We start from the raw sequence: 130,072 nt of genomic DNA on the forward strand, positions 1-130,072 counted from the left end.
GGTTATTGATATTTCTCCCAGCAATCTTCATTCCAGCTTATGCTTCATCCAGCCCACCATTTCACATGATGTACTCTGTATATAAGTTAAATAAGCAGGGTGACAATACACAGCCTTGACGTACTCCTTTCCCTATTTGGAACCAGTCTGTTGTTCCATGTCCAGTTTTAACTGTTGCTTCCTGACCTGCATACTGATTTCTCAAGAGGCAGGTCAGGTTGTCTGGCATTCCCATCTCTTTAGAATTTTCCAGTTTGTGGTGATCCACACAGTTAAAGGCTTTAGCATAGTCAATAAAGCAGAAATAGATGTTTTTCTGGAACTCTCTTGCTTTTTTGATGATCTAACGGCAGTTTGATCTCTGTTTCCTCTGCCTTTTCTAAAACCAGCTTGAACATCTGGAAGTTAACAGTTCACGTACTGTTGAAGCCTGGCTTGGAGAATTTTGAGCATTACTTTCCTAGCGTGTGAGATGAGTGCAGTTGTGCTGTAGTTTGAGCATTCTTTGGCATTGCCTTTCTTTGGGATTGGAATGAAAACTGACCTTTGCCAGTCCTGTGGCCACTGCTGAGTTTTCCAAATTTGCTGGCATATTGAGTGCAGCACTTTCACAGCATCATCTTTCAGGATTTGGAATAGCTCAACTGGAATTCCATCACCTCCACTAGCTTTGTTCGTAGTGATTCTTTCTAAGGCCCACTTGACTTCACATTCCAGGATGTCTGGCTCTAGGTCAGTGATCACACCATCATGATTATCTGGATCATAAAGATCTTTTTTGTACAGTTCTTCTGCGTATTCTTGCCACCTCCTCTTAATATCTTCTTCTTCTGTTAGGTCCATACCATTTTTGTCCTTTACTGAGCCCATCTTTGCATGAAATGTTCCCTTGGTATCTCTAATTTTCTTAACGAGATCTAGTCTTTCCCATTGTATTGTTTTCCTCTGTTTCTTTGCATTGATCACTGAGAAGGCTTTCTTATCTCTCCTTGCTATTCTTTCAAACTCTGCATTCAAATGGGTATATCTTTCCTTCTGTCCTCTGCTTTTCACTTCTCTTCTTTTCACAGCTATTTGTAAGGCCTCCTCATGAAAGAGTTCCCCTGGAGAAAGAAATGGCAACCCACTCCAGTAGTCTTGCCTAAAGAATTCCTTATGGGGACAGAGGAACTTGGTGGGCTACAGCCCATGGGGTCACAAAGGGCTGGACATGACTGAGCACCTACCACTATCACTTTCACTTTCTCACATGTATATATACAGATACACACATACATATTTGACATTTGGTTAACTCCTATGTTGCTAACAACTAGAATTATGTCCAAAGCATATCCAAGATAAATGATAAGAAGCTTGAGGTTGATGTACTGGGCCAAACACCTGCACATTATCATCAAGATGCTTTTTCAAGTAAAAAATAAATGATACTGTTCAGCCGCTGCTGTACCAGCACTGATACAGTTAGCAGGGTATTCAAATCCAGGGCTGATGGCGTCCAAGAGCTCAGTTCTATCCCTGCGACCATACATGTCCTGAGTGTGTAGAGATAAAAGGAGACGGCAAATCCTGCCTAATAGTCAGAAGACCCCACTCAGTCTGTGCCGTGCATGACTTGTTGCTGCCTTTCATTTGTCCTGTTGTAGAGTGAAATAAACACGGTGCTGAGTAAAGCCTGTTCTTTCTCTCATGAGTTTAACAGTTCAAACCTAAACCAACACCACTGGTCAGGCAGAGTGGACACTGCAGTCTTAATTTGCATCTCTCCGATTACCATTAAGTTCCCATCTGCATTTCTTCTCCAGACCATCTGTTTGTATTTGCGAAAATTTTTCTCTGGGTTGTTTGTGTTTTTCTGATTCATTTGTTGGGAAACTTTTTTTATATTAGGTGTAGCAACCCTTTATCAATAAGCATTAGGCTGTTTCTCCTAGATTACTGTTCATTTTGTGACTTTGCTTTAATAGTGCCTTTGGCTGTGTGGAAGTTTTTATTCTATGTGATTAAATTTGTCCTCTTGTTATTTGGGGCTTCTGGATTCCTACAATTTATACAGAGTATCCTTTATTTTCTTCTCACAGTTACATAACTTATTTCATATTTTTTTCATTTGGACTGCAGTGTACCATTCCTGATTTCCTTCAAAGAAAGTAAGCTGTCTCATTATCATTATTAAATTTACCTTCCCCCCTCCACTGAATTGAAATGCAGGCTACACAGATACAAAGAAAATACATATTTACAGGTGCGCTGTTTCTGCTTTCTCTGCTGATCTACCGATGTATTTGTCTATTTCTGGTTTTATTAATCATAGTAGCATTAAGTTGGAGAAGGCGATGGCACCCCACTCCAGTACTCTTGCCTGGAAAATCCCATGGACGGAGGAGGCTGGTGGGCTGCAGTCCATGGGGTTGCGAAGAGTCAGAACGACTGAGCGACTTCCCTTTCACTTTTCACTTTCATGCATTGGAGAAGGAAATGACAACCCACTCCAGTGTTCTTGCCTGGAGAATCCCAGGGACGAGGGCGCCTGGTGGGCTGCCCTCTATGGGGTCACACAGAATCGGACACGACTGAAGTAACTTAGCAGCAGCAGCAGCAGCAGCAGCAGCATTAAGTTGTTTTAAATCTGATATGCAGGTCTTCCTCCATTATTATTTGCCAAAATCTTCAGTTTCTATTGAGTATGAGATAGGCTATATGGGTGTATTGTACACATGGGAAATATAGTCAATATTCTAAAATAACTGTAAACGGAATATAATGTTTAAAAATTGTATAATTTTATATTGAAAAATAATACAAAAATATCTTCCTCAGTTTCAATTGGCTAACATTTAAGTGCTTACACTGGGTTTGCAAAAACGTAATTTTGATCAAGTCGCGTTCGCTCTCTGGAAGTCACTTAGCAAATGAGGTGAGTGGTTCTCACTGTGTACCATTGCAGTTCATGTACTTATTCTCTAGTTTTCAGTCCTTTCCTAGTGTTGCTGGAGATTTCTTACTTCAAGCTTAGTTGTGTGCTTTCAGTAAGATATCAGTTACCTATCTTCTTTTTTGTGTAAATTATTTTATTTTTATTTATTTTTTTAATTTTATTGGAGCATAGTTGATTTACAATTCTGTGTTAGTTTCTTCTGTACAGCAAAGTGAATCAGCCATACTCGATTACCTTTTATTCAGCATCCCAGGTAGTTGTATATGTGTTGTGGGGGGATGTATTCTTGCCATATAGGTAATTTTATTAGAAGTCTTCACATTTCTAAGTCTGCAGGGATTTTTCTCTGAAATAAGGGAGTTGGACCAGATTTTCCTCCTCAGTGTGTTCCCTGGAGTAATGACCTGGGCATCCCTTGGGAGATTATTAAAAAGGCAGAACATAACCCCCACCTCAATGCTATGTTTTTAAGAAGTCTCAGGGCAAGTGTGCATATTTGAGTATGAGAAGCACTGAACTGAGTGTTTCATGTCTTTGCAACTCTAGCCATACAGAAGTCAATAACTAAGTTACAATCCTGGTTCCCTGATTTTTCCTATGTCAGACTGAATTAAGCCTGGGAATATGCTCCAAGTTTGAAGAACTTCTCCAAAGAGTCAGTGAGAGGGAAGGAGAAAGCAGTAATCAGGTTTACCTGAAATTTTCCCAATTCATGGCAAATACAGACAGTGTCGTGCTGGTCACTGGCATGATTATATGTCCTCTCCTGATCTCCTGGACTTCCCTGATGGCACAGGGGTGAAGAATCCACCTGCCAATGTCAGGGACACAGGTTTGATCGCTGGGTTGGGAAGATTCCCTGGAGAAGAGACCCACCCCAGTATTCTTGCTTGGAAAGGTCCACAGACAGAGGAGCCCCGTCAGGCTACAGTCCATGGGGTCACAGAAGAGTTGGACACGACTTAGTGACTAAATAACAACAACCTGGTCTCCTGGCCTTCAGACTCTTCTCCCTTCCATTCTTTTTGCAAATTTCTCCTCCCTTGCTCAGCAATATTTCACTGACTCTTGTTCTCCTTCCCCAACAATCTGCTTCAACTATGTGGCTACACTCTATCCACTTTATATACAGAGTTTCCTTCCAATATTTTATTTGATAATGGGTTCCCTAGTTCAAAAAAAAGAAAGGAAAGAAAAAAGAACTCATCTCTGGCATTCTCATGTTTTAGTATTTTACAAGTTAGAAAAGAAAATTTACATAATAAATATAAATAGCCAATAAGGATAGGAAAAAAGTTTACTCTAGTAGCAAGGAAATGCCATTTAGAATACATAGCATTTTTCAACTATCAACTTTTCAAGGATTAAAAATAATGGGCAAGGTTATGCAGGATAAAGTTGTTTCTCAAAGTGAGAGTATACAACATTGCTTCATTCTGAAAGAAGAAATATGTATCAAAATTCCTTAGAAAAAAATCACAGTAATCATATTTTCAGGAGTTTGTCCTAAGCAAATATTTAAGTGCACAGAGATATAGCTATAGAGATAGTCATCAAAATGGTGTCCCTTTTAGGGAAGAGAGAAAAAAAATTGAAATGACATAAATATGAAATAAATGTGAACTAGGTTCAGTTGTTTATGGTAAAATTATACAGTGGAACATTTACCTAGAAAAACCTTTATTTACAAAATAATATGATCCCATGTTAATAAAATAAATATGTGTATTTGCATGTATATTTGGCTTGAGGAAAATGTATTAATAAATGACTTGTCATCTTTTGTTCTGGAATTACAAAGTGTTTCCCCCTTCTGTTTTCTTTTCTGTGTTTTCTAATTTATCTATGATATATATGGCTTTTAACTAGAAAAAAAAATAAGAAAAAAGTATTGATAACTTTCAAAAAGTACAGTCTTTCTCCCAAGGCTGATAATGGATGAAAAAGAGATAAAATCTAAGAAAAAGTTCACCCGGCCTTGTTCAAATTCTTAATCTTTTGTCCTTTTTGATGAAAGCTCCAAATTGCCAAATCACCTTTTCACGTGCATGACTGTCTTGATGGGGCCAAAGTCAATTACTGGGGGGCATTATTCATTAAATAAAAATATAACTACTTGTATCCCTTCAATAGACACAGTATCTAGGGCCTTTGTGTCTTTAGTTTCTCTCTGTATCTGACAAGGCACTTTTTAGCACTTTTGCCAAATGGGCTCAAGACAACTGCATATATACTTATCCAGATGACTCACTTTGCCCTTTTTTTAGCAGCTTCAGTTAAACTCCAAGTGTTAAAGTGGGTGAGAAAAATTGGTTAAAGTTTGGGAAAGAACAAGAGATTTTTTTTCAATTTTTCTCCATGTCAACAAATAGGAAAAACCAAATATAAGAGAAACCATTGTATTTCTGATTTCAGCAAGGTTAAAATAGGCACTAATGTTTTGCAAATTGAGATGAAAGCTAAATTTATTGCTTGTAATTTTAATTTCTAAGCAAGATGGAATAAAATCTAATGAAGAATTTGCAAGTATAATAACTATTGTTTTTTCATTTTAGCAAATAATACAGCCATTTGAATAAATTAAGAAAAAATAGATAAGCAAAAGAAAAATATATTAAAATTACCCATAAATCTCACTGCTAAGGAATGATATCTTTGCCATTTATAAGCTTATTGTTTCAGTCTATTTTCTATTCAAAAATATATGTGTATGCACAGCTTATATAACTTGAATCATAGCATGCTTATTCTTTATAAGCCTTTATTTCATTCAAAAATACATCATGAAGATATTCTATGGATTAAGATTTCATAATGGTAAGTGTAATGACAAAAGAATGATCTACATGACTAGGTGTCCAAATTCTTTTTCATGTAAATTTTAGACTTACAGAATAGCTACAGTAATAATACTTTACAAAGAAATCCTAAAATCCTCTCACCTAAATTCTCTAAATATTATTCTACTGCCTATGTTTGTCTCTGTGTATGCCTCTTTCACTCCTCTCTCTGTGTGTATGCATGTGTATACTACACTTATTTTCTCTAACCATTTAAGAGTAAGCCACAGAGAAAATGATACCTGTTTAAACAGTAGCATGCAACTTTCTAAACTGAAGGATATTATCTTGCATAAACACACTACCAAGATTAAAAGCAGGACATTAACATTGATATGATACTTCTGATATACAGAATTTATTCAACTTTTTGTAATTGTCCCATTACTGTCTTTTATAGAATTGAAATTTTCTTTTTCTTATCTGGGACCAATCAAGGATCACACATTGCATTAATAAGTTGAGTAAGAGTCAAATCAGGGTGAACATTAAGATGTAGGACTATTCAGAAAAAGACAAGTACTCTATGATATCACCTACATGTGGAATCTAAAAAAAAAAAAATTGATACAAATGAACTTATTCATGAAACAGAAACAGATTTATAGACACAGAAGAGAAGCTTATGGTTACTAAAGGGGTAAGGGGTAGGGAAGGGATAAATTAGGAATTTGGGATTAACATATATACACTACTATATATAAAATAGATAAACAATAAGGATGTATTATATAGCACAGGAAACTATATTCAATATCTTATAATAACCTGTAATGGAAAAGACACATATATGTAGGTGTCTTTTTCAGGGTTTACCTGATGCAAAGAGCTGACTCATTGGAAAAACCTTGATGCTGGGAAAGATTGAAGGCAAAAGCAGAAGGGGATGGCAGAGAATGAGATGGTTAGACAGCATCACTGACTCAATGGATACGAATTTGAGCAAACTCTGGGAGACGGTGGATGACAGAGGAGCCTGATGTGCTGCAGTCCATGGGGTCACAAAGAGTAGGATATGACTTAAGTGAGTGAACAACAGCATGCACATACATATATGTATGTGTGTGACTGAATCACTTTTCTGTACACCTGGGGCATTATAAATCAACTATACGTCAATAAAAAATAAATGAATTAATATTTTTAAAAGATGTAGGTCTATTAAGAATTTTTTACTTAATCTTATAAAAATAGAAAATATTGGGGGTTTTAAGCAGGAGGGAAGGTTTTGAGATTGTTTTATTTTTTCAAAAGGCATTTCTGTTGTTAAACAGAAAATTATTTTATAGAAAAAGGTACTTTAATAAATTCTTGGAATCATGAGAGGAAGGAGGACAAGGTAGAGACTGTATGGTTAGAGAAGAGGGAAAATAAGAGATGGATGAAAATCCAGTGTGCAATAGTCACCCCACGCTGATCTTCCATAACAACAATAAAAGAGTTTAAGTCTGCAATGCCAGACCTGCTCTTATCACTGGTATGAAAAGTCACACATAAGAAGACAAGGAATGTTCCCTGATTTTAACTTATGTTTACAAAGGATGTCTTAAGATTGAGTCTGTAATGATTGCCTATTTGTCAGTGGAAGGGGACAGCCCAGTTTCACAGCTTCCCATTTCATTTCTAAAAGTCCTTCTGTACCATCACAGTCCCTATTATTATACTTCAATTAACCAGTGAAGTTGCTCAGTCATGTCCGACTCTTCGTGATCCCATGTACTGTAGGCCACCAGGCTCCTCCATCCATGGAATTTTCCAGGCAAGAGTACTGGAGTAGGTTGCCATTTCCTTCTCCAGGGGATCTTCCCAACCAAGGGATCAAACCCAGGTCTCCCACATTGCAGGCAAACGCTTTACTGTTTGAGCTACCAGGGAAGCCCAATATTCCAATTAAGACAGGACCTAAACACGTAGTCAATGTAATGTTAAAGATCATTTTTTAGGTTTTACTTGATTTTAACTAATCATCTCTTTAGTTATTTGTAATGCTGAACTTCTGTCATGTAACAAGCTAAGCTAAAGAACAATCAATAGCTTTATGAATTGAAATGAAAACATATATGCACATGTGTTGTTTTCAAATTCTATAAAGCCTGAGAGGCTACTCTAACCAAATATATCCATCAGTTACAAGTCCAATCTGAGAACTTAGTATCTTGCAGATTTCAACATGCACATGACTCTTCCAAGAATAGAGTTAAAATGTAGATTCTGATTTCATAGGTTTGGGCTAGGGTCAAAGATTCTGCTTTTGAACATTCTGCCAGGATTGGGGGTAGGGCATGGCACTGGTTGCTAGACCACATTTTGAATAAAAATGTAGAGATCAATTACTTACCACTAAATAATAGATTTTTCCTTGAAAATGGAGGTGGAACAGCAGGTTGGAAAGAGCACAGGGGTGGGTTTAGGATAAGAAATCCAAGCCCTGTCTGCCATCAGTGAAGATCCTTTAATCATTCTGAGCTTCAGTTTCCACAATGCAGAAATCTGCAGTAGAAGAGTGAATTGCTTTCTAGGACATAAGGTATGCTTTCAATAAAACTTTAAGAAAATTTAAGACTTCAGGATGAATAAACTGTAATTGGTTTAATTGCAGTAAATATATTTACTTAAAAATGGTAAATCTTTTCCAGCTGAGAGTGCCACCCCAAATAGCTACCATGTGATTTTATGGAAAATGAAAATTTAAATTACCTCCATAAGAAAGTGACCCTTTCTTTTTACAGTCACAAGCTGAATGAAACAATAAGCAAAGAACGTGACCAAAAACCATGAACCAGAAGATTAAAATATCTTTTCATATAAAAAAATGGATATACTACTTTTCTGCCTCAGGCATGGCTTTTAGCAAAATACACTCTTTGAACTTGGAATGAAGCAGATTTTCCTTTCAACATCTGTCCCTGAACTGATGGGAGGTAAAGAAAAATCAAGTGTTGAGTCTCTTGCTTAAGGAAGCATTCAGATGAGTATTGGCAGAGCTCTCCGAGGAACAAAACTGGGAGAAGAAAAATCCAAAAGTATAGACATTATACAAAATATTATTTCATAATAATCAGCAAGTGATCAAATAGCAAGGATGGAGCTTTTAAATTCAGAGACAGACAGAGATAGTTTAACTTGGTTGAGGTTTTCACTGTTGGCTGGATGGTGAACAATCCACCTGCCAATACAGGGGTCATGGGTTCAATTCCTAATCTTGGAAGACCCCACGTGCCATGGAGCAACTAAGCCCATGTACCACAATTACTGAGCCTGTGCTCTAGAGCCCAAGAGCCACAACTACTGAAACCCAGACTCCCCAAAGAGTTTGTGCTCTGCAACAGGAGAAGCCACCTCAATGAGATGCCCTCACACTGCAACTGCAGAGTAGCCCCTGCTCACCACAGCTAGAGAAAAGCCCACACAGCAGCAAAGACCTAGGCAGCAAAAACAAAAATAATTATCAAATTAAAATGTTTAATTACATTATTAAATAAATTACTTTTTTAAATAGTGAGAGAAGTTTTATTAAAAAAAAAAAAAAAAAAGACTTGGTCAAGCCTTATCCTGAACACATTCATTTACTTCCTCACAAATGTCAGGATCAGCTGTGTTTTTGAAGCAGACGAGTATCCAGGGTCACCTTCTGCCAGCTGCCTGAGTCCTGTTGCTTTTGATCACCTTCTCTGGCAGATGTGATGTGATTCTTTCTGCCAGCTCACTCCTCTGTGTCTGCTAACTTGCTGCAGCCCGCTCTCATCTCACTAGCAAGGCTGCCTCTGGGTGAAGGCACTTACTCCTGCTACAGGTCCCTGTCATCTCTTGACAGCACAGACTCCCGTGGCAGCTCTCCCTCTGGTCTTGGTGTCAGATTCAAAGGCCTGACCAAATTCCACTGGCAGAAGCTGCCTCTTAATTGCTATAGATCAGAAAGTACTGAACATGTCAATTAAAATAGAGTGGAAGAGGGCAGAGAGATCTGGCACTTACCAAGATAACCCATTCCCTGATGGGTTGATGGCTTCCTGTATGCCCCATGGTCCTGCCTGATTAACGGGCAGGTCATTTCCCAGCACCACCACAAGCACAGCAACTGATTGCAGTGTCTGTCTCCTTTGCCCTACTCTAGCAGACTTTTCTCTTTCCTATCATTTGTTCTCTTCTTTAGCAAAAGGGTTTGTCCCTAGAACTAGCTACATATTTCCAGGAGAGAAGAAATCTCCCAAACCACACACACAAATATGAGGAAAGAAGCCCCAGTTCTTTTCATTCACTTATACGTCCTTTGCTCTTTCCTGTTACATTCCATTCATGGAATGTGTGTATGTAATTAATGACATGGCTAAAAACTTGATTCTTAGAGCGTCAAGGGGGCTTCACCATACAGAGTCTAAAGATGAGTGAACGAAGACCCAGAGATTTGAGCTGACTTGCACAGAGCTCCACAGACGCTTTCCTTCCTACCCTGCTTTCTGGGCGATGCACAGTTTCATTGCATGGCTACATTCCCAGGCTCGCAGTGTTTCAAGAATCCGATTAAGACCTAGAGAGACAATTCCATGTAGGATTGAAAACCAAGCCTACTGTGCTCACTGGTCCTGCCACCTATTAGCTTCTTTTTCTGTACATTGGGAAGTTACAGAAGAAAGATGGTCAGTGTTGGCAAAGCTCTTGGTCTGAACACATAGTGAATTCTACTCACAGACTCTTAATTATGTGGAAATTAGTATTCAGGAGGTTGATGGGTCCAGGACAAACCTGAATTATGGCGTCTGGGCATATTGAAAATCTGGGGCTGGAAGAGTTTGAGAAAAAAGCAGAATTAGAAAGTTCATCCTGACCTTCCCTTCTTGCTCTTCTTCCCTGAAGCAGGTCATAAACCTCTCATGTGATGGTTCCCTCCCTTGTATCAACTTCTTGAGTTGGGGAGTTTGGAGTTGAGGAATCTGTATAAATAAACCTTGTTAAACTTGCCTTTGTCTTCCCAGTTACTTCTTCACCATTTAGAACTTCAGGTTCAAATACCTGCCATCTTGCCATTTTTTCATGGATTTATTGTTTCTTTGTCCTTCCTTGGTGGCTCAGTGATAAAGAATCCGCCACCAATGCAGGAGGCCTGGGTTTGATCCCTGGGTCAGGAAGATCCCCTGGAGAAGGAAATGGCAACCCACTACAGTATTCTTGCCTGGGAAATTCCATGGACAGAGGAGCTTGGCAGGCTAGGGTCCACAGGGTCACAAAAAGGCAGACACAACTCAGCGACTAAACAACAACAACATTGTTTCTTTGTCTTAAAGTTATAAAAGCCTCCTGATTTGGTCATTTCTTCAGGTCTTCCTTCTCTTGTAAAACGTCTCATGGACATGTGAAAATTATGCTTTTCTCTTGTTAAATCCTTGTCAGTTTTATTTTCAGACCCTGCCAAGAACCCTAATAGGGTAAAGGAAAAATTTTCCCTTCTCTACAAAGTGAAAACATCATTTAATGTATCTAAATGTATTATTTAATGTATGTAAATAAATTAGAGACTAATACTCTCTAATTTGGTAGGTCAACAGTTGGCCAAATTTTATTTTTCCAAGTAAGCGGATAAAAAAATTCTACTTCCCATCACACCCATTTTGTAAATTAAAGAACACTTAAATTCAAAGTAGTAGAAAGGGTACAATTAGAAAAATAAAAACAATCTTTCTCAAAAAGGAACAATTCTTTTGCTTTTGATGAGAAAAGATTGTCAGGGCCAGTGTTGGCACAAACCCTGGAGCTCACATGCCCCTTGTCTCCGGTTCATGTTGGAAGAAACACGTTGCCAGAGGCTGTCTATAGCCTCCTTCTCTGCACCTTCCTGTGGCGAGGCTCAGGGGCTCTGACTGTGAAAGACAATTTCCAGGCTTCTAAATGGACACCTGCCAATCACCCAAGCCTTAGCCAGTGTTCTTCAAATCTGCACATAAACCCAATTTTCCAGAATCAGAATGCCCAAAACATCATCAAAGGTAGAAGATAGGCAGATCTGCAAAATGAGCAAGCCCTGCCCTTTGTTGAAAAAAATCCATCTGTCCTTCTAGGGAAGTCCATAAAAATGGTGCATGAGAAACAAACAGAACACTCAATAAAAGATCAGTGTGGGCTTTATATTTGGAGGCTCTAACCTGCCATCTTCTCAGTCTGCCAGCTCCCCAATTTTTTGGCCTTCCTAGGTGGTTCTAGTGATAAAGAACTCGTCTGCTAATGCAGGAGATGTTAAGAGACATGGGTTCGATCCTGGGGTCAAGAAGATCCCCTGGAGGAGGGCATGGCAACCCACTCCAGTATTCTGCTTGGAGAATCCCATGGACAGAGGAGCCCAGTGGGCTACAGTCCATAGGGTCACAAAGAGTTGGACATGACTGAAGTGACTTAGCATGCATGCACATGGGCTTTAACTGCATGAACTGTGTCCATACTTAAGATGGTGACGGCCCTACTCAGCATTGTGGGATTCAGCTGGGAGGTGAGGTGCCTGTGGGGACAGAGACAGACTAAGACAGGCACAGAGGTGATCAGTAGTGCCAAAGCCCTGGTCCGTGCCACAAAAGGACACTGAAGACCCAGGGATGACTGCAGGGAGACAGTCACTGACTCCAAATGTCTGAGGAACTGTCATGAGAAGAGAAAGTAAAACTGCTGGAGGGCATAAGGTCAGACGACTGGAAATAAGGAAAACAGATTTATGCTACAGAAAGAAAAAACTCTTAACTCTTACAGCTGTCAAGAGGAAAGAAAAAGAGAAGAGAGAAGACAGAAGGGGACGGGAGAGAAGAGAAAAGGAGTAGAGGGGAGCAGAGCGAAGGGGAGGAACTTACAGATTTTAACAAAAAGTTAGGGATCTTGATAATCCTGCAGTTTGATCTTGAACATCTCCTGGCTTCTTTCTGTTTTTCCTTGCCCACGATTGAATGTATTATTGATGAACTCAGAACATCCTTCCAGTTTGAATATGTTCTGGCTTTTATCAATAAATATGTCTAAGTTTTTTTCCCTTAGTTTTGATTACAACTATCATTCATTGAATATTTTCTATGAAAAAGGCATTGTAAATTTTTTAAGTAGATGATTTTATTATCCCCATTTTTAGGTAGGGAAACTAAGTTTCAGAGTTGATATTTAATTTGTTCAAGCCACACAACCAGCATGAGAGTCAAAAACTTACTTCTAAACCAAATCTATCTAATGTTTAAATCCCAGGGTGTGAGGCCTGAAAACAGTTTAAATTTATTACCTTGAAAGAATATTTTTTCTCATTTTGTTCTAGGAGCCTTTGTTTCATTACCAAATTCTATGCCTAGAAATTGACACAAATTTCTGGTTCCTCAAGGACTGCCTTCAAGATCAGCATCATACATTTTTTGCCCTTCCCAGATCTGTTTCATTCGCTATCAATGCAAACTTCCATGATGACAACTTCTGTCATGCTCCGCGAGTCAAGGCCCACATACATGACGTTAGACCACCAAGGGTTCAATGTCCTTGACCCCAAACTATAGCCATCATTCTTTGCACTGCCCTTCAATCACTTACCTTCTTAGGTTTAAGTGCTTTTCCGTATGTAAAATATCTACCTTCTGACCAAAACATTTTATTCTTTACTCTCACTCCCTCATTCCCCTACCCCTGCACCCTGATCACCATGATCTCTTGGAAAACTGTTCTGTCTTCTTCAAGAACGTTACTCCCCTGACCCCTGGAGCTCAACCCAAGATCTCATCATACCTCACCTCAACTTCTTTTTTTCTGGCCCTGTGACTCTGCCACGTGTGTCCATCTAAACCCCAACAACAGATCACTTCCAACCATTCAGATCTCCTGCCTCTACATACGGGGTACTGATGTAGCTGCTGAAAAGCAAGCATTCGTGAAGACTGATGCCACTATAAATGTAGAGATTCCAATTCTAGCTGCTCTGTCGATCTACATGCTCAGCAGTTCCTAGGCGTCCCCTTCATCATTTCCCACTGCCATTTTTCCAAACTGTCACCATTCTCCACTGGCTTCTAAATCCCACATTTTTTCATAGAATAGAACTTTGCTTCTTATTTCACACTCCTCAGACTTCCAGGCTTATCCCCTCATTCTCAGCACAGGAAATTCTTTTCTGCTACACAGAAGAAAAAAAAGGAATGAAGGGAGGAAGAAAGAAAGAAAGAGAAGGAAGGAAAGAAGGAAGAAATTAAACTCCATCTACTTTCTACCACCAAATCCATGTCATTTATACTTATTCTCTTGCCTTTATATTATATATAACCTATTCTATAATGTGATCTCTAAGGCCAAATACCTAAATATATACTATGTCTCTGGTTCCTCACCATATCAGAAATTTTATTCTATGAGTAGTGAAATTTCTCTATTAATAGTGCAAGTTCTGAATAATTATTTTCATCATGGTTGATCAATCTCATCAGCTTTGAAACATACCCGGATCTCGCTGAGCTCACATTCCCCTTAATGTAACTACAATTACATAGAATTAAATTCTATGTGCAGAAAAGAGCCTGGAACTTTTATTCATAGTAAAAAGTATTTGTGTTTTGGCAGGACTATGGGTGTGATGCATTAATTGATGTAAATTCTACTTATCACAATTATAAAAATTTCTGTAATTAGCACCTAATAGTTTCATAAGGTATTGGTTTTGTAAGAGTATGATTTTTCCTAATTGAACCACTGTATTGGTTTTTATATCCAGCCAATCCAGTCAGTTAAGAGTAAGTCTCTAGTACGTCCAAGTTAAAGACGACTTGTCAGCTGCGAGCGCCCTCTGCTGGTAAAATTTGGGTACAACAGGCAAACTAATGGAATTTACAGTTATGTGAAGATTAGAATTCAAAAATAGTTCAGATGAGATGGTTGGATAGCATCACTGACTCAATGGACATGAGTTTGAGTAAACTCCGGGAGTTGGTGATGGACAGGGAGGCCTGGCGTGCTGCACAGTCCATGGGGTCGCAAAGAGTCAAACACGACTGAGCGACTGAACTGAATTGAAGATTAGAAAACACCATTTGTTATTGATCAATCACTTTATAATTTACAAAATGCCTTCACTTCCATTGCTGTATACGAGCTAGTTAACATGATAAAATGGGACTCTCCCAGGCTCCGTTTGGACTGATGTTATGTAATAGATCTGTGCTGTTTGTTGGAGGAGCCACTAGCCAAGTCCGATTCCTATTCTTGAAATGTTTGAATTGACAGGTTTTGTGAGTATAAAATACACACCATATTCCAGAACTTATTATTGGGAAAATTAAGGTTAAAATATTAAGTTTTTGGAAGTTCTCAGCTATTATTTCGTTCAATAAGCTCTCTGCTGTCTTTTCCTTCTGGGATACCCATTACCTTAGGGTCACCCTTTCTAAAAGAGTTGATTGTTCTTAGAAAATTTCCTCACGTTTTTACATCTTAATTGTCATTTCCCTTCTATCTGTGTCATTTCTATTTCAAGCTCACTATGTCCCTCTTCCAAATCCCCTGCTCAATTACCAATGCTTTTAAATGAATTCTTCATCTCATTTATTAAGCTTTTCAGCTTCAGAATTTGTTTGGTTCATTTTTCAGAATTTTAATTTCTTTGGTAAGGAAATTAATTTTCTAATCAATTAATCTTGTCCATTAATTTTATCCCTGAGCTCATTAAATTGCTTTCCTGAGTTTCCTTGTAGCTTGTTGAGTTTCTTCATGACAGCCACTTTTGAATTCTCTAACAGATTCTAATATTTTGTGACTTTTAAGTTTGAATTCTGAGGATGTCATTTTCTTTCTGTGATACAACGTTTTTGTGGTTCTTCATGGTGTTTGATGAGTTGTTCTTTTGCTGGTGCATTTAAAGTAGTGAAAGCACTAAATACTACTAAAGTAGCATTCCTACTTGAGATAAAACTTTCTTTTTTTTCTACCTTGATTCTAAAGAGTGAGTCAACGGGTTGGAAATGAGAGGCCTTTCTTTTATTTCCCAGTAAGTGGCAGTATAGCACAACATTTGGTTTCTCTTCTCTGAGCTGTTTCTGGTTGTATCACCTCCACCTCCTCTGTAAGAGGTTTGGTCAAGTGCTTTGATTAGCACTGCTTGCGCCTTTGGGGATGCTGGCACTTCGCCTGGAGCACTAAGGTGGTGAGCACTTCCACAGCATAAAGATCTTTTTAGTTTCTGCTCCCACAGGGGGAGAGAAATGGGAAGACAGGGAGCCAGGGTCTGCCTTGTCCAGGGCTGTCAGGTTCCCAGGTACCGACACGGCAGGCCACAGTCAGGGGGCTGAATTTGTGGGCACCTCCACAGTTGAAAGATGTGGTATCAGATGCCACTACCTCTACTGTTCAGTTGGGTTTCCCTGGTGGCTCAGATGGTAAAGAATCTGCCTGTCATGTGGGAACCCAAGTTCAATCCCTGGGTCTGGAAGGTTCCCTGGAGAAGGGAATGGCAACCCATTCCAGTATTATTGCCTGGAGAATCCCCATGGACAGAGGAGCCTGGTGGACTGTACTCCATTGGGTCACAAAGAGTTGGATAGGACTGAGTGACTAACACCCACCTCTGCTTTTCAGTTACTTGTGGCCACAGGCACCATTACGGCTGGGGGGCTGGAGTCCTGTATACCACGCTTCTTGCTGATCCTGGGTTCTGCGGGGCTGCAGGCTCATCTGCCATGTCCAGGGGACCAGACTACAGGCACAGCCTTCAGTGTTCCCCTGGCTTTATCTCCTCTGTTCCACCCACCTTTGGATGTACAGATGTGTGGAATCCTCTAGCATCCTGGTATGGTGGGTAGAGGAATCTTTGTTGAGTTGTGGATGCTACATTGGTTGTAGATTGAATGGGACAAAGGAAACACCTCACTCTACCATGATGCTGGCATTGCTCTCCCTCGTTCTTTTATTCTTCATCCTATAAATACTTCCAGCCTTTCACCCCATTTTACAGTTCTCCAAAAGAAGACTCTGCTTCATAGTTTGTCTGCTTAAATAGTTCGTTTGTATCACCTAAATTGTCTTCTTTAATAATTTTTTAATACTCTGCATAGTTATGAGGATCCCAAGAATGTCAAAGTTGGAGATGGCCTTATGAGTCTTCTTTCCATCGATCAATTCACCATGAAAACTTCTACACTGAGTTCCTACTATGCGTCAGATACTGTGCTAGGCAAGAATAAGATGCAGTCCTAGCCAGGGTTGTATCTGATTAGAAGTCACTATTTCTCAGTGTAGCCTATTTCACCTTGAGAAATTGTTTGTATTAGAAAGATTTTGTTTACATCTAAAATAGAATTATAAAACAACCTGCATGTTTGGAGAAAGCAATTTCATTGGGGTTGGAACATAACTTGATAGATAACTTACTACTTCCTGAGGCAGCCTAACAGCTTTAACTGCTAGAAAATTTCACTGACCACTTTGTCAAATTCATCCTGGTAAAGTGAAGTTTGCAAATTTATAAAATGTTCCTCTTTTTCGCTAGTAATATTTTTACTAAAGTTTGCTTTTTCTGAAATTTAGCACAGCTTTCTTTTGGTTACTGTTTTCATGGAACATCTTTTTTTTTTTTTTTTAACTTTCAATCTTTCTGAATCATATATTTTAAATATTTTCTCTTATAATCAGCATAAATTTGGATTTTCTCTAGAACATTTAGTTCACAAACACTTAATATAACTACTGAAATGTTTTGGTTTGAATTTACCATCTAACTGCTGGCTAATTATTTCACTTTTCCCATGTTCCTTTTAGATTGATTATATTTTATTTTTCCATTTCCTTCAGTATTTTCTATCTTAGTAGTCTTACATTCTTTTATTACTTTTTGTTGTTATAATAAAGATTACAGCAAGCATATTTGACATACCAAAGTCTAATAAAAGTTAGCATTTTTACTCTTCCAAGATATCGCAGAAACTTTACCTTGCTACTCAGTATGTTCTGGGACCAACAGCATAAATATCACCTGGGAGCTTGTTAAAATTCAAAATCTCCAGTCCCACTCTAGACCTTTTGATTAAAATCTATGATTTAACAAGATCCCTAGGTGATTCATATGTTGAAAGTTTGAGAAATATTGCTTTATGGCACTTTAACTCCATTTACATTTTTATAATTCATATACAATTTTTGTATATTTATGTTTGAAACTGCCAAGATACCTTACTATTGTTTTAGATTATCATTATTCACTTATATTTACCAACAAATATATACTTTTCAATTATGTTTTTTCCTTTTGCATTTCTGACTTTTCACCCAAGATCTTTTTGCTTTTGCCTGCAGTATGTATCCATCTTTAGTATAGCTTTTCATAGTTTTTGTTTCAAAACTTGTTTCCTTGTCATTTAAAAGACTTTATTATGGATGTTGATGTGTGCTGAGTTGCTGCAGTCATGTCCAACTCTTTGCAACCCTATGGACTATAACCAGCACAACCTCCTCTGTCCACAGGACTCTCCAGGCAAGAAAACTGGATGGGTTGCCTTCCCCTCCTCTAGAGGATCTTCCTGACCCAGGGATTGAACCACTGTCTCTTGTCTCCTAAATCAGCAGGTGGGTTCCTTACCACTAGTGCCCCTTATTATGGACATTTCCAAAAACATACTAAAAGAGAGAGAGTTCAGTTAAGTCGCTCAGTTGTCTCTGACTCTTAGTGACCCCATGGACTGCAGCAGGCCAAGCTGTCCTGTCCATCACCAACTCTTGGAGCTTGCTCAAACTCACATCTATTGAGTCGGTGATACCATCCTGGTTATCTAGGTGAGTGATCACAGCATCGTGGTTATCTGGGTTATTAAGATCTTTTTTGTATAGTTCTTCTGTGTATTCTTGCCACCTCCTCTTAATATCTTCTGCTTCTGTTAGGTCCATATCATTTCTGTCCTTTATTGTATAGGAGGCAGTGGTCAAGATCATCCCCAAGAAAAAGAAATGCAAAAATAGAGAGAATAACATAGTAAACCCCATTTACCCATTCCCAATTATTGACATGTGGCCAATCATTTCTTTTTTATACTTCATTTATATCCTATCCCCTGACACCATATCATTTCATCTGTAAATATTTCAGTGTATATCTCTGAAATAAAAGAACTCTTTTGTTTATAACACAACTCCAATACTATCAGACCAAAAAAAATTAATACTAAATTCCTAATATCAACAAATATGAAGTCAGTGTTCACATTTCCCATATCACCTTATAGATTTCAGTCTATTTTCAATTGAAGTATTGCTAGTATCTTATACCCTCCCAGTTCTCCATCGTCCTCACAAGTATATTTTATTTTGAAGAATTTTTGCTATTTGTTTGATAAAGTTTATCAGTCTGAATTTTGCAGTTCAATTTTATGTTGCTATTTAAAATGGTCCTCAATGCCCTATAATTCCTATATATTAGTATATAAACTAATATTACCAGAAACTTGGTAATTTTGTTGATAATATTGTTATTTTCATTTGCAAGGATATAATACCTGATTTTCCCTCCTTTTAAAATACCAAATGTTGGTGATCATTGTATAGATCTATTAATTCTTTGAGGGTTGCAAAATGATTATATCATTCTGTCATTTTTAAAAATTTGACTATTAGTTAAAATGTTCTATAAAGGGAAATTTATCATAATCAACAATTCACTTATTCACCAATAAGGTATAGATGTTATTTTTTAAAAAATCGGCAGAATAAATCCTTGATTATCCCTCTTATTCACTAGTTTTCAAAATAACAAACTGACCCACAGCATCTGAGGAGCCTGGCAGGCTACAGTCCATGGGGTTGCAAAAGAGTAGGACATGACTTAGCAGCTGAACAAAAACCACCATAGCATCTGCCACAGGTGATCAGTGTGGGTCATTTTAAGCAGATAAAATCATTTTAAATCATTGGTTTAAACATATTTGATATGTTTCTATCCATTTCAGTTATTATCCTTGTTGATGCACAAATTATCCTCTCTTTGGCTGACTGGGGATATACTGACACAACCTTAATTTCTTTGACAGCTTCCTAAGCTAGGACAAAGCAGTTCAGTTCAGTCGCTCAGTCATGTCCAACTCTGCGACCCCATGAACCGCAGCACACCAGGCCTCCCTGTCCATCACCAACCAACTCCCGGAGTTCACTCAAACTCACGTCCATCGAGGTGGTGATGCCATCCAACCATCTCATCCTCTGTCGTCCCCTTCTCCTCCTGCCCCCAATCCTTCCCAGCATCAGAGTCTTTTGCAATGAGTCATCCCTTCGCATGAGGTGGCCAAAGTACTGGAGTTTCAGCTTTAGGATCAGTCCTTCCAAAGAACACCCAGGACTGACCTCCTTGCAGTCCAAGGGACTCTCAAGAGTCTTCTCCAACACCACAGTTCAAAAGCATCAATTCTTCGGCGCTCAGCTTTCTTCACAGTCCAACTCTCACATCCATACATGACTACTGGAAAAACCATAGCCTGACAAACCAAGACAGTGTATTAAAAAGCAGAGATATTATTTTACTGACAAAGGTCCGTATAGTCAGAGCTATGGTTTTTCCAGTAGTTATGTACTGTATGTGAGAGTTAGACCATAAAGAAGGCTGAGCACTGAAGAATCGGTGCTTTTGAGTTGTGGTGTTGGAGAACTCTTGAGAGTCCCTTCGACTGCAAGGAGATCAAACCAGTCAATCCTAAAGGAATTGGAGGGACCGATGCTGAAGCTGAAGCTCCAATACTTTGGCCACCTGATGTGAAGAACTGACTCACTGGAAAAGACCCTGATGCTGGGAAAGACTGAAGGCAGAAGAAGGCATCAGAGGATGAGATGATTAGATAGCATCACTGACTCAATGGACATGAATCTGAGCAAACTCTGGGAGATAGTGGAGGACAGGGGAGCCTGACGTGCTGTAGTCTATGGGGTTGCAGAGTCAGACACTACTTAGTGACTGAACAACAGTTATTCTATTTTTAATTTTGTAAGGAACCTCCATACTGAGATTTGCTATAAGAGTAGATCCCAAGTGTTCTCAACACACACACACACACACACAGAGGTAACTATGAGAGGTGATGGTTATGCTAGTTTGATTGTGATAATCATTTCACAGTGTATACATACATCAAAACATCACACTGTACCTCTTAAACATATATTTGTCAAAAACAAGCACAGGTTTTTTTAAAGGATACAAGGTCAGAAATGAGGCCTTTCAAATGAATGCCTAGGAAGTTTGTGGTTTTCCAGGCCCCCAGTAGTGCATGAGATTCTTCTCTTTCCGGAGCATCTTAAAGGAACCCTACACATCTTGACAGGATCCTAGAATGTTACAACTGCAGGAGTACTTACAGATTACCAACCCTCACTGCAACAAGTTTATCAGTAGAAAGATTAAGTGGTGTCCCGAGGCCCTGAACCAAGGTCACAGCAAAGCCAGGACTAGGACCCAGGAGGTCTCCTTACTCCTGGTGATTTCTCTAGTCATGGCTTTGCTGCAGTGTTCAGTTCTTGTTTGTTTAAGAATGTGACTCAGATATAACAGGGAGGAAACACATGATCTTTCTGCCTCTTGATATGTGGGTGAGATTTTTCAAATCCCTACCCTATGACATGGCGTAGCCCAAAGTCCTCTCAGAGATGTCTCCAAATTTCCAGTGTAGGAGGTGGCTATGGTTCTTCTCGATGCCTTTAAAGGAGGGGGGTGTCTCGTGTGCTTCCTCTCCACACCACATGGCCAGAACCTGACACTCAGACCCAGGCATATGCACAAGACCTATCCAAGAATATTGGGTACCTCCTGCTGCAGATTACAGGAAGTTACCTTAATTACGTACTTAAAGTTTTAATTGTCTTCTAGAGTGCAAACTTTTATCCCTACCAAGCTTCATCCATTCTTTAGAAACTGAAGGCTGAATCAGCACACCGAATTTCTTCAACTTAAAAAATGGAGAGTAATGTCTGCACATCACTGGTGCCCCTTGGGTGTCTGGCACTGACACGGTGTGAAAACAGAGCGAAGAGCAATTTTGCTTAGGCAAAAATGAGTGTATTTGGGGAAAGGACTTGCAATTTGGGACAAGCAAGCTATGTTGAAACATAAACAAGTCAGGAGAACAAAGTGAAAGGCTGTTTCAAACGAAAGTTTGTTTGAGGAGAATGAGATTTCAAAGTGGTGGTGTCTTCTCATTGGCTGAAGCATAGGGCAGTGTAGAGTTGCCAAGTGAGAGAGGACATCTTCCTTCTTCCTGCTAAATTACACGAGCAGCAACGCGTGGGACGTGTGAGAGCCCTCCTCTCGTGGCTTCCCAACTCCAATTTTGGATTGGGTTTCCTTAGCACATTTTCACAGTAGTATAAATACATAATGGAGATCACTTAGACTCCCTGTAACATTTGCCAAAGAAGAAAGTGAAGTCTAGGGTCTGGTCCAGGGAAACTAAATAGTTATCTCTCTTAAATCAGTTTAAGTCATTGAAAATAGTGTCTTAGCTTTAAGGAACCAGCTGAATTTCTGCAGAATCACTTTCCACATCATGGCTGGTCTAGCAAACAAAATTAGATAAACACACACACCTCATAAAGCTAAAATGTTCAATAAATGGTAGTTATTATCAATGCCTATTTTCAGCATCCATGGAATACATGTGTGGTGCAGACTGTTTTTGGCCTCACGGGGTGAATCACTCTGATTATTGTGTGAACATTCACTCATCTGTTTTTCTCTCAAATAAATCAACCAAGCTATCAACCACCACACACAAAACAAAGCCACTTCTCTAATGGATTTAGATTTGGGAACACTTGTTGAGTACACTGAGTTGAATACATTGAGTTAATGTACTAGGCATCAATATACGCTTCCCTGGTAGCTCAGCTGGTAAAGAATCTGCCAGCAATGCAGGAGGCCCCAGTTCAATTCCTGGGTCAGGAAGATCCCCTGGAGAAGGGGCAGCCTACCCTCTCCATTATTCTTGGGCTTCTCTGGCACAGACGGTAAAGAATCTGCCTGCAATGTGGGAGACCTGGGTTTGATCCCAGGGTTGGGAAGATCCCCTGGAGGAGGGCATGGCAACACATTCCAGTATCCAGTATACTTGCCTGCAGAATCCCCATGGACAGAGGATTCTGGCAGGCTACAGTCCATGGGGTCACACAGAGTCGGACACAACTGAGTGACTAAGCACAGCACATAGGCATCAGTATAATGTTACACATGGTTACAGTAACCAGTGTAAGAGAAAAAGCTACTGTCATTAAATGACATTTGAGGGTTAACCTTATAAAGAAAAAACAAATGAATGTTCCCAGAACTCCCCAAGTCCTTGAATACAGTAAAGAAAACATGAGACAGAGACCATTGATGCAACAAATGAATGACTTTATTAAGAGAAAATGACAAGGTTGGTGTTTGCCTCCAACCATTCAGGAAAACAAGCACAGACAATACTTTGGTTTAAAAATTATTCATCATATCAATGTTAAACCTGACGTTAAAGGAATCAAATGGATGTGAGGTGTAAAAAATGAAGCACTGAAACACAAGCTTGCATAGATGAATAGATGGAGATGTACAAGTGGCACTGAAGGGAGGCCTGAGTACTGGAGAGTCATCACCACCTCAGCCGCCCAAGACACAGGAACGTCTCCAGCACCACGCTTCTCACTTTCTCCAAAGAGGTCATGAGCAGGAATGTGTGCTGTACGAAGGTGAATTGAAATAGTCTGTTTCCATAAGCCTCGTCCAGAAGGATGCACACATACCCGCCAGCACCCAGTATCAGTCACCTTTAAGGCATCCACAATGTCTCTCAGTTTCATTAATCTCTAGACAGGCATGTGATTTGAGGTGGCCTCCTCTTTTTCTGAACTGAGGCCAGTAACTCTATTCCATTAAGGTTCTGCTCAGTTCTGTGAGATAACTATGTCAAAGCTGCCTTTCCCCTAGGGCGTGGCTACAAACTGATTAAGTGCTTGGGATAACACCCCACTTGTTTAAACATCCACATTCCAAATGTCAAAGGGCTTTTTACCAAAGCATCCAAAACCTTTTGGGCACTGTGCAGTTATTAATCTCTCTCAAGAGCGTACTTTTCCAAATTTTGAGACAAATGACAGCACACCTCAAACTTCCTGAGCAACTTGATTCCTACGAAAAACTCCTGTACTTTATAATTCAGTACCTTTCAAGATACAACTGTGTTGGGATGGATTCTTCTTAAGGACAACCACATTTACAGAGAATTCTTACTTCGGAATATCATTTTTATACCCTATCATCTCGTAATACTTCATGAACAAATACTACCTTGCTTTCAAGAGGCAGGTGGAAAATACAGCTATTGCTGGGAAATGGCATTTGGCTTTCAGTTGATGGCAAACCTCAAGTTATAGCCTACAAGGATTCCAGAGGCTAATTCAATGAGAAATTTAAAAAATTCTAACATCAAAAACCTTCCCATTATATTTAACAGCTAGAAACTATTTTACCAATGATGGTCTGAAACTCGGCCACAAAAGCTTCTCCCAAGCATATGAGGTCTAACAGTATATCCTCTCAACTTTCTCTTTGCTGTCCTTAATCCTTGCTCTTCTGTGAAGGAAATGTCACTCAGACCCTGTCTTTCAGTTCTTCCACTCTTTCTACATGAACCTCAGCAATGAGTCATGGGGCACTAAGTTACACAATTAACTCTGTCCTTATCTGAAATGCTGAAATCAGCACAGTGCCGGCTCCTTAGGCTATGCACATTTACTCAAAAGTGAGAGAAACATTTTCTAGTTTGCAGAGAATACACAAAAACATTTAAGTCTATTAGGAACATATTTCTAGGCAGTGTTCACAAATATTTAAGGGCAGAAAGAGTGATCTTTAGGACCAGACATTTCCACAAATCAACATGATTACTTAGATGACATTGGATTACTCTGTGGCATCAAATGCAAGCCTAAAAAACCACTCTGGTGTCTTCCCTGCCCTAGCAAAAGTTTTTCTGATTTTCTTTTGAAAGTAATAAAATAGAAACACTTTTCACATCAACAAATCTCCCATTTGAGTAAATGTCTCTGTTTTGTTTGGTTTTTCTCCTTTTTTGTTAACGTATGTAATGCATTTTAATACATAAAAGTGTTAGCAAAATTTTTACAGAATAACTGACTTCACTGTGTAACAGAACCCTTGGAAACATCGTCTACACAAACACCATAGGAAATGAAGACAGTCAACTCTCAACTATTCAGGAAGTGATCACCTGAAGAATATGCTCAGGAAATTCTCACTCTCTGACCACCAGCCTTCCTGATCATGCCACTGCTCATTCACAGACTGAGAGGCAATTTGAAATGAAATGACACGCCTGTCAGTGTGCACATCACCCATAGCTCGGTGGGAGGAAGTCCAAAACGTCTGATGACAAGGAGGTTTGGGGCTCACCTGTGAATTTGATACCTCAATGGAGAGTTGACAGTCACTCCTCTATGGGAAATACAGTACATGACCTTGGTCAGAATCAAACTAATTTAAGGCAATACTGCTCCTCACAGACGTTGCTGACCTAAGTGTAAGTCTCATAAGAGAAATGACTCGTACAAGTGAGGGTTTCCTTCTTTACCCTTCCGTTCTTGACTTCTCTAGAAATAAATCTACCGTTTCTAATGAGAGTTAAACAGCAGGAGCAACAGCAGCCTCAACTCTTCCCTTGGATAATCTTATGTACCACCAGGGATGAAAGAGACTCTTCCTGGAGAACCCTGGGTGACACTGAGCCCCGCACAGCACTATCAGGACAGTCTCTGGTGTGCTTCTCCCTGCCCAGCTGACCTACGACAGACGAGGGAGAAAAAAGATCCTATCACCAGGAAGACCAGCAGTTATGGCTTTAAGACACAGGCACCACCGGATAGAAGGAAAAATGGGATCACTTTATCTAATCACTTCTCTGACTCTGAGCTGTAAGCAGTAGACAAAGTATTATTAAAAATGTTCTTTTTTTTTTTTTTTTTTTTCCCTTTTTGCTCAAACAGCAGGTTTTGATTCTTGTATGTTTGGTTCTAAAAAACTGATGTTATCAGAATATGACACACTATGTAACAGTGAAATCTACCTGAAGGTTCCGTTTCTACATTAAAGTCCCCAACGCAAACCAAAGGGAAACAAGGCTTTGAGAGCAAGTTCTGTTTTGTTCTCAGTTCTTCAGAAAGCTGCTTACACTGCAGCCTCGTGCCTTTAATAGGCTGAGGACATTACAATCACCACAGTTACCTTTCAAGAAAATCAACACTGAATAAATGAATAATCTCCCCCAACATGATTTTTATATAAAGGCAACACTCATTAAAAATCAAGGCCCTAAAATGTTAACCACTCATGTGGTAAACTAAATGCACCATATTATACCAGGGGTTTCTAAAGGGCAATTCGGCACAAGACAAAATTCAGAGAATATCTGACAGCATTAAAGAAAAATAATTATCAATTATTTAATAAAACTAATAAACATTAGTTTTATACTGAAAAGTCCCGACATTGTGCGAAAGGTATGGACAAAGTCAGCAATGGATTTATTCACCATCCAGTTCTGCTGCAGGCCATGCAAAGAAAAGCGGACAACAGGTCTGGTTCCTAATTTTCTCAAGTGAGTTCAGTGGAGCACAAGGCCCAAGGTTTTGCTTTTTGGAATATGTTGATCTAGATGCAAGTGGCCACTGCTATTCTAGAAAGCTTTTCCTCTTGGGAGCATCTATCCCTATCTTTTCCACTTCAGATGCTTCCCTATGATCAAAACCCATGAAGTCTTTTCTGCAGTTCATCTGCTGCTGGTTATTGTAAATTCACTTGATAAATATTAAGTCACTGTGTGCAAAGTCCCCTTCTAAAAACCTCAATGTCATTTTAAAGCATGTGAAGCAATCACCTAGTCGCCCAATAAAATTATGTCTAACAACAATTTGACAATACAGTCACATTTTTTTTCAACTCAGAACATTTAAACTGATCCTTTTCTAACCTTGCTTCCAGGTGGTGACTTACAAAAAGTTAGGTTGGGGTGATGGGGTGTCCATGTCCAGCAGCCTCATGATAAGGTTCCACAACACACTGTGCTCATTCAGTAACGCTGATGTTAATGGGGTCTGGCCCCTGGGAGAACAGAGGTATGGAAACAGGAAGATTTTCCAAGGCCAGAACGATTATTTTACATCACAACATTAAAGCATAATACACTGTGGATCTAAAAATTAAACTGTGTGTGTTCCAGAAGTAGGAAAAGAAATAAATGCTTCCATATTTATATAAAAATGACAAGTGGAGAGCAGAGAACACAGTGAAGATGTTTGGCAGTTTCTTAAAATAAAGTGCTAGTTGCCTCTAAATGGGGCTTCTCAGGTGGCACAGTGGTGAAGAATCCACCTGCAATGCAGGAGACCCAGGTTCAATCCCTGGGTTGGAAAGATCCCCTGGAGTAAGAAATGGCAACCCACTTCAGTATTCTTGCCTGGAAAATTCCATGGACACACACAGTTGCTTCTACAGTCTCAAAATTAACAATAATTAACAATTACACTATTTGAATGAGAATAAGAGGAATTCAACTGGTTGTTTGATGTGTCTTCTTATTCACAGGAAAAGAATTACTCTGATACTCCTTAAAAAGTGTTTGCTTTACAAAAAAAAAAATTAAATTATTTAAAAACTCTGATCTTTTAAAAACATTAAAAAAAAATAACGAATTTTCCATACAGATGTTGAATTGTGTGTAACGAGGGAAATACTACCCTTGGTCACTTACTAACAGAGCTGAAACACTAACATCCTGGTTATGTGTAAAGTGACCTGATATTTTTTGAGTAAAATACACCCAGTTAGCATTTTACAGTAATAAATATGATTGCATGAAGTAGTACATGAAAGGATAAATGGAGAATTTGAAAAGAACTGATCATTGTATGAGATAGAAAAATAAACATTTATAAAATAAAAATATGGCAAATGATGTTGCCCATTTGCCTGATTTTCAAATAAAAATACATTGCTTTTCTTTTCTTTAAAGCTACCATAAAAAACTTTTTAAAACATGAAGTAAATCACAGGGCAGACAAAGAAAAATATAGCATTACTATGAATCAAAAGGCCTAACCTTTGATATTGAAAACATCTTCTGGAATTTGATTTAAGGTTAGGACCTCCATTTGGTCTCCTCTTGTCTATTTAACCACCCGCTCCAGTGTTCTTGCCTGGAGAATCCCAGGGACGGTGGAGCCTGATGGGCTGCCGTCTATGGGGTCACACAGAGTCGGACACGACTAAAGTGACTTAGCAGCAGTAGCAGTCTATTTAACTGAAGATTTTTCTTCCTCAGTCATTTCATCCTGGACATGCAAAGTTCTGTTCTTTTCCCTTTCCTTATTTCTCCAAAATGACTATAACCTTAAGGATTTTATTTCTAGATTATTATTTTCTCAAAACTTAACTCTTAAGTATCCTTTACTTAAGTTCATACAATCCAAAAACTATGAAACTAAAGCTATTCCTCAAAATGAAAAACCCAAATCCTCTGAGAAGCTAGTCTAAAAAACTTCATGAATACTGCCCAACTAGAAAGACTATTTCAAAAGATAAGGCAAACAGAAGGCAGTTCCCAGCCAGAAAGGAGTGGATTAACAACTTTTTTCTCAAGTATAAATATGCTGAATATACAGCATGACTGATATTTATGTTAACTAACTGGTATAGAAAAAGAAGCATTTCCATGAGGCTAGAAGATTAACAAAATTCCAGATTTCCTGAAGAGGGGTTTAAGGTCTGGCACAAAGGAATCCAGCACCCATGTGTCACTAACATATGTGCAGGATCGAATACTTGGATGAAGAACTTTATCAAGTTCAAGTCCAATTAATCTGCTTATTGACAGATACACAAAATTTTTTTGAGAGGTTGCCAACCAATGCTGCTATGTTTTATATGCAAGAGGAAAAATTCAATCTTACAGCCAGAGAAAATGACAGCATCATTACTTACATAAACATCTTTCCAATTCTAATTCCCTTGGCTTTATATGTAAATGTAAAATAAGAGAAGGGATACAAAATTTTTCATCTTTAATTGATCTTGCAGACTTGAGTTAAAACTTCTTAGAATTAAATTTTTTCCAATAAATACTAAAAAATGGTTCAATGCTCAGAGGCTTCAGCATTCTTGCTAATGAGGAGGCAATGGCAGAGACGGTGTTAGTGAATGACATCTAGGCCAATTTTCCCAGGAGGGTGTGTAAGGATACATAAAACCTCTACAGTCTTTATAGTCAGTTACATATTCAACTGTTCCTTTTTATTTTTCTTTTTAAATACTTTATGGTTGTGATTTTTTTCTTTCCCTGAATAGCAAAAAAAAAAAAAGCAAAAGTCTCTTATCTTTTAATATATCATACACTAATGCACCAAAAAAGCTATTTCTTATATTCTTTTATTCTGCATTGCATCCAAACATTATGTTTTACTTTGATCATTACCTCCACAAAATCCTAATTGCTAAGTAAAGCCTATTCATGAAATATCAATACTCCATACCTAATGAAAATGGCATTTTATAGAGCTCTTAGATACTATACCCCTGGAAGCATATGCTCCATAGAGATGGCCAATATTCAGAAGCTAGATTTTCTTGTACTGCCCAAGTGATCGGGAATAACCAAAATATTTTAAATGAATGAAAATTATTCATGTTCCAAAAAACACTTGAGGATAAATCTCAGGAATACAAAATAGAGGAAGAAAAAAATAAGCGTGAAATGTGTTCTGTATCATCCAGGAATTTTGCTACAGTGAGTCCGTTTTCAAGGCAGATTCCTAGGTTTTTACGGTTTATAATGGAAACCTGAGGAGAGAAGGAAAAAGGAAGAAAAACGATTAAGGAAAAAATCTCTGAGACACTGTTTTTCTCCCTGTTCAAATAAAACAATGTTATCTATATTTCTATGCATCTCAAATGGTTCACGTGTTTTGTTTGTTCTTGGTTGTAAGCATACAAATTGGCTCTCTGTATCTGTGGGTTCTCCATCCAGCATGGATTGAAAATATTCAGAAAAAAAAATCCCAGAAAGTTCAAGTTTTGAATTTGACATATGTTTGAAGTATTTACAGAGCATTTACATTGAATTATACATTATTAATATAAGTAATCTAGAGAAAGTTTAGGGGAGGGTGTAAGTAGGTCATATGCAAATACTACGACATTTTATATAAGGGGCTTAAGAATCCAGGGATTTTGAAATCCTCAGGAATTCTGGAACCAATCTGCTGCAGAAAGGTACCTAGGGAAACTACTTATATTCATAATCAATGTGTTGGTTTAGTATTATGTATAAAATGTATGGCAAGGATAGGAATGCACCTCCTAAAAGTAATGCTTGTATATAATTTGAGAAAGAAATCAACAAGGGATGCTGAAAAGGTCACCAACTGATGAAAATCGTAGTGTATGGGTTGTTTTGCTAATCTTTTTTTGTCTTATTCTGAACATTGGATAAATGGCAGAATGATAGGGGAGCAGGAGAAGGAGAGCTTTTTATTATTTTTATTTTTAATTGGAGGATAATAAGGAGAGATTAAAAAAATACAATGCCTGGCAAAAATTCTAATTTAATGGGTCTGGAGTGGCACCTGTGCATTGGTATCTTGTATATCATTGCAGAAACGAAACTTTAAGTAAGCTTGGAAAGGTAATCATTAGATTTGGGAAAAGATAATGAAAACATCGCCTAAGAAATCTTCAGAAAACATAAAAAATAAAAAACATCAACCAATAAGACCTAATATTTGTGAAGTCTATTGCAATCTGCTTTCATATATTTTACTTATATAACCTGACGACGCTGACACCACTAAAATCACCTATACTTTTAGATGAGCAAATTAATGAGAAACTACATTTTCATTATCTGATTTTATGACTGTCATAAAATTACACATTAAGTCAATGCCTATCATTGCTAAAGGAGACAGACCTGATTATTCCTTTCATTTTAAAGATCTGGTCCCACTTAGATCTCATGTTCTTTCCTCATTTTTTTTGCCCATTTTTCTTATGTGTGATGTGTTTCTGTGATGTGTATGTGTATCTGTGTACTTTAATCTAATTAAGAGAGAGTCATGGGCAGATGGGAAACAATAGCCAGGACAGTAAAAGTCCAACAGATCTAATTGGGGGACATAGCCACCCATTAAGAATTTGATAAAAGCTATGAACTCTCCCTGGAGAAAATGCAAATAAATACTGTTGACCCCTGAACAATGCAGAGGGGGTTAGAGGCACTGACCCTTTGCACAGCTGAAAATCCATGTACCCTTTACAGAGGCCCTCTGTATATTTGTTCGCTGGCTCAACCAACATGGATGGCGTAGTACTACAGTATTCACTATAGATGAATTTCTTCACAGGAAGAAAAAAAAAAATCCATGTATAAAATGGACACTCGAGCAGTTCAAAACTGTGTTGTTCAAAGCTCAACTAAAGTGCACACAGAAAACCTTCCATTCAATTTAAGGTGTCTGCTTTCTGTTTTTAAATCATTTTTTTTGTTTGTTTTTTAATAAATGAAGAATAAAAGTTATGACCAACCTAGATAGCACATTAAAAAGCAGAGCTTTGCCAACAAAGGTCCGTCTAGTCAAGGCTATGGTTTTTCCAGTGGTCATGTATGGATATGAGAGTTGGACTATAAAGAAAGCTGGGTGCAGAAGAATGGACGCTTTTGAACTGTGGTGTTGGAGAAGATTCTTGGGAGTCCCTTGGACTGCAAGGAAATCCAGCCAGTCCATCCTAAAGGAGATCAGTCCTGGGTGCTCATTGGTAGGACTGCTGTTGAAGCTGAAACTCCAATACTTTGGTCACCTAATGCGGAGAGCTGACTCATTTGAAAAGACCCTGATGCTGGGAAAGATTGAGGGCAGGAGGAGAAGGAGACAACAGAGGATGAGATGGCTGGATGGCATCACCGACTCAATGCACACGGGTTTGGGTGAACTCCGGGAGTTGGTGATGGACAGGGAGGCCTGGTGTGCTGCAGTCCATGGGGTCGCAAAGAGTCAGACACGACTGAGCGACTGAACTGAACTGAACATAATGATCTTCTCCAGTGGATCTTCCCAACCCAGTAATCGAACCGTGGTCTCCCATATTACAGGCAGATTCTTCACCAACAGAACTATCAGGGAAGCCCTCTAATAAATGAAGAGTAATATAATGATCTGCTCAGAAGAAGACTAACTTATTTTTCCACTCTAGTGATCTATAATATAGCACCTGGCTTTTCCACTATAGCATGGCAATTATTAAAAAAGATCTTACAGCTGACCATATACATTTGTCTTACCTTTATGAGAAGACTCTGACTTTGAGTAGTGACGTGTGGAATTATGCTGGTTTCCAGAAGGAGTGAAATCCAAACCCTCAGCATCTGTCATGGGAGGTGGTGGTGGCCTAAGAAAAGTCAAGGTTTAAAGAGATACTCTGCGTAGTGATGACTAGGACTCCACCCCTCACTGGATCACTTAGAAAACATAGTTTCAGTGGAGAAGCAAAGCCAGAATATGTCAGAATCCTCATGGTAGTGCCTAGCCAGTTGTATAACCTTGGATAAGTTATTTAACTTGTTTCTTTGTTTTGATGCACATAATTCAATAAAAACAAGTATCTTCTGAGGCACTGGGTGGGCTTCCCAGGTGGCTCAGACAGTAAAGTATCTGCCTGCAATGCGGTAGACCTGGGTTCGATCCCTGGGTCAGGAAGATCCCCTGGAGAAGGAAATGGAAATCCACTCCAGTATTCTTGCCTGGAAAATCTCATGGTCAGAGGAGCCTGGCGGGCTACAGTCCATGAGATCGCAAAGAGTCGGACACGGCTGAGCGACTAATACATTCACATTCATTCACTGTGCTAAGGGATAGATAAAGATTAACAAGATATGATCACTGCCATTAATGAGAAATACATTGTTTTCGCAGGTTTCATCAAGCAAAAGAGAAAGAAAGGAAAAGACAGATGGGGGAAGAAAGTAATTAAGGGAGAGAAGGCAGCAGCTAAGGGAGGGAGATGGGACACTGGTCAACACAGGAAATTTAGAGCAAAGTTCGTTAAACCACTAGGTGGCAGAGTAGAGCTTAGAGAAGGAAAGGACAGTTTTAAACGCATGTGCAACTTCATGTCAAAACAAGTCAACTGTAAAAAAACATACAGGAAATTTTTAATACTCCAAACTTTAATTATTTTAATTATATAACTGATTTTTGCAGACACTTGGCATTGATAAGGCTGTAAAACAAAATCTCTCATTTTTTTGGTGTTTCCCAAAGGTGTTCTCAGATTGTGTGTTAAGAGCATGGAATCATTTGTTTATAAATATTAGAAATTAAATAAGTGTTTTTCTTTCATTATTCACAGACATTTAGAACATTTGCCTTTAAAAAGTAACATAAGTCTTGGCAGGTAAAGTTGAGACAAAGCAATCTGACTCCAGAATTAAGAATGTTAACTAAAGAAGTAACTTACACTCAAGAAAACACGATTTGTAATCAGGGTGGCAGGATCTTTATTTTACTTTTTTTATTATCCTCATTAGATGACCAAATACTGGAGAAACACAAGCCAACTGGTACTATCAGAAAAACTCATCACCAAGGAAAGGGATGCTGAAGTGTTGAACAAAGTTTAGGATGTCAACAAATCCATGAGGATAAACAAATCAATCTAGGATGCCCTCAGTTATCTGGTGTGTTGTTTTATTAATTTTTTGCTTATGTGGAGAACAAATCTTGGGTTAATGCTTCCAGGGGTCCTACCAAATTATTTGTTGCACTGGAGACAGTCATTTCAGTTAGGGGTATTTAAATCCAAAGTTGGAAAAATCTTGCTAACTAATTGTTTTATAGTTTCTGATGTATTAGGATTACCTGTTTCCAACTGTTCTTATGAAATGATTTATATCTTTAAGCTAGTGATAAAACCAAATATACTTCAGAATTCACTCAAAATTCATTTCCTCAAGAAGCCTTCCCAGACACCCAGACTAGGTTAAATGTCTCCTTATGCTCTTCTAACAACCTGCATTTTTCATCCTTAGCATTTAACACAATCATAGTAGTTAGTTGTATAATTGTCTGTTTAGATTATAAATTTCATAAGAGCAAGAAAATTTTTGTTGACTGCCACTTACTCTGGGTCTGGGCAATTACTATGGAGCTCAATAAATACTGGACAAATGAACAAGTGGAGAAAAATATATTTCATATTCATAAGAACACTGTAGGAACCAAATGATATTTATAAAATTCTTAAGTTTTTCTAAGGGAAAATACAAAATCAAAATACCAGGTAAGCATTATTAATATAAAATCCTATAGTTAAAACAGTTTAGAACTTAGGCTAAACTTTTTCCAATTACAAAGAATTGGAATTAATTCAGATTGCCAACTAGTTTTCTGTTTGTTCGAGTAGAAATCTTTAATGGACAATGAGAATGACTTTTCACCACGACTGTTATAGGCTCTCCATGAGAATCTGTTGCCCCTGTACCACCATTAGTACTACAGTGAAGTAAACATCTTGAACCAGCACCTAGTTTCTCAATCCTGGAAACCATCTCTTTCTGTACAAATGGTTAACTCATCTTCCACCATGATTAAATGTGAAAGAGGAAACCACAGAATCTAACCTTAACAAAGCATACGTTCTAACATGAACTGTACAAGCTATCTATAATAAGATCAAAAGCTATAAGTTCTAACTATAAAAATACAGGTTTCATAAAATTCTTCTTCATTTTGTTTTGCCATATATATCGTCTTTCTGCAAAGAAAGATATTTTTTTCTTTTAGTATTTTATTTTTTGATTAAAAAAATAAAATTTTTATTTTAATAGTTAAAGACAAATATTCCTCTTAAGTCAAAAAATGACTTCAGTTTTACTAGTCATAGGCCACTTTTCACTCATTTACAATGGCCAGTTTTAACACAGGATCATTTGATTATTTGTTCTTTCAATATATCAAATATTTTTAAGAGAACCCATTACATTTCAGAAAGTTGTTTTCAATTTAAATCCTTTAAATAGACGTTTCAGACTGTTCTATCATATGCTGTCAAAAATACTGGTGTTCTAAAAAGTCCAAGGACTTCAAAGGCTGCAAAATAACTCTAAAGATGATTTTAATTCCCTTTATTTAAAAAAAAAAAAAAAAAAAAAAAAGGGCATAATAAGCAACACCTACCTATTTACCTACTGAGAACAGATTAGTTCTTATTTTACTTGGATGTTGTGCAGGGACATAAATAAAGCTGAACTAAATCTAAAATTTGCTTTAAAAGACATTTGGCATGTGTGTAACTAAAAGCTATAAGCAGCAGCAAGTGTACACAATTAGAGAAGGCAATGGCAACCCACTCCAGTGTTCTTGCTTGGAGAATCCCAGGGACGGGGGAGCCTGGTGGGCTGCCATCTCTGGGGTCGCACAGAATCGGACACAACTGAAGCGACTTAGCAGCAGCAGCAGCACCAAACAAAGTACACTACTGTGCCCTAAAAGTTTTACAATTATCTTCTGAAAGCCCATGGGTTTAAAAATAGAGTATGGCTTTTCAAGAACACTAAATATATTCTATTTAAGGAAATAAGTCTAGTAGTTTAAGCGTGAACAATGAGTGACAAGAGTGTATATTTTTCAATGTCATAAAACTTATGCTTTAATAATTAGTAAATATATCATTAATAATCAGGACCAAAATACTGTATAAAGTTTCAATAATTTAGAGTTTTCAAATGTTAGATTTAGTGTTACTTTTGTCTTTTTCTATTTAACATTCGCTCTTCCTCTTCCAATCAGTTTTTCCTTGAAAAGCAACAGAAAGCAATAAAGAAAAAATAAAGGTTGCTTCCCAAAGACTTAAATGTTGACAATTTGCAGTGGAAAAGTAGCAGCTGCTCCATAACCATGACCCCAGACTGCCTGAGAGAAGTTAGAAAGTACACATATGCTGTAGCCACAGCTACCTGTTGTAGTGGGATGAAGAACAGTCTGCAATGACTGAAATGAGCATTTGCCTAGGACACTGAGACTCACACAGAAATGCATTTAGACATGTGTAAATGTCATGCATGTGTAAATTCCATGTGATCATGGAACTCAGTAAATATTTAAAACCTGTGATTTTACTTAAGAAAATGGTTAATCTCATCCCTTCTTAGCTGAGGGCAGTCAATTCAGTGACTCCAGAGATAAGAACTGGTCCTAACAAAAAAGTGCATCTCTCCTTACCTCAGCTTCTGTAAAATTCCCCATCTTCCTGACTTGACTTGTTCAACACAATTTAAAACAGAAAACAAAGCTTGAAAATAATCCTGCAAGACTTGATACCACCTCACAACTGCAGATTTCTGGATCTCCTCTCCAAGGAACAAACACTCTTTTCAGGCAGCCAATATCTCTTGCTCACCCCAAGGTCAAGATCCACACTCCCCTTTTCAGGTGTCATCTTACCGTGCTGGTCTGTCATTCTTAGAACGGTGAGGCTCATCACTCTCTTTTGACTTTGAATGGGCTGATTTAGCTGTTTTGGGCTAAGGGGGAAAGAAAAAAGACACACACACACACACACACAGAAAACAGCAAACAGAGAAAGATTAGATTTATAGATTATCTAAATAATGTCAAACTCTCCTTTTGTAATTTTAGGTTACTTACACCTAGCTTAGCAACATAAAATATTTTTAAACAGTCACTTAGAGACCAGAAAATTGTAGTTGTGAAACAGTGTTGCAGGTTGTCAGTACAACCAGATGAGTGGACTAAACCCTCACAAACAGGCTCTACAACAGAGGTGCGCTTGGTCACCCATTAGTAACAAGGCAGCTACATGGCAGCTGACAAGAACTGTAACTGAGCATGAATCTCAAGCCTTCCCCTCCCCCATATCCTCTGCTTCAGCTCTTTTATGAAGTACTTAGATAAAAGTATATGGTGCTCACTTCCTAAGTGGTTTTACAGATGTGAAAACCCCCACCAAATGGAAGATGTGAACTACCTGATGACCACAAGAACATAGTCTCCAGATCTCTTAAAAATGCTTTCCTGAAACCCACCAGGGAGTTCGGGCCTTTTGAGTACTAGCTGTCCCTGACTGCATGTATGGAGCCTTACAATAAATGTTACACTTTCCTTCACCACAACCCGGAATATCAGTAGATTTGCTTTACTGTGCAAGAGCAAGCAGATCCAAGTTTGGTTCAGTAACAGAACTGGAGGACTCCCAGAGTCTATGGAATCCAGCTTCATGCTATTAAACTTGTTTCTTAACATATGACTTAGGGATGATAACTTTCAAGCCCAGAAATAAGGCACATTCATGCCAACTTTTCTAGAAACAACTCCAGCCCCACTGACAGAATCTAAAAATATCAGAAGTCCTGATGCTTGCTAGAAATGTGACCTTCTTCCTCTTCCCTCCCTGATGTGTAATCTTTAAAAATACCTACTTCCAGCTTAGCTGAGTTAACAAAGAACTTGAGGAACTCTTGGGCAATTACTTGCAGCTTAATTTACGTAACAAGAGCATTTGGGAAGCCTTCTATGAAAATGATATATGTCTGTTTGGAGAAATCTTGAATTACGAACAAGGTAAATAGATAACGTGGAAATAATATTTTCATTTGTTTTTAGATTCACAGCTGAGCAACAGGCAACAGTAGAGAAATACTATTACAATACTTTCTCTTCATTTTTCTCAAAACATATGCTGAGACTGTGACAGGACCAGCGGCCCAAGGGAGGATTTTGTTTGAGAGAGGGAGGGAAGCAGGGAGGAGAAGAACGGAGCACAACCTCAACCATATCATGGAGACACACCTGGTTACATCCTTCCAGCCCAGTACAGACTGCCTCCCTAAAAGCCTTTACAGTATAAATCATCACTCCAGCTCCTTTTGTTTTTCCATTATGCATTTTTCAGCCAGCTTGACCTCACATTTGTTAGCTATCTATAGTCTGTCTTCTTCCCAAGATTATACATTATTCTGAGGAAAATCTATCTTTGTCTCTCCCTGTAAGGCCAGAGTGGTGCTTTGCACACAGAAACTAATGAGTAAGATCTGTTCAACTAAACTTGCAGTCACCACATATAATAATTAGACTATTTCAGAATGAACAGCAGTCACTATTTTGTCTCTACTATTTCTGATTAACGAGAAGAAGGTAACAATTGAAGCTCATGGTAGATAGTTTCATAAGCAATGATGGCTGGTGATAAGAATGGCTGTCCATCTGCCATGGATCAAGTGATGCCAGAGGCAAGAGAGACAGCTGGCATAGGATCAAGAAGGAAGGACAATATAAGCAAACAGAAAAGTCCAAAGAAGAGGGAAAGGCCCCTGTGGAAATTTAAGAGCATGTGGAAAACACTGTATTTTCCTAGAAGGCAAGCAGAGTAAAAAACTATGTCTGCTTGTGGCCATAGGCACCTACCTCTCAGTAGGTCTTAAAATGAAGGAAATGAGTTTTTCAACCTCATAAGTAACTTCTTTACATAGTTACTTTCAAGAATTCAATATGATTTTTCATGGTGAAACAACTCTTATAAGTCAGATTCACATATGAGAGACAGATAATTTATATGCCCTAAATATATCTGTGAGCTTACCCTAAAAGAGGACTCCCCATTATAGTTTTACCTGTATTTCTCTTTAAAAACAAACAGACTCTACCTTCCACTCAGGGTCATGCTTTCTTTTGTCCAAAGATGATTTCTCCCGCTCCCTGGCTTTCTTGTAGGCTTTCTTTTCTTCAGCCATTAGAAGTCTAGCAATTTCCTAAACAAAAATTGCAAAGCTGTAAGTAGAAAATTACTGGGATATTTCCAAAGAATAATGGCTAAACAAATTAACATGAACGCACCTCATCCTGAGCAACCTGAGCTGCTCTTAAGTCCACCTGGGTAGCCTATGGTACAGAAAATACAAAAAAAGTATAATTTAACTGGAATCTAGTTGGCCACTGGAAAGAAAAAAAGCTTACATTTAAAAAAAAAAAAAACCCACTGGTATTTGAAACTAATTGTGATCAACATCCCTGAAGACGACAATCAGTTTGTATACTTTCATTAGCCAGTTCAGTTCAGTCAGAGTCTGTTGCACAGAAGGATTTCCTCATTTTCATAGGTGAACAGTATTCCATTATACATATATATATATATATTGTCCACTACAAGCTGGAACACGCCAAGATTGCTGCCGATGACTGAACAAATAGGGCATGCGCCATCTGCCTCTGTAAAGACTAAATCCTGCGCTGTGGCAGCTGCTGACCTTCAACACAACCTGAGGGAGCTCAGGGTAAAGTAAGGCACTCTGTGCTCCAGACAATCTGGTGGGACAGCTCTTTCAGTTCAGTTCATCTGCATATCTGAGGATATTGATATTGCTCCCGGCAATAATTAGCCAGAATAGGGTCTACTTTTACCAAATTATACAGTGCGTAATAAAGAGGAGAGTGAAAAAGTTGGCTTAGAGCTCAACATTCAGAAAACAAAGACCATGGCATCCAGTCCCATCACTTCATGGCAAATAGATGGAGAAACAGTACAAACAGTGGCAGACTTTATTTTTGGGGGCTCCAAAATCACTACAGATGGTAAATGCAGCCATGAAATTAAAAGACGCTTACTCGTTGGAAGAAAAGTTATGACCAACCACAGTTCAGTTCAGTTCAGTCGCTCAATCGTGTCCGACTCTTTGTGATCCCATGAATAGCAGCACGCCAGGCCTCCCTGTCCATCATCATCTCCTGGAGTTCACTCAAACTCATGTCCATCGAGTCAGTGATGCCATCCAGCCATCTCATCCTCTGTCGTCCCCTTCGCCTCCTGCCCCCAATCCCTCCCAGCATCAGAGTCTTTTCCAATGAGTCAACTCTTCGCATGAGGTGGCCAAAGTACTGGAGTTTCAGCTTTTGCATCATTCCTTCCAAAGAACACCCAGGGCTGATCTCCTTTAGAATAGACTGGCTGGATCTCCTTGCAGTCCAAGGGACTCTCAAGAGTCTTCTCCAACATCACAGTTCAAAAGCATCAATTCTTCGGCGCTCAGCTTTCTTCACAGTCCAACTCTCGCATCCATACATGACTACTGGAAAAACCATAGACTTGAATAGATGGACCTTTGTCGGCAAAGTAATGTCTCTGCTTTTCAATATGCTATCTAGGTTGGTCATAACTTTTCTTCCAAGGAGTAAGCGCCTTTTAATTTCATGGCTGCAGTCACCATCTGCAGTGATTTTGAGCCCAAAATGATCATATCTGACACTGTTTCCACTGTTTCCCCATCTATTTGCCATGAAGTGATGGGACCAGATGCGATGATCTTCGTTTTCTGAATGTTGAGCTTTAAGCCAACTTTTTCACTCTCCTCTTTAACTTTCATCAAGAGGCTTTAGTTCCTCTTCACTTTCTGCCATAAGGGTGGTGTCATCTGCATACCTAAGGTTATTGATATTTCTCCCAGCATCTTGATTCCAGCTTGGGCTTCATCCAGCCCACAGTTTCTCATGATGTACTCTGCATATAAGTTAAATAAGCAGAGTGACAATATACAGCCTTGACGTACTCCTTGTCCTATTTGGAACCAGTCTGTTGTTCTATGTCCAGTTCTAACTGTTGTGGCCTGACCTGCATAGGTTTCTCAAGAGGCAGGTCAGGTGGTCTAGTATTCCCATCTCTTTCACAATTTTACAGTTTACTGTGATCCACACAGTCAAAGGCTTAGACATAGTCAATAAAGCAGAAATAGATGTTTTCCTAGAACTCTCTTGCTTTTTTTAATTATCCAGCGGATGTTGGCAATTTGCTCTCTGGTTCCTCTGCCTTTTCTAAAACCAGCTTGAACATCTGGAAGTTCACGGTTCACGTATTGCTGAAGCCTGGCTTGGAGAATTGTGAACATTACTTTACTAGCGTGTGAGATGAGTGCAATTGTGCAGTAGTTTGAGCATTCTTTGGCATTGCCTTCTTTGGGATTGGAATGAAAACTGACCTTTTCCAGTCCTGTGGCCACTGCTGAGGTTTCCAAATTTGCTGGCATATTGAGTGTAGCACTTTCACAGCATCATCTTTTAGGATTTGAAATAGCTCAACTGGAATTCCATCACCTCCACTAGCTTTGTTCATAGTAATGCTTTCTAAGGCCCACTTGACTTCACATTCCAGGATGTCTGGCTCTAGGTGAGTGATCACCCCATCGTGATTAACTGGGTCATGAAGATCTTTTTTGTACAGTTCTTCTTTGTATTCTTGCCATCTCCTCTTAATATCTTCTGTTTCTGTTAGGTCTATACCATTTCTGTCCTTTATTGAGCCCATCTTTGCATGAAATGTTCCCTTGGTATCTCTAATTACATGACCAAGCTAGACAGCATATTAAAAAACAGAGACATTACTTTGCCAACAAAGGTCCGTCTAGTCAAGGCTATGGTTTTTCCAGTAGTCATGTATGGATACGAAAGTTGGACTGTGAAGAAAGCTGAGCGCCAAACAATTGATGCTTTTGAACTGTGATGTTGGAGAAGACTCTTGAGAGTCCCTTGGACTACAAGGAGTTCCAACAAGTCCACCCTAAAGGAAATCAGTCTGAATATTCATTGGAAGGACTGATGTTGAAGCTGAAACTCCAATACTTTGGCCACCTGATGTGAAGAGCTGACTCATTTGAAAAGACCCTGATGATTAATTATATTTTTTGCAGCCAAAGAAGGAGAAGCTCTATACATTCAGCAAAAACAAGACCAGGAGCTGAATGTGGCTCAGATCATGAACTCCTTATTGCCAAATTCTGAATTAAATTGAAAAAAGTGGGGAAAACCACTAGGCCATTCAGCTATGACCTAAATCAAATCCCTTATGACTATACAGTGGAAGTGAGAAATAGATTTAAGGGACTAGATCTGATAGATGCTGAGGCTAAGTTGCTTCAGTCATGTCCGACTCTGTGCGACCCCATAGAGGGCAGCCCACCAGACTCTGCCATCCCTGAAATTCTCCAGGCATGAACACTAACGTGGGTTGCCATTTCTTTTTCCAATGCATGAATGTGAAAAGTGAAAGTGAAGTCGCTCAGTCGTATCCGACTCTTAGAGAGCCCATGGACTGCATGCAGCCTACCAGGTTCATCTGTCCATGGGATTTTCCAGGCAAGACTACTGGAGTGGGTTGCCATTGCCATCTCTGAAAGATTTGATAGACAGAGTGCCTGATAAACTATGGACGGAGGTTCGTGACACTGTACAGGAGACAGGGATCAAGACCATCCCCAAGAAAAAGAAATGTAAAAAAGCAAAATGGCTGTCTGAGGAGGCCTTACAAATAGCTGTGAAAAGAAGGGAAGTGAAAAGCAAAGGAGAAAAGGAAAGAAATACCTATTTGAATGCAGAGTTCCAAAGAATAGCAAGGAGAGATAAGAAAGCATTCCTCAGTGATCAGTGTAAAGTTATAGAGGAAAACAATAGAATGGGAAAGACTAGAGATCTCTTCAGGAAAATTAGAGATGCCAAGGGAACACTTCATGCAAAGATGGGCTCAATAAAGGACAGAAATGGTAGGGAACTAAAAGAAGCAGAAGATATTAAGAAGAGGTGGCAAGAATACGCAGAAGAACTGTACAAAAAAGATCTTCATGACCCAGTTAATCACGATGGGGTGATCACTCACCTAGAGCCAGACATCCTGGAATGTGAAGTCAAGTGGGCCTTAGAAAGCATTACTACAAACAAAGCTAGTGGAGGTGATGGAATTCCAGTTGAGCTATTTCAAATCCTAAAAGATGATGCTGTGAAAGTGCTACACTCAATATGCCAGCAAATTTGGAAACCTCAGCAGTGGCCACAGGACTGGAAAAGGTCAGTTTTCATTCCAATCCCAAAGAAGGCAATGCCAAAGAATGCTCGGACTACTGCATAACTGCACTCATCTCACACACTAGTAAAGTAATGTTCACAATTCTCCAAGCCAGGCTTCAGCAATACGTGAACCGTGAACTTCCAGATGTTCAAGCTGGTTTTAGAAAAGGCAGAGGAACCAGAGAGCAAATGGCCAACATCCGCTGGATAATCAAAAAAGCAAGGGAGTTCCAGGAAAACATCTATTTCTGCTTTACTGACTATGTCCAAGCCTTTGACTGTGTGGATCACAATAAACTGTGGGAAATTCTGAAATAGATGGGAATACCAGACCACCTGACCTGCCTCTTGAGAAACCTATGCAGGTCAGGCCACAACAGTTAGAACTGGACATAGAACAACAGACTGGTTCCAAATAGGACAAGGAGTACGTCAAAGCTGTATATTGTCACCCTGCTTATTTAACTTATATGCAGAGTACATCATGAGAAATGCTGGGCTGGAGGAAGCCCAAGCTGGAATCAAGATGCTGGGAGAAATATCAATAACCTTAGGTATGCAGATGACACCACCCTTATGGCAGAAAGTGAAGAGGAACTAAAAAGGCTCTTGATGAAAGTTAAAGAGGAGAGTGAAAAAGTTGGCTTAAAGCTCAACTTTCAGAAAACTAAGATCATGACATCCGGTCCCATCACTTCATGGCAAATAGATGGGGAAACAGTGGAAACAGTGTCAGACTTTTTCATTTTGGGCTCAAAATCACTGCAGATGGCGACTGCAGCCATGAAATTAAAAGATGCTTACTTGTTGGAAGGAAAGTTATGACCAACCTAGATAGCATATTAAAAAGCAGAGACATCCCTTTGCTAGCAAAGGTCTGTCTAGTCAAAGCTATGGTCTTTCCAGTAGTCATGTATGGATGTGAAATTTGGGTTATAAAGAAAGCTGAGCACTGAAGAACTGATGCTTTTGAACTGTGGTGTTGGAGAAGACTTTTGAGAGTCCCTTGGACTGCAAGGAGATCCAACCAGTCCATCCTAAAGGAAATCAGTCCTGAATAATCATTGGAAGGACTGATGTTGAAGCTGAAACTCCAATACTTTGGCCACCTGATGTGAAGAACTGACTCATTTGAAACGACCCTGATGCTGGGAAAGATTGAAGGTGGGAGGAGAAGAGGACGACAGAGGATAAGATTGTTGGATGGCATCACCAATTCAATTGACATGAGTTTGAGTAAGCTCTGGGAATTGGTGATAGACAGGGAGGCCTGGCGTGCTGCAGTCTACGGGGTCACAAAGAGTCAGACATGACTGAGCAACTGGACTGAACTGAACTGAATGCTTACTCAATGAATTAAACTGGACACTTAATTCCTGTTTTGCTTTTTGCATCCATAAAAAAAGGTATCAGTTTCTCAACAGAAAGGACTAAAAGACCTATTATATAAATGCCAAGGTTGATTTAATTCACAAAAAAACCTGATTCACCTAAAATCTTGTGTTAAATTCTGCTCACCAAAATTTCTTCTTCTTGAAGTTTTCTGGCAATTTCAGCATCATACCATTCCTGATCTCTGTGGGTCACTCGTGATGGAGTAGAAACTGCTTCTTTCATCACTCTGGGCTTCATTCCTAGAAAAAAGTCAGTGCAATAAGGTTATTGAGTAATTTTATGAGAAGTGGCAACATTTAAGAAAAAGAAGTTTGTCTTCAGTATCTAACTGTGACAATACTGCATCGACTCTAAAATTCAGTGTAGGGTGTGATGGAAATGACTGTTTCCCTTAGGCATGGGAGAGGAGATACAGGTAATCCACACATTTAAACACAGTTACCCGCCCAAACCTGCCTGGTAAAAACTGCCTCTCAGTTTCTCCAACAGAAGTAAACCATGCAAAGAACTGTAAGTGAAGGTTTTGTAAAACAGGAAGTGAAAAAAGATTAAGTCCCTGAAATAAAAAGAATTTAGAGAAAAGAAAGTTAGTTGGAATTCTGAAGAGACTAAGTTGTCAAGGCTGGAGGAGCTGAGAGGCTTTGCATTTTTCTGCCTCAGCCTTGCACACCTTATTTCAGAGGGAATAGAAACAGCATCGCCTGGGAGTTCTGTGGCAGTGCCTACTAACCAACCAGTGGCCGTGCCCTGGGTTTTGCTCTGATGGTCTCCAAATTCACTTGCTTTAGATCTCTCTCAGTGCTCTGATCAGTTTAATGTTCTTAAATTTTAAGGAGGATATAACTTAAGTGAAATGTCAGGGAGAACAATGACCTTGAGAGTTTTATTTGCTCTGAGAAGAAAGGAACATGGAGACTAGTAGGGATCTTTGACTTTTTACTTTGAAATGTTATGTGTGTTAGTCACTCGGTTGTGTCCAACTCTTTGTGACCCCATGGACTGTAGCCCAACAGGCTCCTCTGTCTAGGAGATTCTCCAGTCAAGAGTACTGGTAAGTAGGTTGCCATTCCCTTCTCTAGGGGGTCTTCCCTGACCCAGGGATCAAATCCAAGTCTCCTACATGAAAGAATCATAAAGAATCATTGCAGGCAGATTCTTTACCATCTGAGCCACCAGGGCAGCATATATTCCTTTTATAACTCTTAGGTGGTGAATGCTAATGGTTATTCCAAAATTGTGTGTATTGCCCTCTTGTTATCCTTTATAAATTACAATTTTTCAACAATGTATTCAACAATATATTATTTTCAAAAATAATAAAAATGTTTTATGCAGTGATCAAGATTAACCATCTGGAACAGTGACCTTCAGTAACTGTGTCACTGAAGGGAGGAAAAGTAATTTACTCCTAGTTGCCTATTTCTTTATATTAGTGGTTCTCAATCATGTCTATACATCAGAATCACTTGGAATACTTTAAATACACGTGAACATTTTTAACCCAAACCCCTGAGATTCTAATACATGTAGCGTGGGTGAGATCTGGCTTTTGTTCAGTTCAGTTCAGTTGCTCAGTTGTGTCCGACTCTTTGAGACCCCATGAATTGCAGCACACCTGGCCTCCCTGTCCATCAGCAACTCCCAGAGTTCACCCAAACTCATGTGCATCGAGTCCGTGATGCCATCCAGCCATCTCATCCTCTGTCATCACTTTCTCCTCCTGCCCCCAATCCCTCCCAGCATCAGGGTCTTTCCCAATGAGTCAACTCCTCGCATGAGGTGGCCAAAGTATTGGAGTTTCAGCCTCAGCATCAGTCCTTCCAATGAACACCCAGACTGGTCTCCTTTAGGATGGACTGGTTGTATCACCTCTGAAACTACTAGTATATTATGTCCATCAAATTAACTGTACATGAACATAATTTTTATCAAAATGCCTTACTTCATGATTCACTTGCTTTAAATAAAAGAGGAAAACGTAAAGGAAAAAAATACAACTAAATTCTGGGCAAATGAAGAGTTTACTTATCTGATGCAGCCTCTTATAGAGCTTTAAATCCAGCACTGTGGTAAAACCAAAAGCCACAGGCTCATCTGCCTTACCACAAGTGAAGACTAGTGAACCTGAGTTTCTTAGGTTAGGCTTGATTAGCACCAGCTAACACAAAATATGGAACCTACTTCAACTTCACATCATCTTTAGAGCTTCCAGATCTTATGCTGGCTGGGCTAGTTTTAATGCAGATTTCCAAGTTGTTTGGGACAATCAGGAAACAGTGGCATACTCACTCCCAAGAGTAGATAAACCTTGAGTTATGATTAGCTTGGTCCTAACTAAAAGGGAAGATTTTAGGGAAAAATAAATAGAATTAGATAAGCACTGGGAAAAGTCAATGGACAAGATGGATTTCTGTACCATATGCCCATCTACAGAGCCCCCTGGTGTCTCAGACGGTAAAGAATCTGCCTGCAACTCAGGAGACTTAGGTTTGATCCCTGGGTAGGGAAGATCCCCTGGAGAAAAGCATGGCAATCCACTCCAGTATTCTTGACTGGGGAATTCCACAGACAGAGCAGACTGGTGGGCCACAATCTATGAGGTCGCAAAGAGTCGGATACTACTGAGTGACTAACAATTTCACTTCATGCCCATCTACAGGGAAATGACACTTCCACGAGCAGTCCAAAGCCTAGTTGAGGACAACAGGGGAGATCACACCCTGTTCCTTCAAGTAAGCCATCTGGTGAAGAAATACAGTGGAAATGCACTCAGATTTCGAGAACTAAACTTTCTCTATGGCTGTGCCTCCTACTCTATACCACACAATTAACTAAGAAAATATTTTGCTTTACTATCACTCAAGGATGTTTGGAAGGCATTCAAATGCAATGGTAAAACGAAGAGTTTTAATTGATTTGAAAGGGTATTAAGTTCATGACTTCTTGGCAGCTAAAAAGAGAATGACACATGGGAATTCTGTGGGGGTCCAGTAGGTAGAACACCGAGCTTTCACTGCTGAGGGTGTGGGTTCAATCCCTGCTTGGGGAACTAAGACCCTGCAAGTTGTGCAGCCAAAAAAAAAAAAAAGAGAGAGAGAGAATGACACACAGATCAATGGAGCAAAACAGAGAACCTAGATGCATATATGGTCAATTAATTTATGGCAAAGAAGACAAGAATACACAATGGAGAAAGGACAGTCTCTTCAGTAAATACCGCTACGAAACCTGGACAGCCATATTCAAAAGAATGAAACTTGACCATCTACCTACACCATACACAAAAATTAACTCAAAATGGATTAAATACTTGAATATAAGACCCAAAACAATAAAACTCCTAGATGAAAACACAGGCAGTAAGCTTCTTGACGTTTGTCTTAGAGATGATTTTTTGGATTCAACACCAAAATCAAATGAAACAAAAGTAAAAAGAGCAGGTGGGACTACATCCAACTAAAAAACTTCTTCATAGCAAAGGAAGCTCAACAAAACAAAAAGGCATGGGAGAAAAAAAGAATGGGAGAAAATATTCACTAATCACATATTTATAAGGGGTTAACACCCAAAATGTATAAATAACTCACACAACTCATACAATAACTCAATAGCAAAAACACAATCTGATTAAAAATTAGGCAGAGGATCTGAACAGACATTTTTTCAAAGGAGACATACAGATGGCCAGCAGGTACGAAAAGGTGCTGAACATCACTGATCATCAGGGAAATGCAAATCAAAGCCACAATGAGGTATCATATGGCACACCTTTAGAATAACTATTATTATTGTTGACAATTATTATTGTCAAAAAGACAAGAAGCAACAAGTGTTGGCAAGGATGTGAAGAAAAGAAAACCCTTGTGCACTGTTGGTGAGAATGTAAATTGGTGTAGCACTATGAAACACAGTATAAAAGTCTCAAAAAAATTTTTTTTTAAAAATTAGAACCGCCATACAATCCAGTAATTCTACTTTTGGAATTTATCTGAAGGAAATGAAAATACAAACTCAAAGATATGTACACCCTGTGTTCACTGTATTATTATTTACAATAGCCAAGACATGAAACAACCTAAGTGCCTATTGATGGATAAATGATAAAGAAAATGTGAGATTTATACACACACATACACACACAGAGGAACATTATTCAGCCATTAAAAAGAATTAAATCTTGCCATTTACAAACACAGGAATGGACCCTGAAGGCATCTTGGTAGGTAAGGTAAGAAAGAGAAAGGTTCAGTTCAGTCGCTCAGTTGTGTCTGACTCTTTACAACCCCACGGACTGCACTGTGCTTCCCCGTCCATCACCAACTCCTGGAGCTTACTCAAACTCATGTCCATTGAGACGATGATGCCATCCAACCATCTCATCCTCTGTCATCCCCTTCTCCTCCCACCTTCAATATTTCCCAGCATCAGGGTCTTTTCAAATGAGTCAGTTCTTCGCATCAGGTGACCAAAGTATTGGAGTTTCAGCTTCAGCATCAATCCTTTCAATATTCAGGACTGATTTCCTTTAGGATGGACTGGTTGGATCTCCTTGCAGTCTAAGAGACTCTCAAGAATCTTCTCAGACACCACAGTTCAAAAGCATCAATTCTTTGGCCCTCAGCTTTCTTTATAGTCCAACTCTCATGGAAAAACAGACTGGTTCCAAATACATCAAGGCTGTATATTGTCACCCTGCTTATTTAACTTATATGCAGAATACATCATGAGAAATGCTGGACTGGATAAGCACAAGCTGGAATCAAGATTTCCAGGAGAAATATCGATAACCTCAGATATGCAGATGACACCACCCATATGGCAGAAAGTGAAGAAGAAATAGAGAGTCTCTCGATTACAGTGAAAAAGGACAGTGAAAATGTTGGCTTAAAACTCAACATCTGATCAAATTAAGATCATGGCCTCTGGTCCCATCACTTCATGGCAAATAGATGGGGAAACAATGGGAACAGTGACAGACTTTCTTTTCTTGGGGCTCCAAAATCACTGCAGTTGGTGACTTCAGCCATGAAATTAAAAGACGCTTGGTCCTTGGAAGAAAAGTTATGACCAACTTAGACAGCATATGAAAAAGCAGACATCACTTTGCCAACAAAGGTGCGTGTGGTCAAAGCTTTGGTTTTTCCAGTAGTCACGTATGGATGTGAGAGTTGGACTATAAAGAGAAAGGTAAATAATACATAATTTCACTTATACGTGGAATCTAAAACAAAACAACAAAACCAAAAATCTTGAGCCCAAAGATACAGAGAACAGATTTGTGATTGTCAGAGGAGGGACTGGAGGATGGGCAAAATGGGTACAGAAAGTCATAAAATACAAACTTCCGGTTATAAAATAAATAAGTCATGGGGATATAATGTACAGTATGGAGACTGTATTATACTGTACATCTAAAGGTTGCTAAGAGAATACATCTTTAAAGTTCTTATCACAAGAAAAAAATTGTAATTAAGTATGGGGATGATGTTAACTAGACTTATTCTGGTGATCGTTTTGCAATAAATACAAATATACACTTGAAATTATATGTTATATGTCAACTATACCCCAATAAAAATAAATATTGTTAAATTTTGAGGTAATTTCTCCCTAGGTTAAATATTTAGAGGGAGAGAGAAAAGTTTATTTGAACTCTTTGTTTGGAACTTGTAGATCTCATTAAGTAGAAAATTTCTACAGCCTGGAATACTAGACTTCTAGACTGACAAGACTGCTGACTAATCGCAGTATATTTCATACCAAAGGTGAAAAGAGCTTTTCTAAGTACCTAAGAAGGAATTCCAGATAGTACACTGCAAGCCTGTCATTACGGAAAATAGAGATGCTTCAAAATGTTATTAAATACAGTTAATTCAAAGAAATTAAGAAAATGGCAGTCTTCATTTTGGTAACCTAAACATAATCTGGAAACCAGATTTCAAAAAACCAGGTAAGCCATATTTTCAACAGTTCCACAATCACTTTTTAATTAAATTCTTGCTTATCTTTTTCTGTTTAACATTCTCCAGTTTGAGAAAACAAGAACTTCCCTCAATAAACAAACAAAGCTTACCTTTAAAGAAATTTTGATAAAATAAAACTGCTAAAAGTACTGGTATTCAAGATAAACTTCTCTCAAACTATGGAATAAGCTAATATGATGACACATGGATCCCGATACCATTCACGCATATTTTGTAAGAAGCCAGTCTTGGGAAATATCATAGAATGGTGTTTAATGGCTCTGAGAGGCTGGAAGTTAAACTGCAGAAAATTAATAAGCTGTTTCAATCTAATAGCCCAATAGCGATGTTACCCTCAAAGGTAATATGGATTTACTGCTCTTTAGAAAATTAGCCAATCATATATTTAATTTAGCAGTTTTATTCTGTGTTCCTTTTTCAATGGATTGTACCACAAACCAGCGCTCTTAGAACTAGCTCTCTGTTGTCCTGCTGGTTTTTTCATTATTAGGTTAAACAAAACTTTGGCCTATGCTAACAACTTTAAGAACTTTTACAACAGCAAGAATAGACACCAGTACATAATTATATTTTAATGTAATCTTCTGACCTATTCTAGGGTGGTGGGTGGATCACAAAATCAAATGCCAACAAAGTCTTTGTAGGTGAAATCTGCAAAGTAAGCTGAAAATGAGATGACAGATGCTAGCAGCTATGTTGTTGCCATTTTAGTAACTGCCTAGTCACACTGTTTTTAAAACTCGTATGCTATTAAAATAAAAGGAACAAAACGTTTGCCTACAACTCCAGTAGTAGGGTTTGTGAGTCACTGAGTTTCTTTCATATTATTTCCACCCTTTCTGAGTCTGTTTAAAATACCCTTGAGCATACTAAAAAAGCCATAGAGGTTAACCAGCCCTCAGAGCACACTTAGCGGGTCGGAGGCACAAAATCAGAAACACAGAGGTCGATGAAATCAGCCTTCCCCCCTGATACTTTTTGGACTCCAACGTCTTTCTAAATCTGATATAAAGTAACTTACAAAACATACTCCAGGTAGATTTTATCACTTCCTCCTCTATTGCCCCAGAGCTCTTTGTTCACAGTATATCGATTTTGCAATTGCTTGTTTACATATCCACCTTTGTGGCTTGCCTCATGAACTGTTTGAGGCTCAGATCCAAGCATCTACCCCTAAACATAAAGCCTGAGGCAAGATTTGCGGCATATAGATACTTGCTGAACTGGATTTTCATTTTCTTTATCACCAAGTCCTTTAAAAACTTAAAGGACTAACATGCAGGAAGAGATAAAATGATAGGGGGAACCAAAAGAATCAACATGAACCTGCAACCTAGAAACCACTCTCCAAACCAGAAGCAGAGGTTGGCGGGGCAACAGTAAATGGAAGGAAGTAAGAAGAGTCGCCTCCTTGGTATTTTTCCCCCAATAACCCGAGTCTCTGTAAACATTCCATAAGAGCAAAACAAAACCAGGGAGATGAGTACAGTCTAATTGAAAGAGCAGACAGGCAGTGCTACACCTTGTAGTGGTACAGCTATATGGAAAAACATCCCAGTGGCAGTTTCCAGAAAAGCACGGAGAGAACCATTATCGTGTCAGGGACCAACTTCAGAGTAGGGCCTCAGGGATGCCAGAAATGGGAGGCTCATTCACCTCATTTCTAAGTAAGTACCAAGAACTTACCTGACACTGGTGCTTCAGAGCACCAACTGTAGAGCTGAAGCTGGTTAAAGCACAGGAAGGAACTCAAAACAACTGTTTTCAAACTTGAAGAACATAAGAATCACCTCCTGGTAAAACAAGCCCAAGTTGCCAGGCTGTACTCCAGGGATTGATAACACATGTAAGATCCAGAAATCTGCATTTTTAGGAAATAGCCCAGCTGATTCTGATGAAAACAAACTAGAGGCTCACTATTTGAAAACACTATCTTAAGAGACCACCTGTCTCATCTCTCACTTCACAACTGAGAAAGATGAGGTGAAGAAAATCCAGTACTTCCAGCCCTGTAGGTCTTCTTTGGAGGCAAATATTATGAAGGTGGTGTCATTAGACCTTCTGGGTTCATGGAATCAAAACCAGAAACTCAATAGCACTGCTTTAGTATCAGAATCTCTGATGTAAGGTCTTGGCAGATTAAAAATTGTACCTGGGACGAGTACCTCCACTGCAATTGTGTGGCTGGAAGAACCTTGCAAGGAGTGTGTATTCTCTTAGAAAGCAGAAGGGAAAAGGTACAGATATTCTCCTTCTTGAGATTTGAGATTAAGTAAATACCTTTTATAATATCTGGTCCAGGATTTATTTCAAAGCCATAAGCATAAACCAGAGAGAAAGGACATGTCTACGGTGCTTAACAGATACATTTGTTTGTATGTATATACACAGTAGCAGCACTTCCGACCAGGCTGGCCTTCATTACCTGTGTCACGGAGTGGGAGCTGCTCCTCTCTCTCTGAGAAGGGAGGAGTCCGGGGCCTGCGATTCCTCTCTCTGTGCTCACCTTGCCCATGGTCCCACCTATAAACGGCTTCCTTGCAGGGAAGCCCCGCTTTCTGTGAGGTTTTGGGAGAGAGCTGGTCTTGCTGTCTGAGCTGTTTTTCCCACTTCCGAGTTCGATGGCTAGAGTGAGCATCCCAGTCATCCGATTCAGTGCTCAGAAGCACCTCACCGCTGATCTTGGGGAGGGGAGGTCTCCGGAGCCTCTCGTGGCCACAGAGTTTTCTTTCAGGCTCAGTGTTACCTTGAGGATCGTCCCTCACTTGACCCGAGCTAGAAGATGACGGAGGTTTCTCTGACGAACAATGCTCTTCCGGTTCTCCCAAGTTCTCCTGTGGATGTCTGGGTCTCTCCCTCCTGTGCTTCACAGTCTTTTCCTCATGTTGGAGTCTACAAGGCCTTGAGCTTCCTGAACCCAACTCCCTTGCCCTCCTTGACCGTGGCTGGTCTGAGCGGAGGTGGAGGAACGTGAAAAACAGAAATGCAGGTTAACTTAATGATTCAGTAGGAACTCACTACAGGATGGAGACAGGCCTCAAGCTTAATATATTTTAAAGTGAAGAAGACCATTTTTTCAGTTTAACAAACTGAAACGAATGGATGAGTGTTTGCCAGAATGGTCCGTGCATACATGAAGGATTCTAGGTACATAGCCAAAAAGGTAATAAAACTAAAATGAAATTAAATGAAATAAGTTAAATCTGAAAGAAGAGTTTGATCATGATTAGGGAAGGATTAACATAGTAGTTTAATATTTGCCAATAACAAAAATTCCAGTCATTAAGTGTTCTTTCCTATTTATCAAATCAATTTGGAACTAGTATATGGTGGGGGAGGGCGGTAAGTGAGAGATGAGGGAATCTTATAAAAATAGAAAAAGAACTATACTTTGTGATTCCAGTCAGAGACTTTCAAATATTCTTATTGGAAATAACAATAAATTTAGATCAGAATATTGCTAGTTTCTACTTGGTCCAGACAGATGATCCACAGATTTTTTATTCCTCCACCCTCTCCCCTTAGGTGGCCAAAGCAAACATTCCCAGAAAAATTACAGTTCAGTGTGGAAGAAGAGGGAGCAAAGGAGAATTTTATGTGAGTAAATGACCCTGTTATCTTTGGATGACTCTGTTTCAAATCTTACTTGAAGCTGTGCATAGGAAAATAATAAAAAATAGATGTCATAACGGAATACATAAAAAGAAGCCAATTCCTAAACATATTTCAGAAAACTTTATGATACTGTATTCTGTATATAGAAATACAACATGTGCTAAATATGCAAGTCCCTAAGTTTAACACAAACTAGAGAAACAGCACATACATGGTGCTTTGTTGTCAGGTCTTTTTTAGGAACCAGCAAACTATGAAAACAAAGGAAATGAATTAACAACGCATATTCCAAGAGCATATTTAACATTTCCAAAGATTTTTACTATAATGGGGAAATAACAAAAAGAAATCCTAACTCCATGGAAAATTGCTAAAACAGCCAAGATTCCCCATTGGAATTAGTGACTTGCTGAACTGCATTTGAAGCAGCTCTTGCAACTGGATGGGATGTAGAAAAAATAAATAACCATACTTTTCCTTAGTTATCAGGGTTTTTTTGTTTGTTTGGTTTGGTTTTGGGCTCTTCGCTTTTGTTAATGTTTGTTATTGTTAATCTAGTGAAGGAATACAGGAAGGGGAGATATGGATATGTCTTAAATGCATCAATGATGCCAAAAAAGCTTGCATTCAAAACTCTAAATGGTTTCTTCTTGAGCTTTCCAGAAGAAAAGAACATTTGCTTCAAAGACGACATCTAAATTAAAACCTGTCTTCTAAAAAGTCTGTAGAGGTATTTATCTTCATAATTTACGATAGAATTTATTTTTTATATAAAGCAAAAGTGAAACAGACAATTACTCTCTGTAATAAAAAAGTATGCTTTACGCTAACTATTATTTTAAGTGTATCTTGACAACTGACAAAGAATCTATTTACTACTGCTGTGAATTAACATAATACTGACCAGCTACTTAAAGGATGATCAAAAGGAGGAAACAATGGTTTAGTGTTAATACCAATGTTCCCACAGAAAACTGCAGGAGTGAAGCCCGCCTATAAACCCACACAGAGAAAAGAAAGGTTTTGTTTTTAACATAGACTTGTAAAGTCATGAATGTTTTATTTTTACTTCTTTTAATATGTTAACAGATATTAACAGTTGTACTTTAGGGAAGTGTGTTGCAACAATTAGAACAGGGCTATTACTACATTTTCACAGAGTTGATAGGGAAAAATATTTATTGTGATCCCTTGTGATATCTTTAAACCTGAGGCAAAAAAGAAGACATGGATGGAGGAATGTTTGAATCCTTTAAAACCCTGTCCAGTTAAGGATTGAGACGTCTATATTTCTTGAGACCAAGTTATTTGGCAAATATAATTAACTTCCTTACAGGCAATACATACATATATGTATATACGTATACATATACATATGTGTGTGTGTGTATGTGTGTATATATATATACACACACACACAAATATATTTGCAAACATTTTGTATTCTTCCATGTTTATCTTTCAAAATAAAATGATTTTTGTTTGGACAGACCAAATACTATTTAATACACACATTGCATTAAAGTGAAACGTGAAGTCACTCAGTCGTGTCTGACTTTTTGTGACCACGACTGTAGCCTACCATGCTCCTCCGTCCATGGGATTTTCCAGGCGAGAGTACTGGAGTGGGTTGCCATTTCCCTCTCCAGAGGATCTTCTCAACCCAGGGATCAAACCTGGGTCTCCCGCATTGTAGGCAGACGCTTTACCATCTTAGCCACCAGGGAAGTCCGCTTTACATTAATATATGTACAAATAATAGTACTTTAGAGTTTAATAAGTCTTCACAAAAATTCTATTGTTTAATCTTTTCAACATCCATGTGAAGGATATATTTTTAGAATCTCCATTTTACAGATGAGAAAAAGGATTACAGTGATTATAGTGGATAACTTCCTTAATATTACAATTTTTCTAAGGAAGAGATGTAACCTGAATCAAGGTCTAATGACTCCAAAGACAATGACTTAAAAAAAAAAATCTCTAATATGCCAGGCATACAGGTGAGGGGCTTTGAAAGAGAAACATGGCTTCATAAATAAAATATACAATTTCAATTGATATAAATCTGACAGGGGTTTTGGATAATTCCAGATTTGTAGAAAATCTATAAATGATTACTTTTTAAAGATTAATTTATTAAAGTTTAAGTAAAATTAAAGCTAAAGCGACCATTTCCATAATGATTCACTGTGATTATTATATAAGACAGACAAAAATTATATTGCACACAAAGGCAGAGAAGTACAATTCAAGAATATCCCTTATGTGTTGGGAAAGGACCACTGCAAAGAACGTACAACTGCTTTGTAAATGTCAGCTGGACTACAATGTGGTTTCTGTGGAACTCACCTTGGTCTAACTCAAAGGCATATAAACGAAGATCACATGTTCAGCAATGTATCATCTCCAAGCAACAACACAACTGAAGAGAAATTCCAACACTACTTTACAGGTACACATTCAGGAGATCCCTAGATCCTATTCCCAATCCCCCTGCCCCAACTCCAGGAAAAGCACATACAGCATTCTCTGTAACTTTACAAAAGCATTAAATGCAAATTTTTTAAAAAATTTAGGTGTCCCTGAAAATCTACTGAATGTCTACAGAGATAAATCACAATGACAATACTCTGGTCAAAACCATCAGGTTTAAGTCCCAATTCAAGTAAGTGATAGGTTTTAATAGAGGATTGCTAAAATCAGTACTTTAGTGTACTGATTTACCACCCTAATGTTTCTAGATTTAAGTTTAGAATGGTTATATTTTTATCTGCAACGAACGTGCCTTCTGGCAGAATTACAAAAAAAAAACAAAAAAACACTAGATCATATCTCTAAGATTTTAATTAAAGCTGATGAGTAACTCTTTACCTTCTGATCTCTAGTACAGAAAAATACTGGCAATTTTTCTTCTTGAATGATGTATTACATCATGTTATTAAAAAAAACAGGTTAAAGAAAATGGCTATCAAAAAAGAGTTGAGCATTTCGCATGTGGAAGAACACACAGAGCCACAAGTAGAGAATCAATCTGCTTACTAATTGTGTTAGAGTTGAGCTCTACTCATTTTGAAAGATTTAGAACAATGTGACTGGAAGACTCAACTATAATAATCCTATTATCTACATACACATACTTTTCATTCTACTCACCAAAGAAAAATACCTACTTACGTTTTATGATACTATAGAAAAGCAACTGATAATTAATTTTCAGGGGCCTTGGGGATTACTCATCTTAAAATCTTTATTCTCTAGAAGCTGCCTTTAGATGTTATTTGGTTGGTATTTGGTATCCTAAATATGGTCTCCAACTGAGCTACCACAGAAGCCAAGTTGGTTCAGAGGGTAAAGAATCCGCCTACCATGCGGGAGACCTGGGTTGGATCCCTGGATCGGGAAGATCCCCTGGAGAAGGGCATGGTGACCCACTACAGTATTCTTGCCTGGAGAATCCCCAGGCAATCCCCAGGTGCCTGGCAGGCTACAGTTCATGGGGTCACAAAGAGTCAGATGCAACTGAGCGACTACGTACAGCACAGCACATGGTCTCCAAGCTGAACTACAGTTAAATACTGACACTAAAAACTATATGAAATAGCCTTCCTTTGACATGTCATTAAAAAGAACTAAATAATACTTGCAAATACTCATTTCCCAACACACTTTTAAGATAAAGAATCACCATTACCACAAGTGCTACCACCACCACACTGCAGAAGCAGGCACTAGAGAAGGGATGTCTCTCTCAGAAAACTTTCTATATGGTAGAAATAGCAAAGAAAGCATCAAAAGCAAAAACTCAACAGAAAATCATAATATTCAATCTTGTCACCAGCAGGATAATCCATTGGCCTAGGTTTAAAAGATAAGAGGCATGGGAAAAAAGCTTTGGTATCCAGTCATCTATAAATGCTGTACCTCCTTTATTATTTATGCTACTTTGAGGCTTCAAACAGTACACCCAGATTTCCTTGAGGCAGAGACTCATTTGCCATTTTTCCATACCCTAGTTTATGTGCTTAGAATGTAATATAACATTCTAAGTAGCAACAGTGCAAAAGAACACATGTCAGATTTTGCTAAACTATACTCACATTTTACAGCCATAAAAATGACTCTGGTCATCCATCTAAAGAACAGATGGATTCATTAGATAAGATAAAATTTCACCACAATCTAAATGGGCTCTAGAGTCACTTTACAGACAAATTTAAAGGGTGTCTTGCAACTGAGTCTAAAGACAGGAATTGTTACCTCCATCTTCATAATAGTAACTATCACCATAAGCACCGACTCCAGAAGACTCTGGAAAGTGTTTCTTTCGCTTTTTCTCTTCCTGTAACTCCTTTTCTTGCAAGAGTCGAGCAATGTCCTGCAAATACAGAGAGAAGAAAAATAAATACTTCAGAGAAAGAACAAACGCCATACAGTAACCCTACTGGTCAGTGGTTTGACTTTCCACTCCCAGGCTTTCGTGGCTCTGCCTATGGTTTTCCAGACCTTGTGGTATTATGCTCACACTGTCCAAATGTCAAAGACGACTGCTCAACAGGAAGCACACAAGATACAGATGAGGGAGAAAGGTTTTTTAATTAAATTTAAATCTAACTCAACCTGAAGATATTCAAATATAATATTCCTAAAACTGGTTATGGAACAGAATTTTTTAAAATACATATTTATGGGCCCTTTTTCCAAGATGATGATTCACTAAGTCTGAATGAGGAAGACTGCCATAATCTATAACCTTTTTTAAAATTTATTTTAAATTGGAGGATAACTGCTTTACAATATTGTGTTGGCTTTTGCCATACAACAACATGAATCAGCCACAAGCAGACATATGTCCGTCCCCTCATCCTTGAACCTCCTCCCTGCCCCTCTAGGTTGTCACAGACTGCTACATTGAGCTCCCTGTTTTATACAGCAACTTCCCATTAGCTGTTTATTTTATATATAGTAATGTATATATACACTGATTTCATTTCATTTAAAAAAAGTTTTTTAAAGAATCTTTCAGCTGATTGTGATTTAGCTTTGCATTAGAGGATGGCTGTCTTACTAAAAAAAAACAAAAACAAAAACAGAAAACAGTCCTCCTCCTGTCTCTCCTACGCTCCATCTCCAGGCAAGTTTTCAGCAGCTGCTGAGTGGCAAATAACATTCTGATTTCATCCCCTAAAAAATCACCACCCCACTTTGAAAACAAAGCAATACACAAATAACTATAACACAATCAAATTGTAAATGCCTCAGAAAAAAGGGGGAAAATGTCTATGAGCGCAGAAATAAGGGAATACTACTTCTGCTTATATGAATTAGTTCAAGGCTTTGCATTAATGTTAGGTTTTAAACAAAGAACTGGATTCCAACAGGCAAGGGAAGATATTCTTTGCTGAGAACAACACGAGCAAAGTTATAAATATTTTAATGGGCATCACTCTAGAAAACAACCAATAGTCCAATTAGAACACTGTATGTGGGGTGTTAGAGAAAGATGAGGTTTAACAGACAGAGGCTGGATGCTAGGCACCCTTTATAGTCAATTGTTAAAAGTCTGGAGTCTATAATATAAGGGGTGAAAAGTTCCTAAAGATTTTGAGCTGGAGATAGAGTTCGGAATTTGAAGATTATTTCTATAAAAGGGCCAATAAAATAGCACATAAACTTTATGTATACTTTTTAAAAAAGAATATCCCTAGATGTTACTAGGTTCTTAAAGATCTTATAAATATGGCAACAGTACTCACTGATACAAATGGTAATAAAAATCACAGGCAGTTCTGAGGGGCTTACTTCTGAGGCAAGAATTAATCACCATTCTTTCTGCATTTTTCTGAATAAGTCAAATGAAGAATATACTAAGACTGCAAGGCAAATAAAATTCATCTGAATGACTTAATTTTCTCTTATATCAGTGTAGAAAAAAGTTGGATGCTGAGGCTAGATGAATTAGTAGAGGTTATCAGTATTCTTGGAAGGCTTCCCAGGTGGCTCAGCAGTAAAAAATCCACCCGATAATGCAAGAGATGCAGGAGACTTGGCTTTGATCCTTGGGTCAAGAAGATCCCCTAGAGGAAGAAATGGCAACCCACTCAAGTATTCTTGCCTGGAAAATTCCATGGAGAGAGGAGCCTGGCGGGCTACAAACTATGAGATTGTAAAGAGTCGGACAAAAGTCGACTGAGTGACTGAGCATGCGTGTAAGCACACACACATCCATGTACGTGGCTTTTAACATTCACGAAATAGGCTTAAATTCAAATTTATATTATTAACATATAATCTGTAACTGACTTCTATGCTGGAAATTTCTCATGAAACTGTGTAAATATATACATATATTTGGTAAGTTCCAGTTCAAGTCAGAGATGCTTCAGAGACACTGGAAGAAAAACATTAACTATTAAAATGAATTTCTTTGGGCCTGAATTCTTTATCTGTAAAATGAAGAGTCTGAACTAGTGAACCTTAAAAGTCAAATGTCTTGACATCCCAATACACATTGTAATAATCTGGAAATGTTACTGGGTGCCCTCCTCTGTGCCAGGTTCATTACATTGATGCGTTACAAAGCAATACAGTAATCAGTTATGGAGGGGTGTGACAAGATAATTTATTCTCCTCACACTAATATCTATTTCAGAATTTCCTAAATCCATATACATCTTACTACGAAAGTAGGAAGAAAATGTAAACACTTCCCTGAGTTGTCATGTTGACTGAACACCCAACACTACATTTTCTTAAGTGGTTTGTTTTTCTGAAAACAAAAAGTCTCCCTTTATGTAACTGAATAAAAATATAGAGGAAAACTACCAGGTCCAACTGCCAGCCAAAATTATTAAACTGCCCTCCAGGGACTTTATAATTGCTTTCCTACTATCAAATTTATTCCTAATGAATACATAGTAATAGGGCACATTCTCAATGTGAAGAGCCAAAAATGAACCAAAGAGAAACAAAGTGATACCCATTTTGTACAATGTATTAGCTGGTCAAAAGGAGTGCTTTTAACCAAGTAGAAAAATAATAATCACAATGTGTCATGCATCTCAGCATTCAAACCTTTGTTCTTTTAACACCTCAGCTCCTTTTTTATGAGTAAGCTTCTTCTGGCTGACAAGAATAAGAACAGCTAGCTGTACTTGAGGTGGGAAAGGAAAAAGGATTTCAACGGGAATCTGCTGTTATACTACAAACCACGGCTCAGCCAAGTCAGCTCTCTTCCCTGCTTTCCAACATTACTGCACAGTGGGTTTAGTTAGGTGATTTCAATTAAAAAAAAAAAAAAAATCTCCCCTGAAACAAGCTAAAGACAGCAATTATTAGTCACCATGCTTGGATGCAGCTTAGTCACCCCTGACATAAACAACCTCCTTGAACCTCTGCTTCCTTCCCGTTAAAGGTTAGTCTACAACAGCATTTCCCAACCTGTTTCTGAGAACACTGGTATCAAAGGTTCACCAAAAAATAAAAAACATTCAACAGAAAACATGTATTATATCTAATTCTTTAAACATATTAGCTCTGGGGTTGCAAGAAGATAACATTACAAAGTAATGTTATCTTCTTGCAACCCCAGAATTTCCAAATTTATTTTGTGACATAAGTCTTTTTGTTATATAAAATATATACATATATATAAACCTTACTAAATTAGTGTTTGACAAAATATAACTTGGGGAAAAAACAAATCTAAAAGAATTCCAAAATCCTTCTGAAGTCACATTAAATTATTTTTTAATTAATAATATTAATCAGGTAGACTTACTTTGGGTTAATAGGCAGAAATAACTGTTGTGCAGAAGATTTTCTCTTTTTTTAATTTATTTTTTAGTTAGAGGAAAATTACTTTACAATGTTGTGCTGGCTTCTGCCATACAACTAATCAGCCATCATTATACATATATCTGCTCCCTCTTAAGGCTCCCTCTTCTCCTCTAACAGAAGACTTTCTAAGTAAACACATTTATTAAAATAACACTCAACTCTGGAAAATGGGAAGCTGTGAGCATAAGTAAAGGCAGAGTTAAGGATTCCTGGACAGTATGGTACTGGCACAAAGACAGAAATACAGATCAATGGAACAAAATAGAAAGCCCAGAGATAAATCCATGCACATATGGACACCTTATCTTTGACAAAGGAGGCAAGAATATACAATGGAGAAAAGACAATCTCTTTAACAAGCGGTGCTGGGAAAACTGGTCAACCACTTGTAAAAGAATGAAACTAGAATACTTTCTAACACCATACACAAAAATAAACTCAAAATGGATTAAAGATTTAAACGTAAGACCAGAAACTATAAAATTCCTATGTTTTAGTTAGAGGAAAATTACTTTACAATGTTGTGCTGGCTTCTGCCATACAACTAATCAGCCATCATTATACATATATCTGCTCCCTCTTAAGGCTCCCTCCTCTCCTCTAACAGAAGACTTTCTAAGTAAACACATTTATTAAAATAACACTCAACACAGGCAAAGCACTCTCCAACATAAATCTCAGCAGGATCCTCTATGACCCACCTCCCAGAATATTGGAAATAAAAGCAAAAATAAACAAACGGGACCTAATTAAAATTAAAAGCTTCTGCATAACAAAGGAAACTATAAGCAAGGTGAAAAGACAGCCTTCAGAATAAGAGAAAATAATAGCAAATGAAGCAATTGACAAAGAACTCATCTCAAAAATATACAAGCAACTCCTACAGCTCAATTCCAGAAAAATAAACAACCCAATCAAAACATGAGCCAAAGAACTAAACAGACATTTCTCCAAAGAAGACATAAAGATGGCTAACAAACACATGAAAAGATGCTCAACATCACTCACTATCAGAGAAATGCAAATCAAAACCACAATGAGGTACCATCTCACACCGATCAGAATGGCTGCTATCCAAAAGTCTACAAGCAATAAATGCTGGAGAGGGTGTGGAGAAAGGGAACCCTCTTACACTGTTGGTGGGAATGCAAACTAGTACAGCCACTATGCAGAACAGTGTGGAGATTCCTTAAAAAACTGGAAATAGAACTGCCTTATGACCCAGCAATCCCACTGCTGGGCATACACACCAAGGAAACCAGAATTGAAAGAGACACGTGTACCCCAATGTTCATCGCAGCACTGTTTATAATAGCCAGGACATGGAAGCAACCTAGATGTCCATCAGCAGATGAATGGATAAGAAAGCTATGGTACATATACACAATGGAGTATTACTCAGCCATTAAAAAGAATACAGTTGAATCAGTTCTAATGAGGTGAATGAAACTGGAGCCTACTATACAGAGTGAAGTAAGCCAGAAAGAAAAACACCAATACAGTGTACTAATGCATATATATGGAATTTAGAAAGATGGTAACGATAACCCTGTATGTGAGACAGCAAAAGAGACACAGATGTATAGAACAGTCTTTTGGACTCTGTGGGAGAGGGCGAGGGTGGGATGATTTGGGAGAATGGCATTGAAACATGTATAATATCATATATGAAATGAATCACCAGTCCAGGTTCGATGCAGGATACAGGATGCTTGGGGCTGGTGCACTGGGATGACCCAGAGGGATGGTACGGGGAGGGAGGTGGGAGGGGGGTTCAGGATGGGGAACACATGTACACCCGTGGCGGATTCATGTTGATGTATGGCAAAACCAATACAATATTATAAAGTAATTAGCCTCCAATTAAAATAAATAAATTTATAATAAAAAATAAATAAATAAAAACAAAGGTAAACAAACAAACAAAAAAAGGATTCCTGGAATGCTACAGGAATGCTATGTCAAGAAAACAGATTCACCGATTCCTTTCAATGGCTCACATATTCTGCTAGAGACCTCCTACAGAGAAATAAGATACATGGTCATTATCATTACTGTCCTTGTCCGTTAGGTGCTAGAAGCAAAATGATTAACATAATGTAAGACATGAAAGACGACTGCTCTAAGACAGATATTCACACAGTAAGGTGCAGAGGAGCCCCATGCAACTTTCTCAAGTAGAAGACAAATTACTGAACTGTTGGATCCCTTTGGGTACTTTTATGGTTTATACAATTTTATATATCAGGGTTACTTCTCCCTTAAGGTTTTCACCTCTATCATAATAGCAGCGGGATTCAAAATGAGAAAATCTTGGGCATAAAGATAATCTAAGGGAGATGTGAAAATGTGACTGTCAAATGACTATCAGAAGAATAAAAAAAAGGAAAGCCATTCCATTAGATTGCTAAACTTTTTTATTACCTAGCAATTACTATATTAACATCTAACTCAGTAAGAAATGCAAATCAGGTATAACCCCAAAAGGGTTACTCTGTAAGACCAGAAAAACAGAGTAGTACCAAATTCATGGCTGTAAAAACACCAATATAACTAGGAGAAAAGGAGAGAAGAATTTTCTCAATCAGAGGCCTCCCACTCACTCCCCCTGTCTGGCTATGTATGTGTAAACTTATTTTTAAAGTGCCACAACATAGTGAAAAAAATAAGTAGCTTAAATTATTACTACCTGAGCTATTTTCTAGATACTACCAATTTACATAAATATATTTTTAGACCATGAATTTCTAATCACATTAAGAATGCTATGAAAAAGTACCATGGCTCACACTAGATTAATTTTTAATGTAAATTGGTTACTAAGTTTATCCCTGAATAGTTCACATTATAAATGTCTCCAAATTGTTGGATTAGTTCCACAGACTTTTCATTACATGGTTGGCCATGATACTATTTATTCAAGGAAAAAAAAAGCGGCTTTCCCTAAAATAGTTTCACATTCACACATATTTATACCTAGGTTCAAAGGCACATATATAAATCAATATTCACATATACACAAAGTAGTTAAGAGTTTTATTTAAGAATAAGTTCAGCTCAGTTCAGTCACCCAGTCACATCTGACTCTTTGTGACCCCATGGACTGCAGCACGCCAGGCTTCCCTGTCCATCACCAACTCCTGGAGCTTACTCAAACTCATGTCCATCGAGTCGGTGATATCATCCAATCATCTCATCTTCTGTCATCCCTTTCTCCTCCTGCCTTCAATCATTCCCAACATCAGGGTCTTTTCTAATGAGTCAGCTCTTCGCATCAGGTGGCCAAAGTATTGGAGCTTCAGCTTCAGCATCAGTTCTTCCAATGAATATTCAGGACTGATTTCCTTTAGGATGGACTGGCTGGATCTCCTTGTAGTCCAAGGGACTTTCAAGAGTCTTCTCCAACATCATGGTTCTAAAGCATCAATTCTTTGGCACTCAGCTTTCTTTATAGTCCAACGCTCACATCCATACATGACCACTGGAAAAACCACAGCTTTGACTAGACAGACATTTGTTGGCAAAGTAATGTCTCTGCTTTTTAATATACTGTCTTAATATGTTGTCTAGGTTAGTCATAGCTTTTCTTCTAAGGAGCAAGCGTCTTTTAATTTCATGGCTGCAGTCACCATCTGCAGTGATTTTGGAGCCCAAAAAATAAAGTTTCTCTGTTTCTATTGTTTCCCCATCTTTTGCCATGAAGTAAGTAATGGGGCCAGATAGCACGATCTTAGTTTTCTGAATGTTGAGTTTTAAGACAACTTTTTCACTCTCCTCTTTCACTTTCATCAAGAGGCTCTTATTTCTGCCATAAGAGTGGTGTCATCTGAGTATCTGACATTATTGATATACTTCTCCTGGCAATCTTGATTCCAGCTTGTGTTTCATCCAGCGCAGCATTTTGCATGATGTACTCTCCATATAAGTTAAATGAGCAGGGTGACAAGAAGCCTTGATGTACTTCTTTTCCGATTTAGAACCAATCTGTTGTTCCATGTCCAGTTCTAACTGCATACAGATTTCTCAGGAGGCTGGTCAGGTGGTCTGGTAGTCCTATCTCTTTCAGAATTTTCCCGAGTTTGTTGTGATCCACAAAGTCAAAGGCTTTGGCATAGTCAATAAAGCAAAAGTAGATGTTTTTCTGGAACTCTCTTTAGCTATTTAAGAATTTTTAGTTATTTATTTTTTTAGTTATTTAAGAATAACTAAATTAAATCAACTAAAAACACATTTCTTGGCTTGATTAAATAATACTGGCAAATGCTAAACCTGTGACCAAAGAGAAAGATCCCAATAAAATCTGTCCACCCATATTAACCACAAACTCATGTGATTATGAGGTAAGTACTCCCATAAACTCAGTCCAGTATTACAAAGGGTACATGTTCCTTCAACAGGGTGCCAAGAAAGAAATGCTACTACTACAATATTCAAGACACCATGTAAGAGTTAAAAAAAAAAGCAAGGAAGACAGGAAGGAAGGAAAGAGGAGGGAACGAGGAAAAAGAAGGAAGGAAGGGAAGGGGCCACAGTGGTGGTAAGAATACAGATCTTTTTACACTCTTCTACATCTGTCTCCCCAATGGAAATGCTACCTGCCTACATTTGTACTCTTTTAAAAAACACAATAATATTATACAACAACAAAGTTAGACATGCTAATTCACCCACAGAAAGTTGTATAACTCTACTTCTCATGAATGTTGTTGTTCAGAAAAAAGTATCTATCCCAAGAGGAAAGAACCTTGAATTCTACATTAGGTTGTTCTGGATGATTATAAGCTACAAAAGAGAGTTGACTCCAAAAATCTGTTAAAAGAGATCTGGGTGAAAATCCAGAGAGGAGTTTTCCACAGCCCCGCTGCTGGGTAAGAACTTATTAGTTAAGCAGACTCTACAAAGAAGCAGAAGAGCACAGAAAGAGGAAAAACAAAACAAAACAAAACAAAACAAAGAATCCGGACAGTTGATGAGTAACAGGCGATGCAAAGTTGATCAGAAAAATTAGCACTGTTGTTTCAGCCTCCCCTATGAGGTGCCTTGGACTAAAATAAACAAATAAGCATTATCATACATCCTTCAACATCAAACTTGAATACTGCAAATTTTTATTTAATATTAAAACAGTCTAGTCAGCTGGAAGTCACAGTTTTCTACAATTAAAGAATCTCTTGATAGGACAGCCATATTCTAAACTAAGGCATCAGCGAAAAGTCAAAAACGTCTGGAAAAAAAAAAAGTCTTGAGTTTTTAAAGGCTAGTCTCACTAAACCTCCACAACTAGATTTCTCATCTCATCTCTCCTTTGCACTGGACAAGGGGAAACATTTCAGTAGGTCAAATAGTAGTGGAGATAATAGGAGGCCTGTAAAGGCAAGAAACTCCTAAAGATTCCTCAAATCATACCATATCGGAATACACTTAACTCTGCTTATTTCACCCCCACCTTTTAATTCAGCACAAATCAGAGTTGTTACAAAGGGAGAATGGTGGGGGAAACACCGGGCGAGAAAGCAAAAAGGAAAGAACAACTATTAATTTAATATGTAGCAGAGACCTTAAATACATGATTTTAAACTTCACAGCAGCCCTTTAGGGTAACGTAGAGTTATCATGACTTCTTTAGTTTGGAACCTGAGGGGCTACATGGCTAAATGAGACGATGGAAGTCTCAGCTAAAAGTTAAACAGATAAGATTCAAACCCCATAGTTTATGTGTTCTGTGTTGTGTCACAGTATACCTAAGTCAGAGGCAGTCAGAACCGCAGAGACATTTCTCTGGCATCTTACTATAGCCGGGACCAGTCATTCATATACTTCTTTAACACTTAATTTCTTCATCTGAGAAATGCAGTTATTCACAACACTGTATACTTTATATAGTATAACAATGAGATTATTTATTGTGATTGCTATTTAGATTCCACAGGCATAAAATAAAGTATTTTGTTTTCCCTAATACTGCTTTCGCCTGAACGGAAAGAAAAAATATTACAGGACACCAGGAGCATTTATAAGAAGCCAACTTCATTACTCTGTGATTTTTAAAATAGACGCTTTCCTGTCTATAAAACATAATCACTTCTTTCAGCTTCCAGACTCATCTCCAAGGAAGTCTTGACTATAGAGAAGCAACACATCCTGCAGTAAGAAAGAGCTCCTGTGTTGATAACAGAAGGATGAAAAGGAATCCCTCTTTCTTACTTACAATTCTGATCATCACATAATCATGGTTTGTTTCTTAAAGAAATAGCTGAATAGACTCACACCAGGTGTCTCACACTCGCCTGGCATTGAACAAGGAGTTCCAGAGTCACAGAGTGGCTCAGTAGGAGAAAGAGAAGATGCAGACTGGTTCACTAATAACCCTGAAATATCTATTTAATAGGGTGACTGCATGTGTCAGTGTGCCCAGGAGAGTACACAAAATTTCTCAGTACACAAAGTATCATATGATCATTCTACTATTAAAAATGAAAAATCATTTTTTTTCTTTATTATAAGTTAAGACAAGGGTCACGAATAGCAGAATAGCTATTAAAAATGCAGACACAGAGTCAACACAATGAAAAAGGAACTGTTTGTAAGAAATGCTGAAAATATAACACAAAAGCAATGATCAGTAAGTACAAATTCAAGTCTTTTTACAAACCATATACTACTGCTAATTTTAGTCATTTTCAGCTTAAAGACAATACAATTTAAAAATATATACAGAATTAAATGGATCACTGTTTTGAGGCAAGGTATCATAGGAAAGTGAACCCAATAACAAAAAAGAGGGAGAGCAAATGACCAGTCCATGACTCCTGTTCAGGCTACATTCAAGGTTTGCTCTCCCTAAAGTTGTGGGAATAACCCATAGGCAGATATCTTGTATGGAGCTGAATTATCTCTTAAAAATTCATTTATATCAAGAACTTCAGAACATGACCTTATTTAAAAATAGGGTCTTTCAGATAGAATTATTTAAGAGAAGATCATACTCTATTAGGGTGGGCCCTCAATCCAATGACTGGTGTCCTTACAAGAAGACGAGAGGACAAAAAGATACAGGGAAGAAGGCCATGTGACAACAAAGGTAAAGACTGACATGATGCAACCACAAGGCAAGGAATGCAGACGGCCAAGAGCCACCAGAAGCTAAGAGGAGGCAAAGAAGGGATTTCCCCTAGTAGGTAGCACTGCCCTGCCAACACCTTAATTTCAACGTGCAACCTTCAGAACTGTGAGAGAACCAAGTCCTATTGTTTTACGCCACCATGCTTGTAGTGATTTGTTATGGCAGCCTACAGAAACGAATTCACACCTTTTGTCAAATTAACCGTTGTCATCTTTTAAGATTTTACCACTTAAACAACGACCAAAGGGCAATAAACAGTGGTCCATGGAGGGGGCAACCCTTGGACTATGCACCCCCAAAAGGGGAAAGCTTTCCTGCCCGGCCAGCAACCCTACACTGAGCCTGTGAACACAGAGAGTCAGAGCTGAGCAGCCCTCCTCCATGGGGTGGAGGGGCATTAAACAAGTTGTACCTCATCCTTCTTCTCCTGAATGCGTCGTCTCTCTGCCTCAATAGCCAGCTTCTCCTGAATCTCCTGAGCAATTTCACAGTCTTGTTGTTCACTGAAAAACAAAGGAGAAAACAACATGAATGGAGAACACAAGGAATGATTTTTCTAACCACAACACAATTTACTGAATACTCACAAGAGCCAGGGCATATTTTTATCTCACTTAATCCTTACAATAATGATGCAAAGAGGTCAATACCATCACATCCTATAGCTAGAAAAACTTGAGGCCCAGAGTAGTAAAATCACTTCCCTAAGGCCACAGAGAAAATAAGTGGTAGAATCAGAACATGATCCCCAGATACTATAATGGAAAGCACTGGGCCTTTTCTGTATGATCATATCCCAGGTTTAATTCCTGGGTCGGGAAGATCCCCTAGAGAAAGAAATGGCAACCCACTTCAGTATTCCTGCCTGGAGAGCTCCATGGACAGAGGAGCCTAGAAGACTACAGCCTGTGGGCTTGCAAGAGTCAGACATAACATAGCGACTAAACCACCACCACAGTCCCTCAAGATTCTGCCAAGGAGATGGACACTATGAGAATAAGATCCACAAATATCCAAGTATGCACAAAGTACACATAAAGTAAGAGTGAATTCACTAAAATGTCAGTAATACTGTGGTCACTTAGAGGTGGTGGTATGACTTCAAAACAATTTTTATATATTTTTAATTAAGTACATTTTTTTCAGTTTCAATAAAACTTTAAAAATGGGGGGTGGGGGGTGGATGTATATTCCACAGCTTCAGGTGCCAGGAGAAACCTCTGTGGCTGATGCCAGTTTTCTTAACACTCAGGCCACTAAGGCAACCAAAGGTTGTAATGCTGCTGCTACCATAGTTTTGTTTTGTACTGGCATTCATGGATTCAAAAAGGACTCACACAACATGTGCTGTCATCCAGGCACCATGCTCAACACTGAGGACACAAAACTAAATAAATCTCCATCCTGTACTCAGAACCCTACAATATACTTTGCTGGGAGAAACCAGACACATCATTTTGTGGGGAGAAACACGTCCTTACAAACAGCACAAATGAAACAGCAGTTTCAACAAGAAATGGGGTTTGGATATCACAGAGATGGTCTTTTGGTTTCAGGTTTCAGGAACAGTTAGACTAGACTTAAGTTGCGTTAGCTGCGTCCAACTCTTTGCAACCCTATGAAATGTAGCCCACCAGGCTCCTCTGTCCATGGGATTCTACAGGCAAGAATACTGGACTGGGTTGCCATGACCTCCTCCAGGGGATCTTTCTGAACCCAGGAAAAGTTAACAGGCAGCTTATAACTCTATAGAGTGTGATAATGCTGGGGAGCCAGTGTTTACATGGCCCTTACAACCTTTAGTTGTTACCTGAAGCGATATACATATGCTTAGAGCTTGGTATCTAAAAGATGCTGGAACAAAACTACAGTTGTGGCTTATACATGCAGTTCACTTGCTAAACCTATATTCCCTTTTATTCTTGCCCTGCCAGTTGAACTTAAAGAGTATTCAACAAATCTAGTCTTGGTTGTATACTCCCTGTTTAAAAGCAGCCTTTTGTACCTGAAAAGTGTTGGGGGCGGAAGTGGCGGTAATATCCTAACTTCTCTGGAGGAATAGAAATCCACACATTCTATTCTAATAAAAGTGAGGGGATGAACACTATTCTTGTTTGTATAAGGAAATGGTCCTTTTCAACATGTTTGGACATAGACAGTTGGAGATGAAAGCAGACGGGTGCACATACAGGGATGTGTATGTACATGTAGAACGTGCACATCGGACAGGAAGGGGGAAGGGAACACATGAGAGAGAGCGCAGGCCGGAAGTGAAAACGGCAAGCTGTTTTAGTCACTAGTAGGAAAATTACTGGACAAGATACCTGGAGACCTGATTTCCGGTCCTGCCACTGTGAACCAGTGAATCATGCCCTCTCATGTTGTCTTATTAGCTGCAAAAGTTTTGGGATTTAATGACTTCATGTTACAGATACAATATTATAGGATTCTGAACCATTCAAACCACAGAACTGAAAATAAAAATCTACTCATTCATTATTTCTATATCCTCTTTTCATTCACTCACTTTTTTGAACTTATCAAAAAGTATTTATTAATCTAGTTTTAAAAATATGGAATTCTTCATGAATTTGCAAGTCACTTTGGCAAGTGCTCAGAGTTTTTTCCCTGACTCCCTTAAAAACAATGGCTATGTTTTATTCATATGTGTGTTCTCTGGTGCCTTTCATGGTTGAAAGGCTTATTTTATTTAGCAAGAGTCAATAAGAATGTTTATTTACAAAATAAGAAAACTGAATAAAATAATGAATAAAGTCCTCTCTGCAAATAACAGAACAGAAAAACCCTTCCTCAAAGGTGGAAAAGTAACAGGCTCTCATGTTTATTTAAATAAGACAAATAAACTAAATAGAAGGGTTCCTTCACCTCTTCCTTTACTCCTTCCTTCTCAAAACGATTTTGTAGTTAAGTCTACCACTACAGATTGAAGTATAGGAACCTCTCTCAAAGAAGAGATGTATTCTGTGAGCTTTCAAAACATTAAAAAAGAAGTTTAAAAAGTCATTATGATGGAATAGACCTTAGACATGATCTCTCTATTTAGGAGGAGATGGAGAAGTAATTTTGGTCAGACACTGAAGTTATGAAGAGAACGGAGGGTACAATTCAGAACTTTCCAAAAGATTCTGCCTCCATATAAAAAGCAAGGGGTTCTTGACTTCCCTGGCAGTCTAATGGTTAGAACTTGGCACTTTTACTGCTACAGCATGGGTTTGATCCCTCAAGGAACTAAGATCCCACAAGTCAAGTGGCATGCCCCTCCCCCAAAAGGCAAGGGGTTCAAGGAAAATAAGAGCAACAAACATTACTAGGAAATAGTAAAGGAACCCAGTAGACTTCAGAAAATTCTGTGACATCCAGTATTTTGCTAGATTCCCCCCAAAACCACAGGAGGCAGAGGAGACAGAGATCATTTCCCCATCACACAGTTAAGGAAAAGTGAGACACAGAGCTGGACCAAATGGCTCAAAGCCATCAGTGAAAAGTGCTAAGTCCTACCAGAAACTGCATGTCCCAAAATGTAGAAAGGAATTCCAACAACAAATACAATTTTTATAAATCAAAAAAACTATGGGATCGTCACTGTAGGATTTATAATCTAATAGTGAAAGGAATCAAAGGGACAGACAGAAAGTGCTCTTCCCTGAAAACCAGTCCTGGCACAATGCTCTCCCACTCCCCAAGTCCTCACAGGTCTTTATAGCGCTTCTGCAGCTGAGCCTGGGCTTTCAGATCTTCCTCTTGAAGCTGCTTAGCCACCTGCAGATCATGCTGGACCAAACGGTTCCGTTGAACATTTGATGCCAAATGATGCTCAACTGGACAGGAAGATTGGAGAGAGGAATTACAATGCTTTGGCTTATTCATAATAAGCTTTTAAGAATAAACTTAAGAAGAGCCTTTCAATTAAAAAGAACTTCATAGCCATCATTTCCACATATACGCTCAGTAATGCTGCATAATACGCAGCACAGGAGTTGGCATTCTCATCTTTTCATTAAGGAAAAAGAGAATCAGAAAGGTTAAGTCATGAGTATTTGGTCAGCAGTGGCAGTGCCTAAACTTCTACTCAAACCATCTAAAGCCAGGGCCAGTGCTCCTCCTGCTCCACAAGTTGCCACTTCATTTAAAAACTACATTTTTCAACACTTGATTTTTATACTGACACACAAATTACAAGTTCACATATATGTACTTTTGTATAACACATATAACTTAGATTTACTTTTCATAATTACATACATAAATATTCAGAAAACTCTACAATCTAGATACCACTAGGTATGTTTACCAATTGGTATCTTTACCAATCTAGGTAAAGGTATTTGGACCCCTATTCTTATGCCAGCCTTCTACATACTCCTGATCCGCATATAACCACTGTATCCCTCCTACAGCATTAAAGCAAAGGAAATGGCTCAAGTCCCACTTTTCCTCCGATACACCCAACGGTCTTCTCATCCCCAGCAGCTGTCTCACTTCAAAACACAGAAAAGTGCATTCTTCACCGAGGTGTCACCTGCCTAGACAGATCCCTTGGGATGATGGGTGGTGTAGCCTGATGACTCTGTCTTCTCCCCGCCTCACCCTAAGAAATCTGCCTCAAGGCTACCACTAAAAAAGAAAACTGGATGAGCTTGCAGGGGCTATTACTCACTCTCTTGTTCCTGCAGGCTGTGGGCCAAGGTGTGGTCCTCCAGGACAGCAAAATCTCGGCACACTGCAGAGGATGGAGAAGGGCAGACAGAAAAGCTCATTAGTAGCGCTTCAACATAAAAAGAAAAAGGCTTTGTTCAGGACCTCAGAGAATCCATTCTTATAGTTCAGGATGATCAACTTTATAACTGGCAATGTACAAAAGAGTAATTAGTTGGTAAGAAGTCTTCATTCACACAAATCCAGATAGTATCTGCTCAATGCCAAGTACAGGTGTACAACAAAGTAACAAAATAATGGTGAGATCCTGGCCTAAGGATGAGGTCCAGAAATTCTAATCCGTGTCTACAAAGGGAGGGCAAGTACTGCAGTCCCACACACACACACACACACACACACACAGAGCTTATGTCTCAGCCATCTGGGGTTCAGCAGATCCTCTCCCAGAGACTTACGTTTATCCTGATCCTCTCAGGGAAAAACACATCTTTATTAGCCCCTCAGGCAAGAGCAGATCTCTACTTAAAATGTGGTCACATTCAGTGGGTCTACACTCTCACACATGAGTTAGAACTGGTTCTCTAGGTTTCTCTAAATGTAGAGATACCTAAAAAGAATCCGCAAACCAAAAGACAGTAGGAACCTTGGAACTAAGCATCTGCCACTAACTGCCTCCACCGGGACAGCCACCCAGAGTATTTCCTGGACTATTTTTTTAGACACCAATAGGAAGAGATGGTCTTAAAGGTTCATTCCACCCAAACTGTAATTTAAAACTCTTTCTTAAAGCAAATACACACACGAAGGACTCTTGTCATGAAAAATACTGTTCTGTTTAAGGATGTGTGGCTTAGGTGATATATCCTTACTCTATTCCAAACATGTACCTCACATTAAAGAGCAAAGTTCCCAAAGCCTCAGATGCCTGCCATGTGTAGGACTCAGGAACCTGTCCTCCAGGGCTTTTACCAGAGTTTACAGATTTTTTCCTGCAGCTCTGGTTTTGTCTGTAAGGACATTTAATTAAAACAGAATGCAGAAATATTCCTTTGCCATTCTTAGCACTTATGAACGTTCACATACACATTCACACAGCCCTGTCCCTAGTTGAGAGATAATGAAACCAAAAAGCAGGCAGAGCTTGGAGACATCAGATTACTCTGAAAAGGCTTTATGATGGAAAATCATTTCTGTCTCAAAATCATATTAAACCAAATATGACCTGCTGACCCCTGGCTCAAATGCAACCTCAAAACCAGCAATCTCAATAGAAAGTCCTATTCTTTCACACCAGATATATGCTCATAAAATTTTAATAACTGAGGCCCAGGTCAAAGTTCTCCCATATTTCACAGAATGAACCTACTTTTAAGAAGAGTTCGTTAAACCTTCTGTTTAATTGGTGAGGAAATGAGGCCCACAAGGAAGAAAGGAGTTATTAAGGGTTTATACACAGACTGTTGGTGGCAGGGCTGGGAGTCAGTTTTTGGACAAGCAAGAATTCCTTCTGTTCTTGACGCCATGACAGCCCTCCTGGATTCATGGAAGACCACAGTCAGGACAGACTGAAAGGAGATACAAAGACTAAGATGCTTTCTCTAAAACACTTAGCTATTAATAAATTAACATCAATTAATTAAATGGCTAGACATGCATGGATATTGTTCATAGAAAACAAATATTCAGAATGAGTTAGCCAAAATGAATGTAATCAAACCTCTTGCAGAAGAATGCTATTTTAATATGAGTGCTCAGTTGCTCAGTTGTGTCTGACTCTTTGTGACCCCATGGACTGTAGCCCACTAGGCTCCTCTGTCCATGGGATTTTCCAGGCAAGAATACTGGAGTGGATTGCCATTTCCTCCTCCAGGGGATCTTCCTGACCCAGGGATTGAATCCACAGCTCCTGTGTCTCCTGAACTGCAGATGGTTTCTTTACTGCTGAGTCACACTACCTTACTATCTGAAGCACATTTATTAAACTACAAAAGTTTTTATTATTTGCAAACTAAAGGCAGTATTAATTTTAGATTAAGACTAATTTTTTAGATTACTAATGTTTTTCAAACCATGGATGGCAATCTATTATTAGATGATAAAAGCAATTTATTGAGCCTGGGACAAGCATTTCAGAATGAACAACCTGGAAAATAGAGTATATCACACACAATAGAGGAAACTATGGTTTGGAGAAATCTTTTTCAGCATTATATACACATACATGCGTATGTGACATGCATTAGGCCACAATGTAAAAAATTATCATTCTGCAATTACATTCAAAAAAGCTTAAAAGCCACTTCAATTTATGTTATTAGGGCAAAAAGTTATGTCAAAAATATATTTTTTCTATGCTTTTAATATTATGCTGAATAAAATAAAAATTATAAAATTAGTGTAGTTTTCCATGTGGATAACCATGTGAAGAAGTCAGCATGACATTAAAAATATGTTTACGGATACATATGCCTGTAGCAAAAATATAAGTTTTTAATATTTGGCAGTGATATAACTGAATGGAGAACAGTGGTGACCCTAGAGACACAAGTACATGAGCAAGTGTGCCTTTACCACATACCCTGTTCCACTGTTTTACAAACAGAGAAGACTGAAGCAAATAAGGAAAAATATTAATATCTATTAAATTCAGGTGGTAGGTTCCTGGGTTTTTATATGGTATATTTTATATATATTTATTTTCTATGTTTTCTGTACTTTTTGTAATGTTTTATATATATGACACTTAAATTCTACAACTAGAATTGTTAGTATAAAAACTTATAAAATTCACATCTCTTATTTCAGTAGCAGCACACACTACTAAACCAAACACATGATGACATATATGACATATCATAATAAGCCAAGGAATTTATGAACTTAGATTAACTTACTAATGACTCCTGTCAATCATTTCTTAATACTTAAAAAGTAAGGCTGAAACACATTCAATTATTGTTATTTGACCTTCAATCTTATTACAGTAGAGGCTAAACTGGTACCCATAAAATATGGGTAAGGCCTGAGCTAGAAAAGAACCTAGAAGATCTTCCATGATGACAAATATGTACACGAATCCCTACCTGCATGAGGCTATGCTGCAATACACAGAGAGTTAGCCTCTAAGGTTTACTAAAAACTTCCAAATCATCATCTCATTTATACCGAAGTACTACTTGCTTAATCCATAATTTTTTATACATCCTCCCTCAGTTCAGTTCAGTCGCTCAGTCCTGTCCGACTCTTTACGACACCATGAATCACGGCACGCCAGGCCTCCCTGTCCATCACCAACTCCTGGAGTTCACTCAGACTCACGTCCATTGAGTCAGTGATGCCATCCAGCCATCTCATCCTCTGTAGCCCCCTTCTCCTCCTGCCCCCAATCCCTCCCAGCATCAGAGTCTTTTCCAATGAGTCAACTCTTCGCATGAGGTGGCCAAAGTACTGGAGTTTCAGCTTTAGCATCATTCGTCCAAAGAAATCTCAGGGCTGATCTCCTTCAGAATGGACTGGTTGGATCTCCTTGCAGTCCAAGGGACTCTCAAGAGTCTTCTCCAACACCACAGTTCAAAAGCATCAATTCTTCGGCACTCAGCCTTCTTCACAGTCCAACTCTCACATCCATACATGACCACAGGAAAAACCATAGCCTTGACTAGACGGACCTTTGTTGGCAAAGTAATGTCTCTGCTTTTGAATATGCTATCTAGGTTGGTCATAACTTTCCTTCCAAGGAGTTAGTGTCTTTTAATTTCATGGCTGCAGTCACCATCTGCAGTGATTTTGGAGCCCCCAAAAATAAAGTCTGACACTGTTTCCCCTGTTTCCCCATCTATTTCCCATGAAGTGGTGGGACCGGATGCCATGATCTTCGTTTTCTGAATGTTGAGCTTTAAACCAACTTTTTCACTCTCCACTTTCACTTTCATCAAGAGCCTTTTGAGTTCCTCTTCACTTTTTGCCATAAGGGTGGTGTCATCTGCATATCTGAGGTTATTGAGATTTCTCCTGGCAATCTTGATTGCAGCTTGTGTTTCTTCCAGCCCAGTGTTTCTCATGATGTACTCTGCATATAAGTTAAATAAACAGGGTGACAATATACAGCCTTGACGAACTCCTTTTCCTATTTGGAACCAGTCTGTTGTTCCATGGACAGTTCTAACTGTTGCTTCCTGACCTGCATACAAATTTCTCAAGAGGCAGATCAGGTGGTCTGGTATTCCCATCTCTTTCAGAATTTCCCACAGTTTATTGTGATCCACACAGTCAAAGGCTTTGGCATAGTCAATAAAGCAGAAATAGATGTTTTTCTGGAACTCTCTTGCTTTTTCCATGATCCAGATGATGTTGGCAATTTGATCTCAGGTTCTTCTGCCTTTTCTAAAACCAGCTTGAACATCAGGAAGTTCACGGTTCACATATTGCTGAAGCCTGGCTTGGAGAATTTTGAGCATTACTTAACTAGCGTGTGAGATGAGTGCAATTGTGTCATAGTTTGAGCATTCTTTGGCATTGCCTTTCTTTGGGATTGGAATGAAAACTGACCTTTTCCAGTCCTGTGGCCACTGCTGAGTTTTCCAAATTTGCTGGCATATTGAGTGCGGCACTTTCACAGCATTATCTTTCAGGATTTGGAATAGCTCAACTGGAATTCCATCACCTCCACTAGCTTTGTTTGTAGTGATGCTTTCTAAGGCCCACTTGACTTCACATTCCAGGATGTCTGGCTCTAGGTCAGTAATCACACCATTGTGATTATCTGGGTCGTGAAGATCTTTTTTGTACAGTTCTTCTGTGTATTCTTGCCATCTCTGCTCAATATCTTCTGCTTCTGTTAGGTCCATACCATTTCTGTCCTTTATTGAGCCCATCTTTGCATGAAATGTTCCTCTGGTATCTCTGATTTTCTTGAAGAGATCCCTAGTCTTTCCCATTCTGTTGTTTTCCTCTATTTCTTTGCATTGATCGCTGAAGAAGGCTTTCTTATCTCTTCCTGCTATTCTTTGGAACTCTGCATTCAGATGTTTATATCTTTCCTTTTCTCCTTTGCTTTTCGCTTCTCTTCTTTTCACAGCTATTTGTAAGGCCTCCCCAGACAGCCATTTTGCTTTTTTGCATTTCTTTTCCATGGGGATGGTCTTGATCTCTGTCTCCTGTACAGTGTCACGAACCTCATTCCATAGTTCATCAGGCACTCTATCTATCAGATCTAGGCCCTTAAATCTATTTCGAACTTCCACCGTATAATCATAAGGGCTTTGATTTAGGTCATACCTGAATGGTCTAGTGGTTTTCCCTATTTTCTTCAATTTAAGTCTGAATTTGGCAATAAGGAGTTCATGGTCTGAGCCACAGTCAGCTCCTGGTCTTGTTTTTGCTGACTGTATAGAGCTTCTCCATCTTTGGCTGCAAAGAATATAATCAATCTGATTTCGGTGTTGACCATCTGGTGATGTCCATGTATAGAGTCTTCTCTTGTGTTGTTGGAAGAGGGTGTTTGTTATGACCAGTGCATTTCTTGGCAAAACTCTATTAGTCTTTGCCCTGCTTCATTCCATATTCCAAGGCCAAATTTGCCTGTTACTCCAGGTGTTTCTTGACTTCCTACTTTTGCATTCCAGTCTCCTATAATGAAAAGGACATCTTTTTTGGGTGTTAGTTCTAAAAGGTCTTGTAGGTCTTCATAGAACCGTTCAACTTCAGCTTCTTCAGCATTACTGGTTGGGGCCTAGACTTGGATTACTGTGATAGTCCTCCCTAGTGCCTTTCAAAATCAGCCTCTACATTCTTTGCATTTCTACTCTAATTCAAGATGGGGAAGTCACACAACCAGCCACTTCTGTAAATCAGTAACCAGGTTGGGAATTACAGAAAACACTACTCAGTCAGGACAAGTTCAGACAGGATCTTTCCTCCTCCTCTAACCTATTTTGAAGCAAACAGCTAGAAATTGTACTGAGAATAAAGAGCATCAACTTATCTGACTGTTTCCTTGTAGGCACATTTAAGAGGAACCACTGGACCCTGGGCTTTTACCCTCCCTATTCTCAAACTTTTCCCTCCCATGTTCATTCTCATTCACCCTAATCTCAGGCTATCTTTTTGCCATGAATAGCCAACTGCATCATTCTCCATTCTCATCCAACCCTGCAATCTCTATGTATTCCACCCAATTAGTGCTGGATATAGCATAAAGTAAGACTTCAGGAGATGGAGATGCTCATTAAATGAAAAAAAAAAAGGAAGAAAAACTGGTCAAAAAAAGTCAGAGTTCCATAGACAAAGGATGAAGACGATATCTTATGAATAGAAAGAATTAAGCTGTTTTTGATGACAGCATCACAGAGGCTGTAAAATTATCCAAACATTCAAATAAAAACTAGAAACCTCTTCCCTTCCCATGAAAAGAACAGAGTTTTAGTGGTTTTTAAAATTCAGATATGTACATATATACAGTGGAACAGTTTACATAAAAGCAAGCAAGTCTCATAAATGGGAAGTAAGATTTATAGATCTCCCACCTATTTTCCTCAAAAAGAAAGATGATTCTCACTCATCCGAGGATCCCCTTAAATAAATAAATGGCACAGTATTCACCTAGTTAACACAGTTATTCAACAAACATTTGCTGAATTCTATTATTAGAAGGGTTAAGTCATTTACAAGTCATCAAGGAGGTGGAAGTGACAGGTTAACAGACAAAACAGTAAGTTTGATAAAGGTTATAAAGACCTATTGGAGAAAGGGATGGCAACCCACTCCAGTTTTCTTGCCTGGAGAATGCCATGGACAGAGGAGCTTGGTGGGCTGCAGTCCATGGGGTCACAAAGAGTCAAACATGACTAAGTGACGCAAACACACATAAAAACCTATAGAAAATTCTTTGGAGACAGAACAATGGAGCAGTTATGCTTGTTATGAAGGGGGATGAAGGGGAGGGACAGGTACAAGGAGTGGAGGTGACCTGCAAAGCTGTATGAGGAAACCTTTAAAGTAGCTAAGATACAAAGCCAATGTCACAGAAAGGTTTAAGCGGTAAGCATTCTTAGCAGAGGGACCATTTAACCATACAAACTAAAAGAGGAGTAAAGAAGTCATTCCCCTTTGTCATTTTTTTACCCACATTGCAAACATTCTGAAAATACAATTGCTATGACTCAATCTTAACAAGCTTCCTCCCACATAAAAATGCCTAGATTAGTAATACATTCACTAGAAACTATATCTTTCAACCGTCTGTATTACCTTTTATGTTCTGGTATAATTTTGTGAATTATTCTGTTTTAGTGTAAATGCTATTAGTAGCAGATGGAATATATACTCAACACTGAGAGCTGGGTTTAGGCTTGCTTTCCTTTTTTCTGTACACATGGGTACACATTCTATGCATGGGGAAGATGTTTTGTCTTGAAAAGTTTGGTAATAACAGTCAACTACAATTGACACTGATAAAGTACTTTGGGGATCACAATGCCCTTTCACACCTACCTCTCCTAACCTTCTGAAGACAGAGGTTTTGTCAGTATCCTCACTTTATTTATGAGGAAACCAAGGCTCAGAGAAATAAAGTGTCTTGACCAAAATAACACAACAAATGAGCACATGAATTGGAAACCAAACTGAACTATTCTCGCCTCAAATACTTCTGTTCACAGAACTCGTAGAAGAAATGGGTCTATATTTAAGTATGTCAGAAAAGAGTGGTACTATTAAATACTAATTAAGATAAGACAAATATGAGTTAGGTTCTTTGAAATTGAGGACGAAATAAAATTCAGGTCAGAAGGTGGATTCCAAGTCTTAAAATAGAGCAATAAAAATGGGACACAGTCTACTTTATCTCACTAACAATCACAGTTGGCCTATGTTCACTTTTGAAAAGCAAGGACCAAAAAAAAAAAAAATAAAATTCCTGTCATTTGTACAGTGCTTCACAGATGACCTATAAGAAAAACCCTAGGTAGTAACTGCAGTGGGAAATTCCAAGGAAAATCTCCCTTTGGGATCTAACAACTTTCCCCCATCTCCATCCAAAAATCAATGGCTTTCCTTTCCTTTGGTAAGACAGTATTAATGAATTCAGACTAATGTGTCTAATAGTTGTTAAAGACAATTTTAACCAAGAAATGATAGCATATGTAAATCGCTAAGTTCTTGTTCACTGCCCTACAAGAGAAATGTCTCTAAACCATTAAAGAAGAGTCTTTTCCCTGTATTTAAAGTTTTAATAAAACTGCCTCAGTAGAAGAGAAATGAGAGGCAGGTAAACTGTGAACAGACCTCATCCTAATGCCAAATCTTCCATATTCTCAATCCCAGCAAAGTTTATGTATAGGTAGTAAGGGGACATCAACATCACCACCACTGAAACCAACTCCAAAACCAACCCCCATCCATCACCACCACCATCAGCTTCTTAGAGATGCTCAGCTTTGTCTCTTAACGGAAACACTCTCCTAACCACTTGCCCCAATTATGAGTCCCCAAATAACCCCAAAATTAGGAGCCTCAAAATAGTGTTGAGTCCCTGGGTCACTCTGAAAAGTGAAATTTCCCACTTTCAGGTAGAAAGCTGAAAACAACTAGAATAACACCTGAATAATGCTTGAGCAATTGATTTTTCAGGGATAAATGGTAACTGAAACCTTTGATCCTTCTCTGACTTTTAGTGATTCTAATTTCCATCTTGTGTTAATGAACAAAATTGAGGTACAGTATGACAGAGAGAACACAGCTGCTCCATTTTCATTTACTTTGTTCCTGCTCAAAAGTAGCCAATGGAAAGAAGTGTTACTTTTCTGATCTCAACTCTCCAAATCTCCTGTTCTTTTCAATTTATATGGTTACTCCATCTGTCTGGGAGACAGAGGATCCTTCTCAGCAGAAATCTATAAAATATGGTAATTAAATCAGATCCACCTTCCTGTACTTACTATCCTTGGTATAATTACCCCTACTTACTAAACTACCCACAAAGTACATAGAGATTTCTGCAATTCCTTTGTGAAAGGCAAAGATTTTCATTCCACATATTGTACAACTGATCAGGGCATCAAGTATCATTAACCAATGTGTCAATTGTTTGGGGATTTTTATGGTTATTGGTTTTGGTTTGAGTTTTTCTTGGTTGGTCAGTGTGGGTGTGAAACGCACAGAACAGGAGAGCCATGTAAGTCTGAGGGGAATTCAGTGACCACTATATACATGGTGGAGGTAGGGACCCTTTCCTTTCTGCCTGTGGCACCTTTCCACTCTAAAAACTTCATAATCAACCTTCAGAAAAACGTCATTCAAATGTCACCTCTTTATGAACCCAATCCTACAGGACATACAACCAAAACCATCACAACTGACACTTTGCAAAACCCAGCATATTTACTTATGCTCTTTTCCCCAATGATTTCATAAAATGTAACAAACATAATACTAGAGGACTAATCATATTATAAATACATGTATTCATTTTTTCCCCTAGCAAACATTCAAGACCCTGAAAGGCAGAAAAATATCTTATGATCTTCTTGCTAACGTTTATCCCAGTACCTAGGATAATAATTTTCTGATAAATCCCTATGGAAAGGATGGCTCCTGAGAAAAATGACTAGTGTAAATAACGTGCCATGAAATTCTGTATTTTTTGGAGGTGTGATCCATCCTGATTCTCCACCAAAACAAAGCTAAGAAGCTTCACATATACCCACACAGTCATAAGTGACAGTAAAGGGTTTCTGTTTCCAACATCCAGATTTCAGATGTATTATAATGGAAAGGATAATGACCTGACAGACTCCTAGAATACCTAGAAAATTTGTACACTCAGGAAGGTGGTTAATTGTTGGTTCCTTTAGATGACAATTAAGCACATTACTCAATAAGGCTCTGAAAGTTGGGATAACATGCCAAGAATCACATAGTTAAATATGTGGCACTTTCAGATTAGACCTCAGGGCTATGAAAAATGTGTATACATGAGGACATGTTTGTTAAACTAATCAACCTGACAGGGTACATAGGATGTACATGGTGTTTTGAAGCAGAACACACTGTGCACTAAAGTGCTGGCATGAATTTTCAGAATCTGGAGCTAATGCCCTGAGTTATTCATTTGAAAAAACTGGCTCACGTCCTCAGAAGTCCTCTACAATTGTGCTCAGTTGCTCAGCCATGTCCAACTCTTTGTGACCCCCAAGGACTGCAACCTGCCAGGCTCCTCTGTCCGTGGGATTTTCCAGGCAAGAATACTGGAGGTGCAGGCTGCTAAATAGTCCTGAAGATTAGAAAATGTTAATAAGTTTAAGGTGAATGGAAAACGAATCAAAATTGACAGAGACAAAAAAAAGAGGGAGGTAGAGGGGGAGTCTTAAGAAGTCTAGTAACAGAAAGATGTTTTCAAGATTAATTACCCTTCCATAAACATTACAGAAAGACAGAAAGCTACCCTTTTTAATAAAAAACTCCACAAAGACCAGAACAGTGTAACTCAAGATTTTCTGCAAAGCTGCACCAAATATCTGATCTACAAAGTCACCACCTTGATCAGAAATTTAAAATGTCTTAGAATATCAAGAGGCTTTAATCCCCTCAAAATATCATGAAAACAATAAAGTTCCTGGATGATAGGTTGAGGTTCCCAAGTTTCCTCAAACATTTCTACGTGTCAGTTATTGTTCATAAACAGGTGCTGACTGATTCATCACTTTCTTAAAATTATAGAAACAGATTATCAGAAAGAGTGTGAGTAGCTGCCATGTCCAACTGTATCCTGTCCAAATAATCATTTGGACTCCTCCTAAATATTTAACCACAGGAAGTCCACCTCCCTTCCGTATAGCTTTCAGACAACTACAAAACTGTCTGTGGAAGGACTCTCCTGCTAATCTATAGATATTCCCTGGGCCTAGTTTCAGCCTCAGAGCACTCACCTTTTCCTAGAATGTACGTAGATGCTTTGTACAAACCACTGGCACTCAGAAGTCTGTTATTTTACATACATGATAGATGACTATTCACGTGGGATATTACATGAGCTATGCCCAGGTGAGGGAAGTCCTGAAGGTACTCGACACAATAAGGGCAGAGCCCAAGGCTGATCTCTGAGCCTCTGTCTAGTATATGCCCATACTACAGAGCAGGGGACTTCCCAGATGGCTCAGCGGTAAAGAATCTGCCTACCAATGCAGGAGACGTGGGTTTGATCCCTGGGTTGGGAAGAACCACTGGAGTAGGAAATGGCAACCCACTCCAGTATCCCTGCCTGGGAAATTCTATGTACAGAGGAGCCTGGCAGGTTAGTCCATAGGGTCTCAAAAAGTCACACATGACTGAGCACACAGGTACACTACAGGGTACATGGACTACGGTAGAAATATCTGGTTTTTCAATTTAAATTTCATTTAGAAAATACTAGAAAGAATAAACATCAAAGTCCTAACACTCATTATGTACTGTAGGACTATAATGTAGCTTATTTTTCTTCTAAAACATGTTTATATTTTATTTTCTAATTTATTCTATTTCTAACCCTAACCCTAAAATCATGAAAGAGAATCTTATTATTCATAATCCCTTTCATAATATTTTATAACATTTTATAATTAAAAGATAGATGTATGTTTTTAATCCTATTTAAGTATCTAAACGGTGAAGCAGCAAATATTACTAGAGGAAAAAACAAGTTGCAGTAGCAATGTTTATTTACTCAATTTAATTATATTAATACTGTTTCCCTAAGACTAGAGAATAAGCTTTTTTTTTTTTTAAGGAAAAAAGTATGCTAACAAAAACAAAGTCTACATGAGGCCCCAAATTTGTATCTGATATTCCTGAGAACCAAAGCAATCAGGAAAATATGTAAAGATGCTTAGTTCCCATTATCAAAAAGGAGAAAAAACACCAGTTCCTGACTGAAGAGAAATGCTTTACTAGCACCAAACATGAAAGCAAGGTCAGTTAACTTTAGTAGCAAACATTAAGTTATATAATAGACTCATATACAGTTTAAGTATGAGTTTTAAACTTGTGTCTACATATATACAAACATACACACAGCTTTAATAAAAAGCACAAGCCTGAACTCAGTAAAGAGATGTTAAAATGCAGAATAAGTGATTTAATCCAAACATTTAACTCTGATGCAATTTATCAAAATAGGTTCCTGAGTTTCTCCCCGCACCCCCTCAACCTCTCCCAATTCAAAGTTAAATGAAAACCTCAGTAACCCAAACCACTTGTTTGGCAAGGAGATATATTATAGCTAACCACAGACACACTAGATTGCAGGCAAGTGGGTTTGAAAATGCTGAGATAATATGTCCTCAAATCAGAAGCACTACTTTAATATCACAAACCATCTACATCATTATCAGAGACCACAGAGTAACTGGGTAGCTTATTGGAAAAGTGAAAATGGCTGAGTCAGAAATTTCCATATGACAGGGAGAAACATTGGTGATGAGAAAAATACTGAAAAAAAGGACAGTGAAAACAGGGAGGGAGGTAGCAGGATGAAAACACAGCAAATTTTACTCATCCCGGTAGAACTGTTGGACAGAGGGAAGACTTTCCATTAGGAAATATCTGACTCAAGTTATCATAAATGATTAAAAAAAAATATATACCCACAAAGTACCTCACAAGCTTTCTGGGCTACAGGCATAAACTTTATGGAATGGTGCTCTGAAGCCAAACCCTTCTGTACAGGCAGTAACAAAATAAAAAAGTTACCCAAGCAAAGTTACAACTCTCCAAAACCCCAAGTCAGGAGGTATTCAGACAGCCCAGCATCAGATGGAACAGGTATTAGAAAAGATTTCCTTAAACTAAACCAATTCTGTATGTTCTATCCATCCATTATTCTATCCACTAGGGTCAGAAAAAAAATTGTTTTCACATTGTTTATGGCAGCTACTAGTCACATATAGCTATCCATTTAAATTGACCCAGGGCCAGGGGCGGCGGCCGGGAAGAGCAACCCATGCCTGAGGCCAGGTGCAGCGACCAGAGGAATTACCCTGCATCCCAGGTCAGGGGCGACAGCCAGGAGGAGCTACCCCACGCCCCCACGCCCCCACGCCCAAGGCCAGGGGCGGCGGCCTGGAGGAGCAACCCACGCCCGAGGCCAGGGCCAGCAACTAGAGGAGTTACCCGGAGCCCTGGCTTTGCGGGCCCAGGAGGGCCTAGAGGAGCTATCCCACATTGAAGGTCAGGAAGGGCGGCGGTGAGGAGATACCCCTCGTCCAAAGTAAGGAGCAATGGTTGCGCTTTGCTGGAGCAGCTGTGAACAGATACCCCACGCCCAAGGTAAGAGAAACCCAAATAAGACAGTAGGTGCTGCAAGAGGGCATCAGAGGGCAAACACACTGAAACCATACTCACAGAAAACTAGTCAATCTAATCACACTAGGACCACAGCCTTGTCTAACTCAATGAAACTAAGCCATGCCCATGGGGCAACCCAAGACCGGAGGGTCATGGTGGAGAGATTTGACAGAATGTGGTCCACTGGAGAAGGGAATGGCAAACCACTTCAGTATTCTTGCCTTGAGAACCCCATGAACAGTATGAAAAGGCAAAATGATAGGATACTGAAAGAGAAACTCCCCAGGTCAGTAGGTGCCCAATATGCTACTGGAGATCAGTGGAGAAATAACTCCAGAAAGAATGAAGGGATGGAGCCAAAGCAAAAACAATACCCAGCTGTGGATGTGACTGGTGATAGAAGCAAGGTCCGATGCTGTAAAGAGCAATATTGCATAGGAACCTGGAATGTCAGGTCCATGAATCAAGGCAAATTGGAAGTGGTCAAACAAGAGATGGCAAGAGTGAATGTCGACATTCTAGGAATCAGCAAACTGAATGGACTGGAATGGGTGAATTTAACTCAGATGATCATTATATCTACTACTGCAGGCAGGAATCCCTCAGAAGAAATGGAGTGGCCATCATGGTCAACAAAAGAGTCTGAAATGCAGTACCTGGATGCAAACTCAAAAACGACAGAATGATCTCTGTTCGTTTCCAAGGCAAACCATTCAATATCACAGTAATCCAAGTCTATGCCCCAACCAGTAACGCTGAAGAAGCTGAAGTTGAACGGTTCTGCGAAGACCTACAAGACCTTTTAGAACTAACACCCAAAAAAGATGTCCTTTTCATTATAGGGGACTGGAATGCCAAAGTAGGCAGTCAAGAAACACCTGGAGTAACAGGCAAATTTGGCCTTGGAATACGGAATGAAGCAGGGCAAAGACTAATAGAGTTTTGCCAAGAAATGCACTGGTCATAACAAACACCCTCTTCCAACAACACAAGAGAAGACTCTATACATGGACATCACCAGATGGTCAACACCGAAATCAGATTGATTATATTCTTTGCAGCCAAAGATGGAGAAGCCCTATACAGTCAGCAACCAGGAGCTGACTGTGGCTCAGACCATGAACTCCTTATTGCCAAATTCAGACTTAAATTGAAGAAAGTAGGGAAAACCACTAGACCATTCAGGTATGACCTAAATCAAATCCCTTATGATTATACAGTGGAAGTTCGAAATAGATTTAAGGGCCTAGATCTGATAGATAGAGTGCCTGATGAACTATGGAATGAGGTTCGTGACATTGTACAGGAGACAGGGATCAAGACCATCCCCATGGAAAAGAAATGCAAAAAAGCAAGATGGCTGTCTGGGGAGGCCTTACAAATAGCTGTGAAAAGAAGAGAAGCGAAAAGCAAGGGAGAAAAGGAAAAATATAAACATCTGAATGCAGAGTTCCAAAGAATAGCAAGAAGAGATAAGAAAGCCTTCTTCAGCGATCAATGCAAAGAAATAGAGGAAAACAACAGAATGGGAAAGACTAGGGATCTCTTCAAGAAAATCAGAGATACCAGAGGAACATTTCATGCAAAGATGAGCTCGATGAAGGACAGAAATGGTATGGACCTAAAAGAAGCAGAAGATATTGAGCAGAGATGGCAAGAATACACAGAAGAACTGTACAAAAAAGATCTTCACGACCCAGATAAACACGATGGTGTGATCACTGACTTAGAGCCAGACATCCTAGAATGTGAAGTCGTGGGCCTTAGAAAGCATCACTACGAACAAAGCTAGTGGAGGTGATGGAATTCCAGTTGAGCTATTCCAAATCCTGAAAGATGATGCTGTGAAAGTGCCGCACTCAATATGCCAGCAAATTTGGAAAACTCAGCAGTGGCCACAGGACTGGAAAAGGTCAGTTTTCATTCCAATCCCAAAGAAAGGCAATGCCAAAGAATGCTCAAACTACCGCACAATTGCACTCATCTCACACGGTAGTAAAGTAATGCTCAAAATTCTTCAAGCCAGGCTTCAGCAATATCTGAATCGTGAACTTCCTGATGTTAAAGCTGGTTTTAGAAAAGGCAGAGGAACCAAAGATCAAATTGCCAACATCTGCTGGATCATGGAAAAAGCAAGAGAGTTCCAGAAAAACATCTATTTCTGCATTATTAACTATGCCAAAGCCTTTGACTGTATGGATCACAATAAACTGTGGAAAATTCTGAAAGAGATGGGAATACCAGAACACCTGATCTGCCTCTTGAGAAATTTGTATGCAGGTCAGGAAGCAACAGTTAGAACTGGCCATGGAACAACAGACTGGTTCCAAATAGGAAAAGGAGTTTGTCAAGGCTGTATATTGTCACCCTGCTTATTTAACTTCTATGCAGAGTACATCATGAGAAACACTGGACTGGAAGAAACACAGCCGGAATCAGATTGCCGGAAGAAATCTCAATAACCTCAGATATGCAGATGACACCACCCTTATGGCAGAAAGTGAAGAGGAACTAAAAAGCCTCGTGATGAAAATGAAAGTGGAGAGTGAAAAAGTTGGCTTAAAGCTCAATATTCAGAAAACGAAGATCATGGCATCCGGTCCCATCACTTCATGGGAAATAGATGGGGAAACAGTGGAAACAGTGTCAGACTTTATTTTTTTGGGCTCCAAAATCACTACAGATGGTGACTGCAGCCATGAAATTAAAAGATGCTTATTCCTTGGAAGGTAAGTTATGACCAACCTAGATAGCATATTCAAAAGCAGAGACATTACTTTGCCAACAAAGGTTCGTCTAGTCAAGGCTATGGTTTTTCCTGTGGTCATGTATGGATGTGAGAGTTGGACTGTGAAGAAGGCTGAGCGCTGAAGAATTGATGCTTTTGAACTGTGGTGTTGGAGAAGACTCTTGAGAGTCCCTTGGACTGCAAGGAGATCCAGCCAGTCCATTCTGAAGGAGATCAGCCCTGGGATTTCTTTGGAAGGAATGATGCTAAAGCTGAAACTCCAGTACTTTGGCCACCTCATGCGAAGAGTTGACTCATTGGAAAAGACTCTGATGCTGGGAGGGATTGGGGGCAGGAGGAGAAGGGGACGACAGAGGATGAGATGGCTGGATGGCATCACTGACTCGATGGACGTGAGTCTGAGTGAACTCCAGGAGTTGGTGATGGACAGGGAGGCCTGGCGTGCTGCCATTCATGGGGTCGCAAAGAGTCGGACACGACTGAGCAACTGATCTGATCTGATCTGATCTGAAAGTTAAATTATAAAAATCCAATTCCTCAGTTTCACTAGCCACATTTCCAGTGCTAAACAGGCATGTGGTACTGATGCTTACCATTTTGGACAGTGAGAAATACAGAGTACTTCCACCACCATGGAAAATTTGTTGGACAACACTGCTCAGAACAATAACCACAATACTACTAGAAAGGACGGTATCAGTTTAGACAACCAGGTCACTCAGCAGCATTTAAAACCATTTTAATCGTGTGCGTGAATGTATGTGTGTATATGTGTGTATGTACAAGAAGAAGAGAGAGAGAATGCATGCTTATGTTTTAACCAACAGATATAACTCACTTTGCCAGTATGGACAATCAATGACCCTAAATATAGTTCTAGTCTTGTAGTAGCTACTGATTTAATTTCAAAGTGTTTTATGCTTCTTTTCCTCAGCCTTAACGTGATGGTAGTTTTGCTAACCTCAGCCACATGAAAAGAAAAAGAGATTTTCTACATTTATCAAGTAATCACTACGCAGATATAGTCACAGAAACAAAGTGAACAAATATCCTCTTGGAAAGGAAAGTGAGCTGTTAATTCAATACAGTTACAGTAATTTGATTCTGTGAAATAGAACTGCTACTAAATAAACTTATCAGATCTCTAATACCTTACTGATTATTCACCGAAGAATGCTGGATTCTCATTAGCAAAGAAACGCATTTGTGAATTTCAACTGTCTTATAAAATCAAATTAATCATAACCAGAGAAGACTTCTAAATTTACTGTTTTTGGTGGCTTTCTTAAAGAACAATTACATTTTACATGGGTGCTTCGCTTCAGAACAATTCAGGAAAATATGAATTTACACAGCAGCTAATTACTGTGTACATTACATAAAAATGATTAAAAAAATAGCACTCCTGCTTTAAAATGATTCAGCTGATTTCCAAATAGATTTATAAAATTTCATATTTAAACATAAAAAAGATGACTATCAAATTACACTTTGGAAAATATGAATCTCTTAAACAGTGTTTTCTGTAGTGTGTTGCATAGAGGTGTTGTTGCATAGAGTGTGTTGCATAGAGTGTGTTGCATAAGGAGATATTCTGTGAATACCTACTGCATACACATGCACTTTAACCAAGACTAAGCTTACTTAGATTCTAATACTAGCTCTAACACTCACCAGATGAATAATTGCAAATAAATTAATATCATTTACATTTGCTCACCTGTAATAAGAGTAATAATAACCATTATAGTACTTAAGCATCAGAGGAAATTTGTACTTCTTACATGTTTTTTAACTGGTGGAAAATTGCCTTACAACATTGTGTCGATTTCTTTTAAAAAAAAAGTACAAACTATTTCAACAGAGATAAACCTTTCATGTAGAAAACAAAAGACCACTGATAACCACAGGGGTCTTCAAAAGGGTAAAATACCCCTAGATAAGCAGTGGCAGATAATTTTTTCAAAGCAATTTATATCCTCATAGGAAAAAAAAAATATTTCTTTAATTTTTACTCCATGTATCCCTAAAGAAACTACAATGTTCTGTTCCTCTATTTGAGGCACTTTTCCTGGCACTTAAGCCCTCAAATGGTTTGGCAGGCCTCAAATGGTTTGGTTTCTCTGTTTGCCTTAGCCTAGAAAGAAAAGCCACCCATCTTCTTAAACCTCTGTAGGATAAACCCAGTCATGCCCATTAAAACCCAAAAGATCACACCAATCCAACTTAAGTACAAGTTTACACCAAGGGAAGAAAAACCATTTTGCCTTTATTGGCTTCATATGACAAGTTTCCTTAAGTACTAGCTACTGCAAGTTTTATTTATCCTTGAGTCAGACATTTCCACTTTCAACTTTTCTTTAAGCAGATACATTAGCTAGCACTTTCATGTTAGGATTAGTAAATTCATTTCAGCTTCAAAAATTTGAGAGAACAGTAATACTCAAAGTTTAAAAAAAAAAACAAAAAACTGCTCATGGGATAAGTAGGTATAGGAAAAATATTCTTACAATCTGTTCCCATAAGGCAAACTGCAACACTCACAGTTTCACTGTGATAACCATTTGTCAGAATTCTACACACATTTCCAGTAATCTTGGAAATTTGTAAATCTCAAAGTATGCTGCTAAGTCGCTTCAGTCGTGTCCGACTCTGTGCGACCCCATAGACGGCAGCCCACCAGGCTCCCCCGTCCCTGGGATTCTCCAGGCAAGAACACTGGAGTGGGCTGCCGTTTCCTTCTCCAATGCATGAAAGTGAAAAGTGAAAGTGAAGTCACTCAGTGGTGTCCGACTCTTCACGACCCCGTGGACTACAGCCTACCAGGCTCCTTTGTCCATGGGATTTTCCAGGCAAGAGTACTGGAGTGGGTTGCCACAAATGGGTGATCTCGAGATTTCTGGAATCTTACTCTGATATGCTGCCATATGTTCAATAATTGGTCATGTTTACTGACAAAATGTGTTTTTTGGTAAAGTATCTTAAGATCATGGGTACATTCCTAGATCAACTGTTTTTACACTTACTAGGGGACTGCCTCCTTGGAATACCAGGAGATTTCTCTTATAAGCAGGATTACATTAAAATCAGAGTTCTTCTAGAAATACTCTATACAGAAGAAGGTTAAGGACCCAACAGCAAATTGGAAGAAGTGAGCCTGAGTTCCACAGTACAGCCAGAAACTTCCTAAGCAGGTAACAGGGAGATGTGTGCAGATTTTAAGAATGGATTCTATCAATCACTTTGGGTTTCCGTGTATTGATAGTTCATCAGAGGGGATTTTTTTTTTTTCTTTTTGAGGAAGAAATCTTTATTCACCTTAGTGGTATTTAAATTAGATGTGAACTTTTGATTGTCCTCTATTCCCAAAGAAAACTGGAAACTCTGTGAATGGAAGAGAGAAGCAAAAATTGAACTTCAGTAATAAATTCCAATAAGGAGTATGCTGAGGTTTCTTCAACCACACAAAAGTAAACAGAGTACATAAAATGGCATCATGGTTCTGATTTGGATTTTTAATGTTTAAAAAGTGTTTCAAAAAAGAAAAAACACCTTTAGAGCTATATAGATCAGGATTCAAATACTGCATTCTTATTGGCTAAAAGATTTTAGACAAGTTATTTGATCTCTTTGAGCCTCAGGTTTCTCCTCTGTGAAATGAAGATAAATGTTGTGAGGACTAAATTAGGTAATGAAGGGCCAAAGAAAATATCTGTCACTCAGTAAGAGGAAGTTCAATAAATGGAACTTCCAATTATTACTGGTATCATCAGAATTAGAGGCTTCCCTGGTGGCTCATATGGTTAAGAATCTGCCTACAATTCAGGAGACAAAGGTTCGATCCCTGGGTCGGGAAGATCCCCTGGAGAAGGGAATGGCTACCCACTCCAGTATTCCTGCTTGGAGAATTCCATGGACAGATGAGCCTGGTGGGCTACAATCAATGAGGCTGCAGAGAGTTGGTCATGACTGAGTGACTAACACTTTTTTATCAGAATTAATGAATGTTTATAATTAGTTATTTTTTATTAAGTATTTCTTTTAGTCAGGTCCCACTAAGTCACTGATTAACACAGATCTATCACTTCCCTATATACAGAATCTATAATGGAATAAGCAATCACTACTTTCTCTTATGAATGCATGAAAATATTTCCTGGCAAGGAATTACAATATAATCAACAGTTGACCACATTTCAATAGCTCTTTCCTACATTATAGGTTTTCTCATGAGGGAGAACACATTTTCCACACATATACACTGTGGGCCCGAGTTATAAGAAAATCAGAACGCCTAGAATGTTTAATAAGCTCCACCACACCAAACTTTTTTCAGTTGAATATTAATGATTAGAAAGTAAAGAAGAATTCTATGTGAAAGTCATGTAGTTACAGTTTATCAAAATATAAGAATCATCCAAGTATCACCATCAGGTATGGTGGGACAGCAGACTATTGAGTAGAAGTAGAGCTAGTCAAAATCTAAACAATATATTAACATGTAGATTTAAAATACCGCATGCCTAAAACTAGATAAATTTTCCTAATTTCTGTTCCTTGAACTGTAAAAGCTTTCTGCCAAATCCACATGGCATTTTGGTATCTTACTATACAAAAATTCAGTAAGATACCAAAACGCTACATGCATTTAGATATCTCTTTCCCGGGTTGAAGTACAAAAAGCCCAGTTCTTCATTCCAGATACCAGTCAGAACTTTCCAAAATCAGAACCTCAATGTCCTGACCTATTAAGGAAACGGTTCAAATTATTTTTAATAATTCCTCCAACTTAGTAGTATGAAGTGTAGTTGATTCAGTGTAAGTTATATACATTTGTCTCTAGTATATAAGCACATCATCTAAAAACGTGATAAGCACAGCCTATATAGACTATCCACACAGGAAGACTGTTACACTTTCTTCTATACCAGATATTGTTTTCTTCACTGTTGCTGATGGTTTTCTTATTTTTGCCATACCAAAAGGGCAAAAATCTGCTTTTACATATTTATACCGTGGGCTTCCCTGGTGGCTCAGTCAGTTAAGAATCTGTCTGCAATGCAGGAGACCCAGGTTCAACCCCTGGGTCGGAAAGATCCCCTGGAAAAGGAAATGGCAACCCACTCCAGTATTCTTGCCTGGGAAATTTTATAACACAGGGGCCTGGCGGGCTACACTACATGGGATCACAAGAGTCGGACACAAACGACTGACTAAACCACCACCACCCACAGTAGTTTTGAAAGTGGAAGTGTTAGTCACTTAGTCATGTCCTACTCTTTGCAACCCCATGGACTGTAGCCCACCAGGTTCCTCTGTCCATGAAATTCTCCAGGCAAGAATACTGGAGTGGGCTGCCATTCCATTCTCTGGGGATCTTTCCCACCCAGGGATCAAACCCATGTCTCGCACACTGCAGGTAGATTCTTTACTGTCTGAGCCACCAGTAACAACCAATAAATCTTAAAATAATCTTTTGTTCACTCTGAAAAGTGAAAGTGAAGTCACTCAGTCATGTCCAACTCTTTGCAACCCCATGGACTGTAGCCCACCAGGCTCCTCAGTCCATGGAATTTTCCAGGCAAGAGTACTGGAGTGGGTTGCCATTTCCTTCTCCCGGGGATCTTCCCAAACCAGGGATCAAACCCTGGTCTCCCGCACTGCAGGCAGACGCTTTACCGTCTGAGCCACCAGGGAGTGCCACATCAAAAGGCAGACTCATCCTGTCTAAACTAGTGGTTCTCACAGAACCTTCAATTTCATGATAAAATGAGACCATGTTAAGATTCATTTACTGTCCAATGAACTCAACTGTGGACTGTGCAATTTATTAAAAGGTTAGTTAACCTGGGGCCAGATGATCGGAGCACAGCCTGGGAAAGCAAATACCTTCCATACTCAGAAATCTTGAAGATCACCAAATTTAAGTTCACCAAGAATGGGTTCTAGATGCCTTAGATTTATTTCTCTATGTGTTGTTACTGAAATTGGCTTCAATACAGTATATGTGGTTATCATGTAATTCCCCTGCAGAGGAAGTGAAAGAAAATCAGAGGCAGCCTGCATCGGCGAACAGGAAGACAAGCTGTCCAAATACCTTTTCTGCTCTAGAGCATTCACTTGTTTCATTTGTTTTTTAAGGATTCAAAGTCATTTTGATGATTTAAAAATACCATTATAATATCTAATTACCAATATAAATTGGTTTTTGTAGCATAGTATGTTTTTAAAAGGGTTAATTTTTAATACATCAGAATGAAGCTGAAACAGACTAAACTGTATGTCCTAATTGACAAAACCATCCTCAGATAAGTATGAATTAAACATATCCACCTCCAAAGCAAGAAACTCTTGAGCTCTTTTGCTCATGCCTTCCTACTCTCTCTTGATCTCGTAAACCATACCAAGTTTACAATTTGTACATTCATCTTCTTAGTTTCTAACTTGTAACTTTTACATTCTTCACAATCTCCTCCATAATCAAGAACTTAAAAATACATGTTATATGTGACCTGTTTTGTTAAAACTTTGACCCCTCTTCCTAAGGATAAATCTAAAGAAGAAAATAGTAAACATAAAAATTCTGAATAGAATCCAATGCCGTCTAAGAAACTACCTGGATCCTTTAGTAACAGGAACAAAATGCTACCATATCATAATCCTGGAAAATTTACACACAGTAATATGGTCATACATAACTAAAATTAACCCATAAACAGGTAAGATCATTGTTTCCAAAGGAACCTACTATGTGTTTAGGCCTTGAGTTAACCTTAACACCAATCAGCCTCCTACAGAAACCTGAGAGATGGGGAAAATTCATGCAACTAAAAGTGAAAGACTGCCTCTAATCCTCTGTTGCAGTCCCACTGTATCATGCAAATGATCACAGCTCTTATTCGAGCGTCATTAGAGTAGTTAGCTCAGGTCAGTCGGCCTGTCAGATAGTCTGACAAGTTTTCTGGAGTATCTCCTATGAATAAGGATCCCCAGAAAGTACTGAGACCAGCCTGCTACCAGTCTTGTCTTGACAGAGAGCCAACAGACCAATACAGTGGGTGAGACATGTGGCTTAAGGAAGTTAAGTACCTCAAAAGTAGGTTAAGGAGACACACAGCAAAGAAGCAGGGTAGATTTAACAGAGAATCAGCATTTGAGCTGGGCCTGAGGAGGTGATGAGAGGATGAGTGGAGAGAAACAGGCTATATTTGGATAGTATAGAAGGAAATAACATGTCAAGGATTAGGGCTCAAAGAACAATGGTCTGGAAAAAAAGAGAAGTGGGAGTATTATAGGGTAACTTGAACAGTAATATCACCGAGACTAAATATACAACACTGCACTTTGCAAAAATTTTCATATCCATTTCTTCAATTAACTCTCATGGAAAATCCATGTATTAGACATAGTAAATGTTATTTCCAATAAATAGATAAGGAAACTGAAGAACGACATTGAGTGTTTTCTCTGAGTTCTTACATCAAATGAATAGTAATGAGGAAATGTGAAACCAAGTCTTACAAGCCTAGGTTCAAAATACTTCTCTTTCCAAAGAAGTTAGTCTGCTTAAACTAAATTTTACACAAGCTTGACTTCAACCTGGACAAATTATTTAATGTATCGGTAAACTAGAGCAAATACTGCAAAATAATTCCAGGAGGAGCTCAATTATTGAAAAGATACATAAGCAGAAACGTACAGAGTAAAATGGTGGCTTCCTACTCCTTTTAAAATGAAGAGAATGATAGTTGTGTTACATCAGAAATGTGTGCATTTCTTACCTCTCCTCAGCTGCACAAATCTTTTCAACACCCATTCCCCACTTTCAAGGGGTATATATGGGGAGAACAGATAAACAGGAAACAAAAAGAAAACTAACTAAAAGCAGAATTTTGGGGAACTAATTTATGAACAGCTTAACGAAACTTTAATCCTACTACCTTCTATAGAACAGATTTCATGTTTCATTTAGTATCAGTTATGAAATAGAAAACCCATTAAGAATCTCAAGACAGTCTATGGGAGACAGGTATTCTTTATGCTGTAAGTGTCAATGAAAACTTTATATATCCAGACAGGGTTTTTTAACAAGGACCTCACTTGATCATCATATCCAACCGCCTGTGGTATTTCAGCAGTCTCTTATATATCTATTCTGGTACAATTATTAAAATTGCCCTTTTTACTCACAAAGTGTCTGGGTTTGTCCTAGAAATGATTTGGCAGCGCTGCTTTACCTCAATAGGTATCCCAGTTTGAGGAGCCTGAGTGCCACTGCAACCAAGTTCCTGGAATTTGGGGATATTGAAAGCACGTTAAACTGGAGTCCTATTGATAATAGCTCCCTAACTAACCATTTTCTAAACCTCCAGCTTCTCCCCTCCAACACACGCACACATAACTGAAATAATCTTTCAAAGATCAGCTCTTTGGCATTTTCATGGGGAAACTACAAGGAGAAAAGAAAAAAAGAAAGGCTTCATGGGTAAGCTAAAGTCCAATTTAAATAAAATAATGAGGTCTGACCATGGAAAACTGGGGAAACAACAGAAGCAGATATGGTAAGTTAGAATCCAGCAATCACTAACAGGATAAGGAACGTTTGTAAAGGCAGACACTGAGAGTGCAAAATCCTTTCTAAAATAGATGCTGGCAGATGTTAGGCCAAACTGAACATGTGCAGATGGGAGGATATGAATCTTAATCAAGTCCCTTCTTTGTCCTCCTCTACTTCTGGTTTCCCATCTAGACAATAAAAAAAATTCTGAATGTATTTGCCAACTCTAACGTTCTGAATTTTGCAGAATTTCATAATATGAAAGAAAAAGCCAATATTTTAAGGTATTTAATGGAAAGTGCAACTCAAAAATTAGTGAGTATCATATTTAAAGTAAACCACGGACTCTCTATATAGTCAACATACAAAAAAAAAAAAAAAATGTTGATGAGGAGGCAGAGAAGGGGGAAAGATATCCTTGTAAATCATCCCTGCTTTTACTAAATGCAATTAAAGTCCTTGAGTGTTAACGGAAAGTGACTCAGTCTTTATGAGTCACTGGAAAAATAACAGCCAAAAAGTCCAGGGGAGACTCCCCTGATTTTGGTCCTTGAGAAGCTGTATCAGGACTGGAAATGCTCATCACACATTAAGCCTTCAAAGTTTAGTGGTAAATTAACCTAGGTACTTCTGATGCAAGTTTCCAAGAGACAAAGTGACACTTCATTCATGCAAATGTTAGTTTGCGTGTTTTGAAGAGAGTCAGTAATAAGTAATAAACTAAGAATCATAAGCAAATTTTTCAAAAGTTGAACTTGTTTACTCATACACTTCACTCATGAAAGCCCCACTGGCCCTTACTCAGAACTGGCAAATGGATTATTCTTACTTTACATATGGTTTCTACTTTGATAATCAATTTTGAAGTACCTAGACATTTTTAAAGAAGCACATGTTCTTCTTTAAAAAATGAAAATCAGATGTAAGTCTATTTGTAAAAATCACTACAAAAATAATACATGCTGTCGCGTGGGTTCAACCAGTAACAATCTCCAACAGTGCACCACTGTATCAAAAAAAGGTTTGATAACTGATGTTTATAGTGATTAATGAAGCATCAAAAAAAAAAAAAAAAAACAATTAGGGAAGTTTTTAAAAGGTTTCGCTGAAATGGTCCAAGAGAAATTATCTTTTCTCCACAGAGTAACAGAGAGTAAACAATGTAAGTTTTTCTGACCATAGTCTGTGCTGTCATTACTCACTCACTTCAGCCTTTACAGCACAAAAGCAGCCACAGACAGTATGTAGACAAATGAGCAAAGTTATGATCCAATAAAACGTTAGACACAGAAATTTGAATTTCATATCATTTTTACCTGTCACAAAACATTCTTCTTCTTCTTTTTCTTCAATCATTTAAAAATATAAAGGCTGTATTCAGCTCCACTGTATAAAAACAAGCAGTGGGTAGCTGGACTGGCCCACAGGCCATAGTTTGCAAACTTCTATCCTAGAGGAACAAATTTCAATTACCAAAAGGAAAAACATGCTGCCATTCTTTAACCCTGATAAAGGTAATGAGTTGCTACTGAAAAAAAACAAAAAATTAAAGTAGGGTAGGATGCATCCCTGCGTTACAGTGGCCACAGTAATTTTAGTCAGTATATTCCAAATGTCCATTGTTAAGCCCAATGTATAATCTGGGTATAAAAGACTACAGTTTCCTGGGACCATCTCCAAGAGATTCAGCTGGTATCAAGTAGAGCAGGAACCTGCTCACAGCAAAGCTCCTAACATTGCACCAAGGTTCAAAGACCACTGATATTTACACAATATTATCTGAAAAGAGAGTTGAATTCAAATACATAAAGAGTTCTCAAAGCTCTAACAAGAAAACAGCCTGATTTTTTTAAAAGGCAAACTTCAGAACACTCACTTCAACAAATGATGTAAGAATAGGAAATAAGCACAAGAAGAGTCTCCAATCACTAGTCATTACAGAAATGCAAATTAAAGCCACAGGAGGTAATATTACACTGCTAAAATTTAGATCACAGCTACAAAACAACAGAACCAGAATTTAAACCCTTAAGAAAATCGCTTAAAAATGTTTTAAATATATCTTGACAATGTAAAGTACAAACAAGGATGCAGAGCAATTGGAGCTCACATACACTGCCTGCGGGAATGCAAAACGGTACGGCTACTTTGAAAACCAGTTTGGTAGTTTCTTATAACGCTAAACATATATTCACCATACAACCCAGTAATCCTACCCCAGGTTCTAACCCAGGGCTTCCCTGGTAGCTCAGCTGGTAAAGAATCCACCTTCAAAGCAAGAGATCCAAGTTTGTTTCCTGGGTCAGGAAGACCCCTGGAGAAGGGATAGAGTACCCACTCCAGTGTTCTTGGGCTTCTCTGGTGCCTCAGTTGGTAAAGAATCAGCCTGCAATGCAGGAGGCCTAAATTCAGTCCCTGGGATTGGCAAGATCCCCTGGTGGAGGGCATAGCAATCTACTCCAGTATTCTTGCCTGGAGAATCCCCATGGACAGACGAACCTGGCGGGCTGCAATCCAAGGGGTCACAAGGAGTCTTACATGACTGAGCACCTAAGCACAGGTGCTAACCCAAGGGAAGTGAAAACACATTCACACACACAAAAAAAATTGTATGCAAATGTTTATAGAGACTATTTATAACCACCAAAAGTAAAAACACCTCAACATTCATCAACTAGTGAATGGATAAGCAAATGTGGTACAGCCATTCACTAGAATTCAGCAATGAAAAGGAACAAAATTACTGATATACACATGGTATTAGATGTATTAGGCTAAGTGAAAGAAGTCAAACACAAAAAGCTATTTATTGCGTGATCCCATTTATATGTCATTTTTGTAAAGGCAAAAGTACAAGGCCAGAAAACAAATCAGTGGTTGGTTGGGGTGGGGAGGAAGGGGTAGAACAATTTGGGGGTTATGCAATTGTTCTATATCTTAACTGCTGTGGTGGTTACAAGACCAAACATTTGTGAAACTCAGAACTGCACATTAAGAAGAACTTTTACTGTACATGAATTACACATCAATGAGCCTGGCTAAAAAGAAAAAAACACTGATATATAAGCAAGACTGGTTTTACACTGGTTCTGGTTTATTAGAAAGTTTTCAGTGCTTTTCTGTCAGTGTATGGTTACCAATATCATATGAAGACCTACATATCTTAATGTGTGTGTTTGTTTTATTGAAATAGTGACATACTTAAAAAAAAAAAACTTTGAGTATGCGTGTTTGTGGTGTCCTTTTAAAAATAGTCAGTCTGTTCAGTCACTCAGTCGTGTCCAACTCTTTGCGACGCCATCAACTGCAGCACGTCAAGCTTCCCTGCCCATGACTAACTCCAGGAGCTTATTCAAACTCATGTCCATCAAGTCAGTGATGCCATCCAACCATCTCATCCTCTGTCGTCCACTTTCCCATCCACCTTCAATCTTACCCACCATCAGGGTCTTTTCCAATGAGTCAGTTCTTCACATCAGGTGGCCAAAGAATTGGAGCTTCAGCTTCAACATCAGTCCTTCCAATGAATATTCGGGACTGATTTCCTTTAGGATGGACTGGTTGGATCTCCTTGCAGTCCAAGGGACTCTCAAGGGTATTCTCCAACACCATGGTTCAGAAGCATCAATACTTCAGTGCTCAGTTTTCTTTAGACTCCAACTCTCACATCCATACATGACTACTGGAAAAACCATAGCTTTGACTATATGAACGTTTGTTGGGAAAGTAATGTCGCTGCTTTTTAATATGTTGTCTAGGTCGGTCATAACTTTTCTTCCAAGGGCAAGCATCCTTTAATTTCATGGCTGCAGTCACCATCTGCAGTGATTTTGAAGCCCCAAAAAATAAAGTGTGTTACTGTTTCCATTGTTCCCCCATCTATTCATCATGAAGTGAAGGGACCAGATGCCATGATCTTAGCTTTCTGAATGTTGAGTTTTAAGCCAACTTTTTCACTCTCTTCTTTCATTTTCATCAAGAGGTTCTTTAGTTCTTCTTCGCTTTCTGCTATCAGGGTGGTGTCATCTACATATCTGACGTTTTTGATATTTCTCCTGTCAATCTTGATTCCAGCCTGTGCTTCATCTAGCCCAGCATTTCTCATGATGTACTCTGCATATAAGTTAAATAAGCAGGGTGAAAATATACAGCCTTGACGTACTCCTTTTCCTATTTGGAACCAGTCTGTTGCTCCAAGTCCAGTTCTAACTGTGGCTTCTTGACCTGCATACAGATTTCTCAGGAGGCAGGTCAGGTGGTCTGATATTCCCATCTCTTTCAGAATTTTCCAGAGTTTGTTGTGATCCACACAGTCAAAGGCTTTGGCGTAGTAAATAAAGCAGATGATTTTCTGGAACTCTTGTTTTTTCGATGATCCAACGGATGTTGGCAATTTGATCTCTGGTTCCTCTGCCTTTTCTAAAATCAGCTTGAACATCTGAAAGTTCACGGTTCACATATTGCTGAAGCCTGGCTTGGAGAATTTTGAGCATTACTTTACTAGCATGTGAGATGAGTGCAATTGTGAGGTAGTTTGAGCATTCTTTGGCATTGCCTTTCTTTGGGATTAGAATGAAAACTGACCTTTTCCAGTCCTGTGGCCACTGAATTTTCCAAATTTGCTGGCATATTGAGTGCAGCACTTTCACTGCATCATCTTTTAGTATTTGAAATAGCTCAACTGCAATTCCATCACCTCCACTAACTTTGTTTGTAGTGATGCTTCCTAAGGCCCACTTGACTTTGCATTCCATGATGTCTGGCTCTAGGTGAGTGATCACAGCATAGTGGTTATCGGGGTCATGAAGATCTTTTTTGTATAGTTCTTCTGTGTATTCTTGCTACCTCTTCTTAATATCTCCTGGTTCTGTTAGGTGCATACCATTTCTGTCCTTTATCGTGCCCATCTTTGCATGAAATGTTCCCTTGGAATCTCTAATTTTCTTGAAAAGATCTCTAGTCTTTCCTATTCTATTGTTTTCCTCTATATCTTTTCACTGATCACTAAGGAAGGCTTTCTTATCTCTCCTTGCTAGTCTTTGGAACTCTGCATTCAAATGGGTATATCTTTCCTTTTCTCAGCTATTTGTAAGACCTCCTCAGACAACCATTTTACCTTTTTGCATTTCTTTTTCTTGGGGATGGTCCTGATCACTGCCTCTAGTTCTTCAGGCACTCTATCAGATCTCATCCCTTGAACTTATTTGTCACTTCCACTGTATAATCATAAGGGATTTGATTTAAGTCATACCTGAATAGTCTATAGTGGTTTTCCCTACTTTCTTCAATATAAGTCTGATAATAATTTGGCAATAAGGAGTTCATGATCTGAGCCACAGTCAGCTCCCGGTCTTATTTTTGCTGATTATACAGTTTCTATCTATTTGGCTGCAAAGAACGTAATCAGTGGGTTGGCCAAAAAGTTCGTTTGGGTCTTCTGTTCCAGCTCACTGAAAAACTCTTCTGTTTTAGCCAACACAACAGTATCTGGGCTTCTCTGGTAGCTCAATCTGTAAAGAATTCGCCTGTAATGCAGGAGACCTGGGTTCAATCCCTGGATTGGAAAGATCCCCTGGAGAAGGGCAGGGCAACCCATTCCAGTATTCTTGCCTGGAGAATCCCCATGGACAGAGGAGCCTGGTGGGCTACACTCCATGGGGTCACAAAGAGTCAGACACAACTGAGCAACTAAGCACAGCACATAAACCACACAACAGTATCTAGAAATTCTTATACTGATTTCTAAATTCAAACATCTAGGAATAAACAGTCTATATAACCCCAAGGTATATAAGACCAATTATCCTTTATAGTTCTTATTTAGGATCTAGGGCACCCTAATTTTACAGTTTTGAAGCACAGGACACTTTTAAATAGGTCATCAGCTTAAAGTATTAATCCAACAATCCTTCCAGTGGCTACATCTGAAATTGCAAACATAGCTGTGATAAGGTTTATTTTTCCCCCCTATAGCTCAGGGTAGTTAATTGTAAAATACACTCCTTTACTTAAAAAACTGGGATTTCAAGAAAAGTGTGAGGTATCACACTGTTTTTTGTTACCGAGGCAAAAATTCACTTATCTCAATCAAAACTCTACATCTCTGAAGAGAACTAAGGAAAGATAATGGCCCACAGCTTTATTTCCACAGTATGTTTAATCGTCTTAAAATATCCAAGCCTCTAAACATTAGCCCCTTCAGGCTGAGTGTACAGAGAGGAAATGCATCTTCTGTGTAGGAAAAACCACTGAGGCAGGAATATGACCTCCTGTAGTTCATGCGGCAATTCATTTGCTGAATCAAAACAAAAACCTAAAAAAAAAAAGCTTTTAATTAAAAAATAAAATGAAACCTAGGTCAACTTTTTAACATTCATATCAAACATTATCCCTAAAACAACTTGAGAAAAAGCTCTGAAATTGTTTTGCCACTCATTATTTTTATACCATTGTTTTTCTCCGGTGGCTCTAGCAGTACAGAATCTGCCTGCCAATGCAGGGGACACAAGAGATGCAGGTTCGATTCCTGGGTCAGGAAGATTTCCTGAAGAAGAAAACGGCAACACACTCCAGTATTCTTGCCTGGGAGATTCCATGGACAGGGGAGCCTGGCAGGCTACAGTCTATGGGGCCGCAAAGAGAAGGATACAACTGAATGACTGAGCACACACACGCACCCATTAAGGAAATACATCAGGAGTGATTCTTTTTTATCTACAGAATAACTGAAAAGAGAGAGAACAACACAGAGAGGGAACAAAAGAAGAGCGACGAAGGGAGGAGACGGAAAGGAAGGGGAAGGTGAAAAAGGAGAGAGGAGGGAAGACTGAGCTGTGGAATACTCAGCTCTAAACTTCTCTAAATTTAGGCCCTATGTGGCAATTTTTAGATATGTTAAGTCTAAGGGGTTTACTACAACTCACTTCCCCTTCCTGGCTCTCAGATTTTCATCTGGAAAATCTGGTGGAGCAGTGGTTTCTAATAGTTTCCCACAAGGGAGAAGTTGGCCTTTATGTACCTGTCAGTTTTAAAAAAAAGGCATTTCTTGAATTATTAAAATAATCTTTATTTTACAAATAGCAGCTATTTCAGTTTTTAAAAATCACTGCATTTATTTAAGAAGGTACTACATACCTGCATATAGCAACGTGAGAGGCATTCCGGGTGGAATTTCAAGAGTTCTTTACAACAACTCCTTGAACAACTCCTTGAACTCTTTAGGACTGCCTTTCCAGCACAGTCAAGATCACACCATCCACCACAGGGCACTTTTTACTGTGAAATTACCCTCACACAATGGGTGACACACATAAATCTCTAAAAAATATGTACCTAAGGTTCTTTTCAGCTTCCAAATTATATGATACTGCTTTGCATTTTACCTCAAGGGGGGAAAAAAGTAAACCTATTACTCAAAAAAAAATTCAAACCACCAAATAGCATTTTCAAAAATGTTTTTACTAAAATTTTATTCTTAATAATGATTACCTTCAAAGTCACAATGAAGAGCATGCAATGACTTTTTTTTTTACTTTCTATGTTATCATAACTTTGTATGGATTCCATTTATAAGGCATATCTATAAAAAAAAACCACTAAAAAAAATACATAAAACATTTTCATAACTGTAATAGTGGCACTAAGATACATGATGTCAAGGTTAAAAGGCATTATCTCTGCCCTCTAAGAGCTTATGCTCTGAGAAGGAACAGGAAATTATGCCAGAGATAGGATTTCTAAACTAAGAGAGCATTTAGTAGTCTATGATTTACTCATTTATTCATTCACATATTTGCTGAATCTTTGCCAGCTATGTGAAAGATCTGAAGCCAGATCAAGGTAAAGAAAAACAAGACATATACCTAAGTCAAGATTTAGCAGAGGTCTCATTAAAAAACAATAACCACCCCCCTACCCCCAAAAAAACCTATGAAATTTTGAGGAAAAGAGAAACTGAGTTTGTCTGAGAGCCAGAAAATGGACCTCTTAGAGACCTCCATCACATTATGTGTCTTGTGGGCATGCCACATGCTTTAGATCTCTGGGACTACTTGATTAACTTACTGTAACAGACATAATTTTATATCTTTCTGCTTAAAGTTCTAGACTTACGCCATTAATTTAATTTACCCTCATCTTGCCACTATGGTGTTCTGGACCTAAAATGAATCAGTGCTTTCTAGGCATATTTCTGAAAATGCATTAACTTTGATCTTTAAAGAAAAAGAATTTGCTCTCAGAATAGCTACTAGCTACCTTCATTTCAAGAAATGTCTCTACCACAAGTGCACAGGTGCTCATCAGATACTAATCAAGTAAACTAACTTTGGAGATGTTGGAACTTCCCATTTGAAGGGCAGTAAAAATACATAATACATAATAAATTCCCTTACTGCTGAGAGGAAAAAAGAAAGAAGGCTGGCCTGGTAGATGAGAGGACTGTAGATTGTATATTTCGTGCTCAATGTTTAAAAGTGGGAAAACGCTAATGACTAAAAAACTGCAAAGGAGTTAATAAACTTTAAAGAGTCTAGAAATGGCTTTGATGCACAGTCTACCATCTCTCAGACCAAAATCTTAAGATAATGTGAAAACTTTGCTAAATATGGGAAAGAGCAAGATTAGCAGTCGGCAATTAAAACTAAGTAGAGCTATGGAAGCAGCTTCCCCAGTGTCTCTGCAATAAAGAATCCGCTTGCCAAAGCAGGAGACACAGGAGACATGGGTTTGATCCCTGGGACAGGAAGATCCCCTAGACAATGAAATGGCAATCCACTCCAATATTCTTGCCTGGAAAATCCCATGAACAGAGGAGTCTGGCAGGCTACAGTCCTTGGGGGTCACAAAGAATCAGACACACAGAGATGGGAATCAGACTGGAGAGAGCAAAAAGTGGGGAGTCTGGATTGTGGTTTCAGAAAGAAAATTCAGCAAAGAAGCTAAAACTGACCAAAAATCTAAGTTTGTTAACTAATGAAAGTGCTCTTTTTTTTTTTTTTTAAGGGAAAAAAAGCTTTGATCTAAACTAAAAAAAAAATGTTGAATATTGTTGGAACCTTTTTCTGTTGGAGAATACTTTTGTCTAGCATTCACAAATTGCATGATGCATTTGAGATGTACATCTACTGATATAAAAAAATGGTTGAGAATTATTTCAAATCTTGTAGCAGAGAACCTCAAATGTTTCCAAAGAAATAAAGCATTATTTCTAAACAATGGCAACAGTATTTCCATTACAAAAAGTATGCAGATGTTCCAAAAAAAAAATGCTTTTAAAACCCAGAAACAATGATGTATGTTAAAATTCATCTTAGACTTAATTCTTGACTTAATTCTTTTCACTACAAATGAACTCAAACACATCTCTGTCTCCTATTTTAAGAGGGATTTCCCAAGGTAAAACTACTGCAGTAGTTATTTTTTCAAAGGTCTGTTCGAATGATGAGTATCTTTGACCATCTTAAAACTAAGCAAGTGTTAGATTTTTAACCTAGAAGAAAAAAGTTTTCAAATATTCCCCTTCCCTAAAGTCAGCCGCTACCATGACCTCTGTTGAGAAGTTCACAAAAAAGTCCCAGGGCGCCCAGTCCCTTCCTAAAGAAAAGGGCAGTGGGAAGGGGCAGACATCCACTGCATTGTTCTTCTCAGTCTCTACTGGAATCTGCCCAATGATTCCAAATTGTAATTGTATATAAAGGTTTACACTAATAAGAGAAGTAGAGAGTTTTTAAAACTAGAATTTAAAAATCTATGCCAGAATATTAAGCAAATTATTACTAAACTTCCTTTTCAAACTGAGTTAGAATTTCAATATTAAGAACAGTCTCAATGTTTGTGTATGTTTTACCCAATCATGGTCACCAACTTTATTTTCTTTAATTAGGGTCCAAAAAAAAATCATTAGGGAGCAACCAGACTATAATCAAGACTTATATTAGAGAAAGATACACTTTATTAGATGTGAATACCTCCCAGAACAAAAACCACACTGCCTTTAGGACATTCCTACTATAGTGTATCATTTCCTTTGATGATCTTTGAACCAGAAAAATCACATGCTTACAAAAACAAAGATCTTCTCAACAATTTCTGACCACCTTCAAAGTAAATTAATATATGTAATTTTAATTTAATGAAACAGCTACATAAATTTCCATACCACTTTACCATATTATATAAACTGGACTGCCTCACATCAAGTTGTGTAAAACGAAAACCAATCCAAATGAGTTAAATGCCAGAGTTTAGCAATGGAAAAATCTCGCATTTATAGATGGAAAGTGTTTGTTGAAACCCTTGAGAAAGAATATACTAGAATTAACCATTCATGTCTTGGTTAGAAACCAAAAGACCTAAGAGTAATATAAACACAAACATAGAAAGTGAGTTTCAAGTTTGTTTCACATCACTAACATGTACAGGGAGCAAGGTAAATTCATAGCACTACATGACTGTGTGCTGCGCTTAGTTGTGTCTGACTCTCTGCAACCCTGTAAAATGTAGCCCATAAGGCTCCTCTGTCCACCGGGATTCTCCAGAGAATACTGACGTGAGTTGCCATGCCCTCCTCCGGAGATCTTCCCAACTCAGGGATCAAAGCCAGGTCTCCCACACTGCAGGCAGATTCTTTACCAACTGAGTCACCAGGGAAGCCCCAGTTTACAAATTGAGGTTGTGTCTGAACTCCAATTCTTATCCTACTCCTCACACCCCCGAAGGAAGCATTATATATACAAGGATATATGTAAACACACACACACAACTTCATACCACAAAGGTTAAAGACTATCTCTAAGACTAGGACTTTCAAAGAGCAAATTTGCCTTTCCCACCACTCAGGCTCCAGCCTTGACAGTGCAAAGAAAAAATCATTTACATATGAATGCAAGAACCTTTATCAAAACCAGGAATGGGAACTCAAGGGTTGAAAAACACCACTTGCTAAAAAATCTCCGGCCTAAAAAACTAACATCCTTTAGGAACAACAGGACAGGCCCAAAGGCATTAAGAATTCTACACAAAACCAGGGACTGTCTCCTGGTGTTTGGAACTCGGGGGCCTAAAGCAGTCAAGCTTTCTTTGGATCCTGGGTTCAGCCCTAGCACCCACAACACCCTATGAGTCAAATCAGGTTGGCAGTGAAACAGTTCCAAGAAAGCAAAGATCACTTTCAATTCCACCTTCCCAGGACAACTAAGACCACAAGAGTCAGCTGAATCAAATGACATCCACTACAAAGGCAATCTCTGCAAGCCCGGATAGCACTCTGGGACTTCCATGCTTCCCAGGGACAAATAACAGCCTAAGATTACTAAAGATCACGGCGATCCAGCACTCAAGAGCTCAGGTTAAAAGAAAAAAATAAAAGGTCTAGGATGAAGACAAGAGGCAAGAAGTCAATGGGCTTCTTGCTAGAAGTCAAGCCAGACCAGTAGTAATCAAGCTCTTACATCTGGACATCAGTATAGGAAGCTAGTAAACATTAGGATCACAATGAGTCCCCTGCTCCCCTTCGCTTACTGCTTTTTGTGAGAAAACGCTTATTTATAGCAGCTTCCCATCTGGCTGCTCGCGCTGGGCAGTGCCCAGACTAAACTTTTAAACCTGGAATGAAGGTGGGAAAGTCAGCCAGCCAGACGCAGCGCTAGGAAACGTAGACAGAAGGAGGGAAAGAGTCAAGTTTCAAAACAAAGGTTCCACAAGGAACTGAACGTCAACCACTCCCCACTTCCTAGCCTTCAAGCCAGCTAGGCTGGGCCTGAATTTTTAATAAGAGAAATAAGTCAGAGGAACCCAGGTCTGGAGCTTTCACTAACTGCACGGCTATTCCAGAGAACCTCTACACAACCACTTGATGAGAGTGGTGTTAGCCTCTCCCCTCATCTCCCGACGGTGGAGAAAAACTGGGGCTCAGAACTTAGGTGACTTGCCCAAGGTCCCACAAAAGAACCGGAATTCAATTTCCTCCCGGCCAGGGCGGGCCGGCACCCGGTGGGCGCCAAGCGAAGGCCGCGGGGGGCCCCCGAGACTAGGAAGGCCCTCCTCCCTCGGGAAAGACCCGGCGCTAGGAGCCGGAGGGGCCCGGCGCGCGCTCCACGGCCCGGCCCCTACCTTCCTTGACTCCCGGCAGCTTGGACTGGTCGATGGTGACTTCAGCCATGTTGGCCTGGGGTCCGGGCTGCACTTCGCCTCCGGCTTCCCGGCCGCCGCCTGCACAGAGCACGGCCCGGCGCGCAGCAGCAGCAGCGCCCGACGCGGCGCAAAGTCCAGCAGGCAGCGCTCGGGCCCGGAGAACGGGGCGGGCCGCCGTGCAAGGGCTGGCGACAAGGGCGGCGGGAGACGGACCCGGGAGCAGCAGCGCCGCAGCCACCTGCTCCCGCGCCCCCGGCCCTGATCAATACCAAATACCCGGAGCCCGGAAATGGACCCGGGCCGGCCAGTACGGAGGGAGAGAGGAGACAGAAAGGCGGGCGGGCGGGCCTGGGTGGGGAGGGGGAGGGGAGGTGCAGGTCTGTAACCGCAATTCAAGTGGCTGGCGAGCGCAGATCTGCTCCTGCGGCCGCCTCCCTGCTGTCTCCTTTGTGCCGAGTGACGCGCCCGAGGCTAGGGCCCCCGCCCCCGCGCTCTGCCTCCCTCCCAAGGGAGGGTCGCGTCTGTCGGCGGGGGCCTTGTGTCCTGAAGGCCTCGGCCAAAAGGTCGCACGGATCTCCCACAAGAGTCGTTACTGTCGCCGGTGTAGTCCCCATTCTTGGGCTCTTTCCACAGGATGCTTCCTGTGTGCCTGGCTCTTTGGGGCACTCTTTGTTTCCTGGGATTAGAGGAAAGATGATGTTTGGGCATTAAAAACTCTCTACTACAGTGTACAGAACTAGAGAGCAGCTGATCAGAAGCTAGGCCTGTTAAGAGAATGTTCACAACCAGTTGAGGGAACTGAGTCATTCATTCATCAAAAATGCACGAACGTCTACCGAGTCCTATGTTAGATACTGTGGGTGATAACAACATGCGTCAGACGTCTCCCTCTTCTGGCATGTCACACATTGGTCTATAATTGTTACATTTTTATTTCCCCGAAATAGCATCTCCTGGCAACAGAATTCTCCCTTCCTTTGGGAAGTCCTCTCCGGGAGGGGCCTCCTCTCCCAAGCTTGTGCAATCAAAGAACCTCTCCACCATCAACAAGCTTCTTCCCTCACCTACATACATTCATCCAAGGATAGGTGTGTGACCAAGACAAGTCAAGCAGAATACTTCTCTGGGGTTATTATATAAAGAAGGACAGATAAGCATTGTTTCTTGTGAGGAGGGTTGACTCTTCTTAATAGACAATGAGGCCAAACTGAAGACACAAGTAAAGGTAAGAAGACAATAGAGATGAAGAGGATGTGTTCTGGTGTTACCATAGTAGAAAACCACCTGGTCTCTGAGATTCCCACTGCTCTGGATTCTGGTATTTACCTCCAGCATCTTCTCAATTGAGGCTAGCACATTTTACTACCTTAAACTAGTAAAAGTTGATATTCTGTCACTCGACAGCTCAAAGAGTAACTGTATGAGAGGCCATGTGGAGGAGGGTTTATTTGGACTTGCCATATTACCGAAAAATTAAGAGAGGATTTTCTAAGCCAGAGGGTGGCAAACCATGGGCCACTGGATTTGAATGGCTGCTTTTTATGTGTTTAAATTATTACATTTAAGTGCTTATAGAGAAATACAACATAATATTTTCAATCTTGCCTCTTTGTACTCAGATTATAAAATATTTACTATTGGACCATTTCCAGAAAAGGTTAACCAACCCTATTACTAGGCAGAAAGAACACCAGCAAATTAAGTGTGTAAATAGAAATATTAGAAAAGTAGCTTTGTGGGGATTTTTAAGTTGCCTGCCTTCTATGACTTTTTTTTTTTTTTAACTTCCCATGGTCATAGAGAATATTTATAATAACAGTATTGTCAGTTTTCCTCCCCCAAATTCATTGTCTTCATTCCTCTGTCATGATCTGCTCTGGGCGGGTGACATTTATGAAAACATCACCAGGGTCTCCTTGCCCTGTGGTTTCATTTTGAGTTAGACCAATGGACAACACTGGCAAAAGATTAAAAAAAAAAAAGGAGGAGGGAAATGTCAGGGTGTGTATTACATGTCTTTCCTTTATGCTAGCTAGGCCAAAATTTTGGTCATACTGTGTCTCTCTGACTACAACGCCTGTCTAGAAGCCTCTTTCCTCGAGTTCCAGCTCTCATGAGTCTCTCATGGTACCGTTTCTTTACAGTGCCCCTTCAGGCCTAGAATGCTAATAGCTTCACACTGTTACTGGTTCCCTTAACCATACCCACACCATTGTAAATACTCCCTTAATTATGTTCTTTCCAGTTTAACCATTTTGAGTATGCCTTCTTTTGCCTAGACTCTGATTAATATAGTTGAGATATGCCAAAGGGTCATTGCTTTGTTTTCCTTAACAACATCTACATTTCTTATGATCACTGTAAGACCATAAAACATATTCATCTATTCATATGATCTCCACTTCCTATTCTCTTGGTCTTTCTTAACTATTTCAATCATAGTTTTTAGCCTCATTGCTCAAAAAAACAGCTGTTTTTATTAGAATTAACAATGATCTCCATGTTGCCAAATCCAGGAGTCAATTCTCAGCTTTCCTCTTATTGGCTTATTATTCCCATGTAATAGATATGATTCAACTCATCTTCTTAACACATTTTTTTGTTTGGGGCTTGCTTTAGTTTTTGTATTTTCACTTAACTCATTATCTCCCTCACTTATCTACACCACTAGCCATGTTGTTCAGAGAAGGCAATGGCAATCCACTCCAGTACTCTTGCCTGGAAAATCCCATGGACGGAGGAACCTGGTAGGCTGCAGTCCATGGGGTCGCGAGGAGTCAGACACGACTGAGCGACTCCCCTTTCACTTTTCACTTTCATGCATTGGAGAAGGAAATGGCAACCCACTCCAGTGTTCTTGCCTGGAAAATCCCAGGGACAGGGGAGCCTGGTGGGCTGCCGTCTATGAGGTCGCACAGAGTCAGACACGACTTAAGCGACTTAGCAGCAACAGCAGCAGCAGCAGCAGCCATGTTGTTAAAAAAATGATTCAAATAATGTAAGCTCACTTTTGAGGGTTCTTCTGGATACTGGTATCTGCCAATTATTGGAGATAGTTATAGGCTTCCCAGGTCATGCAATGGTAAAGAATCTGCCTGCCAATGCAGGAGATATGCGGGATGAGGGTCTGATCCTTGAGTTGGAAAGATCCCCTGGAGAAGGGAATGGCAACCCACTCCATTATTCTTGCCTGGAAAATCCTGTGGACAGAGGAGCCTGGCAGTCTACAGTCCATGGGTTCACAGAGTTGGACACAACTGAACACACACACATAAGCTAGCAATTCCATCTGAATTGTTTTTACCAGGTTATAAAAAAAAGTATGTCTGAAACCAAATTCATATATACACACATTTAGGTACAAAAAGTCATAAAATCCACTCTGAAAACTTAATAAAGCCTCAATTCCTTATCCTTTTATAGCCTCTAACTACACAATCCATAAAAGATTTGTGCAAACACACACATTATTTTGGAATCATGCCTTGAGCACCATTGTACAAATTAAAGACTGAAAGGCTCTCTTGGTTCTTACACCCTATCCAAGTAAGAGTGGGGAATTTCTTTAAAATATTTCAGCCAATTCACATATCTATATATTTAAAATATCGCCAAATTTAAACTGATTCCTAATATCCATTATATTGTGCTATGGAATTTCTGTTATTAATTTTTTTAAAAATAGCTTAATGTTCCTATTACAAGTTTCTTTGGAGTGCAGCCTTCTGGTAAAATCCTACATTATAACACCTGCAGTTTGTATTCCTAGTTAGGCAACTGACCACCCTTAGAATGTACACCAAAACTAAACACACACACACACACTCCTATGTGACATTCTTTATGGGTTCCTCCCAATTTCCTAGATCTTCAAATGCTGGAGTGTTTTAGACTGCACTTTAGTACTCAAACTATTCCTTCCTAACTGTTCTTATTACTTTTAGTTATTAATCCAGTCTCTTTGCTTTGATTATTAACTCTTGGGTAAATGAAATTGCCAGTATGGCACAATTTTGACTGAAAAAAAAAAAATTGACAAATACTGTGGTTCAACCTAATAGTCTGACTAACCCCAAAATTTATATTTTCTACCCAAATTCTCCATGAGTTCCACCTTCATGTATCCAACTGCTAAGTTTCATATTCATTTAAAGGTTTGATTGGCTGTAGTGTCAAATATGTTGACAAGGGCAACAAGGACTGGAAAAGAGAACTTTTGATTAACTTCCAGGTTATTCATAAGGAAGTAGCAATAGGAGAGTTGAGAGAGAGTAATCAGATTACGAAGTTTTTTGTATACATATCAGTTCAGTTCAGTTCAGTCGCTCAGTCGTGTCCAACTCTTTGCAACCCCATGAACTGCAGCACGCCAGGCCTCCCTGTTCATCACCAACTCCTGGAGTTCACCCAAGCTCATGTCCATTGAGTCGGTGATGCCATCCAACCAACTCATCCTCTGTCGTCCCCTTCTCCTCCCGTCCTCAATCTTTCCCAGCATCAGGGTCTTTTCAAATGAGTCAGCTTTTCGCATCAGGTGGCCAAAGTATTGGAGTTTCAGCTTCAGCATCAGTCCTTCAATGAATATTCAGGACTGATCTCCTGGTTCAAAAGCATCAATTCTTTGGCGCTCAGCTCTGTTTATAATCCAACTCTCACATCCATACATGACCACTGGAAAAACCATAGCCTTGACAAGACGGACCTTTGTTGACAAAGTAATGTCTCTGCTTTTTTAATATGCTATATAGGTTGGTCATAACTTTCCTTTCAAGCAGTGTAAAAGTGAAGTCGCGCAGACGTGTCCGACTCTTAGCGACCCCATGGACTGCAGCCTACCATGCTCCTCCGTCCATGGGATTTTCCAGGCAGGAGTACTGGAGTGGGGTGCCATTGCCTTCTCCATATATATATATATATATATATATATATATATATATATATATAAAGTATGTATAATATTTATATTTTAGAAAACATGAATTTTTGCCTAACTAAAAAGTATATGACATTTTAATTCTACCTGTTTGACTCAGTATGAATAGAATGCTAGATTTCTACTTTTAAAAAATGGACATGCAATAAGCAACAAAGGGAATAACTTATAATGGAAAAAAATTTGAAAAAAATTGATGTGTATATGTATAACCAAATCACCTGTGCACCTGAAACATAGTAAGTCAATTAAACTTCAATAAAATATATTTATTAAGAAGAAAAAAAGTGAATGGAGATGTTTCAGTAAAGATGGTGAATTGAATCCAGGTATCCAATTTGCTCTCTGCTGAAAATGCACCAAAGCCACACTCCCATTGACATATAAATTTAAAAATTTGTGTGTGTGTATGTTTGGTTTTATTATCTCCATTTTACAGAGGAAGAAGCTGAAGCAGGGAGAGGTAAGGTCATTTGCACAGTCCTTGGTGGGGATCTAAGATGCAGATACCAACAGTCTGGCAGCAGGCTGTTGATGCTTATGGTCAGTAGACTAGAATTCCTTTCAAACTGATGACAATCAAGACAACTGGGGAGAACAGGCTCTGGGAAGCCCATCCTATGGCAATCCTAAAAGATCTCAAGTGCCTAGCAAAGGATTTACTGGGACTGGAATGTAAGGTCCGTACCTGCCAGCTGAACTCAGCCCTGGGACCCCTTGGGTTCACCAGCCCCAGAAAAGCAAGGAGAGAAGCCCAGGTAGTCCTGTTCATCATGAACCCAACTGTCCTGAAAGGAGCACAAACTGGTAAAACGTTTTCAGAAATAAATGTTGAAGCTGGATGTCGGTATTCACAGAGACTGTGCATTCAGAATCAGTTTCCACCCCATGCTTCCGGCAACTGATGGATATGACCATAAACACATCAGTATCCAGAAGCAAGTTTGCCAAAGACCCTCTGTTTCAGGAAGGACACCCAGCCCTCACTGCTCAGGGAGCAGCTGAGATCAGCTGATGCCAGGTGATGTTCTCTGACAGTTCTCAGGATCCATTCCTCCAGGATTTTGGACAGTGTACCCTCCAAAGGTGGTCTTTTCTCTCTCAGAACATGATGTAACACTCCAAATCTAAGCCTCAAATAGTTTGCACATTTTCTGGGGTGACTGTTTCCTGTATGCTGAGATGCCAGGTGGTGAGAGCACACTGCCTGAGAATTGTGGACAGCATGTACATGGAAAGCTGCTCCTAGCAGGCAGGAGGTGCCTGGTGGCAAGTAACAGAAAACATGACCCATACTGATGTGCACGAGAGAGGGAAGCTTGTTGGCTCCTGTAACTGAACATCTCTGGACAGATTTCAGGTGAGGATGGATATAGTGACTCAATCACATGAAATACACAAAGAAATACCTTTCTTTTTATCTCTTTTCTCTGCTTTCTGAGTTTTTAATGAGTTATAGTTTATATACAGTATTATACATTACAGGTGTGTAATAGAGTGATTCACAGTTTTAAGGGTTATACTTCATTTATAGTTGTTATAAAATACTGGCTACATTTCCTATGTGGTACCATATATCCTGTGGTTTATTTTATACTTTATAGTTTGTAGCTCTTAATTTCCCATCTCTGTGTTGCTCCTCTTTCCTTCCCTTCCCCTCCCCACTGGTAACCACTAGTTTTTTCTCTATATCTGCAGAATCACCTACATTGCACTTGAATCCTTTGCGCCTACATTTTCAAATATGAGTCAAAGAATGTTACTCCTTTGCACTTGAATCTGTGGCATTCCATCTTCTTCAGACTATAATCCAAAGTGCATACCATAATCTACTGGAATCACCCCTACCACTCTGATTTCATTTCCTTCCTCTTGTAAGAAAGGAAGAGGCCTTCTCTCACTCTGACACCTTGCTGTTCCTCCTAGGCCATGCATATTCTTGCATCAATACCTTTGACTTAACTGGTCCTTCTTCCTGGAAAGCCTTCACCCTACACAACCCTTTGCCAAACAACTTCATGACATGCTCCCCTAATTTCATTCAAGTGTCTACTCAAATGCCACCTTCTCAGAGAGATATTTCCTGACCTTATCTGTCATTCCATATCTGTCCACTCTTTTTTTTCTCTCCACGTCAGTTATTCTTGCAGATACTACAGGTTTATATGTTTATTCAATACGTCTGTCTAGTTGAGTGAGAGGATTGGATCTTTGCCTATGTGAATTATTCAGATCAGATCAGATCAGATCAGTCACTCAGTCGTGTCCAACTCTTTGCGACCCCATGAATCGCAGCAGCACGCCAGGCCTCCCTGTCCATCACCAACTCCCAGAGTTCACTCAGACTCACGTCCATTGAGTCAGTGATGCCATCCAGCCATCTTATCCTCTGTCGTCCCCTTCTCCTCCTGCCCCCAATCCCTCCCAGCATCAGAGTCTTTTCTAATGAGTCAACTCTTCGCATGAGGTGGCCAAAGTACTGGAGTTTCAGCTTTAGCATCATTCCTTCCAAAGAAATCCCAGGGCTGATCTCCTTCAGAATGGACTGGTTGGATCTCCTTGCAGTCCAAGGGACTCTCAAGACTCTTCTCCAACACCACAGTTCAAAAGCATCAATTCTCCGGCGCTCAGCCTTCTTCACAGTCCAACTCTCACATCCATACATAACCACTGGAAAAACCGTAGCCTTGACTAGACGAACCTTTGTTGGCAAAGTAATGTCTCTGCTTTTGAATATGCTGTCTAGGTTGGTCATAACTTTCCTTCCAAGGAGTAAGCGTCTTTTAATTTCATGGCTGCAGTCACCATCTGTAGTGATTTTGGAGCCCAGAAAAATAAAGTCTGACACTCTTTCCACTGTTTCCCCATCTATTTCCCATGAAGTGATGGGACCGGATGCCATGATCTTCGTTTTCTGAATATTGAGCTTTAAGCCAACTTTTTCACTCTCCACTTTCACTTTCATCAAGAGGCTTTTTAGTTCCTCTTCACTTTCTGCCATAAGGGTGGTGTCATCTGCATATCTGAGGTTATTGATATTTCTCCCAGCAATCTTGATTCCAGTTTGTGTTTCTTCCAGTCCAGCGTTTCTCATGATGTACTCTGCATATAAGTTAAATAAACAGGGTGACAATATACAGCCTTGACGAACTCCTTTTCCTATTTGGAACCAGTCTGTTGTTCCATGGCCAGTTCTAACTGTTGCTTCCTGACCTGCATACAAATTTCTCAAGAGGCAGATCAGGTGGTCTAGTATTCCCATCTCTTTCAGAATTTCCCACAGTTTATTGTGATCCACACAGTCAAAGGCTTGGACATAGTCAATAAAGCAGAAATAGATGATTTTCTGGAACTCTCGCTTTTTCCATGATCCAGCAGATGTTGACAATTTGATCTCTGGTTCCTCTGCCTTTTCTAAAACCAGCTTGAACATCAGGAAGTTCACGGTTCACATATTGCTGAAGCCTGGCTTGGAGAATTTTGAGCATTACTTTCCTAGCGTGTGAGATGAGTGCAATTTTGCAGTAGTTTGAGCATTTTTTGGCATTGCCTTTCTTTGGGATTGCAATGAAAACTGACCTTTTCCAGTCCTGTGGCCACTGCTGAGTTTTCCAGATTTACTGAATCCTAAGTACATAGAATAGTGTTGGCATATAATAACTGTTCATGAAACGTGTATTGAATACATTGTTGAATAAAGTATTTGGTAAAGAAGTATTAAAATGCTGATCAAACAATATTTTTAAAGTAAATTTCTTAATATTTTCTTTTCAAAAATGAGTTTTAAGAAAAAAAATCTAGATTGTAGACATCTAAAACTGTCTAGATTGTAGACATCCTTGAAAAGATTTAGAGAAACAACTAGGTTAAAAAGACAGAACTCTAACTTTGCCAAGAAGAAACTTTAACTTATTTATAACCACGTCCTGAAGTCCAACTTTTGCTTATGGGGCATTTATTTCTTACATACAAATACATTTCTTAAGTGAAAAAATAAGGACCATAAAAAGTAAGTATGGATACCACTGTCATTTGGGAGATTTTTCATGGCTGCCACGAGAGTGCAGGCAAGAGACAACAATGAAGAAAGTGAGTCTACATGGAGCCAGAGCAAGGGACTCTCATCCAAGAGACTTGGCAGCAACTAGGGTAAGATGTCAACAGGCTTCACATCCAGGGATGGTAAGTACACTGGCACAGGTTCTGACTATGCAAGGAGGAGGATCATGACCTAAGACAGAGCTAAAGCAAGATATAGCAATGTGAGCTGTAATAAAATATTCCTAGCCTTGGGGGGAAAAATCTTGTGTGATAGAGTTACTATCATTAGTTCCACTAATTTATATATATGCACACACACACACATATATATGAAATGATCTGCAAATTGTATAAATAATAAATCTCTCATAAAACACAATTCCATTTTTTTAATGAACTCAGGTACATTTGTGATTCATATATAAAATTTTTTATAAACATTACTAAGATCAGCATAACTTTCTGTGTATATATTTTTTTTCAACCAAAAGTTACTGCAAACAATATGAATGAAGGAAGGTCTAAATTAAAAGATCTTCCACCTAGAAAAGCTTGGAATGCACTCTTAAAGATGAACTGCATACTCAGTTTTTCTGCAGGAGACCCATAATTTAGGAATCTTCTTTCTCCATGTTATTTTCCCCATGATACCTATAACTAAAAGGGCAAGACTATAAATTCAAGTTGAGAGAAGGAAACAGGATAAACTTGTGTAACTCAAGTTGTTAGCACTGTAATGGCCTTAGAAGATTCTTGGATAAATACATCTAAGGAATTTCTGTCATGTTACACACTTGTGAAATTTCTTCAATACTTTGTTTGGTTCTATGTAAAGAATGCTTGAAGTATTAAAGGTGTTCTGTGCTACAGAGAACTTTAGTAAAGGTATAAAAATATGAATAAGAAGTTTAAACATTGATTACAGTGGCTACCTCTGAGTAGAGGAGGAGGGGAAGGAATAAGGAATGCAGAAGATTGTGAGCTGTAGATTATATTTGCAAAAATGACCAAAATCTTGGTTCCTATCATACATGCCCTCTTACATAATGACATTATAGACCTTCATCAACACATGGAGTCTAATTCTCCTCCCATTGAATCTGGGCTGGATCTGTGACTACATTGACTAGTAAAATGCAGCAGAAGTAACATTCTGAGACTTGAAAGCCCTGGCATTAAGACTAGGCAATTTCTGCTTTGATGCTCTGAGAGAAGTAAGTTGCCTTGTAAGAAATGTGACTATCTGAACAGCTCCATGCTGTGTGAAGCTCATCTAGCCATGTGGAGAGGCTATCTGTAGGGGAACAAAGATCCCAAGCCTGAACCCCTAATGGAGCTCCCAAGTGACAGCTAACACCAAGAAGACTGCCAAGCATTTTGAAAATGAATCTGTGATTCCATTTTGATTTCAAGATTTTGGATCAATTTCACTATCATTATTCGGCATTCTTTATCAGGTAGATTCCCTATCTCTTTTGTTTGGTTTGGTGGGCATTTATCCTGTTCCTTTACATGCTGGGTATTCCTCTGTCTCTTCATCTTGTTTAAATTGCTGAGTTTGGGGTGTCCTTTCTGTATTCTGGCAGTTTGTGGAGTTCTCTTTATTGCGGCGTTTCCTCACTGTGTGTGGGTTTCTACAGGTGGCTTGTCAAGGTTTCTTGGTTAGGGAAGCTTGTGTCGGTGTTCTGGTGGGTGGAGCTGGATTTCTTCTCTCTGGAGTGCAATGAAGTTGTCCAGTAATGAGTTATGAGATGTCTATGGTTTTGGGGTGACTTTGGGCAGCCTGTATCTTGGAGCTCAGGGCTGTGTTCCTGTGTTGCTGGAGAATTTGCTTGGTATGTCTTGCCCTGGAACTTGTTGGCCCTTGTGTGGTGCTTGGTTTCAGTGTAGGTATGGAGGCGTTTGATGAGCTCCTGTCAATTAATGTTCCCTGGAGTCAAGAGTTCCCTGGAGTCAGGGTTTGGGCTTAAGCCTCCTGCTTCCAGTTATCGGTCTTTTTTTTACAGTAGTTTCAAAAATTCTCCTTCTATACAGCACCGGATTGAGAAGATGCAAGAAAGGTTTAACAAGGACCTAGAAGAAATAAAGAAGAGTCAATATATAATGAATAATGCAATAAATGATATCAAAAACACTCTGGAGGCAACAAATAGTAGAATAACAGAGGCAGAAGATAGGATTAGTGAATTTGAAGATAGAATGCTAGAAATAAGTGAATCAGAGAGGATAAAAGAAAAACAAATTAAAAGAAATGAGGACAATCTCAGAGACCTCCAGGACAATATTAAACGCTACAACATTCAAATCATAGGGGTCCCAGAAGAAGAAGACAAAAAGAAAGACCATGAGAAAATACTTGAGGGCATAATAGTTGAAAACTTCCCTAAAATGGGGAAGGAAATAATCACCCAAGTCCAAGAAACCCAGAGATTCCCAAACAGGATAAACCCAAGGCGAAACACCCCAAGACACATATTAATCCAATTAACAAAGATCAAACACAAAGAACAAATATTAAAAGCAGCAAGGGAAAAGCAACAAATAACACACAAGGGAATTCCCATAAGGATAACAGCTGATCTTTCAATAGAAACTCTTCAAGTCAGGAGGGAATGGCAAGACATAGTTAAAGTGATGAAAGAAAATAACCTACAGCCCAGATTATTGTACCCAACAAGGATCTCATTCAAATATGAAGGAGAAATCAAAAGCTTTACAGACAAGCAAAAACTGAGAGAATTCAGCACCACCAAACCAGCTCTCCAACAAATACTAAAGGATATTCTCTAGACAGGAAACACAAAAATGGTGTATAAATTCGAACCCAAAACAATAAAGTAAATGGCAACGGGATCATGCTTATCAATAATTACCTTAAACGTAAATGGGTTGAATGCCCCAACCAAAAGACAAAGACTGGCTGAATGGATACAAAAACAAGACCCCTACATATGCTGCCTACAAGAGACCCACCTCAAAACAGGGGACACATACAGACTGAAAGTGAAGGGCTGGAAAAAGATTTTCCATGCAAATAGGGATCAAAAGAAAGCAGGAGTAGCAATACTCATATCAGATAAAATAGACTTTAAAACAAAGGCTGTGAAAAGAGACAAAGACAGTCACTACATAATGATCAAAGGATCAATCCAAGAAGAAGATATAACAATTATAAATATATATGCACCCAACACGGGAGCACCACAATATGTAAGACAAATGCTAACAAGTATGAAAGGAGAAATTAACAATAACACAATAATAGTGGGAGACTTTAATACCCCACTCACACCTATGGATAGATCAACTAAACAGAAAATTAACAAGGAAACACAAACTTTAAACGATACAATAGACCAGTTAGACCTAACTGATATCTATAGGACATTTCATCCCCAAACAATGAATTTCACCTTTTTCTCAAGCACACATGGAACCTTCTCCAGGATAGATCACATCCTGGGCCATAAATCTAGCCTTGGTAAATTCAAAAAAAAAATGAAATCATTCCAAGCATCTTTTCTGACCACAATGCAGTAAGATTAGATCTCAATTACAGGAGAAAAACTATTAAAAATTCCAACATATGGAGGCTGAACAACACGCTGCTGAATAACCAACAAATCACAGAAGAAATCAAAAAAGAAATCAAAATTTGCATAGAAAGGAATGAAAATGAAAACACAACAACTCAAAACCTGTGGGACACTGTAAAAGCAGTGCTAAGGGGAAAGTTCATAGCAATACAGGCATACCTCAAGAAACAAGAAAAAAGTCAAATAAATAACCTAACTCTACACCTAAAGCAACTAGAAAAAGAAGAAATTAAGAACCCCAGGGTTAGTAGAAGGAAAGAAATCTTAAAAATTAGGGCAGAAATAAATGCAAAAGAAACAAAAGAGACCATAGCAAAAATCAACAAAGCCAAAAGCTGATTCTTTGAAAGAATAAATAAAATTGACAAACCATTAGCCAGACTCATCAAGAAACAAAGGGAGAAAAATCAAATCAATAAAATTAGAAATGAAAATGGAGAGATCACAACAGACAACACAGAAATACAAAGGATCAAAAGAGACTACTATCAGCAATTATATGGCAATAAATTGGACAACGTGGAAGAAATGGACAAATTCTTAGAAAAATACAACTTTCCAAAACTGGACCAGGAAGAAATAGAAAATCTTAACAGACCCATCACAAGCACAGAAATTGAAACTGTAATCAAAAATCTTCCAGCAAACAAAAGCCCAGGTCCAGACGGCTTCACAGCTGAATTCTACCAAAAATTTAGAGAAGAGCTAACACCTATCCTACTCAAACTCTTCCAGAAAATTGCAGAGGATGGTAAACTTCCAAACTCATTGTATGAGGCCACCATCACCCTAATACCAAAACCTGACAAAGATGCCACAAAAAAAGAAAACTACAGGCCAATATCACTGATGAACATAGATGCAAAAATCCTTAACAAAGTTCTAGCAATCAGAATCCAACAACACATTAAAAAGATCATACACCATGACCAAGTGGGCTTTATCCCAGGGATGCAAGGATTCTTCAATATCCGCAAATCAATCAATGTAGTACACCACATTAACAAATTGAAAAATAAAAACCATATGATTATCTCAATAGATGCAGAGAAAGCCTTTGACAAAATTCAACATCCATTTATGATCAAAACTCTCCAGAAAGCAGGAATAGAAGGAACATACCTCAACATAATAAAAGCTATATATGACAAACCCACAGCAAACATTATCCTCAATGGTGAAAACTTGAAAGCATTTCCTCTAAAGTCAGGAACAAGACAAGGGTGCCCACTTTCACCATTACTATTCAACATAGTTTTGGAAGTTTCGACCACAGCAATCAGAGTAGAAAAAGAAATAAAAGGAATCCAAATTGGAAAAGAAGAAGTAAAACTCTCACTGTTTGCAGATGACATCATCCTCTACATAGAGAACCCTAAAGACTCCACCAGAAAATTACTAGAACTAATCAATGAATATAGTAAAGTTGCAGGATATAAAATCAACACACAGAAATCCCTTGCATTCCTATACACTAATAATGAGAACATAGAAAGAGAAATTAAGGAAACAATCCCATTCACCATTGCAATTAAAATAATAAAATACTTAGGAATATATCTACCTAAAGAAACTAAAGACCTATATATAGAAAACTATAAAACACTGGTGAAAGAAATCAAAGAGGACACTAATAGATGATGAAATATACCATGTTCATGGATTGGAAGATTCAATATAGTGAAAATGAGTATACTACCCAAAGCAATTTATAGATTCAATGCAATACCTATCAAGCTACCAACGGTATTCTTCACAGAGCTAGAACAAATAATTTCACAATTTGTATGGAAATATAAAAAACCTCAAATAGCCAAAGCTATCTTGAGAAAGAAGAATGGAACTGGAGGAATCAACCTGCCTGACTTCAGGCTCTACTACAAAGCCACAATCATCAAGACAGTATGGTACTGGCACAAAGACAGAAATATAGATCAATGGAACAAAATAGAAAGCCCAGAGATAAATCCATGCACCTATGCACATCTTATCTTTGACAAAGGAGGCAAAAATATACAATGGAGAAAAGACAATCTCTTTAACAAGTGGTGCTGGGAAAACTGGTCAACCACTTGTAAAAGAATGAAACTAGAGCACTTTCTAACACCATACACAAAAATAAACTCAAAATGGATTAAAGATCTCAATGTAAGACCAGAAACTATAAAACTCCTAGAGGAGAACATAGGCAAAACACTCTCCGACATACATCACAGCAGGATCCTCTATGACCCACCTCCCAGAATATTGGAAATAAAAGCAAAAACAAACAAATGGGACCTAATTAAACTTAAAAGTTTCTGCACAACAAAGGAAACTATAAGCAAGGTGAAAAGACAGCCTTCAGAATGGGAGAAAATAATAGCAAATGAAGCAACTGACAAACAACTAACCTCAAAAATATACAAGCAACTCCTACAGCTCAACTCCAGAAAAATAAATAACCCAATCAAAAAATGGGCCAAAGAACTAAATAGACATTTCTCCAAAGAAGACATACAGATGGCTAACAAACACATGAAAAGATGCTCAACATCACTCATTATCAGAGAAATGCAAATCAAAAGCACTATGAGGTACCATTTCACGCCAGTCAGAATGGCTGCGATCCAAAAGTCTACAAGTAATAAATGCTGGAGAGGGTGTGGAGAAAAGGGAACCCTCTTACCCTGTTGGTGGGAATGCAAACTAGTACAGCCACTACGGAGAACAGTGTGGAGATTCCTTAAAAACCTGGAAATAGAACTGCCTTATGATCCAGCAATCCCACTGCTGGGCATACACACTGAGGAAACCAGAATTGAAAGAGACACGTGTACCCCAGTGTTCATCGCAGCACTGTTTATAATAGTCAGGACATGGAAGCAACCTAGATGTCCATCAGCAGATGAATGGATAAGAAAGCTGTGGTACATATACACAATGGAGTATTACTCAGCCATTAAAAAGAATACATTTGAATCAGTTCTAATGAGGTGGATGAAACTGGAGCCTATTATACAGAGTGAAGTAAGGCAGAAAGAAAAACACCAATACAGTATACTAACGCATATATATGGAATTTATAAAGATGGTAACAATAACCCTGTATACGAGACAGCAAAAGAGACACAGATGTATAGAACAGTCTTTTGGACTCTGTGGGAGAGGGTGAGGGTGGGATGAGTTGGGAGAATGGCATTGAAACATGTATAATATCATATATGAAACGAGTCGCCAGTCCAGGTTTGATGCACGATACTGGATGCTTGGGGCTGGTGCACTGGGACGACCCAGAGGGATGATATGGGGAGGGAGGAGGGAGGAGGGTTCAGGATGGGGAACACATGTATACCTGTGGCGATTCATTTCGATATATGGCAAAACCAATACAATATTGTAAAGTTAAAAAATAAAATGAAATTAAAAAAAAGAAAATGAATCTTCAAAATCCAGTTGAGACATTCCAGATAAAATCATATGGGACAGAGATAAACTGTCTTCACTAATCTGGAGCAATTTGTCAAAAAGTGGAAGTGATAGTTGTTCAATTGTGTCTGACTCTTTGTGACCCCATTGACTGTAGCCCACCAGGCTCTTCTGTCCATAGCATTTCCCAGGCAAGAATACTAGAGTGGGTTGCCATTTCCTTCTCCAGAGGATCTACATGACCTGTGGATCAAACCTTCATATCCTGCATTGCAGGCAGATTCTTTACTGTCTGAGCCACCAGGGAAGCCCTCAATTTGCTGAATATCGAATAAAGAAATGAATGTTATTGTTTACAATTAAGAAGCTGTAGAATGATATATTGTGCTCAGTTGCTTCAGTTGTGTCTGACTCTTTGCAACACCATTGACTATAGCCTCTCAAGCTCCTGTGTCCATGGGATTTTCCAGGCAATACTGGAGTGTATTGCCACGTCCTCCTCCATGGGATCTTCTCAACCCAGGGATCAAACGTGAGTTTCCTGCATCTCCTCCACTGCAGGTAGATTCTTTACCACTGAGCCATTAGAGAAGCCCAAAGTGGTATATACAGCAGTAAATAACCAAAAGAGTGTATTTCAATTATATCTGTAAAAGTTTCGATTCTTTGAGAAAAAAGCCACATATTTGAAGCTAGTATGGAAAAATACTGACTTTGGTCTGGGTGTGGTGATATTTTCCATTTTTTTCTTTACATATAAAATATTACATATTTCATCATTCAAAATTTAAAAGCTTATTTAGACTTGCACTTCTTGCTGGGATAGAGTCAATAGTTCCAAGCATGTCCTCCCTCCATAAACGAGTATAATTTTGGAGAAAACATATGTGGCAAATGTTTTAAAGTCCTGGGCTTTAGGCAATATGATCCCTGGGAGAAGACAAATACGTGAATGAGTTCCCATGCTCTTATTAACTTTTTAATTTGGTACAATTTTCCAACTTTTTTTTTTTCTCTTTTTTTTAATTTTATTTTTTAACTTTACAATATTGTATTGGTTTTGCCATATATCAACATGAATCTGCCCATCCTGAACCCTCCTCCCTCCTCCCTCCCCATACCATCCTTCTGAGTCGTCCCAGTGCACCAGCCCCAAGCATCCAGTATTGTGCATCGAACCTGGACTGGCGACTCGTTTAATATATGATATTATACATGTTTCAATGCCATTCTCCCAAATCATTCCACCCTCTCCCTCTCCCACAGAGTCCACAAGACTGTTCTATACATCAGTGTCTCTTTTGCTGAACTTTTATAAAGGGAGTGGAGTCCCAGTACTCTCTCTGGGGAATAGAGTTCAGGGCTTCTGACACATTTAGAACTTGTGGGGCAGGGGATTGAAGAAGCAGGAACTGCACACAGGAGTTCCCAAGTCCTTGATCAAAGCCGGCATTGCATATCTGTCTGATGAAACCAACCCTATGAGGCCTAACAGAAAGCAGCATGCACAAAATAGAGGACAGAATGGCCATTCTAGAGGGCACCAGATGCAGGAAAATGTTCAAGATCCACCGACAGTGGAGAGATCTCATTAACACATCTGGTATTCAGGTAAGCTACCAAAAAGGCCATAAATTATATGGATAGCCTACTTGTAAAAAGTGTTCTGTAGCTAATCTAATCTAACACACTCTAAAACCAAACTTTGACAGAAAGAACTTCTAGCATATAACTGCCTGCTGAAACAAAACTCAACAGTCATTTAAAAAAAAAAAAAAAGTTAATTTAACCCAGATTCTTTACAATGTATCATTCAAAATGTTCATGAGGAAAGAAAAGTTTTCCCACCCAAAATTACTAGACAGGTAAAAGAGTAGGAAAATGTGATGAAAAATCCAGAAAACGGCAATCAGAGGAAACAAACACCAAGATGACTCAGATGTTGAATTTAGCAGTCAAGGACATAAAAGGACTATTTTTAGCAGTTATTAGAAATATTTTTAAGGACTTAGAGCAAAATATGTGGTCATTATGAATAAATAGCTAGAAACTCTCAGTTGTTCAGTCACTAAGTCATGTCCAACTCTTCTGCAACCTCATACACGGTAGCCTACCATGCTCCTTTGTCCATTGGATTTCCCAGTCAAGAATACTGGCCTGGGTTGCATTTCCTTCTGCAGGCCATCTTCCCAACTCAGGGATCAAACCTGCATCTCCTGCATTAGCAGGCAGATTCTTTACCACTAAGCCACCAGGGAAGCCGAGAAACTCAGTAGTGAAATCAAAATTATACAAAAAAAACAGTGAACAAATATAGAATTTTAGCAGATAAAAACCAAAAACTTAAATGGAAATCCTAGAAACAAAAATTACAATTTCTAAAGTGAAAAAAAAAAAAATCACCGATGGACTTAATGATATATTGGAGATGGCAGATACAGACTCAGTGAACTTGAGAACAGATGAATAGAAATTATTTAATCAGAAAAAGAGAGAAAACAGATTTCTTTTTTTAAAAAAAGCCCTTATTACCGGTGGAATAATACCATACTGTTTATAACACAGGGGCTTAAGGAAACAAGATAGGAGAGAAAGATAATGAGGCCAAAAAAAAAAAAAAAAAGAAAAAACCCTTGAGAAAATAATGGTTGAAAATTTCCCAGATTTTATTTCAAAGCATCAGTCTACAGGTCCATGAAGCTCAGGAAAACCCAGGGAGAAATACAAAGAAAAAGCATTTAAACCACTTTAGTCAAAATGGGTGACAACCACAGAGGAACAGAAAATCTTCAAAACATCCAAAGAAAAATGACATGTTATTGGGCTAGGCAAAAAGTTGGTTTGGGTTTTTCCATAACATTGTATGGAAAAACCTAAAAGAAGTTTTTGACCAATCCAATATATACAAGGGAAAAGGTATGTAAATGATGACTGACTTCTAGCTAGAAACAATACAGGTCAGAAAATAAAAATTACAACTGTAAAGTAATAACAACAAATACCTATCAAATGAATATTCAATATGTTACAAAATGGCACTTCAAAAATAAAATAAACGGTTAAAATAAATAAATTTATATTTAAAATAAAATAAAGTAACTTATTAAAGATGAAAGCTCAGAAAATGAGTAGCCATCATATCTACACTACAAGAAATACTACAAGAAGTTCAAGAGGCTGAAGGAAGACTAGCTTCTTTTCTTTTTTCCTTTATTTTTGTAAAAGACAACTCATTGCTTAAAGCAAACAGTTCATTATAAGAAGTGTTTATAAAGTATTTAAAAATTAGATTCATGATAACAAAAGCATGAAGTAATAGATGGAAAAATGAAATTGAAGTACTATGAGGTTGAAGCGTGAAAAGAGAAGACTTGAATGAATCAGGAGGTGGAAGCATGACCCTATTTATTTTGTGTGTGCAGCATAACACTGAATACAAAACCTGACAAAGATACTATGTGAAGAGAGCAATATAGACCAATAACCCTGATGAAGATAGATGCAAAAGTTCTCAACAAAATATTAGTAGGTCAGTAGAAATATACAAAAGGAATAACACATAGACACCAATTGAAGTTACTTCTAAGAATGTAAAATTGACTTAATATTAAAAAACCAGTCACTGTAACTCAACATCTTGATCATCTCAATATAAAGTATCAAAAATAATCTTGAGAAAATGGAAAACCAATTCATACTTTTAAGAGAAGAGACTCTTACCAGGCCAGGAATATAAAGAAGCCTCTTCAATATTGTAAAAGGTATTTATGAAAAATAAAAAGAAAAAATAGAGGTTCGTGAAATACTTCACTGTTGGCTCCTAAGCTGGGAACAATGAAAGGATATCAATTCTCCTTATTTTTATTCAATATTTTACTGTGCATCATTCCACAGTGCAGTAAGGATAGAAAATAAAGTCCACTTAGATTGGAAAAGAAATAGACTCTAATTATATTTGACATGATCGTGTAAATAGAAATTAGAAGGGAAGCAACTACTGGAAGTGATACATTTAACAAAGGCATAGAGTA

General features: G+C 38.8%; 1 protein-coding gene across 5 annotated transcripts; it reads right to left on the reverse strand.

Annotated features, from left to right (window-relative positions):
• Nucleotides 1-28,825: 28,825 nt before the first annotated feature.
• CCDC50 (coiled-coil domain containing 50) lies at nucleotides 28,826-110,373 on the reverse strand. 5 transcript variants are annotated; one of them, XM_055568700.1, is made up of 12 exons: nucleotides 110,043-110,364; nucleotides 73,307-73,369; nucleotides 72,341-72,467; nucleotides 69,041-69,131; nucleotides 57,927-58,044; nucleotides 52,477-53,001; nucleotides 44,191-44,306; nucleotides 38,683-38,727; nucleotides 38,493-38,597; nucleotides 36,274-36,353; nucleotides 32,115-32,221; nucleotides 28,826-29,617 (listed from the first exon to the last, which is right to left on the reverse strand). In XM_055568700.1, the coding sequence occupies exons 1-12, from the start codon at nucleotides 110,089-110,091 to the stop codon at nucleotides 29,598-29,600; spliced, it is 1,446 nt and encodes a 481-aa protein (XP_055424675.1). In that variant the 5' UTR covers nucleotides 110,092-110,364; the 3' UTR covers nucleotides 28,826-29,597. The 5 variants fall into 5 exon arrangements, with proteins under 5 accessions (XP_055424675.1, XP_055424677.1, XP_055424678.1 ...); XM_055568702.1 differs by lacking the exon at nucleotides 38,683-38,727 and having other exon boundaries at nucleotides 110,043-110,373; XM_055568703.1 differs by lacking the exon at nucleotides 32,115-32,221 and having other exon boundaries at nucleotides 110,043-110,372.
• Between the last annotated feature and the right edge of the window lie 19,699 nt (nucleotides 110,374-130,072).

Source organism: Bubalus kerabau, chromosome 2 (assembly GCF_029407905.1).
Source record: "Bubalus kerabau isolate K-KA32 ecotype Philippines breed swamp buffalo chromosome 2, PCC_UOA_SB_1v2, whole genome shotgun sequence".
In the NCBI taxonomy this organism is placed as follows: Eukaryota; Metazoa; Chordata; class Mammalia; order Artiodactyla; family Bovidae; genus Bubalus; species Bubalus kerabau.

Excerpts from the sequence above, each read along its gene's own strand:
- CCDC50 (XM_055568700.1), bottom strand. The coding sequence starts at position 110,091 with ATGGCTGAAGTCACCATCGACCAGTCCAAGCTGCCGGGAGTCAAGGAA. Across the intron at positions 69,132-72,340 it reads CAGAAGCGCTATAAAGACCT|TGAACAACAAGACTGTGAAA; the intron begins GTGAGGACTTGG and ends TTTGTTTTTCAG. Across the intron at positions 53,002-57,926 it reads TTACTATTATGAAGATGGAG|ACCAGCCACGGTCAAGGAGG; the intron begins GTAACAATTCCT and ends ACCTCCGCTCAG.